The sequence below is a fragment of the Anthonomus grandis genome, chromosome 3, assembly GCF_022605725.1.
Source record: "Anthonomus grandis grandis chromosome 3, icAntGran1.3, whole genome shotgun sequence".
NCBI classification, from domain to species: domain Eukaryota; kingdom Metazoa; phylum Arthropoda; class Insecta; order Coleoptera; family Curculionidae; genus Anthonomus; species Anthonomus grandis.
The window spans coordinates 1-117,829 of record NC_065548.1 but is presented as its reverse complement, the minus strand read 5'-3'; the positions used below and the strand labels follow the sequence as shown (position 1 = coordinate 117,829).

Genomic DNA, 117,829 nt, shown 5'->3' with positions numbered 1-117,829 from the left:
AAAAAAGTTGTAAAGCAAAGGTCAAGAATTGTTCCATGATCTTTAACCACTGCATTGAGCTGCATTAAACCTAGAAAAGTGAATGTTTCACATAAAAGATTTTCTTTATCAGATGTAACATTATTTGGGGTTAAGCCATAATGATCATCACTGGGTAACCATGAAATATTAGAAAGGTTAAAGTGACCAACAATAAGAACATTATTAAAGCTCTCGCAAGCTTTGGTAACAGAGGCACAATGCGCTGCATACACAGATAGATCCATGGATGGAGGAACATAAATGCAGCCAATGCAATAATCCTCGCCATCACCAAGACGCACAGAGATCCAGATTTCTTCAAGTGAATTGTCAGCAGTTGGCAAACGATGGGATTTTAGGATGTTGCTCACTGCTAGGAGCACACCCCCGCCTCTACTTTTTGAACTGTTACAAGTGTTGCGGTCCGTTCTATACACACAGTAATTGGAGCTAAGGAATTCACCGTCGTTGACTGTTGGATCCAGCCAAGTTTCAGTTAGGGCAAGAATGTGGTAGTCTTCTGCTTGGGCCGCACAGAGAAATCCCTTTAGTTTAGTTTTTAAGCCCCTCACGTTCTGATAAAAGAACGATACATCATCTACTGTGGGCGCTGAGACAGTGTTGGGTCTAACTGAAAATTCGCCCCTCGGCCCTGAGTGCGCCTGGGACGAAATTCCTTGACCGCTATACCGGCTGGCCAGAGGTTCGGGTCAACTAGTCCCTTTAGTAGGGACTCTTATACCCCTATCCTAAAGGATACAACATCCTCATTCTTATCCAATATGGCGCATTTAACATCTGAGATGTTTAGTTGCTTCTCAAGGTATTTTAGAATCTGCTGCTCAGTAGTGTCCGGATTGCATCTGCCCAAATACAACCACTGACGTCTATCAGCTGCAGATAGTGAAAGTCCCAATGATGACTGTTTGTCTGCCAGGGGTAGTTCGATGGATTGATTGTGGTGTCGACCTATTCTGTGATTTTGCTTTAGAATTGGCGCCAGCCATCGAAGAGCTACTAGGCCTTGATCTGATTTGATCAACCCTTTTTGTGTAGGTATGGGCTACTGTTTCTGTTTCTATCGGCAAAGACACAGTATTGTCCGGAGACAAAGATGTTAGAGAAGTTATATTAGTTATATTAGTTGGGGGGCAGGATGACTTTGATGGTATAAGATCCTTGAGCATGTTTAAATCCTCTTCCAGTGTTGTCAACCTGGCCTCTAGCGCTTCATTTTTTGCTTGTAGTAGTTTTAATAATTTAGAATCACTGTTTGAGGCGGAAACGCCCTTTCCTCCGATTCCTTTCTCGACCAATCTCATAAGTCCCTCCTGGAATGCAATATTAGCATCATGAAAACCACAAGAAATTTGGTTGGTGATTGTGTTTTGAAAGGATTTCATTTGAGCTTCCAGAAAAATAGCAGCATTTGTTGGGGAGCTGTTATCCGTAAGCTGGGTTTGCACACAGAACACACAAAACACATGACTCTAGTCTTCATTTGAGTGACCTAAGCCTCTGATGTAGTAAATTTTGAACATGATAAGCAATGCACGGCACTACAGAAGTCGCAAACAATCTTATATTTTACCTCTCTATCTGTTAGACTTGCACCACACCTTCCGCAAGCCATGATATAAATCAAAATAGCAATTCAACAGGCTCCCAAAAACTCCAAATCCGAAAACATGTTGACTTGGAAATTATTATTAAAAGTCAACAAATCCAATTCTTCAAACTCGTTGGCTTAAGCAGAGCGGCAAAATAAATACCAAGAATGTTCAGGTATTGATTCTCATAGACGCACAAAAAAAAACGTATTGTTATCTGAGAATTTCTATTGTTTCCACTGAAAATCACAATTACTCACGAACCACCAATCACCAGCAGTACCAGATCAGAATATTGCAAAGACAATGCCAAGAAGCAGAAAATATGTAAGAATCTAAAGTCTACCTCTTTCTAATCGCGTAAAATAAAGCAAATTCGCGGAGCGTAAGAATGCGCGTGTTTACAGATGAAATTTTTTCAATTATGATCATTTTAATGTGCAATATAGATGATTTATCCAAGTCTTTCTTTTCGGTCTCCTTATTGATGTTAAAAGCCTCCATTCGATTGGAAAAAAATGGTTTGGCTTAAGCGCAAAATCATCTGATAGGTGACTAAAACTTGAGAGATAAAAATGATTATAAGAATTGTTTAAATCATTTAAGCGACTTATTAAAGAATTTTTGCTTTACAGTCTTAATTATTAGTCTGTATAGTATTCTATATCTGCCAAAATGGTCAATAAAAGCAATGTTTTTTTTTATATAAAATTTTTAAATATTGTGTTACTATATTATGTTTTGTTACTATAGTTATGTCTGCTCCTCAGCAGTACAATGTTTCTACTAGGCACTATGCCGAATGACTGATGTTGGTCAATTTTACCCAGATGGCCAACTACACCTCAAATTTATTCTATTTGCATATTTTTTTTTTCAATTTTGCTCCTCAAATAAAACCTCAATTTTTTAAATAATGCGGTAAATTCATTTTAAACACTAAGTATATAATACGAAACAAAACATTAATCAACGATAATATTTTTTTTTTTAAATTATGGTCAACCCATTCATGGTACTGATAAAACAGTCGAAATTAAGAAAAACAATCCGTAATAAAAATTGTTTATTTTTCTTAAAAAAAGTATAAAAAGATGTACAAAATAAATTAATCTCATAAATATATATATATAGTCACAAAAATATAAATAAATGGCATAAAAAAATTGTATGACTATTTACAAAAAAAAAAAAAATTTACAAAGGGGGTCACAGTTGCGTTTCGTGTCTGTACGGGGGTCTCCTAAGGGGTCTTGGCATGAGCGCGGTCAAGGGGGGATGCGAGGGGCGACTCTTGTCGCCCCCATTTTCCGAATCGTCGTCGGCGCTACTGTCCACGTCTCCGTCACTGCTGTTGGTCGAAGCCACCGGTTGAACCGCTCTGCCGAGTCGCTGTCTAAAGGGCATAATCACATTTTAGACGTTCACATAGTCGTTGCTCTTACTTTTACATGTTTTTGACTATATTTGTAGTTTCAATGAAGCGATATAGGTAGAAAAGTTTATAAAGAACCGGCTGCTCAATATGCGCACAAACCCATTTTTCAACACAAAATCGATAGAAAATCCGGTGGCAGAGAGAAAACACGACCGCAAAATATTTTCTCTCGCTTCTTATTAAAGAAACCGCAAGAACAAAGTAGCCGACGTACTTCGTTTCTTTGTACCTGCCGGGGATTTAAAGCCTATGACGTAGCCTAAAGGCCTACTCAGTGTCGTCTCGTACGGGAAGTGCGTTAATCGTGTTATAAGGCATTTAAAATCTGTTGTGTGTTTTTTTTTTAAGTATAATAGTGACATAGACTATAGTTTTTTTAGTTAGACTATTCAATTTTTATTGGATAAAAGGTAAGTAAAATTGCGGAAATTTCGAATGATGAGTGGATAAATATTTGCAACCATATAGACAACATAGAAAAACAATATTTCGAAAGTCATCACCTTTTTGATGAAGCATTGGATTCTTTAAAATTTGCAGTAAATACAGGCTCATCTGATGAAGAGATCGAATGGTCTTCATCGGATGAATCTGATTTAGGTTGTAATGCACTATCTGATAGTGAATAAAAATATATAATATGTAAAATAATGAAATAAAACCTTAAGCTTATACCAATTTGTTTCTTTACACAAGTCGTTTAAAATACCTAATCCTTTAAAAAAATGTGAATAAAGAATAATTTTCAGCTACGTATTTGAAGTCCTGTTTCAAAAATAATTAGCGAACTGCATTCTCCTGTAAGTTAAACTATTTTTTATGGGCACATCACAATGCTAAAAAATATAATTTTAATTTATCTACATTTTTTTAAACGAATCTCGGAGCAATTTAATTCAAATATATGCATTCTTAGTTGGTATTTCAACTAAATCAAACGCACTTATAATATCGCTAGCTATACCTACTAAAAATCTAAGGCTATTTAAACTCTAGTACAAATAAATATTAATAATTTCAACAAGTGTGCCGCCTCCACTGTCTTCAGACCTCGACATAGTCATCTGACCCGATCGATAGAATAACGAGATGCGCGAATTTTGCCGCCTGTTGATGTCACCGGTTCTTTATAAACTTTTCTTACTATATAAGTTTATTACCAAACTTATTATTGAGAAACTACGTTATTAGTCCTTTGTAATCGGTTTGTGAGTACCTATTAGTTCAAGGAAGAAGAGTGGTGATAACTCATATACAAGGGTAGAGTAATGACTAATGAGAGCCCATTGTTGATGATAAAGTGTTTTTTCATGGTGCAAAAACATTACAAAAAATTAATCTAATTTAAGGTATATTTACTACTAAGGTATATCCAGGTATGGATTAAAATTATAAAACATTTAGAGCGTACATTTTTAAAAAACCTATTTTATACAAAATTTGAATATTATCCACGGGAAGGGTGTGTTCACCCTTTACTATTGAAGAAATTTCAGAGAATATTCTCAGAAAACTGGCGGATTAAAAGTTGTTTCATTTATAATATGTACATATAAAGTGATTTAGACACGGATGTGATTATTTGAATACTTCTGTAAAAATAATTGATAATAGATTTTTGACTTCCCAGAATCAGATCCAATAGGCAGTGAAATTAGTATATATTTGACACTTATTAGTTAATGCAATTTTATTTTTATTAAAGTCATAGGTTAACCTATTTTGTTTTTATGTTTATTTATTATAATGTATTAAAAATGTTGTAGTTATAGTATCTGTAATTGTGCTCTGGCTGTTAATAGAGTAAAGTCGGCATATATGGAATAGTCGGGTAATATAGAACTTTTCATAATTTTGTAGGTTTTGTAGTCACCAGACGAGAGATCCTATACTCTTAAACACCAAAATAATACACTCGTTAACGGGTAACAATACTTTATTGTACCAATCGTACAAGAAAACAGCTACATAGCTTAGACACGTGGAAGTCAACGACTTTTACAACCAGTCTCTGTCACGACTCAGGTGCAACCTAATCCGCCATAATGGATCGAATCCATCCTGACAATTGACAGCCTCCACTCCACTCTCGGAGTGAGTGAGAGGGCGATACAAGTCCCCACAATTTTTAAACTGGTGGCTCCATCTCTAGAGTGATGGCGACATTAGAATTCTTGTTGAAATTCTAGACTGTTGGCATGAAGTAAAATTTCCGCATACGCCATCAACGCCGAAAAAGTTGAGGTTATGATTTTTCACATGTTCAGAGTTTGTACACGGGGTCAGTTAAAATCGTTTTGTGACTACATTTTGTTGAAACAAAAGTGTTTAAGCGCATGGTAAGTTTGTTTAGGCATAATATGGTAGAAATCTTAAAGATTTGCTTTGATATTTTTCATGATACTATATAGAGTACTTTCCATATTACCCGCCCTATCCCATATCCCATATTACCCGCTCAGTATAAAATAGAGTTTTTTTTTTAATTTTCAGACATAATGGCTGCTCCCTTCAAGCAAAAGCGTAAACAATGGAGTGAGGAAGATATGGAAAACGCCATTGAATCAGTAAGAAACAGAAATATGGGTTATTTGGCGGCAGCAAAAAGATTTAAAGTTCCACGCTCAACACTTTTTCGCCTCTGTCATACTGAAGGGCCTCCAGCAATTGTGAGTAAAACGAAGTTGGGTAAACGACCAGTTTTGTCAGAGGAGTTGGAAAAGGAACTAGTTCAATATTTACTTATAATGGATCAGAAGTTCTTTGGTCTGACAAGAAGGGATGTCCGATCTCTAGCATTCCAACTTGCTACATGTAACAATATACCAAATCCATTCTCTCTTTTACGTGAATCTGCGGGAAAAGATTGGTTTTCATCATTCATGCACAGGCATAAGGCTACACTAAGTTTACGAAAGCCCACTGGAACTTCCCTAGCAAGAGCCGTTGGTTTTAATAGGGAAAATGTCAATGAGTTTTTCGGCTTATTAGAGAGGACTATGGCGGAGCGAAATTATGGACCTCATCAAATATATAATGTAGATGAGTCGGGGTTGTCCATTGTGCAATCAAGATGTCCAGAAGTGGTATCGCTTAGAGGCAAACGACAAGTTGGTACTCTCACATCAGCCGAAAGAGGTTCACTTATAACCATCGTAATGTGTATGAGTGCGGCAGGTAATTTTGTGCCACCGATGATCATCTTTCCACGCAAAAAAGCCAGTGAGCAGTTGAAAAAGGGGGCACCTCCAGAATCGCTGTTTGCTTTTCACCCATCCGGGTGGATTCAAACAGATTTATTTACAAAATGGTTTGACCACTTCCTAGAGCTAGCCAAACCTTCAGCAACAAAACCAATACTGTTGATATTAGACGGCCATCACACTCACACTAGAAATCTAGATGTACTTATCAAAGCTAAAGAAAATAATGTTACTATTTTATGCCTACCACCACATACAACGCACAAACTTCAGCCCCTTGATAAGACCGTCATGGGTGCATTAAAGACCTTCTATAACGAAGAAGTGAGAATCTTCATGAGAACGGAAAAACGTGCAGTAACACATTTTGATATTTGCCAGTTATTTGGTAGCGCCTATATTAAAGTGCAATCTGGGGAAAGAGCTGTTAAAGGATTTAGTGCCACTGGGATCTACTCTTTAAGAAGAAATATTTTCACAGACGAAGAATTTGCGGCCGAAATGCAAAACGAAAATCAAAATACACGTCCTCATAATGAGCAAAATAACTTGCCTTATGTTTATCCTAGTGACATAATTCCAGTTCCAGAACTAACAAAGAAGCCGGCAACTCGGGGAAGAAAATGTGGCCGTTCCAAAATAATCACGTCGACGCCGAATAAGGAGGAATTAGAACAATCAATTAATCTCTCAAAACCAAAAGTTACACGAAACGTTTTCGATGAACCTGGATCTAGTGGATTACAAACCAAAAAGCGTAAAGTCACGAAAAAATATGTACCATCTAGTTCCTCTGATTCAGAATCTGAAGCAGTAATTGATGATTCATCTGATGATGATCTGCCATTAAGCTGCTACAATAAAAAACCAACCGGTGAAGATGTCCCATGTATTTTTTGCCTAGAAACAAAGCCAAAAAGTAGCCTCTCAACTCAAGCCGAAGTAGAGAAATATGGGTGCAATCAATAACACCTCTACAAAAGGACAAAGCGCTCCAAAAAATTTTGCTCGTGACGTCACGCGTTTGGGCCATGCACTTCGGGTTGATTTTCGGGTGAATTCAGCTGTTGACGCTGCCGTTGTTCGTCCACGGAAGGCTGCCTGCAACGCTGCCAGACTTTACAGATTGCCGTGAACGTTAGGATGATCTATTACTATCTTAAAATACTTAAATCTACATCTTTAACTGCTCTTACTTTACAATAACTTAGTTAAAAAAAGAGTGCATCCTTATTTCTCTTTTTATAATTTAAACTTCCAGTTTTTCAAATTTTATCCTTTATCTAATACCTTGCTGCTTGCCAATAGTTCTTTCTATATAAATTTGACAACGGCGCATATACTAGTTGTGCCACCTGATGAAATGAGAGGTTAGGTTGTTTATATTTATATTCTGTGGTTGCCGGTATTTCTGACGAAATCCGTAGTAAACCTAAGCTCATTTTTGTGTTTTTTTCTAAAATCGGAACTGTTTATTTCCGCGAAACGTGTATGTTATATTTTTGTAAACTCTTCGCGTACTTTTAAATCGCAAAATCGTATTTTCGGACTAGAAAAAATCCTCGGAGAAACCGGTTCTCCGGCGCACCGGCCGGGCGACGCCGCGGTTTTATTTGTTTATATCAGATTTTAATACTTTACTTCGTGTTTAATTTAATGTTTTTCTCCTATCCCTCCCTCGGCTTGTAGTTAATACTAGAGTTTAAATATGCCTCAAAAGTGCTGTGTTCCGGGTTGTAACGGAAACTATAAAAACGGACCTAAAATGCATGTCTTCGGTTTCCTTAAGAATATAAATCTAAGGTGAAAATCGGTAAAAGCCATACACAGAGATGACTTTGAGCCCACAAACAACACCAAAGTATGTGAAGCTCATTTTCCTGAAGGTAGTATAATAAAGACTACTCAATTCAAGATTCCAACACTGGTAAAATTTGTACAATATAATTACTAAAACCACAGCAAAAGAGTACACCATCTATTTTTTTAAATTGCCCTAGTTACTTGTCAAAAACTATAAAAATACGGCCAAGTAAAGATGAAAGGTTTAAAAATATTGACGAGTTGCATTTAGCAAAAGCCCTTGAATTAAGCAAAATTGACTTTGGCGAGCATAAGAAACAAAATAATTTTGACAGTTTTGAAGAGTTTATTGAAAAATTTTCTGCTTTTAAACTACCGAAAGATTGGTTTACTGCTCACAGTGAGTCTCAAGACAGCAAAAAGCTAACAATTTTTAAAATTGAAACACCCCTGGTCCATGCATTAATTGGGCAATTGTTTTTAATTTTAATTTAAATGTTGAAACTTTTTTATCTAGCGAGCCAGTTTGTGTTTTAACATCAAAATTTAAAACTCCATATACTTCCCATAGTTTAGATCATTTGTATGCAATACTTGAAGCAATAGACCTTACTATTATTACCCTGCCTTTGGAGGAAAATGTTACCAATAATGACAACCCCGACTGTGACTTAAATCCAAATACTGCTACCGAGACTGCTACCAATACCCTTGGCAATACTATTCTCAATCATGTCAAACCATCAAATGACATAAATAAAATGAAACGTGTGTTCGATTTTGTGTCAAACATACTAAAAAGTTTTAAAAACATTGAAGACAACAAAATAGTGCATGCTTTAGATTTTATTTGTGAACAATTAGCTTTGCTTATAACTGCAAAGGAAAGGTACAGATATTCAAGTAGTACAATAATTTTGACTTCTATAATCTATACTATTAGTCCTCATGCATACAAGTATTTACGAGGTTATGGATCCCTAATTTTACCACATCCTCAAACTATAATGGGTATTTGTAACAAACACATGACCAGTCCCCACACAGATGAAAAAAAAATATTTTTAACTTATGCCCCAAGTGTGTTTAGTTTACTAAAGGATCATGACAGATTTGTGACACTACTTTTTGATGAAATTCATATTGACCCTTACATGGACTATAAAGGTGGTAATATCACTGGAACATCAGTCAATAATAAGTCTCTAGCTTCCTCAGCATTTACTTTTATGTTTACAAGGGTGTGTTCCAGCTTTAAGGAAGTAGTTCACATAGCTCCCTCTCCAAAATTACATCAGACATACTTCATAATTTTATTAAAACAATTATTGAAAATTTAAAGGAGATTGGGTACATAGTTTTTTGTGTTCTAAGTAATAATAATGCCATTAACGGGAAACCCATGAGTCATTTTTCAACTGCAGACCAACTTAGCATTGTTTATCCTCATCCCATAGATAATAAGAGACCATTATTTTACCTATTTGACACAGTTCACTTACTTAAATGTCTATTTAATAATTGGCTTAACTCTAAACCAGACCAAAAATTTTATTTTCCTGATTTTGACACTTTGAAAAAAAAATGTGCTTCTTTTTCTGCAATTAAAGAATTACATGAACTGGAGTATGATAAGCTTTTTAAGCTTTTAAAGTCAATATATGTATTTATGTGTATATAATAACATTTTTTACTACTTGATGGTATAAAAAAATTATTATAAATACCTAAATACATGTTGAATTTTGGCGCAGATGTAGGGGAGTTGGCAGTCTGCATTTAATATTACACAATAATATTTAACCTGACATTCAACCAGAACTAAAACATACCTTTGAATGTTTCCTGAATTCTATTCTATTCCTAGCATTTTTTAAAATAAGCCAAATATTGAGATATTAGCGTATGAAATCCCTTGGTTTTTAAAAATCGGTGGCCCACATCGATGACGTCACGCGGCAAGCACTAAGGCCTTGTCTTTGAGTGGGTGTTGGTGCAATGCGCAATCTGCCATGAATGGGCTCACGAAGCTTGTACCAGTGCAGAAAAAGATGTATTTGTTTGCGATTTTTGCAATTCCTAGATATACTTTTATATTCATATTGATGTTCTGAAGTTAAATAATTTTAGTAAAGTTTTTTAGTTTTTTGCATATAATAATTACCCGATATGCATATTCCATATTACCCTCCTTTTTTTTTGTCGGCCAAAAATGCATTTTTTTTTAAATGTTTTTGTAAAATTACCGAATATGATTTAATTTTTAATTTAGCACCTGACACTCTTTGGAGATACTTAGAAGTATATATAAATGAAATCATGCAGCTCTAAACACTTATGTTTTGATGTTATCGCTATAAAAATGATTGGTATTCCATATATGCCGACTTTACTCTACTGGTAAATAAATAACTTGTTTTGTTTTAAAACAATTAAAAGGAGTAAACACCAAAACTAAAATTCACCTTCGATAGTACTTGAATTCCCTCGGCAAAGTGTAGGACCGCGGCAGCGACACCTGACTTTCCAAATCGGAGCCCACGGACACAACAGCGGCACCGCCCCCCACTACTGCCACCCCCATTTCCCCACCGCCGATCGCCGGCGAATTAACTCCGCCGCCACCGTTCCCGCCAACTCCCCCGCTTCCTCCACCACCCGCCGAACCGCCGACACAATCACAATAGAGATAACGAGGAGTCAGGAGCAATTCGGGAGTTCTAAAGAAGTGCCAAAATAAATTAGAAAAATTCCATTAATGTTCGCATAACGCTTACCTAATTCTGGGAGCTCTCGGTGGCGGTCTCCTGTTCAAATTCACCCCGTAACTGGCCAAATTGTTCAGCGAGGCCAAACTCAACAAATGCGGCTCCACGTGTTTCTTCGCCCGCGGAATCGGCTGCCGATCCTCGAAATCGGCATTTTCCGGCCCGACCAACTTTCCCTGTTTGATTTCCTCCTCGATTATTTTCAACTCGGCGAGTTGCTTTTGTTTTTTCTCTTGTAACTTCTGATGGATGTTTACGCGCGAACCGACACTACTGCCTGTATAGAAACATTAAAAAATGAAACAAACGAACGAACGAACAAGAGTTATATACAGGGTGTCAATTTGAAAACTTCCCACCCCTATTATCTCGAAACGGGTTAGGCTTTTATAAAATCGCTAGGACACGTCGATTTTATTATCGAGGGGGAACAATTTTTATGCAGAAATCACTTCGCCTCTTTCAACCCCCTACCCCTCAGAACCTCCCTCTCAAAAATCTTAAATGGCAATAGGGGTTGAGTGATACCTCATTTGAAAGAACTTTTTATTCTCTACATTTTGGCACCTTATTTTTTAAATTTGAGTGCTGCGTTACCAAGTTAAGGTTATTTAAACATTGTTAAATTACTTATTATTAAACATTATCCCTGTAAGTGTTTTAATTACGTTAAAGCTATGATTTGCATTGAAACATGTTATTTAGGTTAATATTATTTTTACTAAACATTTGCATAGCCGTTACAATTATGGTCTTTACAAAAGCACGCCTAAAATTTATTTTATTAACACATCTACTTTAAGAGGTGTTCAAAGTGTTCTCCATTGTTCTCCAAACAAAAATAAAATCTATTCTCAAATTCTTCCCGAACATTCTGAAATACCTCTTATTTAAACTTCGTGACTAGAGTTTAAACATTAAACTTAGTAGAGGTTTAAAGAGATTGTGCTAATACCTTAATATTAACACGCCACTACGAAAGGACTGACATAAGGCTAGTAAATAAAATTTCCATCAAATTTTCTCCTAAATATCTTATATTAAATATAAAAACGTTAATTTTCTTTAAACAGCTAAAAACCTAAAACTTATTACTAAGTAAACGCACTCATTCCAGCAAGCACTCGAATAAAAATAAATTTTAAATTTAAATAAACACCAAGACAAAGTAATTAACTAAATTAAACCCTTTGGCCTTAATACAAATAGCGTAACAATAATTATTATTGTTTAAAATAAAACACACAAGTTAAAATTACAAAGGTACCTTGTTTCTATGTGAAGACACAGAAAAACAAAATCCAATACACTGCTGCTTCCACACTATACGCTTCCACAAAATGTTCAATAGTCTTGTCCTCGGTTCAGTAACAGCCTCCTCACTAGTTATTAAAACTGTTCATGGAAAATGTCATAAATGTTGACTTTTCTGTTCACAACTTTATATTCTTACGAAGCGCCCACAAAATAATATGCCTTAACTTAAAGGCAATTTAATAGCTAATTTACAACGATTTTAACTGCAACGCTCAATTTCGCAACATAAATTTGCTTTTTATTTAAATTATTACATACAGGAAACAGATCTTTCCCATTTAAAGATATGTACGGGCAAGGTTTGCACCATTTCCGTCAAAAGACACAAACTGTTAACTAACTCTTTAAGAAGATCAACTTATGTGAAACAAAATTAATATCGACTTCGATGTTTTGGGTTTTTGATTTTACGTCGCTGGCTGGACGGAGCAGAGATCTTGCCTGGTTTGCATTTATCGTCATACTGGGTGTTAGTGATGCGAAGAGTCCGGATTAATCGTCCGTTCAATCCGAATATCAAACTATTCCGAATCAATCCGGATATCTAAATCGTCCGGATACACGCCGCCCGTTCGACCGACAATGAAATAAAAGCTTGCACGAAGTGACACGAAGTTCCACGTTCCACCGGCTAAGAGAATCCGAATTAAATCGTCCGGACAAATAACCCGGCAATCGGCAATATCGTCGCGTCGCCTTGTGTAAACCTCTTGCTTTATCTATCCTTATTGTACTCATTTAGAAACATAAGAGACAATATGAGAACGCCCGAACTTTTTAAGGGTCGCCTGACCTTCAGAAGTTTTTTTTGTAAACAAAGCATTTTTGCAGTGATATTTTGCATCGTTTAAAATACACTTGATTTATTACATACATAATTAGCTATTTTAGTTTTAACATCTACATGATGAATCCGTAAAAGCGAATTGTCTAATGCATACCTTATATTCGAAAAACAGCTATAAAAAACGTTTATCGGACGGTCGAGCATCGAGCCCGAAACATGGCATAATTTGCCGAACGGGCGAGACATCGAGCGGATGAATTAATCCGGATGAAAAAACCGAATTTTCAATTCATCCGAATCAATGCTGTCCGGATATTGAATTAATCCGGATTTTTACAACACTACTGGGTGTGGTGCGGGCTAAATTTCGTGTCGCCGCGGCTTGATCGGGGCAAGACAGACCCAGACACCAATTCCAGGTATCGGAGAGTTTTTGTAGACTGTAGATATTATTTGAGACAATTTTAATTTGTCTGTGTTGAGAAATTGATTTCGCAACACCTCTTCTGGAATAGCCCTACTTGCCTCTGTAATTCTTCTTTTTAAATCTTCGATATCATCAGGCTGAGTTTTGTAAACAACCGATTTTATGTGCCCCCATAAAAAAAAATCTAACGGCGTTAAGTCTGGTGACCTAGCAGGCCATTCTATCGGTCCCCTTCTACCAATCCATTGGTTAGGGAATCTGTTATTCAACCGCTCCCGCACTGCCCGAAAATAATGCGGCGTAGCTCCATCTTGCTGCAAGTGTAGTTCGTTTTCTTGCAAAATGTTACCAACTTTTTTTTGAAACAATTTATTTAACCACAATAATACAATGTATAACGAGTTTTAACAATTTCTCTAATCAGTGTTTGAAAACACTGGCCCCGAGAATAACAAAACAGTAATTAATTATCTATAGTAAACAAATGTTGCTTATAATTTTTTATACATAAATTAATTAACATTTTTTAAATCTTTTAATTTTTTAACAAAAAATCTATAGTTATTTATATCTTTTATACAATGAGGTAAACTATTAAATGTTTTAATTGCATCTGTAATTGGATTTCTTAAACCTATGTTAGTTCTTGTAGAAACTTGATAAACATTATTTAGTGATCTTGTTTGATGATTATGTACATTATGGTAAAACATAATATTTATGTTACTTTTTTGTCTGTTGTTTATAATTTTATATACAAGTTTACATTGTTCTATCTCCAATATCACTTTTAATTTGATTAAACTTAAATTTGAATAAATTGTATTAGAACTTGTAAGCCAATCAAAATTAAACAAAATTTTCAAAATTTTATTTTGCAAAATTTGAGCCTTATTAAAATTAACTTCACCGCACATACCCCATACTGGCAAGAGGTACCTAAAATGTGTGAGAAAGAAGGCATTATAAATTTGAAATTTACTTTTTTCAGACAAATAATCTCTACTCCTATATAAGGCAGATAGCATTGGAACTGTTTTATCAAAAATTTTGTTTAAGTGTAGTGACCAATTTAAATTTTCATCTATTTGCAAACCTAAATATTTAATATTCGACACTTTTTCTAATACTACAGTATTAATATTAATATTTAGATTATTGCTGACTGACTTATTTTTTTGTTTGAATATCATGTATTTGGTTTTCTCAATGTTAATTTTTAATTTATTTGAAAACAGCCATTTAAGATAACATTTTAGGTCATTATTAATAAGTTGTGTTAAAGAAGTTTCATCTGTTCCAGCATATACCAGTACAGTGTCATCTGCAAAGGTAAAATATCTTGCTTTTAGCTTGGCTAACTTGAGATTCAGTACATAAAGAATATATAAGAGAGGTCCAAGAACGGATCCCTGTGGTACCCCGTAGGTGTTAGATAACCATTCACTAATAATATTGTCAAGCTTTACGTACTGTTTTCTGTCATACAAATATGTTTTAATTAAGCTGTACAATACATTTTTAAATCCCATTTTAAATAATTTGTCTAAAAGAATGTCTATGCTTACTACATCAAAGGCTTTTTTTAGGTCTATGAAGACAGCTATAACTATTTGTTGTTTATCTAATGCCATTGAAATACAGTCTACAAAATCCACAACCGCACCAAGTGTACTACTGTTCTTTATAAAGCCATATTGATATTTATCATTCAATAGATTGCAAGAGTTAATGAAAGATAACATTCTATTTTTTATTATTTTTTCAAGAATCTTGGAGAATACACTAACGACTGAAATGGGCCTGTAATTATTCATATATCTTTTATTACCTGACTTAAAAAGAGGTGTAATTTTACTTATTTTTAACTCTGATGGGAAAATCCCTTTTTGTATAGTTTTATTAATTAACCGTACCAAAACAGGTATCATGTATTCTCCAAGATTATGTATGTCCTTAACCGTAATATCGTCATATCCAGGTGCTGAGTTTATTTTTAGTTCTTTTAAAATTTCTGATATTTCCTCTTTATTAGTTAATGTTATAGAAATAGAACTATCATTGTAGACTTCATCAATAGAAAAAATCTCGTTTGATAGTTGAATCTCTGTTTCCAAATCTTTAACTATTGATTCACCGACCTGAGAAAAATATGTATTTAAATTATTTGCAATGTCAAGCTGAGAATTAATAATGTTATTTTCAATTATTAATTCATTAATTATTACTTTAGATTTTTTATTTTTTATTAAGCTGTTGATAAATGCCCATTGCTTTTTAACATTATCTCCAGCTAAATTCCATTGGGTTTGAAAATACCTATTTTTTAAAGCACGTATTTTATTATTAATTTTATTTTTTATGTTTTTAAATTCAGAGATAATAGTTAGGTTTTCGGGTTGGTTAATTTTCTTTTTGTATATTTTATCTCTTTTTTTGATAAGCTCAAGAAGTTCAATATTTATCCAGGTGTTATTTTTTCGTATTCTTAATTTTTTTGTATATTGAGATTTATTTTTACATTCATTAATTAAATTAATGAATTCTTGAAAAGTTGTTACGTTAATGCTTAATATTTTTTGTATAAATAAGTTTACAAATTTTTTATAATCTACAGATTTGACTTCATAATCTACTTTTGGTTTATAAAATTGCACAGGTGTTTTAATATCAAGCAATATAAGTTTGTGATCTGAAATTGCATTTTCTTTAACATTAACTTTACAACTTAAATTACTACTATAATCGCTAAGAACATGGTCTATAAGAGATTTTGATAAACTGGTAACTCTAGTAGCGCATTCCTCATTTATCGAGTTATTAATTTTAAAATTGTTTAATGCTATTAAATCTTTGTACTCTTTGGTTACTTGCGAAACATCAAGCAAATTAATATTCATATCTCCAACAACTAAATGATTTTTAGGGTGAGTACGCATAATATATTCTAAATATGGGAAAAAATTACCACTATTAACAGTGGGTGGTTTATATATAACACTTATTTTTAAGTTTTGTTCCCCTAAGCTAATACATATCCAGTTTATTAACTCACCCTTCCTTGATTTCTCAATTTCACGATTTCCAGTTCAGTTGTTATCAAAGGATCAATTACATCTTCAAGTAGGTGTAAGTAGAGCTCTCCAGTTAAGTTTTGTTCAATAAACAACGGTCCTATAACAGCATTTCCAAGAATACCGGCCCAAACATTAATTTTTTGTGGCCGCTGTGTAGCACCCTCTCTGAAAATGTGGGGATTGTCCTCACTCCAGTATCGACAATTCTGTCTATTGACATGGCCGTTTAGGAAAAAGGTACATTCATCACTGACGCAAATGTTGCTTACCACAATTGCACGAGTGTTTATTAAGTTGGACATAATTTCGCAAAACTCTATTCTCCTATCAAAATCGTCCTCATGAAGTTCCTGTAAAATTTGCATCTTGTACGGATGATATTTATGTAACTGTAATGCTCGTCGTACAGTTTCATGTGACATTCCAGTTAGACGTGCTACTGTACGGAGAGAATTGGTGGGTTCTGCAACGAATGTTCCCAAAATCTCTACTTGAGCATCTTCGTTTAAAACACGCCGACTTGCCCTTTTTTTGTTTCCAACTGAACCCGTTTCATTAAATTTAGCTACTACGTCCAAAATGTATCTGTGACTTACATTACAATTAGGATTTCTATTATTAAAAACTTCTGCCGTTCTTCTTGCGCATCTTCCTTGCTCGCCATAAATAAAAATCATTTCAATTCTTTGCCTAAGCGTGTATACGATAGTAACTAACAATAACACACAAATTATCGAAATAAATTTTAACTGATTTAAATACCTAGTGACATTGACTGGTAGGAAAGTTCACTAAATACTATTTTAAATTTCGGATCATATCATCGAACTGTATTGAGACGAATTCCATTGCAAACAAAAATAAACAAAAAAGAAAAAAATTAAATGTTTATCTTTCATGACCAAAAGAATTTAAGTAAAATCTGTATTGTTGTGACGAATTCATAATGAGTTACTTATTATATTGGGTATTACGTCACTTATAGCAAAAATCAATTTAGAAATTTTTATCTCACACGCTCAACAATTATTGAAAAGAAGAAGAAAATAGACTTATTCACGTATTTAAAAGAAATATGAACTTAAATCTGTAACGATACCGTTCGATATATTTAATTTAAGTTCAATAAGTTTTAAATACAATAATTTACTTGAGGTATAATAGATTTTTTATATACCTAGGAGCTGAGGTTCAATCTATTAATCTCTGAGCTCGTTTCTTTTTTTCAATATCCTACCTAACTTTGTTATGAATATTATAATTAAAAAATGATAAAATACAACAAGAAGACCTACTTTTTTTTAAAAATACCTAATTTGAACCAACGTTTCGGTAGTTATATCTACTACCGTTATCAAGGTAATTAAAGTAAAATTAAATTAAATTAAAAATAAAATATACTTATCTTTCAAATTTTCAGTAATCCAGTCTCATCAAAATTTCTTCCTAATTCGAAAATACTTTATATACTTTTTTATATGATTTGACGGTTTATTAATAGTTTGACAAACTATTTTGAAAGATAACAAAATTTTCAAAGGTTACTTTTTTAAAAATTAAAGGGGTGTGATCTTAATGTAAATTAATCTTAGAAAATACATGAATATCAAATATTTTAAATCATTAATTAATTTTGAGAATACCCTGATCTACCTCTCTCTTTAGCAAAGGAATCCATGTATTATGAAAATCAACCGAACAAGTAGCTAAGCATTTATCTTCATTTAACATTATAAATGCACTTTCCTTTAGCTTACGTAATTTTGAAATTGGTTCCTTTGCTAAAATTGAGGAAGCATTCCAGTCTATTCTGTGGTTATTGTCGAATGCATGTTGTGTAATTTTTGATTTTTGAAAATCATTGTTTTTTATGTAAGATTTATGTTCATTAATTCTTTTTGGTAATGGTCTACAGGTTTCACCTATGTAAAATTTACCACAAATACAAGGAATTTTATAGATTACATTTTTATTAAATTCATTTTCATTGAAAGGTTTAGTTTTTGTTAATAAGTATCGTAATGTGTTTTGTGATTTAAAAATAGTTCTTATATTAAATTTTTTAGCAATTCTTTTTATCTTATCAGAAAAACCTGGAATAAATGGTAAAATAAGATTTGTAAACTCTTTAAAGCAATTTTCTAAAAATTCTTTGGGATAATTATTTTGAATTAAGATATTTTTAATAAAATCTTTTTCAGTTGTTAAATATTGATTATTACAAATAATGTGTGCACGATCATATAAACTTTTTACCACTCCTTTTTTTACCATTATTGGATGATTAGAATTAAAATTAAGATATCTATTAGTATGAGTTGGTTTACGGTAAATTCTAGTTTCAAAATTTTGTAAATCTTTTTTAATTAAAATATCAAGAAAAGGAAGCTGACCATCAGCCTCCTTTTCAAGAGTAAATTTTATAGTAGATTCTTTTGAGTTAATGTAATTTAAAAAATTTATAAGATCTATTTCGTTATGGTGATATATTGAAAAAATATCATCAATATATCGCCACCATATTTTAGGTTTTTTTTTTTTTTCCAAGAAATTTTGATGAGACTGGATTACTAAAAATTTGAAAGATAAGTATATTTTATTTTTAATTTAATTTAATTTTACTTTAATTACTTTGATAACGGTAGTAGATATAACTACCGAAACGTTGGTTCAAATTAGGCATTTTTAAAAAAAGTAGGTCTTCTTGTTGTATTTTATCGTTTTTTAATTATAATATTCATAACAAAGTTAGGTAGGATATTGAAAAGAAGAAACGAGCTCAGAGATTAATAGATTGAACCTCAGCTCCTAGGTATATAAAAAAATCTATTATACCTCAAGTAAATTATTGTATTTAAAACTTATTGAACTTAAATTAAATTAAGTATATCGAACGGTATCGTTACAGATTTAAGTTCATATTTCTTTTAAATACGTGAATAAGTCTATTTTCTTCTTCTTTTCAATAATTGTTGAGCGTGTGAGATAAAAATTTCTAAATTGATTTTTGCTATAAGTGACGTAATACCCAATATAATAAGTAACTCAAAAGAATTTGTCGGATTGATAAACACTTTCAGTGAGAAATGCACCGGTTCGCTTTATGGTCAAACACGTTCCAATAGAAATCATAGCTTCAACGTATTTAAAACACTTACAGGAATAATGTTTAATAATAAGTAATTTAACAATGTTTAAATAACCCTAACCTGGCAACGCAGCACTCAAATTTAAAAAATAAGGTGCCAAAATGTAGATATAGAATAAAAAGTTCTTTCAAATGAGGTCAAATCACTCAACCCCTATTGCCATTTAAGATTTTCAAGAGGGAGGTTCTGGGGGGTAGGGGGTTGAAAAAGGCGAAGTGATTTCTGCATAAAAATTGTTCCCCCTCGATAATAAAATCGACGTGTCCTAGCGATTTTATAAAAACCTAACCCGTTTCGAGATAATAGGGGTGGGAAGTTTTCAAATTGACACCCTGTATAACATTTATCTAACCTTCATTTTCGCTACTGGACGGTAACGGCCTGATGCGCCAAAAGGGAACCGAAACGGGTCCCCCGAGCCCCTGGGCGTCAGTCGAGGGCGGCGGAGGCGGCACGAAAGTCGTCGGTTTCTTTTTTTTCCGATAAAGCGGCGACGAGGCGGAATTCGGACCGCCCACGAAACGACAATTGAACACTCCACCTCCAGAGGTCGCCGAAGGGGCAGCCGGTTTCTCTATTAAACGTCTTATATGAAAGTAACGATAGTAAAGCAACATAAAGAACAGCCCGGCAAAGAAGAGTGACAGGTTGAGGATGGGCACTAAAAAAAAAAAAATTAAAATTAAAAAAAGAGAAACGTATGCGTAAAAACCAGGTAATATCTAACCCAATTGCCAATTTTGTGGGCGCGCATACCAAGATGCGCCCAGCCACGCGCCCACCAGCAAGCAATTCTCCAGTAACATGACCACATAGAAAATGGCCATGGTGCGCCCGTGCGGTTTTCCCTGAAGATTAATATATGCCAAAACGTAAATGGCGGCGACCAGCGCGCACGTCCACAATCTTCGACCGCGTTGCCCGTGAAACGGACTGCGGGGACTCAACAGCCACAGGAACATGCAGGACCAATGCAGCAGTAACACCTATGGAAGAAACATCATTACTTAAAAGGGGGCGTAGTCGGCCGCCATATTAGACTTCCAACTTTTAAAATTTTCCGTGACATGACGCAAGTAACATGTTATTTATAAATCGTTAGTTTCGTAAAAGTCCACCGTTGGCTGTAGCGCCACTGTAAGCTGCGGGAAGAGGGGAGGCGGCGGCGGGTGACCAGATGGAAATAAAATTCTGGGAACTATATTTATTTCATTATTTGCCTTTATTTTTGGTTTGTACAGAACCGTGTTGTTTTGAAGGGTATAAATAGACTATAAGCTGTTTGAAAAATTAAAATATTTTTGTTTTTGTATTAGTAGTCAATAAGAAAAATATTTGAATATTGATTTGTTGAACCCAAAAATTGTGAAAGGTTTATATGTTCTATACAGGGTGGAATCAGGACAGATATGATTAAATTGCGAATACTTTCTAAAATTAGGAATATTTTGGTGTTCTCCATTCATAAAAGGAGCACATTTATTTGTCTTTGCTCATCTTATGTTAAGCTTATTTTTGGTGACAGAAATCAGGAAATCAGTACAACAGCGATAACAATTTTATTTAATAAAAGTAATATATTTTTTACTATTTTTATTTAACAAAATTGAGCCAAAAAAGTTTCTCTTTTTTATATGTTTTTTTCATTCGCTTTTTTCTGATATTATTTAAAGCCGTAGAACAAAATAATTAAACACACAATAAATTACACACCTATTCATGGGGATTATTTGACCCTACGAAGTTTCATTTATTTTCCGACTTATCAGTATAAAATAACAAAACCCTGTTATAGTTTTATTTGAATGGCTGTTATTTTATTGGAGTCGCTGCGATAATTTTACTTCAAAATGTTGAAGAAAATATTCGTATAGTGCTGTGATTTTAAGACTCAAAAGTTAGAGGTTCAGTTAGGTAGGTCATATCAAAGTTGCGTCATTTGATGCTTATCAAAATAAAATTTAAAGATTTTAATTTAATTTTCGAATATTTACGGAAAAATTCATAATTTTTTTAAATACTTTACTTTTACTTTCTACCAGGTTTAAAACAAAAGATTTTAAAATACTACGCCTTTTAAAAGAAAGTCACACTTTTTCATGGTCCCTTTTTTTAACCTACATGATAATCGTGCTTAGCTTCGTAGGTACCTCTCCTACATAATTTAATTTGAGATCGCTTCAACAGTAATACAAAAAAAAAATTCTCGAATATTACAAATAAGCACCTAATAATAAACTAGTAAATTTATCGTGTTGCAAAAAATATACCATATCATATAAAAAACAATGCGGTCTTTTTGCAAGCCATTGCTTTTTTTGTAAATGTACCTATGACATGGTCTGCATGCAATTAAACAATATTATAATTTGTCATATAGCTTTGGCCATTGGCTATTTACCTTTTCCAAGGAAATTGTCTTAACGAGTTTTAATATCTTTTCAAGAAGCAATGAATCGTTTAATAAAGAGAAATCGTTTTTTAATTATTCTTTTTTTCCTTTTTTTTTTAAATTAATGCATACAATTAAAAAAAACATGCGTTAAAAGAGAATTCAATTACCTTTAAAATAAGGTATCACATTTAAGATTTTAGAAAATAATTCTGAAAAAAAATAATGACTCTCCGACATATATATATATATTTATTTATCATAAGTATATATGATTTTTTTATATAAAAACCTTACCATTGAAAAATTCATAATCGGAATTAAACCATAAATCACAACGAAAAATTAGAAATTACTTGTGGAAATTTAAAACTGAAATATTTTTATCAATTCTCAATCTTTTCAGGGTTTATTTTAAATCAAACATCGTTTTACTCCCAAAAAAATTAAAATTGTTTTTCTTATAATTTATTTTTTTTTACTTTTTTTTCTATATAAGACTTTTTTGTAAAGCTTAAATTGATTTCAAACAAATAAAGAATAGAAGTTGGCTTCCTAGTTAATAAAACATTTATTTATTGGTAATTTTTTATTAAAAGTTTTAATTTTGTTTATGATTGACTGAATTAAATATGATTACATTTTTGTTTGATTATTTTGAAATATGATTAATTAGATTTAAAATATTTAAACAGGAAAAAAGTTGCAAAAAAAAGAGTTAAAAAAACAGCTTCTGACAATGAATTTTAAGTCTTCATTCTGCTTTTTAGAAATCATTAAAATTAAAAATAAATAAGTCATCATTGCATAAAAGGTACTCTATAAGAGTATCACAAATAATAAGAAAATATAGAGGAATTTCCTTGTTACTGACTAAATTATTTTCTTTCTGTGTTCTTCTGTCCATTTAAGATATTTTTAAATGATTAAAAAAAAAGGAATTGTTCCTATAAGGGTATCATTGGAAAAAAATAATTAAACTCCAAAAATACAGCTGTTACAATTAAATATATGTATGTTTAAAAATGGGCATTTAGATAAGAAATCTCCATACCTAATATCATTTGTTTGGCTAAAGCAATGTAGGTATTAATAAGTGTTGCCTTTATTCCTTTCATATCTTTTAATGTCGTAATAACTAATGTGCGCATACACATATGTTATACAAGTATTTCAAATGTAATATAAGAAAAATTAAGGGGAAACTATTATTACTAAAATTATGAAAAAACCACATTTTGACAAATAACATTTATTTATTTATTTATTTAATATTTAAACAGAAATATAAAGTAATTTACATCGAATTTTAACAAAATAGAAAAGCTATATAAATATTAGTACCTAGGTATGCAGTACCTGTATGCGCTTGAAAAATAATGCTTCGAATGTTAATTTCATGCTAATAGAGTATATTTTGAGAACCAGAAGGTTAAAACAAGGCAAGACCAAAGTAAAACTAATTTTAAAATTTTAATTATAAAAGAAAATAATTGGCCAATATATAGAGGTGCATGTCCACAGTGTAATTAAAAGTACCTTAATTGTAATGGCACTAAATTTTTAAATTTTTAAAAAATATTTGGCAATTACTAGCTTTACCGATAACTATTTATTATCTTTTGATATAGTGTTTTTGTTCTTTGGCTACTCGAGCTTAGTTTCTAATCTTAATGAGAAAAGGAATATGAATCTCAAAAAAAATTATATTTGATTATCAAAAATATGAACTAAGCTATTTAAAAGTTCTAATTTATGTGTCTAACTAATTTGATAGTTACATTTTTTTGTTTAATACTAACATATACATGTATGTAATGAACCCTTGCTTTTTAAAAATGGGCATGTAATTGTAAATTAAGTAGTGATTAAAAGAACAAGGGTACTAAATAAATAATGTCTATTTACCAATTTTCAAAATTATTTCACATTATATAACCCTCCTAATTAATTACAAATAAACAAGTTACTGAGAAGAATAAGCAACTTAGGCTTGTAATACTGATATTAAAGAAATATACAGCTTATTATTAATTTACTCATACACATGTTTTACACTTACTTATACTACACTACATTTTCATAATAATACTCTCAGAGATTAACCTATCTGAACTTGCTCAAGTCAAAATTTTGCTTGGTATGGCATGAAGAAGACACTATCAATAACATCATTAAAGTTCACACATATTTGTTTTGTATTTTTCTCCAGATACTTTGATTCTTGCACCAGTTTCTCACAAATAACAAATTTCGAAATTTGCTAAATAAACAAGTGTTAATCTATATTTTCCATGAAAATTCACAATTAGTGTTGCAACCCACAATTTTTGCCCAATTGGATAGGTTTTATAATAAAATAACATTGACATTTTAGCAAAGTTTAGAAATTGCAATTGGATAAGATCCAAAATAAACAAAACAAAGCAAACTAACCTGACTTTGTTCGGATCTGCATGTGGCGCCATTTTTTAAAAACTGCTTGAACGTTTTAAATACAGTTTTATTCGAAAAATCAATAAAGCAAGGAAATCGGAAAAAAGTACAATTTAAAAGAATTTTTTATCAGATTTGCCTGAAATTCGGCACACAGATTCACTATTTTGTTTTGTGATATTCGATCTGGTTATCTTAAAATTTAATAAACTGTAAATAAAATACCATCGGTAAAATTGGCAACGACGTGAACGCCCGACCAAGATTCAAGCCAACCTGAACAGCTGACGAGGGAAGCCAATAATAGCAAATCACAAAATGTAAATTATAACGGATCGCCAAACAAAATAGTGGATCTGAGCGGAATCGAATAAGAAACACTTTGATTAATTTTCAACTCATTCTGATGTGAGGTTTTTTTTTTAAGTACTTTTCTAAGATGCAAAAAGTGACCAATCACGAGAGCGGATTAGACGTCGGAGAAGCGGCAAATAAGCAAAAAAAAGTCGCCTTAAAAACATTGTACTTTGCTCTGGTACAATCACATTTAAATTATGGACTCAGCGGATGGGGTGGATTAAGAAATTGCCATATGTCCTCCATTGAAGTTGTTCAAAAATGGATTTTAAAAATAATCTATGATAAAGACAAACTGTTTCCATCTGATCAGCTATACAATCTTGCTGGTATATTTGACTTAAAACAATTATATGTTCAAAAGTTACTTTTAAATCTTCATAAAAGGAAAATCACAGTTGAACATGTGAATCATTCATATGCTACTCGAGCTCAAAATCAAAGCGCTGTAGTTCCAGGAAATGAAAAAACTATTGGTCAGCGATATACCTAGTGAAAGTGACTTAATTAAAATAAAGTCTGCTTAGCTTAATAATGGACAGTAATTTAATACGTTTTGTTATTGTTATCAATACTCATGCAATTTCGATTTTCGGTAAGAAAATACTTTTTAACCAATAACTTAATCATAATTACAAAATTTTTTTGCTTGGTTTTGGTTCTATATGAATAATTATTATTTTTTACAAAGTAATCCCGGGGCATTGTGTGGAAGCGCTGTTTTTTCTATTTTGTTTTCTATTGTTTTGTTTTTAGGCTAAGCTATTTATTATCTATATATACCTGTATAGGGAAACACTGATATATTTTCGAGCTTGCATAACATTAAATTTTTCCGCATTTTTCCTATAATTATACATACATATATTATTGTTAATAAGAATCAAATTGGTTACTGGATGATGACTACTAGTAAATTCAAAGTTGGCCACTTAAACGTAAGAACTATCTTTACGGGTTTTGCTGAATTACGTGATATGATAGAAGCAAATAATTTTGAGATATTTTTGTTGTCTGAAACTTGGCTGTCTGAGGGGGATGGTTCTGACGCATTTAAGATTCCGGGTTACCAAATGTTTAGAAAAGATAGGGTCGGCAGGGGGGGAGGTGTGGCTGCTTTTGTTAAATGTACATATCAAGTTGATATATTGACTTTTGATTTTAATATTAATCCTAAACTTGAATACCTTGTTTTTAAGATTAGGTTGGGAAATAAGTATTATGGCTTTTGTGTTTTTTACAAGCCACCAACGCTAAATTTTAGTGCATTAACCGCTGACTTTGATAATATATTTTCATGTCTTTATCCTGCTGTAGAAGAAACTTTTTGTTTAGGGGACTTTAATATTAATTTATTGAGTCTTCAAAATCCACTTACTACACTTTTTGAAAACTACAACCTACATCAAGTAATTGAAGAGCCCACACGAGTAACGGCAAATGTAAGTACTCTTTTAGATGTCATATTTGTTTCTAATGTGCTGTTGGTTTCTAATAAGGGTGTGTTATCGGCTGATGCCGTATCCGACCATAAAATTATATATTGTGAATTAAATTTAGCAAAAATAAATTGCAGTCAAAAAATTGTTAGGTACCGTTGTTTTTAAAATTTTAATGTATACAATTTCAATGCAGACATGCACAATTTGCCGTGGGATAATATTTTTTACGAAAATGACATTAATATGAAGATATCTATGTTTAATAACTTTATTTTAACCCTTTTTGATAGGCATGCGCCTGTCCGAGAATCTCGCATTACTAAGCCTAACGCACCATGGCAGAAAGACTGGATACAGCGGACGGACAGAGAAACGTTTAATAATATATTAAATCATAATATGTAACATACTATGATATATAAATATGCCTTTCTTTTAAACATAATCTTTAGCAAATCCATGTAAAATTGAAAAGAAAGCAAATAAAATCACACAAACTTGGATATGACATACTACCTCGATATAGACCTTAAAAATTACCGAATTGGGCATACTCGATCTTGATCTATGTTTTGAACATTATATTGTAGTCATTAATATATATTAATTAGTATTAATATATAGAAAAACTTACCAAAAATATCCAAGAATGGTAAGTGGCGGCGTACGCAGACAACGCTATGGCCCTGGAGGTGATGGTGCCCGTGCGCCAAAACAGCTGCGAAACGACCCCGAGCCACGTCAAAACCAAACGATCGACGCTCTGCACGTGTTTGCTGAAACTGGCCAGAGACCAGCACACTGAAAATAAGGACAGGGCAGCCGATACTGTCACCAAATCCCTCGGCACTCCAAGACTATTGTTTGAATCTAAAATTACACTTTTTCATTTTCATTTAATCCTTTGATAACTGATATTTTCGCTTACTCTTACCAGTTAGTAAACTCAACTGCAAAAGCAACATTGGAGCTGCTTGAAGGAAACCATGCACCAGACGTAATATACACAAATCTCTCACTTCCTTTTTAACACTTGATATGTCCACAGGTACCAAAAGACGAGCATATCTCCACAAGATTCCCAACTGACATACGTGTAGTCCTAGGACTATCGCTTGTAGTAAAATCCTAGGTTTTTTTGATAAATACCTAAAAAGTTATTATAGGCAAATCAAAATTTGTTTAGACTGTACTTTAATTATATTATCCTATACTAAGTACAACTTTGAGTTTATAAAATTGTAAATTTTTGGACAGACATAAAAAGTTAACTTATCTCAAGTTTAACCATACGTCCAAGTTTAGATCAATAAATACTCTACCATGTTTGGAAAAATTTTTGAAAAAAGCAGTTTTCAATCAATAACTGATTTTTAGAAAATCAAACATGAATTAGAAAAGGTCACTCCTGGGAAATTGCCCTACAAGTAACAATAACCAAATGGAGAAAACAAGCATATGATGGAAACATTGTTATTGCAATATTTATTGATTTTCAAAGGGCATTTGAAACAATCAACTGTGAAATAGGCATTGTTATTATTAAAAAAATTTAATTTATATCATATGACTGATAGACATTTCACTGGTTTATTAAATACCTTAAAGGAGAAAGGTTACAATATACAAGATTAGGAAATACTGATTCAACACAAGAACAAAATAGCTTTGACATTTCCCACTGAAGAATTTTGGACACTTTTTTGTTTACAACTTACATAAAAGACATGAATTTTATTGAGAAAAAAACTTTTTTAACCAATTTGCCAATGGCAGTTTAATATCTTATAGGTGGAAAAACACGAAAGGAACTTAAAGGGAAAATTTTAAAAAATTATTTTAAAATTAGCGACAGTTTCTTAAAAATAAATGAATTAAAACTAAATATGGATAAAACAAAAGTTAATATAAAATCATGTACTTAATTTAGAAAATAATGGACAAAAAAATTCAGTGGGTTGAACTTATTAAATATCTTGGTTTTTGAAAATTGATAATATTTTAAACTTATAAAAAATAAAATTTGAAAAAACTTAATTTTTTTGCAAGAACAGTTAAGTTCCTTAGACTTTTTGCCAAAAATCGCTTTTATTTAAAATCATAATTCAACCACACTTTGATTACTGGGTGAGCATACTTTATTTAATGTTCAAAAAGTATATCAATTCTTCACAGCTTCCTTTTAATAGGGATATGAAACTGTTTCTAAGATGCAATATGATTGGATATGTTCCTGGTAATTTAAATTGGATGTATGTTAAACAACAGCTATTTCTTGACAATGATTTTTACATATAATCTTAAATGAGTATATTGATTTATTTTTTTATTTATTTATTAACGGAATCCATTTACAAAAGTATTACATAGCATACCCATACAAACATATATATTTCAGAAACATTACACTGATTTATATATCTATAAGTCAGTGTAAGGTGTAGATGAGTTAATTAATTAAAGCCCCTATGAAATAATATTCTTTAACTGCCCCTTAAAAGATGTTATCCTAAAGTCAAAAAAGTTTATCTGTCCTGACAGACCATTAGCACTTCGAGCCATTCGTGTAATTGGCTCAATAATGCCATAATTGGTATGGTAAAATGGGACTGAAAATATTTCTGATTGTCTATTCAATCTGGAAGGCACCCTAAGTTTAAAAAGAAACAATAACTCGGGACAATCTATAGTAGCATTTAAAACCTTATGCATAAAACATAAGTCGAGTAAAGTTCTTCGTGACTCCAATGTGGGTAAGTTCAGGTTATCCCTGACCCACTGATAGTAATACTCCTGTCTCCTGTAACCACATCTAAAAGCCGCCACCCTTAAAAATTTATTTTGAGTTTTTTTAATCTGCTCAATGTAGCAGTTATATGACGGGGACCACACAATTGAGCCATACTCCAAGATGGGCCTAACAAGAGAGCAATATAGTAATCTAAAAGTAAACAAAGACAAATCAGTTGTAGACCGTTGGATAAAACCCAGCATTTTCATTGCCCTACCAGTCACCTGATTGATGTGACTTTTAAAAGACAACCTGGAGTCAATAAATATTCCTAAGTCAGAAACCCCTGTTTTGAAACCAATTGCTACATTATTTATTTTATAAAGAAAAGCAATAGGGTTTCTTTGCTTAGAAAAAGTAATCTTATGGCACTTATTGATATTAAGGGACATTCTATTCAAGTGGCACCAATCAAAGAATAAATTGAGGTCTTTTTGCAGTAGCACAGCATCAGAAAGGGATGTGATAAGCCTAAATAGCTTCACATTATCAGCAAACATTAGCACACAACAATTTTCAAGTTTCCAAACTAAATCAACCAAAAAGAGGCAAAACAAAACAGGGCCCGAGTGAGAGCCCTGTGGCACCCCAGATGGTACCAAAATTTTAGAGGAACATGTACCTCCAAGATTAACAATCTGGGTTCTACCTCTGATGAATCCCGAGATCCACTAAAGAAGAGGCCCCAGAATACCTAAAGCCCTAAGCTTCTGCAAGAGTATCCCATGGTTAACTCGATCAAAAGCCTTGGAAATATATTGAGTCAACCTGAAGTCCCTTCTCCAAGCAGCGGTAGAGGTAGTTGACATACAGCACCAAATTAGCATCAGTAGATCTGCCTTTTATAAATCCAAATTGCTCAGGATTAAATAAAGGTTTAAAACTAGGCAATCCTATGACTGACCAGGCAGTCAAGCAGCTTTGGCAACTCAGATTGGTTACACACAGCCCGATAATTGGAAATTTCATTTCTACTACCAGATTTAAAAATGGGTTTTAGAAAACTTCTCTTCCAGAGAGTGGGATAAGAACCAGTACCTAGAGATTTGTTAAAAATGAACAGTATTGGTTTCGTAAGAACACGAACACATTTCTTTAGGAAGAATGCCGGAATCCCATCTGGTCCAGAGCAGAGCTTATTCTTAGAGGAAGTAATAACCTCATAAACATCCTGTGTTGACAGAGTTAAAGCACTGCACTGTCCTTGATTGGGTCATACTTACTTAATAGAAGACAATATGTACATGTAAATAATAAAGAAAGTAATATCTTAACATTTAACTGTGGTGTCCCTCAGGGGTCAGTGTTGGGACCATTACTGTACTCACTGTATGTTCTGAGTTTACGGGTAGCAGGGTTAGACGCCCAATATTATACATTTGCTGACGATACTGTATTATTGTATTCGAATAATGATTGTGATAGATTGGTTAATAGGGTAAATGATGATCTAACTAAATATAGTCAATGGTTACTACAAAATAATCTTAAAATAAATTTGGACAAAACCAAATATATCCTATTTAAACAGAAAAATAAGACAATAAATCAAGTTAGAATATGTCTAAATGGTGCGACTTTAGAAAATGTAAATAATATAAAATATTTGGGACTTACACTGGATGAGAATCTTAATTGGAACGCTCATATTGACTACTTAAAAAGTAAGATAATTCCCTTTACAGGAGCATTTTATAAATGTAAGCACTTCTTAAGTAACGCAGCTAAATATAAAATATATAATGCTTACTTTCTTTCAAACTTGCGGTACCTAATTCCAGTGTGGGGAACCTGTTGTAAGTACAATTTTCAGTGAGTTGAAATTTTGCAGAGTAAAGTACTCAAGATTTTATTTAATCTTGATTATTTTATGCATGCGGGGGACATATTTGAAATATTGAAAATCCACTCAATTAGTCACATACTTTCAAATTTCCTTTCCTTTCAAATTCAAATTCAAATTCAAATTTATTAATCATTTTGGTTATATTATAACAATTTTTAACTTAATTATATTCAATAATAATAGTTAACAGTCATTGTTTTTAACATACACCTAGATGTTGTAACATCTGTTTGTGTATGCTGAGAAATCACAAAATTTTAGTAATAATATAAAATATAACTAACCATAATCTACAACTAAACAAAAATTCTCCAATAAAATTTCCCTTCCCAAAACTATTTAAAAAAATTAAATTTATCTATATTTGAATAAATAAATTTTCTACAGACCTTACTAAAGTTTTTAATATTATTTATATTTTTTAAGCTGTTTGGTAAGATGTTATAAAATTTCGGGGACAAGTATCCTAAAAATCGTTGCCCTATAGTTTTTTTTATGTTTGGTATTTTTAGGTGTCTGTTTATATTATTTCGGGTTGTGTAGGAATGACTAACATAATTCTTGATTTTTTCTGATTTATGTGTATAAATGCATGTTGACAATATGTAAATTGAGCGTATATTAAAAATTTCTTCAGAATATAATTGTTGTGTAGGAAATCTTTTTTGTTTTTTGTATATAACTTTTAAAATAAAGTTTTGTACTACATTAAGTTGTTTTAAACAATTCTTGTATAGACCTCCCCAGACAATCACCCCATACCTTAACAATGACTCAACCAAGGATTTATAAATTAAAATTAGTAGTTTTTCATTTAAGATATTTCTCAAAATATGAAATCGATAAATAAGTTTACGGATGTTTTGTGTTAATTTTAGAATGTGTTGGTCCCATTTTAAATGTTTATCCACAATGATACCCAGATATTTAGTAAATGAAACTTCCTTGATATCAATTAATTCAAGTTTAATTTGTTGAAAGCTGGGGCGATTAGCAGCTGTTATAGAAAATGCAATATAGTTTGTTTTTTGACTATTGAGACTTAATTTAAAAGAATCCAGCCAGTTCTTGACTGTTGCTAGACCAAGTTCTGCAGTTTTTTTTTGTGTCTCCCCAAGAAATTCCGTGAAACACCGCAACCGTGTCATCTGCATATGATATCAGTGACCCGTCATGAATTTTAAGATTGGTAAGAGCGTTAATATAAGTTATAAAGAGTATAGGTCCAATAACTGTTCCTTGTGGAATTCCAATTTTTATATAAGATGGTTCACTAATCTCATTATTTATTTTTAAAGACTGTTTTCTGTCCCCCAAGTAACTTTCAAAGACCCCTGACACTGGACCTCTAATACCATAAGATCTTAAAGTATCTAGCAAAAGCTCATGCGGTACAGTGTCAAAGGCCCTTGCTAGGTCCAGAAACACTGCCAAACACTTTCTATCACCATCAAAAGCCTGATTCACTCGCTTTGTTAATTCGCAGACAGCATCGGATGCGCTGAGCCCCCCAATGAAACCAAACTGATTTTGTGTTAATATGTTATTTTTTTGTAAATAGTCAATAAGTCTATCTTTCAAACATTTCTCGAAGAGCTTGGAAAAATTATTGATCACACTTATAGGACGATAGTTACCTATTTCACATTTATCACCTGATTTATATATTGGAGTGATTATTGATACTTTAAATTGAGTAGGTACTGTTCCTGTTTTAAATATTAGGTTGATAATGTGAACCAATGGTTCAATAAGGTAAATATGAAATTTTTTTATAAATTTTGAGCTAATAGTATCTATCCCAGGCGCTGAATTGTTTTTTAACGAAAAAATATGTTTAATTATTTCATTCCTATTAGTTGGTTTTAGAAACATTGAAGATACACTGTTATGATTAATTTTGAATTGTTTTTTTGGTTTTTTTATTTGGTTTTGCATATTTACTCCTACGTTTATAAAATACTGATTACAAAAGTTTGCCATGTCTTTGTTATTTGAAAATTCTTTGTTATTATTTTTTATTTTTATTATGTCATTTCCTTTAGTAGTAATTTGATTTGTAACCTCATTTATAACCTTATACATTTTGCTCATATTATTCTTAGATTCCTCAATTTTTGTTTTGTAATAGTCATTTTTACATTTATTTATTATTTTACCCAATGAGTTTCTGTATGTTTTATATTGTTGTTCTTTTTCCAAACTATAATTTTTATTCAATTTTCTTTTCATTTTGTCCCTATTTTTTATTGAACATATAATAGCAGCAGTTATCCAAGGTTTTATTTTTTTAATTATTTTTTGTTTTAATATTTTTGTCTCTTCACAGCTTTGTATAATATGTTCGACAACATTATAAAAAATTTTGGTTGCAATTTCGACATCATTAATATTTAAGATAGTGTTTTCCCAATTTTGTTTTATAAGTAAATCTTTTGCCTTCTCATTGTTTAATATTTTTATAGTTTTAATTTTTATATTATTGGAAACATTACCTGCCCGAACCTCGTCTCTAGCAAAATTAAGCAACACAGGATAGTGATCGGTAACGTCAGTTTCCAAAATAAAAGAAAGATGTTTATTTTTGTTTTCCAAAAATTTTTTTTTAAGGAAAATGTGGTCAATACAGGTACTTGATGTTAATGTGACCCGTGTAGGACCAGTTATAAGGGAGTAGAATCCGTAAGACATCAAGAGAGCTAGGTAGTTATTTGTATCAGCTGAATTTTCAGATAGAGTATTTATGTTTATATCTCCCAGAAGTATTTCTGTTTGCTGATTACATTCACGTAATAAATAATTTTCCAGGTCATCGAGAAAAGACGATACTACCGTCGAGGGAGGTCTATATATACACGTTATGCCATATTGTATATCAGTTATAGCTAAAGTTATCCTAATCAAAGTAATTCCCGACCTAATTAGTTTTATATTTTCTACTTTGTTTATGTTTAAATTATTTTTTATATAAACAACCACCCCATCATTCTGGTTACAGTCTCCCCCATTATAATACATTTTAAAGCCCTCTATATTAAATTCATTACCAACCAATTGCCATGTTTCACCCAAAACAATAATGTCGCAGGATATTAAATTATATGTTTGTAGAAAAACTATCATTTGATCAAAGTTTTTTTTTAAACTTCTTATGTTAAAATGAATGATATTTAAGAGTTTGGAACCTATGTTAATTTTTTTGCTTACATAATCACAGTCCGTACTTTGTTGATCCGCATTATCTAAAACGTCCAGTTCTTGTAGCACTTCTACCTCTTGCCTATTATTTGCCATAACTTCCATCATAGTCAATTTTGTTTTTCAAAAGCGTGATTTGATGTTCAAAAGACGGACAAGTTTTGTCGTTTGCGGCATGATTTATATTGTGCTCCAAATTAAACTTTGCGTTTGCATGAATACAATTGATGCATTTTTTTTGGTTTTTTGGGCACTCCTTAACTGCGTGTTTCTCCGAACAATACTCACAAAAGACCTCATTCGGACATTCCGTATTTTTGTGAAAAAATCCTTGGCATTTAAAACATCTGGGTACACTTATATCTTCAAATACTGGGTAACGCTGCCATCCTATATATAGTTTCTTTACTGCAATTAACTTATGAAATAATTTGGCTGAACAATTTCCGTAGATAGTATAAGAATCTTTTTTTTTATTGAGTTTAAAGAAAGTTATTTCTAGGTGGTCCATTGCTTCAATAAAATGATTTTGTTCCCGGATTCTGGCCTCTACAAATTCACTATTTAAATCGTCTTTATCATTTATTTTATAGTCAATTATCTTGAAGCGGGGATTTCTTAGTTTTGTCACCTCTATGTTGTAGCCATTCAATTTTTCTTCTGCTTCCTTTTTAAGTATATCTATATCATTTTTTCCCTTAAATTATCTTAATTAATTAATCCCTTAAATTTCACTTAAAATAGAACAAGCAAAATTAATATTTAAAATAATTAATAAGCTACAAAAATCAAATTACACTATTGTTTATTTTAGTGAAATACATGCACATAATCTAAGAAACAACAATATTCGACTAAGTAGTGCTGGAACAAACATTGCCCTTAGAAACCCAATCAACGCAGCGACACAAACCTATAATGATCTGTCTTATGAAATAAAACAAGAAGTTTCTTATTATAAATTTATTAGAATGGTTAAGCAATCCTTACACTATTAACAAAGTTTCTAATATGTAATTCTATGGCCACATTGTTACAATAACATATTCCTTTTAAATGTAACTTCGGTACCAATGCTAATATAAGCATTGCTTAGAAGTTTATTCATATATTGGACTTGTGTGTTTATTAAGTTTATGAAATAGGCAATATTATAAATATGTATTAAGAAAAAAAAAAAATGTAAAAAAAAAAAATCAATTTTGTAACCAGATAATTGCTTTAATATATGAAGTGTTTTCAAAAAAAAAAAAAAAAAAAATGCTCAGACAAATTGATTTATCAAAATCAAAAGATGGTATGTCATTGACTTGCTCATCCGAATAGACGGATGAAAAGTATTCTGCAAACATACCTGCAGTATCCGAGATATTCATACTAATCCTGTTATTGTATGTCATTCTGGAGGGAAGACTAAAACCAGTTCTTTTATTTTGAATATATGACCAGAAGTACCTTGGATTATCAGGGAGATTAATTTCCACCTTATTAATGTATTGTTGATAGTACAACTCACTTAAGTACTCACATTGTTGTCTCAACAATACAAATTCATCATAATCCTGCTGTTGACCACTAATTTACCAATGTATGTTAAGAATGCAAGTATTTTTAAAAACTTTATTAAAAAAGCGTATCCTCAACATATTATAATATTTCTGTGATATTTAACAATCAACTAACCAACTGTTATTTTATGTAAAAATGAGCTATAATATATAAGTCTCTTTTTACAGTACTATGTTTGACTAGTTTTTATCATAATTTTACTATATTTCATTTTTTGTAAGACTTAGATTTTTTTATATTAGGATATTCTATTTGATAGAATGAATGAACCAACTACATGAGAGGTTCACAGAGCTAATGAACTGCTGGGAAAAATGAATCTGTTTGATTCTTAATTAAGTAAATTTAAGCAAACATTAAGACAAATATTGTGAATTGTTCTTTCTTCAATCATTCTCTTGCTAGTAATTTGTGTTAAGAAAGAAAGAAAGAAAGAAAGAAAGAAAATGTGCTATATTACGTAAGAATAATCTTGTGTACAAGCATCCTACAAGCTAAAAAAACAAAACACAAATACAATTTCAAAAATTGACAAAACAATGAACAAAATTAAACACAAGAAGACAAAACTTTTTGAACATACTTAAATTAAAGATAACTAAATAAAACAATCAATTACCAAATAAAGGTAAACTTGTTGACAAAACTAGAGTAGAAAAAAGGAAAAAAAGAAAACTTTCCAACATGTCCAAGGTTAAAACCTCAATCATTAAAAAAGTCATCCAGGTTATAATATGCCTTAGCCAATAAAAGCGACTTTAATTCTCTTTTAAATTTCTTAACATCCGATATATGTCTAACACACAGAGGAACATGATTGTAAATTTTTTTACTTATGTAAATTAATGAGTTTTTGGTAAGGGAAGACGTAGGAATATGGTGGTATCATCAGCAAACTGAACCACCTTGCCCTGCAGTTTTAATGAACTCAAGTCATCCACATACAGCAAAAATAACAGTGGTCCCAACACTGAACCCTGGGGAACGCCGCATTTTAGGGATCTAGAAGCAGACAAACACCCAGACACTGAAACCTTCTGAGTATGATTTGATAGATAGGACTCAAGCCATCGCAATGCTACGCCTCTAAAACCATATTTATCGAGCTTAGATAACAGTATTCCATGATCCACACAGTCAAATGCTTTGGATAGATCACAAAATACTGCCGCCGATGACTCTCCAGAATTCAAGGACACATAGACGCTCTCCAAAAAGCTAAAAACAGCATCATGAGTCCCTTTACCGGCTTGAAATCCAAACTGATTTGCAGACAAAATGCCACACTTTTTGCAAGTTTTTCAACTATCTTAGAGAGGGTAGACAAAATAGAAATGGGACGGAAATTACAAGGCTGATCCAAATCTCCACCCTTATGAAGAGGGATAACCACTGCCTCTTTTAAACATGAAGGAAAAATGCCATTATGTAAAGAATTGTTTATGGCAGAAACTAAAGCATTTAAGGCTGAATCAGGCAAAAAGAGTAACAACCTCGAAGATACCCCATCAGCTCCAGATGATTTATGGTTTTTTAGGCAATTGATTTCATTTTTTACTTCGGTAAGTTCAACAGGATGAAAGAAAAATGAATGCTCAACCATGGTTTTCGTTTCTTAGTTTTAAGCCTCATTTTAGGAAAGCACTGATTGATCTTATCACACAGAACTTGAAAAAATAAAGTAAGTGGGTCAGAAGCCGTTTCAAGTGCATTCCAATTTCAAAAAAAAAAATATATAAGATAATAAATGAAGTAACAGATTCAAACAGTAACCAGGATTTTAAGTTTAACGTAACTAACAATAATTCTAGTTTTAATAACAAGTTGGATATGGCAAATTTTTGCAACAAATATTTTGTTGATGTCGGTTACAATATGTATAATAAAATTAAAAATCCTCCAGATTCCCTGCAAATAAAACCATCCACACAGGCTTCAATGTTTCTAAGACCTACTAATAAGAATGAAATTATCAAACAAATTGCTTCTTTAAAAAATTCCTCTGCACCCGGAATTGATGGTATTACAACCGATATTATAAAACATATTCATATCTATATTTCTTCCCCTCTTGCACACATTATAAATTTAATTTTTCAAACTGCAAAGGTCCCAAAAAAATTTAAACAAGCCATAGTAAAACCTATTCACAAGGCAGGTGATAAGTCAAATATAAATAATTATAGACCCATAAGTATAATGAACATTTTTTCTAAAGTCTTTGAGAAATGCCTTAAGGACCGCCTGGTGGAATTTTTTAATCAAAACAATATAATTTCTAAGAACCAATTTGGTTTCCAGAGTGGCCTCAGCACAACCGATGCAGTTTGTGTGCTTTGTGAGCAAATAACAGACCATTTGGATGGTGGCAGAAAGTGTCTTACGGTCTTCCTAGACCTAGCCAAGGCATTCGACACGGTCCCTCATAACAAATTGCTCCAAGTCCTAGAATCCTATGGGATAAGGGGAACCGTGTTAGACGTTTTTGCTGATTATTTGATGGATCGAGAGCAATCCGTCAAAGTTGAAAATACTATAAGTGAACCCCTTCAAATTAAAATGGGCATCTCTCAGGGGACTGTTCTGGGTCCAATTTTATTTGTAGCATATGTAAATTCTTTAACCAATATGTCAATACAAAACGGTAGTACTATCTCTTATGCTGACGACACAGCAGTAACTTTCTATGGGGAAACATGGGATTTGGTGAAGGAACATGCTATAAACGGTATAAAGAAAATAAAACACTGGCTAGACTCATTTAAATTATCATTAAATATCACTAAAACTATTTATATAGCATTTTCCCTCACAGCTGCAAACCGTCCATCATTTAATAGTATTTACATAGATAGTCTTATGGATAACTTCATGAAGTTCACTCTACAAAATATCTTGGAATCTATATTGAGAAACACTTAAAGTGGGACCACCACATCCTTAGACTATCAAAAAATATTCGAAAACTAATATACAAGTTTTATGTGCTCAGGGAAATATTAAATAAACAACTTTTGATTTCGATTTATAAAGCAATTGTGAAATTACTACTAAGGTATGGTCTAATTCTTTGGAGTGGGATATACCAAAACACATTGACTTCTTCAAATGTAACCCAAAACTACATTTTAAAAGTTATTTTCAAAAAAAACAAAAGATTTTCTACTGCATTACTTTATTCCAGAAATATTTTTGATGTACGCACATTATACTGTTGGTCGCTCTGTATATATATTCATAAGTCGAATAAATTTAAGAACTTTGTTAATCATCAGTATCAGACTAGATTAAATGTAAATAGACACTTATCAATTCCAACTGTTGCCACTACTATGAAATTAAAATCAATTTTTTACCACGCACCCAAACTGTACAACTTATTACCACAATATATTAGACATACAAAAGCTGTCAAAAAATTTTGTAAAATATCTGGGGATTACATTTATGATCATTTACATGTATTTAAAAAACTACTTACTGTTAATTAATTTTCATATTTCATAGCTTTAGGCATTCATACATGATCGTGAAGGATTTTTGTTTTCTAATGTTTAATTATTTATTGGGTGTTAAATGGAAACTTTGCAATAGTTAGTGGATGGGACATATTTTGTTTAAATATTTATTTTTATAAAATTGTTTTTGATTGTTTTGCACATACAGGTATTTGGTTACTTAGGTGCACCTTAAAATGTACCGAGATAGATTATAATTATTGGATTTTATTACACTTACTTTGTAAAAGCTTATATGTAATATATCCAATTGATTGATTGATTTACCGAAGCTGTAGCAGCAGAAAAAGCATTGAAATTTCTCCTGCTGAAAATTCTTCCCATATAATGAGATGACGATGATACAGTATTATATGGGATTTTAGTTAAATGATGTACTTGTTGCTTACTGTGATTTGGAGTGATAGGATATGGAATGTGATACTATTATTATATATTTCTATAAGAATTACAATGTAAATGGATTCCATATATAAATAAATAAAGAAGAGTCCTCATAATGGCCCTTTTATGGACATCCTGGGACTCTCCTTAAATTATAGTTTTCTATGGCTATAATAGCTATGACTTACCACTTAAAAGAAACAACTTGACATATCAGCATGGTGAGTCCAATAGACATGAGACATTGAGCCAAAAACAGTGTAAATCCATTTCTACAGAGGGCATATACCACTAGCAAATCAAAAACTAGATCACAGAAATATACTGCCAGCGATACTACGTTAAATAGCAGATCGCATAGTGGCAAGAATTCTGCCATGACTTTTTATAATTCATCTCATCCTAAAAAATGATCCAAATTGAGTTAAACAAAAGCTGTAGAAAATCAAAAAGATGATGCATTATCTATTAAACAACCCAAGGAATGCATAAAAAAGGCCTTAGGGGGGCCGCCAGTCCACCAATCATTTAAATGTCGTGTACTCACTTGTTTTGACCCCTGTTCAACTTGTTTGGGCGACCGCCCGCATTCCACGACTTAACCTCCTTTCATTTTTATGTGTGAATTTTCGACATTATTATTATGGAGACGCCCAATTATTAATAGCACTACCGCTTCACGACTGGGGAATTTCGACTAATTACTGTTTCCATTAAAGTTACCGATAAACCAAAAACCAAAGATTATTATTAGAATAATTACAATTTAAAAAAAAACTTGAAATTAAAAACCCTTTGATTGATGCTGTTAGTTATTTCTGATTTGATTTTTCGGTTCGGTGTGCGCATGTCAGCACGACACGATTTTATCTGTCAAGAACGTCCGAACTGTTACAGTTATCCGCTGTATGACATACCGTCAGAACTATACAGCCATTGTCGTTAAAGGGGGGTTTACACGATGCCAGTGACTTGAACAAGTTACTAGAATCCAGTACCAAAAGCAAGTGCTTTGGAAGATAGTTCTTGTCTACATGATGCCAGTCATTTGATCAAGTAACTTGCATAAAATCCATTTTATCAAGTTTTTGTAGTGTAGGTTACAGGCGAGAATTAAAAACGTTAAATTTAAATGATGAGCAGAAGGAATATGTTTTACTTAAAAGAAGCTTAATATTAGGTGTTAAAGTACTGATAGAGGAGTTAATTGACATTGTTCAGAGTGAATTAACAACAAATCCCAAGAAAAGAATTTGGGTTAGAAAATGGCTGGCAAGGAGAAGCACTCATGGTGCATCTAACATGTTTTTAAAGGAACTTGCCATCGAAGACGTTCAAGAATACAGAAACTGTATGAGAATGTCTCCTGCTTCCTTTGACGTTCTTCTGAAAAAAATATCGCCAGCTATACAGCGATCTGACACCACAATGAGAATGGCTTTAAATGCCAGAACAAAATTAGAAATTACTCTGTCATATTTAGCTACTGGAAATAGTTACCGAAATTTGCAGCAGCAATTCCGTGTTTCCCGGCCTGCAATTTCCAAGTTTATTCCAGAAGTATGCGATGCCTTATACGATGCATTGGAGGATTTTATACAGGTAAATAATGTCGTATTCCTTTTTTTTTAAAATTAAAATCATAGTTTTCAACAGTAAAAAAATAATTATTCATATATCATATTATTCAATTAAACGTAAAATAACACATTATTCTTTAAACTGAAATCTAAATATTAAGTATAAATGAAAATAAAGTATATGATTCTAACCCCAATTATAAGTATCTAGATCAAAAGCGGATCTATATGCTTCGGAAAGAATATTGCTTGTATTGTTATCTGCCGGTGGTAGGGATGTGTTGGGTGATTCTGGAGAAATCAAGGTTTCACCTGATTCCGGGATTGGCAAAGTACTAAATGCACTGGTGCATCTGGAAGAACCTAATGAGGTGCTTGTACCTTCTATATTTGACGCTCTGGAACGAGTCAAAATTTGCTGAATTTCAGCTTGAGACGTGACGGCCGCTAAAAGGGGCAACTTATTTAATTGTGCAGCTACGCTTTTCCCGAAAATATCGAATTCATTTTCAGATGATTCCGTAGATTGTAGATCTCGAATAGACGTCGTTAAAGAATTTAAGTCTTTGATGCAACCAGCAACTTCTTTAATCTTGGACTTCGCTGCCTTATGGCGTTTTGGAGTAGGTTCATTAATAGCTCCACTAACATTCGCTTTTATTACCTCTGCTGCTAATAGTACTTCTTCGTGTGTTGCCTCTTCAACTTCATCTTTTACTTGTAATGTATTCGATCCATTATCATATGTTTCTGAAGCCTAGAAAATATCTCATATTCACACATTTGGCATAGTAAGAAATTATTTAGTATTTTTTATTTTAGGTACCAAAAAGTAACAAAGAATGGAAAGCTATCGAAAGTGATTTCAACCATAGATGGAATTTTCCAGGATGTTATGGTGCCATTGATGGAAAACACATACTTATTCGAGCTCCTGAGAATTGTGGCAGTAACTTTTTCAACTATAAGGGACAAAACAGTATTATTTTGATGGCAATTGTAGACGGAAATTACAATTTTATATACATTGATGTTGGCTACAATGGAAGAACCTCAGGTGGCCTTCAGATGAGAAACAATATATTACCGGATGGTGGATTTCTTGTTGGAGACGACGCTTTTCCGTTAAAGCATTATTTACTTAAACCATATTCAAAGAATGCACTTACTGTTGATGAAAAAATTTTCAATTATAAATTGTCTCGTGCAGGAAGAATTGTGGAAAATGGTTTTGGTATTTTAGTGTCTAGATTTCGAGTTTTTGAGAAACCCATAGCTTGTGGACTATCATCAGTGGATAAAATAGTCAGAACATGTTGTGCCCTACATAACTGGCTTAGATGCACTACTGTAAATGAATATTTGCCAAAGGGATCCGTTGACGAAGAAGATATCGATCAAGGTAGAATTATTCTTGGAAGTTGGAGGTCAGAAGTAGCTGGTTTGCCATCAGTTTCACGTATAGGAAGTAATCATTCTTCACAATTTGCAAGAAATTTAAGGGATAAATATAAACACTATTTTATGACTACAGGGGCCGTTTCATGGCAGGAACGAATGATTTTTTAATTTCATTTTAATATATTTTGTATTCAATTACTAATATAAGTACATATAATAAAAAATATATAGTAGCTTCTTACTTACCAAATTACTGCATGTTACCCTTCTCTTATCCATTGTTTGTAAAAACATATGCATAACTGAAAACCACTTCATTTTTTGTTTTTTCCGGCCCCAGAGCTTTGCATTTCTTAATTTTTGCTATCTCTTGTATATACGTCGACCTTAGAGTTTTTATTTTGTTTTTTACATCTATTGGGCCAAAATTTTCGATTTCCCTTGTTTCCACAATTCTTTTTATAGCCGACTCACGGGCTTGTTTATTTCTATAGATTACCAACTGTGTATTCCAAAGGCACTCTTCCTCCCTATATAATTCTACAAACTTTACTGTGGTATCTTCAGACTTCAGTCCATTTTGCGCACATTTTGAATAATAATAACACCATTATGGCAAAATTGGAAAAGATGGAAAATGAGTACAGATCTTTATTAACTAAATATGATGATCAACTTAAAATAAATAAGGAATTACAGGATGAACTTGGTCAAATTAAGCAACAGTTAAATAAAAATGAACAAAAGGAACTTAAAAAAAATTTGTTGGTGCAAGGAATCCCATACAAAGAGAACGAGAACTTACCTGAAATTGTGAATAAAATTGCCAATTATCTTGATGTCCCAAACGTAAACAAATTTACTGTTTATAGATTGGGCAGGGATAAGAATAAAAATAACCCTGTTAAAGTCATCTTTGAAGATGAATCAACTAAAACAAAAATTTTAAAATCAAAAAAGAAATTTGGCCTAAAAAGTTCAGATTTGGGATATACTACGAATAATAAAATGTTTCTCAACCATGAACTTACAAAAACTAATCTTGATTTATACATGGCAGCTAAGGCTTTTAAGAAAGATCAAAATTTTAAGTTCCTATGGATTGGCGATGGTAATATCTTTTTGAGGAAAGACGAAAGTTCAAAAGTTCTCCTTATCAATAATAAAAGTCAGTTGGAAAACTAGCGAGGCCTCGTGAACAACTAAAAATTGCTTATCTTGATCTGGTGCAGTATTTGGTTGTGAGTGAAAATTGGGATGTACTATTGGCAGCTGAAACATGGTTAGAAGAAAGTGAAACATTTCTGTTTGAGTTGGATGGTTTTAATGCTGTTCATTCCTGCAGAGCTGGTAGGGGGGGTGGTGTGTCAATTTATGTGAAAAAATCTATTAAGTTTCGTGAAATTGAGAAATCAAGGAAGGGTGAGTTAATAAACTGGATATGTATTAGCTTAGGGGAACAAAACTTAAAAATAAGTGTTATATATAAACCACCCACTGTTAATAGTGGTAATTTTTTTCCCATATTTTGAATCTATTATGCGTACTCACCCTAAAAATCATTTAGTTGTTGGAGATATGAATATTAATTTGCTTGATGTTTCGCAAGTAACCAAAGAGTACAAAGATTTAATAGCATTAAACAATTTTAAAATTAATAACTCGATAAATGAGGAATGCGCTACTAGAGTTACCAGTTTATCAAAATCTCTTATAGACCTTAGCGATTATAGTAGTAATTTAAGTTGTAAAGTTAATGTTAAAGAAAATGCAATTTCAGATCACAAACTTATATTGCTTGATATTAAAACACCTGTGCAATTTTATAAACCAAAAGTAGATTATGAAGTCAAATCTGTAGATTATAAAAAATTTGTAAACTTATTTATACAAAAAATATTAAGCATTAACGTAACAACTTTTCAAGAATTAATTAATTTAATTAATGAATGTAAAAATAAATCTCAATATACAAAAAAATTAAGAATACGAAAAAATAACACCTGGATAAATATTGAACTTCTTAAGCTTATCAAAAAAAGAGATAAAATATACAAAAAGAAAATTAACCAACCTGAAAACCTAACTATTATCTCTAAATTTAAAAACATAAAAAATAAAATTAATAATAAAATACGTGCTTTAAAAAATAGGTATTTTCAAACCCAATGGAATTTAGCTGGAGATAATGTTAAAAAGCAATGGGCATTTATCAACAGCTTAATAAAAAATAAAAAATCTAAAGTAATAATTAATGAATTAATAATTGAAAATAACATTATTAATTCTCAGCTTGACATTGCAAATAATTTAAATACATATTTTTCTCAGGTCGGTGAATCTATAGTTAAAGATTTGGAAACGGAGATTCAACTATCAAACGAGATTTTTTCTATTGATGAAGTCTACAATGATAGTTCTATTTCTATAACATTAACTAATAAAGAGGAAATATCAGAAATTTTAAAAGAACTAAAAATAAACTCAGCACCTGGATATGACGATATTACGGTTAGGGACATACATAATCTTGGAGAATACATAATACCTGTTTTGGTACGGTTAATTAATAAAACTATACCCATCAGAGTTAAAAATAAGTAAAATTACACCTCTTTTTAAGTCAGGTAATAAAAGATATATGAATAATTACAGGCCCATTTCAGTCGTTAGTGTATTCTCCAAGATTCTTGAAAAAATAATAAAAAATAGAATGTTATCTTTCATTAACTCTTGCAATCTATTGAATGATAAATATCAATATGGCTTTATAAAGAACAGTAGTACACTTGGTGCGGTTGTGGATTTTGTAGACTGTATTTCAATGGCATTAGATAAACAACAAATAGTTATAGCTGTCTTCATAGACCTAAAAAAAGCCTTTGATGTAGAAAGCATAGACATTCTTTTAGACAAATTATTTAAAATGGGATTTAAAAATGTATTGTACAGCTTAATTAAAACATATTTGTATGACAGAAAACAGTACGTAAAGCTTGACAATATTATTAGTGAATGGTTATCTAACACCTACGGGGTACCACAGGGATCCGTTCTTGGACCTCTCTTATATATTCTTTATGTACTGAATCTCAAGTTAGCCAAGCTAAAAGCAAGATATTTTACCTTTGCAGATGACACTGTACTGGTATATGCTGGAACAGATGAAACTTCTTTAACACAACTTATTAATAATGACCTAAAATGTTATCTTAAATGGCTGTTTTCAAATAAATTAAAAATTAACATTGAGAAAACCAAATACATGATATTCAAACAAAAAGATAAGTCAGTCAGCAATAATCTAAATATTAATATTAATACTGTAGTATTAGAAAAAGTGTCGAATATTAAATATTTAGGTTTGCAAATAGATGAAAATTTAAATTGGTCACTACACTTAAACAAAATTTTTGATAAAACAGTTCCAATGCTATCTGCCTTATATAGGAGTAGAGATTACTTGTCTGAAAAAAGTAAATTTCAAATTTATAATGCCTTCTTTCTCACACATTTTAGGTACCTCTTGCCAGTATGGGGTATGTGCGGTGAAGTTAATTTTAATAAGGCTCAAATTTTGCAAAATAAAATTTTGAAAATTTTGTTTAATTTTGATTGGCTTACAAGTTCTAATACAATTTATTCAAATTTAAGTTTAAACAAATTAAAAGTGATATTGGAGATAGAACAATGTAAACTTGTATATAAAATTATAAACAACAGACAAAAAAGTAACATAAATATTATGTTTTACCATAATGTACATAATCATCAAACAAGATCACTAAATAATGTTTATCAAGTTTCTACAAGAACTAACATAGGTTTAAGAAATCCAATTACAGAAGCAATTAAAACATTTAATAGTTTACCTCATTGTATAAAAGATATAAATAACTATAGATTTTTTGTTAAAAAATTAAAAGATTTAAAAAATGTAAATAATTTATGTATAAAAAATTATACATTGCAACATTGCAACATTTGTTTACTATAGATAATTAATTACTGTTTTGTTATTCTCGGGGCCAGTGTTTTCAAACACTGATTGGAGAAATTGTTAAAACTCGTTCTACATTGTATTATTGTGGTTAAATAAATTGTTTCAAAAAAAAAACCCTACACTTTAAAACAATTACTAAAACTACGTACTGATTTATTTACTAAAATCGAACGCTGGAATCATCGTGTCTACACAGGTTTAGTTAAGAGGATAGTGGGAGTGGGGGTAACCACTTGCTCCAGTAAATAGAAATGCTTTCTATTCACTGTACTGGAATCGTTACTAAAATCAGTACTGGAATTTAGTATTGAAATATATGTTTACACAAAGCAAGTACTAAAATCCAGTGCTGGATTTTCGTAACTTGTTCAAGTCACTGGCATCGTGTAAACCCCCCTTTAAGCCTAATATCTTTCCGTCCCATTCCTAACTTCACATTTATTTTCATTAGTGAAATAAAAAGGAATTTGTGGCTAAACAATCAGATCGACGAACGACGATCAAAACAATGCAACAAACCAACGACTTATTGAGTTATTATTTGAGCACGAACATTAATAACATTTGTCGAATCTGCTTGGAAAAAAGTGGCAAATTAACGGCCATTTTCGATCCAGTGAAAGCGCCCCATTTTTCTATTCTAATTATGGCCTGTGCCACCGTAGAGGTACAAAAAGGTGACGGTTTGCCCCCGTGCATTTGTCAAAGGTGCATTTCTCGATTGAATATAGCCTTTCAGTTTAAAACGCAATGTGAATCCTCTGATCAAAAATTGAGACGTTGTTGCATATCAAATAATCTTAACATTAGACAACCGACACCACCTCCAGCTTGCATTCCTCCTCCTCCTCCTCCACCATATTCAGGTAAATTAAATAAAATTTAATGAGAAAATTAATTATAAGCTTAATTGTTAATAATTTTAGACTTTCAGGGAAAAAATGATGAAAATAGAGAAACTGAATCAAAAATTGTTGATTCAGAACATAGTATTTTTGGATCCTCTCTGGTAAAATTTTCTTTTGTTTTTAATTCAGTATGTTTATATTATAATTTTTTTTTAGAACTATAATAATTCAGATGAAAATATGGTTGAAATTCAATTAGAGCCTGCCCTTAATGATAATGGTGTAATAAAAAATGTAACAGAGTATGTTTTACCAGAAACTTTAATCCAAGGAAGTCAGAGCACTATTAAAGTCAGATTTAGTTCTCTATGATAAGTATATCAATTTCAAAAAATGTATTTCCTTTTTAGTTAGAGGATTTAAATAGAGAACCAATTCCTGTTCTAACACCAGGTAAAAAACGCAAAAAATCATCCCAAACATATAAATGTGAAACATGTGGAAAAGTTTTTAAAAACAAACCAAGTTTCGAGCATCACACCAGGATACATACTGGAGAGAGACCTTATATTTGTCATTTATGTCCAAAAAAGTAAGCAATTGGAAAAAAAACTCTTTAATTAATATTAAATTCTTCAAATATTCAGATTTGTAAATGGTGGCCATTTACATACCCACATGAAAACCCATACAGGAGAAAAAAACCATGTTTGTATCGCATGTAATAAGGCCTTTGCTACAGCTCAACAATTAACAAAACATACCATTGCCATACACACATCTGAAAGACCTTATGCATGCACTTATTGTCCAAAAAGGTAGTACTTAGTTAATGATTTATATAATTTATTTAAACTTGATGATACAGGTTTGCTAGTTCAAGTAATTTAAACACCCACATAAGAACCCACACGGGACAAAAAGATTTCCATTGCGAGTATTGCGGCAAGAGATTTTCGACAAAAGGACAATTGCAACAACACATGCTGGTGCATACTGGGGAAAAACCGTTTTTATGTGAATTTTGTAACAAGAGATTCTCACAAAAAGCCCATCTGATCAGGCATATACGGACACATAACAGAACTGAATAAATAAATAAATAAATGTACAATAATGATTAAAATTGTTTAATGTTAAGATTGATTATGTTGTTTTGATTTCCGAACCGATCGATACGTCGTGATACGGAATTTTCGTCCTTATCTGTACGTGACACAAGTTGTGATGTTCTATGACGCGCGTTGACTTGACAATCAGCTGTTTCTACACTGACAGTTTTCAATTTAAAATGGCGACACAGTCGATTTGAGACAAAGGTTCTTGTTGTATTTTCTTGATTTACTCTTAGGAAATTGAGTGATTTCGGCGGACGAGTGTTGCAAAAGTGAGAATTTGCTTCGAAGGGGAAAATGTTAACGTTAGAAGTGGTGCCAGAACGTTCCTTAGGGTGTGAACAATGGGAGTTTATTCTAGGTGGGTACCTCTGACTTGATGGCTTTTTTTAATCTCTATACCTATTATTATCAAAATGCGCGGTATTTATTTACTATTTCGTATTAAAACAATAATATTTTTTAAATATTTATTTTCGATGTTACTTAATTTTTTGTCAGGACTTGATTTATGGTGTCTTTGACCTTTGGCAAAGACGCAATTTTGTTTGTATATTATATATTCAACACTTGCTGTTTCCCTTTATATTAGAATTATTTAATCAGATGACAAAAACATTTAAAAAAATATAAAGCAACAAGTTTTATTGTTCTTAAAATCATTTATATAGTGTGTATTCAATAAGTGAGTCACACTTATTGTTATTAGGTATCTATTGTCTTATTAAACTGACAAACATAAAAAATTTTAAAGCACTGTTAGCTAAGCAAGACTGGTCAATCATCAAAATTACTTCTGACCCTGACATGGCAATGAAAGTTTTTATGAATTTCTATAATAGGCACATAAAAGCTTCAGAAAATAACCAGACTACCTATATACAAAAAATATACAGAGATTAAAAACTGGACTACAAACAGAATAATGAATCAAATCAAATAAAGCATTAAAAAAAAAGGTAGGGTGCCTGCGCCGGTTTTCGACCATTTAACGGATTTTTCAATTTTGAGAAGCTATCATTTGCACATTTTTTTTTCTTTTCTAATGAATCTTTTTAAATAGAATACTTTGGATTCTCATTTAATAATAAGTTAATATATTGGTTTCGATTTATTTACTGAAAATTTTATTTAATCGAAATACATAAAAACATCACTTTTTACCTGTTTTCGACCATCAGTGTCCTGAATTCGTCCTGAAGTAGGGTCAATTGGGGTAATTGTGGACGATATTTAATGTTTTGACTTGCTAAACGATTTTTGGGGACATAATGCATTATTTTATATATGTAAATTAGCAGTCAGATAGCTCATAGTATCTTCTTTGATAATTACTAGTGGTTTTCTGTAATTACAAGTCCCATTAAGATAAAAAAAAATATATTCAACATGCTTGTCCGTTTACATTTACCCCTACTCTTTAGGGGTAATTGTAAACAAGCATCTCTTGACACATTTACTCTACCAGAAAAAAACCTGGGACAAATATAAACGAACTATATAAAGTCGCTGTGTAGCAAAATATTTTTTGATATAAGTCGTGTTTACATTTACCCCAAAATAATGTGACCTTAAAGGTTTTGCTTGCAATATAAATGAAAAATCAAGATAAAAGTAAATATTTTCCAACAGTTCTGTTTATTTTAACTAAAACTAAACTATTTTTTAGAACGCTAATAAAAGAAATTTATTCTAAGTATGTCATTATAATAATATTATAGGTATTAAAAAAATAGTTTTGCTCATAAACAGGAACTATTGCTGGAAAGTTGTATAGTATTCTCTCTCCCTTCATTTGAATGCCAGGATCGGAAAGCACACCAATGATTTAATTCAAGGTTATATAACTGACATCAGTTTTAACAATGTAGAAAAGCATTTTTGATGCATGCCAGGATTTAAGACCAGTCACTTTGATTTCCGTTAATTTTTTATCCACAGCTTCAATTAAACACACATATTTAAGAAGAGTAGTCTTTCTTTTTCCACCTTTGAACTGCACAAGAATAAAATTCCCTGTGGACAAGTCTTAACTCTCGACTGTTTTAAGCTCTTTATCTATATGGTTTTTCCGGTTCTGCCCAATCTATTTCATCATCAGTATCACCTAGATAGAGTTATTTCTCCATCAGAACTTTCCGACTCTGCAACTGGTTCACTTCTCATTTTTTTCAATTTCGGCTCTAACTTTTTGTTGTCCGTTTTCAGATTAGCCTTTTTTTTCCTTTATTTTTCTTCTTCTCTTCTGCTTCTCTTAGTCTTTCCAAGACTTGGTTGGTTGTTAATACCTCTCCATATCTTTGTTGCTTTAATCTCGGTATGACTAAACTTGTTTTTCTCACCAACAATATCTTCACGGCGGCTGAGTGGCAAGAAATTGTTGGTAATTTCTGTCGATTTACTGATAGACGATGACGTCGATGGTTGTGGACTATGGGTAGATGCCACTAATAATTTTTGGTAGTCAGTTGAGGATGTAGAAGGCTGCTGTCGGCTTTCATTTGATGACACTGAATGATGTTGACTACAACATGATGAAGTTGAAGGCATTTGATCGTCGACCGTGGTTAGAAATGGGTTTGGTTCAGAAATTGCAACAACAGTTTATTTAGAGGATACTGGTTGGATAATAATAGCATCGGATGTTACAGATTTCGGAGCTTTGAGGGCAGCTTCGTATTTGGCCAAGTCTTCTGGTGTAAATTCATTTTGTGGGAACTCGAATGGAATTCGATCAACTGGGTATACGCCAGTATTTTTAAATCCAGATATAATATTGCTAGAAATCATAGACTCTTGCCAAGTAATGCCAAGTAATTCGGTAACTTTTTCCTTAGTTAGCCGTCCACACCCTCGTCCCATTTGTTCCTTACCAAACTTCACCAATTGTTTATTTCAGTTCACCTTTAAGGGTCCGAAGACACACTTGTCCAAAGGCTGAAGCTTATCCGTAAGATGGCTTCGAAACTTTGTCAAAATAATATTGTTGTGCATTGCCTCTTCAATAATTCTGACGCTCATATGACTGCTGTGACCATCATACAACAGTAGAGCTGCTTGATCTAGAAGGTTTTGGGAAGTTCGTAAATCTTTAATGTGAGGTATAAACCCTGTCGTAAACCACTGGAAAAATTGCGGCTCCTCCATCCATCCATTAGTGGAGGCTGCATATATAGAGTTCCTGGATAGGCGCTATTGGAAGTCCAACGAGCCTGAACTCCAGCTCCCTTGAATACGATGAGCGGTGGAAGTGCTTTTCCATCGGCAGAAACACATCCTAAGACTGTCGTCGACTCTCTTCCAGAGCCTCCAGATATCCGGGACAGGGCCTTTTCAGGTCATCAAAAAAATGGTAGACAATCTCAGGTTTTCTAGCATCCTTCCGCAGTTTTTGCAAATGTTCCGGTTTCTTAAGAAGCCGGAATCTGTATGTCTTCTCATGAATGAGTAGTACCAGTCTTCTCCCGGTACTCCATTTTTAAATGGTGTTCTTCAATCTTTTGCATTAACATACTCTCCAACCAGTTGTCTAAGTTCTGCTTTGTCACATGGTAGACCCATCGCAGTACGTGCTAATAAACATTTCACTATTTCATTTTCGATATCTGAGGATAAAACTTGGGAACGTCCACCCTTTCGCAAATTTAATGGAGTCTTTCTTCCTCCTATCCTTTGGTAAATAACTGATCTGGGAACACCATAGAACGTTTCTGCTTGACGATACGTTTTATTTTTATTTTGGACATCTGCAACGGCATTCGCAACATCTTCAGTTGTATAAGAAGGTGCTTCTTTTTTCCTTACATAAGTACGAGGCATATTTACACTGCAGCAAGACAAAGAAATTACTCATTTTACATAAATTATCGGCGAGACACTAATTTTATTATGTTTACAATTACCCCAAAAGTGTGTATACATTTCCCCCAAGAACAAATTTATTAGGGGGAAATGTAAATACTGAATTATTTTAGTGATTATAAAATTTCTTGACAGACATTTAGGCGTAAAATAGACGTTATACAATAGTATAACAAACAATGTCCAAATGAAATATCTAACTTACCTCGATGATTTGCATTCGAAAACTTCTTTCAACATAAAACCACCAAACACATCAAATTGCATCAGCCAACTAATGCAAGAAGATCACAAACAGGAGTAAAGATTCAAGGGAAACCGAGTTCGCCCGACGTCGGCACGACTCGAATAGTGAGCTTCGCGTTAAATTTGAAACATAAATGTCGTTGTGTTTCTTATTTCAGATGTGTCTACAATTACCCCAGTTTACATTTACCCCAATTGACCCTAAAGCATCAAAAAAAAATACATAAATATATATTTTTCTTTTTGAAAACAACACATTGAGACAATCAATCATTAATCTAAAACATATTGAAGAGAGGGTCAATATATTTTCCTTCATAAAATAAGGCCTACATGAATCCCTTAAATTAGACCCACACAGATATTGAACTGTAATAAAGACAGAGATGAGTTGCCCCAGAAGCAAACCCCATAAACTAGGTGAGAATCAATTAAGGGAAAGAAAGCTTTTCTAGCAATACAATTATTTAGCTTGCACCTAATTGTTTTAATCCCAAAACAACCAGATGCCAATTTAGTGACAAGCTTCTCATTGTGTTTATCAAACTTTACTTTATTATCAATAAAACAACCCTACAAATTTTTTACAAGTTGTGACATTAACATACTGTGGACTCAAATGCACATTATCTAAACTACACATGAAATTTAAGATATTTGTCTTTGAGACATTAAAAGACAAACAATCAACATCACATCATGTTTTAACATTTGCCAAGTCCTGGTTTATCACAATGCTGAGGGCATATGAATCTGTGCCATTCCAAAGAAGTGTAGTGTCATTAGCAAATAACATGCACTGTTCATGGAATAAGAGCAGATCAAGCACAGAAACCTGAGACCAAGCACTCTCACCATTATTAAGTCCCAGGCAAAGTTTTTCCAGCATGTGGAAAATGGTATCATTTGTGTTTTTGCCCAACTAACAAAAAACCAAATTGAGATTCCTTTAAAACTCCTTTTGTTTCTAGGAATTTAATCATTCTTTTTCTTAGTAGTTTTTCCATAATTTTCCAATATCTTCACCCTGCTTAAAATCGGGAGCAACAGCCTTTTTCAGTAAATCAGGATATCTCCAAGTAAGATAGATCCATTAATGCAGTCAGCCAATTAATAGCTTCAATTGAACCTCAGAGACAAATTAATAAAAAACTATAATGTTGAACTTGAATATAAGGAATAAGAAAATCAATTAAATAAATGATAGCATCTCAAAAAAAATATTATCAAGAAGAAATTAATAGAGACAAAAATTATAAAAGTTGAAAAACAAAAAACAATATTGTCTGCCTGTTCACACTAATTTTCCAACCAATACATACTCAAATGTTTTCTACTGTTCCTCCTAATAACCCCTAGAAGTTTGATCCCATAGTTCTGAAACACCCTGTATAATGAAGTATAGTATATCTCAATATCAACATGGTTCTTTATTGAAAACCAACATTGCCAATATATATGTAATGATTTTAAGAAAAGATGATGGGTTGATGCAGTTTATCCTGATATAGAGAAGGCTTTTGATAAAAAAATATTTTAATTACATTACTTAGGCCACAAAGTGGTACATTAAGGTTCTGTAGGTAATTTAAAGACCTTATCCTTAAAAATTTACATGGAAATAAGTTCAATAGATGATTGATATAGTTTAAAAAGAGTTGTAATCTTGTGTAATTTAAACCATTTTAATTTTAATGAAAAAATGTATTGTTAGGTTTCTTTAACTCTTAATAAAAATGTATTATCATACTTGCAGTATTAATGGTGCACAATTACATGACTGTAAGCATGAGAAAAGCTTGAGTGTCATAGTAGACCATAAACTAGCATTTACAAATAACATTATTGAATTGGCTAATAAGGATTTAAAAAGATAAGTGTATTTTAAAAACTATAGCTATAAAAATAAGCCAAAACATTGCCCTACAGAACATTTATTTACCAAACAGACCACTAACATAGGAACTCTATTTATAACATCATTTTGTTCATACATTCACAGCCATGATATTATTAAAAGTCAAATTAATGATAATATGAGGGAAAGAGCTAGAGGTAACTTAAGCACACTAAATAATTTGAAAGGCATTAACCCAACATTTTTTTGTTTATCTTACACCAAAAATGTATATGATATTCTACCACCTGGGTTAAAGGAAATAAAAAAGTATTAAAAATAACAATTATAAGTTATAACTAATGCCGCATATAGGTGCATATTTTACACTTAGACATTATAAAAAATTATATTTTTAATAGTGATCAGGCAACATTTTCGCACAGTTTCTAGTAAATTGTAAATGTGGTAGATTGTCAGAGTATCTTGATCCTTGCAATTAATTAAAAAAATAAACTTGTAGTATTGCCATGTGGTAGTATTATCAAAGTTCATTAAAGAAAATAATTGAAACATGTTTTAGGAATGCATTTTTCTCAAGCAGTAGCGATTATACAAGCGCAAATTGGTGTTATTAAAGGAGTTCAAGTCTTATATAATGATAATGTAAGTCTTATAGTTTATAAATCCTTTATAAATCTAGCCTAATTACGTACTTATATTTGTAGAAACCACTAGAAATAGATTTGGTAATTAATTTACCTCAAGATGGCATCAGGTTATTTTTCGATCCCGTAACTCAAAGATTAAAGATTATTCTTATTTATAATATGAAACTAGTTAAATTGAAATATTGGTAAGTTTATGAATTGTAGTTTGAATGTAATTTTTATATAGATAGTTTCAGTGGCTTATCATTTAATTCTCCCGAATTACTGCCTTCGATAGAGCAAATTGAGCATTCTTTTGGAGCCACACACCCAGGAGAATATGACTCGGAGAAAAAAGTGTTTACGTTAAACTTTAGAGGTTTAAGTTTTTATTTTCCTGTAGATTCCAAGTATCAAAAGGGGAGCACGCATAACTTGGCTTCGTTGCAATTTCCTCCCGGAAATAGTCCAGTAAGTTGTCACTTGCCGCAGTGTTGTATAATGTTAAACTTAATAAGTGAACTTTAAGGTGGTAGCCAGGTTGGCAATTTATTCCGGAGGCAGCGTAGATCAAGCGTTAGCTCCTGAGATGCCTCTGTCCTGTTACCATGGACAGTTGTATTTGCAGAAAGCGGAAATAATCCGGGGCGAGTCGTTTACCAAAGGGTTGAAATTAAACTTGTTGGCCGGCACCAATAATCGAGTCATCGACTCGACCATTTTACATTTGGAACGACGGATCCTGTTGGGGCAATCCGCTCAAGACATCTCTTCGGCGATAGGGGCTCCCTGTAAAGTTTTCTATAAAAGCGAGGATAAGATGAGGATACATGCGCCCAACGCGCATCGAAGAGTGACCACCAATAGGAGCGATTATTTCTTTAATTACTTTACCTTGGGTTTGGTGAGTTGATGACCTGATTTGATGATCATTTTTGCACGTCGATCATCGATCAACGATTTTTTAGGACGTTCTATTCGACGCCCGATCTCATCTGGCCAAAAAGTTCGTGTTGCACACGAATTATCCGGGACACTACAACTTCAACATGTACATGAGATGCGAATTCGAGTTGCCATTAATGGAGGCGAATGGTCAAACCGTAATCGACGCCTACTCGAATTGGAACGACGTTTGTAAGAAATTGACACCGAGCGAACGGCCGGTGGTGCTAAATCGAGCGAGTTCGACCAACACCACGAATCCTTTCGGGAGCACCCTGTGCTACGGGTACCAGGACATCATTTTCGAAATTATGCCGAACCACTACATCGCCTCGTTGAGCATCTACGGAGACGGCGCGAAACAGGGTTCGAAACAGGCGTGACAGAGGCTCTCCGCCACTTACCTCATTCTAGCGAACAGGTTTCAATTTTATTAAATTTGCATGTAGTACTTTTGGGCCTTTTAAGTATTTAAAGAGCAAAAACAACAAAATCCTGATTGTTTATTTATCTTTGAAATGTATCCTTTTATTTTTTATAGTTTTGGTACTTTTTATATTTATTTTCTCTGTTATCGTTAGACGAACGTCCGTTTGGTGCCACGTAAAGTCTTTAAATCAGTAAAAAAAGTTAATTAAAAAAAAGTTCGGAAAGCCCAACATGCGATCGTTGATTGAATATTTGGGAAGATACGCAACCTTATGGGCTAAAGCGTGACCGCAAATATGCGTGAAAAATAGATGGCGATTCTCTCCAGTATGCGCGAAAATAATTTCGTCCGTCGCTTCTCATTAGTAATCGGCCGATCATCCCTGAGTCGTGTGGGAGAGTTTTTGCACAGGTTCGTGTTTGCCGTATTGAAATTTGGTAGTTGTTAAAAATTTTGTTGGATATCATAATCACAAATAGATAGATATATGTAAATGTGTTTAGTTTGTGAGACAATGGCTCCTTTAGGCAAAATTAATCAGTGTGCGTATCGTGGGTGCAATAATGTAAGAAAATGTAAAAACAATGTTCTCAGTTTTTTAAGATAGAAATATTTTTAATTAATAAAAGCTTTGCTAAATCAAATAATGTATCTTCTCTGATAAACCCATCAGAGAATTTTTCAAATTTATGTCAAAACACAATAAAATCCTTTAATGAACTTTATTATACTCTAAAAGTAAATACCTAATAATATATGCAAGTCAATTAATAAAATATTACTAGATAAAATAAATATAAATAAACCAAACCTATGTCCACAGCATATTGATAAATGTTTGCATTTATTAATTAAGACTTTGATTTATAACAACCTAAAATGGGAATCTCAAAATCTTTAAAAAAATCTAATTATAAACCTCACAGAAAATTATCTATTTTATCTACAAAAATCAATCCGAACTCTTAAAGATATTGTGTCTTCATGTCTATGAGAGCCATTTTCTCTTTTTCTTTTTTTTACTTTAAGAAAATTTTAAATCAATATATTATGTTTATGGTCTTTAGTGTTTTAAGTATTTTCAATAATTGTTTTCATGATGAAATTCATTCATGAAAAAGATAAAAATAAAGCCTAAAAAGCCTTTAAAGTTATTGAGAAACTGGTTATAGTAAAAGAAAGAAAGAAAGAAAGAAAATGTGCTATATTACGTAAGAATAATCTTGTGTACAAGCATCCTACAAGCTAAAAAAACAAAACACAAATACAATTTCAAAAATTGACAATTGACAATGATTTTGCCAAATTTCAGTTTTTTGCAAAATTTAGGAAGTATTTAGATTTTATTATAAAAGGACACTATATTGCTTAACTTTCCTCTAATTATACCACCTCTATTGACGTCCTGATAACCGTGATGCGGGGTCTTTAAACAAAATGTTTTTTTTTGTTACTAGGTATCTTTTTATAGTTTTAAGTATAGTTGTAACTACTGGTAATTGAGAATTTTCCTGTGTCGCTTAAAACTTAAAATGTGGCCTATTTTCTATTTCTATTAACATCCTCACTCACAACCCCATACTTTACAGATCTCACTACGCTGCACAATTTTTCAGATATTGAATCACATGACAAAATGGGTTACTTTTTACAAAAAATTATTGATCAAGAAGTTATATTACCATCGGTATTAAGTCTTATGAATTATTTCAATTATTCTTTATAATATTTACGTGAAACCTACTTATATCTTAAAATTTGTTCCACATATTTTTTGTATATTAGTTTTTAGTTAATTAAGTGCAACGGGCTTTTTATTTAAAAACTTGACCCTCTTGAACACAAAATGGAGGAAACATAATGTTTGTTGGAATTATAACTTGTATTAAACTTTGTTGGTAATTTTGTAAAAATAGCTTTTTATATATATTTTTGTATTAATTTTTGTCTCAAAAACATATTTTAATAAGTAATTATTTGTTTTTAAAATTTAACTTTTAAGAAATCAATATGCCTCCACCCTTAAGTATATCACTTATCACTTGACCACCACATAAATGACACCCTGCTGTATGTTCAAAAAAAATAATAAAAACATAGTTGGCAGCATCATCCCATATCTTAAAAAAATATCCAACACGGCCGCGTGACCGGAGATTCCAGCGTCGTTGAAAACCTGACTCAAAGAAGCCAAAAGCCAAGTCCACGCAGCTAAGATAAATCGTTCCTAGATTTGACGCTTCGCGGCAGCATCACACGGTGCACGAAACTGAACGGCAATCCGATAGTCGACTGGGTACACTTTTTAACACAGGATTGCGTATCTTCCCAAATATTCAATCAACGATGCGATCTTCTAAAGGGTCTAAAATGGAAAATTTTGTTTCATGTCAGTTCATAAAAAAACATAAAAAATGGTGCTCCCCCACATTTTAGCATTCTCTCTAGAGAACATTGAAATAATGCCTATCAAAACCGCTGGATAGGTCGTGGGGGTCCAGTGCCATGGCCACCACGGTCTCCTGACCTAAACCCCCTTGATTTTTATTTATGGGGACACCTAAAACAACTAGTTTATTCCCGCCCTATACCCAATATTGATGTTCTCAGGCAAAGAATAGAGGAAGGATTTCAGACAATTAAAAACAATCCAAGAATTCTACCACGTGTGCACCATAATCTAATAAAAAGATTAAGAGCTTGCGTGACACGAATGGTAATAATTTTGAACACTTTCTATAAATTGTTAAATAAAATGTGAGTAAAAAGTGTCTTTTTTGTCGATCGTAATGCGAATTAATTTTCATCAATAAACATACGCAATCAGAACATTTTCAAAGTCGCTTTTCTCGTAAATGGTACGCTCTATCGAATTGAACTAAGAGTACCTTTTTTACGTATAAGACTCTAAAATTTTATAATTTTCAAACAAAATCACAATAACCTAAAGAGTAAAAGAAAAAGGGATGTTTTTACCCTTACCAACCCCCGCATGTGACGCAGCTGAATAAAATTTAAAAAATTTGAATTTAGAATCTTATTCACAACGAAATGTTTATGCAGTACACCAATTTTCAAAAATTAATTCTAAAGGGTTTTAAAGTTATAGAGAAAAATTGTCTTCAAGGGGTCCTATTCAAAGGGGCGTAGCTCCCTTAGGAAGCAATTTCGAACCCATATTAATATGAACTTTTTGCCTTATTTTCATACAAGGATTACGCCCCTGAAAGGATGCCGCTTACTTTTGAATCACCCTGTATAGTTCTAGACTTCCAGCGTCTCAAAAAAAAGAAATCTGATTTAATTTCGTAAAATTATAACGTAAAATAATACCGGACGATTATGCTTCTTTTATAAATGGAATTCCGCAAACAGCTAATTCTGCTAAACTAATTGAAACAAAATCTGATGACTAATCTTAAGTCATTTTTAATTAAACAATAATTATGTTACTTAGCTAGTAAGTAATAAAGTAATATTAAAAACTTTTATTTTAGAATTAAACTGGTAGTTACTTCATCCCTGTTACCCTTAATGTAGCACAACAAATGTGTTAAGTGCAGGCAGTCGATTCTAATTAAATTTTTTCAAGCCTAATTATAAATTTAAACAAAAAAAAAAGTTGAATGTTTTAATTGAAAACATCATAATTTTACTTAAAAACGTAAAAACAACATATGTGCTAATTAAGAATCTAATACCACGAATAGTCAAACTTTAAAAATGAAGTTCCTGCAAATTAACATTTTTATCGACACGTACTCTTTCATATACAAAATATTAAAGTCGACCATTTCTAAGAACACTTTTCAATCATAGTTCAATCTGTGGCCTCATTTTGTTAAAGATTATTATTTTTAAAAGTATAAGAAATATGCATAGTCACAGTATGATGCCTAATAAATATATATTCTTTTTTTGCAGGTACTGGCAACCTAGGGACGAACTCGCTTATTAATCCTCTCTAAAATATCAGCTCGTCAATAATTACTGGAAAACTCTTCATGATTATTCAATGTATGTATAATAATGGACAAGAGGGAGGTAATTTGTTGTAACCTCACCACTAATTTAAAAAAAAAAGTCTTAAAAAAAATACAACAAAACCATAATAAAAGTCATAAAAAAATGCGCTTAAAGTATGTTTGTTTAGGTTTAACGTATGCAATGCTGATTTACACCCTAAAAAGGCGTTTGCCTTGGGGTGTGTTCGTTCTAAGAACTGTGTTCATTTTATTTTCGGATTACGTGAAAAATATTATGTCTGTGTGTTTATTAAGTATTAAATTATTCATATTTAGGTATTTTTTAGCAAACCATGTTTTTTTTATTTATAGATTCTTATATATTATTAACGTTTAATGGTATCATCATTTAAGGGAAAAAGTATTTTTGTTATGAAACAACAAACAACTTTGATTGATTATACTGCCCCAATTAAGTAGGACATCTTATGTGAAGATATGTATGTTTTGAGGAAGTTTATATTTATTTACCACCTACTTTCTATTTTAATTTGCAAAAATCATAATTTTTTACCATCGTATTTTGCAGCTTCTCGTTGGTTTAATTTTGCTGTTAAGGTTCTCTAATTAATTAGGGCAGTATACTCAATTTATTTACGTTTTTCATTTTTAATTAGCCCTTTGTTATTCGAAATTGCAAAAAAATTATATTTTAAACCACTTTATTAAAATAATTTTATTTCAAGATCTTTTTGTTAAATAATTGCAATGTGAAGGTCTTCAAATAAAATCTTGTCTATGGTAAACATCTATGTATATCTATTTAAGTAATTATATTATGATCCGACTCATTATTGAAATGTGCATTTTAGAACAATTATTATTTTATTTATGTTAAATTACAGTTTTTTTTTTGGTGATATTTCTGTTAGATCTCATCATATTGTTTTTCTTCATATAAGTCTGTAAATAGTTGTCAGTTTACAATGGAAAAAAGCGTCATTATTATTAAATAAATTAATTTTTTTTTGTAATTTGTTATTTTATTTAAAATTTATTAATGAGCGGTATTGGGTGGAGGGGGCGCCATACAATTTCCGGTCGGATACCGTTTTTTGAAATTTTCAATTAAATCCTGATCCAACAGTTTGATACCGTCCACTTGGTTTCCGAGTGTTATCCAATTCGGTTGAATGTTGTGTGGACGGCCAAAGAGTTCGATTTTTCTCGTTCCTGGTGATAATCTGAATGATCAATAAATAATTTCACTTTATCAGTAAAATTAAATATTAATAAACAAAATACCTCTCGATCATTCCGTAAATCTCATCGGGTTTATGGCTGGTCGCTCTAACCTCTGCCACTATGACGTCAGAGTCCAATCCACGATTAAGGTCTTTTGGATTTCCTTTCATCCCAACTAGACAATGCTCCTTCCCATGATTTAACCAATGTCCAGTTCTACCTATTTATTCATCTTCTTAATGAAATATGTACTTATATAGGGTGGAATAAATTTGCTAAGGTTCTTCAATCAAAATAAAATATTTGACAAACAAGTTTTTTTAAAAGATCAAATTAAAGAAGGGTAATAATAATAATAATAACATGTCTTTATTAAAAAAAAAAGCAATATTAATCTTACAATATTACTTAATACTACATTGCCAAGAAGGCGAAGATTAGCTTAAAGCTACTCTTTAACTCTTAACCTTCCTAACATTCACAGTTTAAATGGAGAAAACGAGAAAAAAAAAACAAAAAAAGAAACAAGTATATATAAAGTATTTATCTTCTAGAACACTAGACTATATTTTGGATTGATTTAAAAACAAAAGTTTATAATATTTCCTATACACATTTAACGAAGTATTAAATATTGGTTTATAAGTATTAAAGAACTTAACGGCATTATAAGTAAAAGATCGCTCGAATAGAGCCGTGGAATGGTGCGGCATGGTCAAGATATTGTATCTAATATTTCGAGTGTGAACATGGTTTCTTGGTATTAACTTTTCAAAAAGATATTCAGGTCTTTGACTAACATATCGCTCGTGCGCGGGTAAAGGGGTATAAGTCAGAATATTTATAAAATGAGGTTAACGCAAAATTCGACACCACTTTTCAAGATCTTGAATTGTGTAAAAGGGTATAACTCTAGCCGCGTTTAAAATCCGTATTTTCAATTGTGTAAAACAGGTTTAAAATATGTATATATAGGGAGTATGGATATATATCATTATATATCCGTTTTCACAAGAAGCTGGTTTGGCGTAAAGCGATTTAACATGACTTATACCTCTTTACCCTAATCACAGAACAACCCACGTTATTTTGTGCCGTACGAATATGTCACTATTATTTTTGTTTACATATTTTTAATGACGCATGGCGTGTTGAATGCTTAGCAAAATAATCGACATAATTTGGTTTTAAACAAGTTTAGAAACCTTTGGTTGCTTAAATAAGTTCTAGAACCCTGCCAGAACAGGCAAAGAAGACTATAGAACGTCCTGTTTGGGTTAAAGTGCATAGTTTTGTCATTAGTTTAAGTGAGGTTATGGCTTCAAAAAGAACAAAATTAATGATTGATATGTGCAAAGAAAATAGATTTGATAATCTTTGTGCCGTTGAGGATGGTAAGTTCAGCTCAAATATTAAATTATGCTTTTATGTTTAATACGCAATTATTGTTCTTTCACTAATAATACTGTACCGTTTCTGGGATTTGGGACTTGTACTTCTTTACCCGCGCACAGATCTAAAATTTAAAATTGCTTTAAATTAATACTATTATTTCAGTATATTGTTGTCGATTATAAAAGATGTTAAATTATTTTAAATTTTTTACTAGGTTTAGTCTGTATTTTTTTAGCTACATACCTACTATTTTTTTATCCATATACTAAAAGTCAAATACAGCGTGCCAAGTCACTAAAATTTAAGGTACTGTATTTTATATCGAATTAATTTCTGTTATTAATATTTTTATAGGTAAGCAGACTTGGCAAGAGATTTGTTGTACAAGCACCAATGTCATAGACCAGATACCATCTACTTCACAGGATGTTTTAACAGAGATGTCAGAGCAATCTAATAAGAAGGAATTCGTTACTTTGCATAATGTTCCTTTATCTACAACACCGTATTTTGAGGATGATGTGTCATCTATACACGGTAAATATGATTAAATTTGCTTTCAATTTATAGATATTCTTTGGTGTCAAATAGAATTTGAAATTATTTCGGGAATTTGAGACGAGTTAGGTAAATGTTTGATACAGCATTTTGAACTGTGGAAACTATTTTACGTATCAAAAAATAAAATGTTACTTCCCCATTCTACTTTTTTGAATGATGTTTTGTTCAAGCCGGTTAGTTTATACCATTTACTAGCTATTTGAAAACTAGAATAAAGAAGTAAAATTCATGATAATATGGCAATAAAAAAATTAATTGTAGGTCATTGTTTAATTTCAGAGGTTCTGCCATCACCAGGTAACGAACAATTAGGTGATGATCCTGGCGATTGTGACGACAGCGATAAGGATAAAGACTACGCCCCAGAGTCAGAAAGTTCAGATTCTGATATGGTTAATCTACAGCAACTTGCAGATAAAATAAAAAAGAAAAACAACAATTCGGCGGGTCAAGTGGAAAATGTTATTAAAGAAAATAGGCGAGGTCGGAAAACAGTAAAGGAAGAAACCAGGGAGAAAAGAAAGTTAAGAAAAACAAACAGAAATTTGGGTAGGGAATATACTACCAGCAAGGGGAAACTTATCAGAAAAAGAGAGAGAAGACCTTTATGCTCTTGTAGGAATGGATGTTGTAGTAAAGTAGATGATGTTCAGTTGGACATGCTTTTTGATTATTTCTGGTCAATTGGCGACTTTGACGAGAGGGTTGCCTATACCGCAAGTCTTATTACGAAACAAAGAAAGAAAACAGCAATAACGTCAGAAAGGAAGAAAAAGCGAGACTGTGTTAACGTTTTTCATTTGAAAGTTAATGGCGAGTTGATTCAAGTTTGTAAAGGGTGCTTTGAAAAAACCTTCGATATTTCTAATAAATTTATAACGACTGTATTATTAAAAATGAACTCAACAGGAATATGTGAAAAAGATAAAAGAGGTCGTAAAGAGCCTCCAAACAAAATAAGTGAAAACAGTTTGCAGCTAGTAAAAGATCACATAGCTTCCATTCCAACCTACGAAAGCCATTATTGTAGGAGGAATTCCGAAAAACGATTTTTACCTTCATTTTACACGTTGATACGTCTTTATGAAGAATATAAAATTTGGGTCCCGCCAAATAATAAGCCCGTAAGTCGTAAGATTTATGAACATGTTTTTCACGAAATGGGCATTAAAATAAAAAAGTTCCAGAAAGACACATGCGCTACGTGTGAAAAATTGAACATTTTGATTCGCAATGAGAAAAACAGTGAAACCTTGAGTAGGTTAAAAACTGAACTGCAGTCACATCTAGATGAAGCTCAGGCGGCTTTTGATTCGAAAAGACAAGACAAAGACCTTGCAAAACAGGATGAGACTAAACTTGTATACGTGTTTGATCTTCAACAGTGCCTACCAACCCCAGATCTAACTGCCTCTGTTGCCTTTTATAAAAGAAAACTGTGGACCTACAACCTGACCATGCACGAATGTAAAAAAAAACAAGCGATCTGTTGCATGTGGTACGAGACCATTTCTGGACGGGGTGCAAATCAGGTAGCGTCTTGCGTATTTCGAGAACTTTTATCTTTGCCTCCTGAAATAAAGCATGTTACACTTTATTCTGACACTTGCGGAGGTCAGAATAAAAATTCCCATGTTGTAGCAATGTTTCTAGTTCTTATGCAGCTGACTCATCTGGAAAGTGTGGATCATAAATTTTTGGTTCCCGGTCACACTCATATGGAGTGTGACTCCGATCATTCTGTCATTGAGAGAAAGAAAAAGAAGTATGAATATCCAATAAATCATCCGCGTGATTGGTTTCAACTAGTGCGGTTATGTGGACAGGCAAATAATAAGTTCCAAGTTATTGAGATGAACAGGGAACATTTCTATAGTTTCTCAGACCTGCTCAAGAAAGTATTTCAAGTAAAGAAAAAGGATGAGGAAGGAAACCATTTTGTTTGGAAAAATGTGAAATGGCTAAGATTTGAAAAAAAGAAATGGACATTTTATTATAAAACTTCTTTGAGTTACATAGCTCCCTTTCATGAAATGGACTTTTCAAGACGTGGACAAACTAAGGAGATACCAGTCTCAGCAATCCCTAAGTGTCAATTTCCAAACCCCATTACAGAGGAGAAAAAGAAAAACCTTATAGATCTATTGCCCTATATAGACAACGTGTTCCACGAATTCTACAAAGGCCTTCCCACCCAGAAGGATCTTCATGAAATTTTGCCTGATATAGAAGAAATTGACGAAGATAATATAGAGTAAAGAGAAACATCTTATGTTTTTTTGTGTAAAGAGGTATAATTAGTTTTTTTTTTCTGCGAAATGGATATTTTTTTCTTTGTAATGTTATCCGAACATTAACCCTATTAAAATAAATAGCTCTGGAAAAAAAATCATTTTTGTATTATTTATTTTAAGGAAGTTATCCCAAAAATTGAACCGGACAATACTTACCAAGCTAATTTTCTCAAAACTAATACTTTTGACATTATACCCCTTTACCCGCGCACGAGCGATATAATCGATAAAGAAAAGTAGAAGTGAAGAATTTGAATAGGTAAGGTAGCGTTAACCACCTCAACTGAAGTATAGAGTCTGATACATGATCAAACTTTCCGAGGTTAAAAATAAATCTACAGCAAGTATTCTGCACGCGTTGCAGGCGGTAACGATTTATTTGGTCTAAGCAAGGATAATAAACTATAAGGCAGTAATTTAGAATAGATAAAACAAGAGCCACTACCAGTTTTTTCCTAGTTTTAAAATTTAAAATGTGTTTATTGGTATAAAGCGTACGGATGCGCAAATAACACCTCTGCAGAAGAGTATCAACATGTTCTTTATACCTTAAAGAATTGTCTATTTTAACTCCCAGAACCTTCACAGTATCAGAGAACAAAATAGTTTCGTTATCCAATTGAATGTGAACAGTTTCCATTATATTTTTATGTGATCCTCGGTTTGAAAACAAAACCATTTTTGTTTTATTAGGATTAATATTAACAAGGTTATGCTCTTTTGAAAATTGATTTATTACGTTCAGATCAGCGTTAATAGTATCAGCCACGTTATAATAATAAGCTTTATTTCCAACAGGTTACATATACCCAGTTACAGGAAAATCAATTAAATATATAAATGTACGAATGCATGAATTGTATTAGATTCATAAACTATAAAAGAACTATAAAAGAATTGCTATATAATAAAAAAAAAAAGTAGTGAACTTGAGAAAATAAATAATAAAAAATCAACACTAAATTAGGATAAGAATCAAGAATTAATTTAAATCAAAAGACCAAAAAAAAATGAGTAAATAAATGTATTCAAGCTAAAAACTAAATAACTAAAAATTAAATAACCTAGCCTTCCCCACCGACCATACGCAGGTGATTCAAGATAAGTGCCAAATCGTCATGGTGAATGTCACAAGAATCAGCAATAGTGTTAAAGTTTTGACACATAAAGTGAATAGGACTCTGGTACAGAATGTTGGACCTGGCTGTGTCCAAGTTAAAAGCTGGACACTGTCTGGATCCTGGGCGTGGTATATGAAAGCAAATCCTTTGCAAAAGGGATGGGCAGTCAATTTTATGGTTAAGTAAATTAAACAAGAATTTCACCGAATGCATTTCTCTCCTCTTCGCAAGTGACCGTTCAGTATATCTAGAGAGCAGCAGGTTATGGTCAAAACCCCTTGGAGGATAGACTCCATCATCCTTAAATGCCAAACATTTAAGGAATCGCCGTTGGACTGATTCTAATAGGTGAATGTGCTGGTTGTAAATAGGAGACCAAATGAGGGAGCAGTAGTCCAGCCTGGATCTAACAAATGCATAGTAGAGCGTTTTGGCAGTGGCAGTGTTCAAAAAAAGTTTGCAATTTCTAATAATAAAGCCTAGCATGTGAGTAGCTCTAGAAACAGTATCTTCGATGTGGAGGATAAAAGAAAATTTTTGGTCAAAGGTGACTCCAAGATCCTTGAAACAGGTAGACCTTGCCAGAGACTCTCCATTAACTGAGTAATTAAAGGCAATTGGACTTTTGATACGAAAGTAGCTGGCCACATTACACTTGGAAACATTAAGGTTAAGCCGGTTCAAAGTGCACCAATGGTGTACAGTATTGATGTTCTCTTGAAGTAGACCACAATCTGCTATAGAGTCAATCCTATGGAAAAGCTTTAGGTCATCAGCATATGCTAACCGAGAGCAATTGAGGGTGGAGATCAAGTCATTAGCGAAAACGTTAAAGAGAAGGGGGCCCAAGTTAGAGCCCTGAGGAACTCCGGAGGTGGGTGAAAAACAAGCAGATCTAAAGCCTTCGACCAGTACAAACTGAGAGCGGTCAACTAAATAAGAGTTAAGGAGCTTTATCAAGCGATCGGAGAATCCAAACTGGCGTTCAAGCTTATTTAATAGGATGAAGTGGTCAATCTGGTCAAAAGCCTTTTGGAAGTCTGTGTAGATAACATCGATTTGGCTTCTATCATTAAGTGCTTCGCACACAAACTGAGAGAAGAATGCTAGGTTTGTAGTACATGAGCGGCCAGAAACAAAGCCATGTTGATCATTGGCCAGCATGGACTTAACCTTGGGAAAAATTAATTTATAGAGAGCCAACTCGAATAACTTTGAGAAATTGCACAGAATGGATATAGGGCGGTAATTCTCTATTGTTCCAGCATCGCCCTTTTTAAAGATAGGGCAAACTTTAGCTTGCTTCCAGATGTTGGGAAAAATACCTGTGTTAAGGATCAGATTAAAAATGTGGAGCAGAGGGTCTGTAAGTGCAACAGAGCAGTCCGTAGCTAAAAAACTAGGAATTAGATCTGGGCCAGAGGTCATTTTGCTTTTGAGACACTTGCTCGCCATTATAATGTCAGTAGCCGCGAGCGCGACGACGTCTATGCAAGTTAAGGGAGGTTCAGAGACGACAGGATGATCGCTGGGAAGTGAGTTCGTGTATACACTCCTGAAATAATCTCCAAAAGCGGACACAATGCTGTCAGGCGCATCAAAATTAGCAGAGTCAAAATAATGTATGTATTGAGTATCATCAGCATACTGATGTATTTGAGAATCTTCAACTAGACCGGGTAAATCTGAAGTATATATAAGAAATAATAATGGGCCTAGGATCGTACTTGTGGGACACCAGAAATAATGTTTTTCGAAGCAGAATATTCATTATTCACCCTCACTTTCTGGGTTCTACGCCATAAGTAAGTTTTAAAAAAGGACAAAACAACCTCACTACAGCCATAATATTTCAGTTTCGCTACAAGCAAATCATGATCGATGACATCAAATGCTTTCGAGAAATTAAGGGCTATCATAATGGCTGAAATCTTTTTGTCAAGAGCTCGCATGATATTATCGGTGACGTTTAGAAGTGAACTAGCTGTGCTATGATGTTTCCTAAAACCAGATTGATGTGAAGGGAGGATATTATTTGACATTAAAAATGATGACAGCTGCATATAGACTATTCTTTCGAGAACTTTGGAGATTACGGGAAGCAAACTTATCGGACGCAAATCTTGAATAGTTTCAGGACTGGAGGATTTGGGAATCGGACATACCACTGATTCACGCCAGGCCGTAGGAAAATATCCTACCTCCAAACAACAATTTATAATATGAGTGACATGATCCAGTATATCAGGGAGACATAAGTGTAACATACGTCGAGTTATGTTATCCACACCAGAGGCATTGGACCTAATATTTTTTATAGTTTTTTCGACAGTACTTTGGTCTACTAAAGAAAAATGAAAATTATCCTCGGTAAATTTATTACTGGAGTAGAAGTTAATTTTGTTTACACATTTATCAGATTTATTAAAAACACTTACAAAAAAATCATTTATTTGATTTGGATCAGATATATTAAACGGCAGCTCGTTATTATTCTTGGTTGTTTTAATATTTAAAGTTTCTAGACCTTTCCAAAGTTTTTTACCAGTTTTGTCACTCTCCAAGCTTGCAAGATATGCAGCTTTTTCTCGTCTTATTGATGCCAACGCAAAATTACGACACTCCGTGTAATATCTCCAATTTTCTAAACACTTGTGATTTTTGTATTTATTCAAAGCCTTATCATGTTCCTTTAAAATAAGTCTTAAGGTGTCTGTCAACCAGGGAGCTGGCTTTTTACTAACTCTTATAGTTCTGTAGGGTGCATGAATATTAAATAAATAATTAATATTTTGTTCTAAATATTGAACTTTTTTATTTATGTCCTCAAGATAATAAATATTATCCCAGTAAATCTGTGATAAATCGATCCTAAAATATATCTCATTGAAATGTTTAAAATTGCGGATGGTTATAAATTTTTGTTTTTGTCTTTTAACTACTAATTTTAAAGTGCAGAAAGGTATTTGATTGTGATCACTTAAACCTGAAACAACGGTGCCACTTTTATGACAAATATCTTTAGTATTGATAAAAATGGGATCTAAGCATGTTGCAGTAGTATTTGTTATACGAGTTGGTTCATTTATTAATTGTACGTACCCAAAAGAGTTAAGCATAGAATATAATGAATTAGGTTTTAACATATCAATATTTAGATCTCCGAGAATTACTGAATAATCATAGGTCACTAAAAGATGTGGAACAACTTCTTCCAGGAAATTTATCATTTCAAACGTAAGTAGATATTATAAGAAAAGTGTTCTTTGGTAAAATAAGTACCCAATATTAAAGTTTTACGCTAAAATGTCGTACTTAACGGAAAGAAAAAATCTAATGATTGGGTTTAAAAATTGGATGCCAAGTTAAAACAAAGCAACAAACCCATACAATAGAAATGTAAAAATTGCAATGTACAACATACTTTGAATACTAAACAACATAAAAATTATTTGCTAACAAATATCTACAGGAAAATAAATTTTAGTTTTTAGAATGAAACCCTTGAGTAGTAGTATTTCATTTACTTAAGTACATATATTACACAATGTTTATATTGAAACTTACCAGTTCTAATGATCCTCTGTAGTTGGTTTGTTTTAACCCAAATAATTTCATCTACTCGTTCATATCCCCACAATTTAAGACATTCTCTGCCCAACTCCATTGCCCTACCAGTGACCCATAAAAAAATTAAACCTAAAAACAAATTTATTATTGGGTCTACAAATATTTGAACTGTCATGCCTTCATCTTGTAACTGTGGAATTCCTAATTGTCTCATTTCATCGTCAGACATGGTGCCATAAGGTAGTTCCATGTGAATGTCCCAAGGAGGATCTGCCATTATCACAGCAAATTTACCTTTAATTATTATTATTATTAATAAATCACTATTGACTTCCATATAAACTTCAAACCTAACACAGTCATATCTAAATATCTTAAATCACACTGTACCCATTGTGCTGGGTACAAAGTTGTACTCTCCACTCGTCCCACTGTACCTAAGCCTGCATGTAAACCACCTAATAACTGATTTTCTTTATTCTGTCCTACCCTGTCCACTTCATAATGAACATATTTGCAAGTATCCATGTGAAAACAAGTGTTTAAAAAAGAACAGTCACCCAGAGACTCGTCTGTGTGTTTCTGAATAATTTTTTTAAAATGCAGTTTTTTACAGTCAGTGATGCCATTTTTTTCACAATCTAGCTTGGTGCCATGAGGACAAAACTCCATTAGTTGTTTTCCTCCTAAAATATTATTTAATTTTTATATATATTTTTTTTGGAATTTATATTCGATTTTTACCCTGTGATTTAAATCTCTCGGTCAAAGATTTTTCTTTTGCTGTGGGCTTACTTAATAGATCTAATATTTCTTCACCGATTTTTTTGGTTTCTTTTTCTTTAATTGATGGCATGGCTAATAAGGACTAAATCAAAAAAAAAATATAAATTAACCCAAGGAGATTAACTTAAGATATTTAAACTTACCAAAATATCAGTAGCCGGTTCCTTCTTCTCTCTCCTCTTTTTTTCTTCTTCAACCTCCCCAAAACTGAAATCTTTAATCTCCTCTCTTGGTCTCTTAGTACCTGTTTTTGATAAACCCACTTTTAACTCATCATCCAAAATGTCTGCGATCATTGCATTAACTTTACTAACTTCCACTGTAAACACTTCCAAAATTCTCAATCCATCTTCTTTCAAAATGTCTCTTATAGAAATCAACTTTTGTGTGGTAAATTTTTGCAAATGATTGCACAACTGCTTATGTGACAAATCTCTATTTAAAACCTTTTTTATCATATCCATTAAGTCTTTGGATGAAACTGGAAGCTGCAGACTAACACTAGCAAGTTGCTTTAACAATTCCTGCTCCAATTCCGGATCAATTTTTATCAAGTCCTTCGAAAGCTGCTCACTCTCAACTTTAAGATTTTCCTTAACTAAAGGGGCTGCAGCAGAAGACGACGGTTCACTCTTCGTTATCGAACTGCTAGTAATTAACGTTTCCACTAAAATTCCCTCACGTTGTTTTTTCCTCTTTTCCAAACGTTCTCTCAAACTATTTCGCTTTCTTTGGACAGCTTGGATTTCTTCCCAAGCATCTGCCATCACTTTTATACAATATTAACACACCCAGAATAAAAGATAAATAAAAATAATAATTTTTAATATTTCAAACAAGCCACATCAAGACCCATGAAAACTGAAAATCTTGCAAAAACAAAACAAAACAAAACATTGACATATTTTACAGATGAAAGTCATTTGTCATATTTAATATTTAGACTAAACCGCCAGAGAGCGCAATAGTGTCTAAGCCGGTCTATTGATCGTTGAAGGATCGAAAGTTGAATGCGATCCATATCAGCCGAAATGTGGCATTTTTAAAGCCATTTTTGGCCTCAAAAACGAGGTCGAAAAATGACTCTTTCCGAATGTTCAAAGTTCTCTTATTCAGTTAGTTCTGCTCGAATCCCATTATAACCCGGAGTTTTCGTGATGTGGGTGATGAGAGGAAGCCGCTGGTATAGTTGGTTGGGTTGGGTTCCTCCTTGGGGAGCCGCTAGACCTTGTCGTTCGGTGGAGGGGGCTCAGACAGCCTTCCGATCTTGAACAATATTATTGACCAAGGTTGGACGTCTGTTTCCTAAGGACGGCTCAGGCGTTTTCTCTTCAAAACGTCTCCTAAATACTTACCTTAAACTATCCAAGCCTACCTGTTAAAATCAATCCTCATTCCCCTGCTCCTTGGGAGCAGTTGTCTTTTCCCCTCCGACGCTATTAGGTCACCGAAAAACCCGAAAATTGAAAAAACCCAAACTTTGAAGGTCGATATCTCGGCTCCTATGCGAGCTATCGGGAAAATTCCAACGGTTTTGTCTTAGTTTCGTCATTCTAAATCCAACGAGACCATCCGCAAGGTCGAAGCTCTTACGATAGCCGAGATATGGCATTTTTGATGCCCATTTTTGGCCTCAAAAACGGACGTCGAAAACGACTTTTTCAGGATTTTCAAAGTGCTCTCATTCCCTTAGTTCTGCTCGGATCCTGTTATAACCCGGTGTTTTCGTAATCTAGGTGACCCAAATAAGACGCTGGTATACTTAGTTTGATTTCGAAAAAAATGAATTTTTGGTGAAAAAAAACGATACGGGGGGGTATACCCGAAAAATGAATAAACCCAAACTTTGAAGGTCGATATCTCGGCTCCTATGGGAGCTATCGGGAAAATTCCAACGGTTTTGTCTTAGTTTCGTCATTTTAAATCCAACGAGACTATCCACAAGGTCGTAGCTCTTCTAATAGCTGAGATATGGCATTTTTGATGCCCATTTTTGGCCTTAAAAACGGACGTCGAAAACGACTTTTTCAGGATTTTCAAAGTGCTCTCATTCCCTTAGTTCTGCTCGGATCCTGTTATAACCCGGTGTTTTCGTAATCTAGGTGACCCAAATAAGACGCTGGTATACTTAGTTTGATTTCGAAAAAAATTAATTTTTGGTGAAAAAAATTCGATACGGGGGGGTATACCCGAAAAATGAAAAAACCCAAACTTTGAAGGTCGATATCTCGGCTCCTATGGGAGCTATCGGGAAAATTCCAACGGTTTTGTCTTAGTTTCGTCATTCTAAATCCAACGAGACTATCCACAAGGTCGTAGCTCTATTAATAGCTGAGATATGGCATTTTTGATGCCCATTTTTGGCCTCAAAAACGGACGTCGAAAACGACTTTTTCAGGATTTTCAAAGTGCTCTCATTCCCTTAGTTCTGCTCGGATCCTGTTATAACCCGGTGTATTCGTAATCTAGGTGACCCAAATAAGACGCTGGTATACTTAGTTTGATTTCGAAAAAAATCAATTTTTGGTGAAAAAAAATCGATACGGGGGGGTATACCCGAAAAATGAATAAACCCAAACTTTGAAGGTCGATATCTCGGCTCCTATGGGAGCTATCGGGAAAATTCCAACGGTTTTGTCTTAGTTTCGTCATTCTAAATCCAACGAGACTATCCACAAGGTCCTAGCTCTATTAATAGCTGAGATATGGCATTTTTGATGCCTATTTTTGGCCTCAAAAACGGACGTCGAAAACGACTTTTTCAGGATTTTCAAAGTGCTCTCATTCCCTTAGTTCTGCTCGGATCCTGTTATAACCCGGTGTTTTCGTAATCTAGGTGACCCAAATAAGACGCTGGTATACTTAGTTTGATTTCGAAAAAAATCAATTTTTGGTGAAAAAAAATCGATACGGGGGGGTATACCCGAAAAATGAATAAACCCAAACTTTGAAGGTCGATATCTCGGCTCCTATGGGAGCTATCGGGAAAATTCCAACGGTTTTGTCTTAGTTTCGTCATTCTAAATCCAATGAGACCATCCGCAAGGTCGTAGCTCTTCTAATAGCTGAGATATGGCATTTTTGATGCCCATTTTTGGCCTCAAAAACGGACGTCGAAAACGACTTTTTCAGGATTTTCAAAGTGCTCTCATTCCCTTAGTTCTGCTCGGATCCTGTTATAACCCGGTGTATTCGTAATCTAGGTGACCCAAATAAGACGCTGGTATACTTAGTTTGATTTCGAAAAAAATGAATTTTTGGTGAAAAAATTCGATACGGGGGGGTATACCCAAAAAATGAAAAAACCCAAACTTTGAAGGTCGATATCTCGGCTTCTATGGGAGCTATCGGGAAAATTCCAACGGTTTTGTCTTAGTTTCGTCATTCTAAATCCAACGAGATCATCCGCAAGGTCGTAGCTCTTCTAATAGCTGAGATATGGCATTTTTGATGCCCATTTTTGGCCTCAAAAACGGACGTCGAAAACGACTTTTTCAGGATTTTCAAAGTGCTCTCATTCCCTTAGTTCTGCTCGGATCCTGTTATAACCCGGTGTTTTCGTAATCTAGGTGACCCAAATAAGACGCTGGTATACTTAGTTTGATTTCGAAAAAAATGAATTTTTGGTGAAAAAAAACGATACGGGGGGGTATACCCGAAAAATGAAAAAACGCAAACTTTGAAGGTCGATATCTCGGCTTCTATGGGAGCTATCGGGAAAATTCCAACGGTTTTGTCTTAGTTTCGTCATTCTAAATCCAACGAGACCATCCGCAAGGTCGTAGCTCTTACGATAGCTGAGATATGGCATTTTTGATGCCCATTTTTGGCCTCAAAAACGGACGTCGAAAACGACTTTTTCAGGATTTTCAAAGTGCTCTCATTCCCTTAGTTCTGCTCGGATCCTGTTATAACTCGGTGTTTTCGTAATCTAGGTGACCCAAATAAGACGCTGGTATACTTAGTTTGATTTCGAAAAAAATGAATTTTTGGTGAAAAAAACGATACGGGGGGGTATACCCGAAAAATGAAAAAACGCAAACTTTGAAGGTCGATATCTCGGCTTCTATGGGAGCTATCGGGAAAATTCCAACGGTTTTGTCTTAGTTTCGTCATTCTAAATCCAACGAGACCATCCGCAAGGTCGTAGCTCTTACGATAGCTGAGATATGGCATTTTTGATGCCCATTTTTGGCCTCAAAAACGGACGTCGAAAACGACTTTTTCAGGATTTTCAAAGTGCTCTCATTCCCTTAGTTCTGCTCGGATCCTGTTATAACCCGGTGTTTTCGTAATCTAGGTGACCCAAATAAGACGCTGGTATACTTAGTTTGATTTCGAAAAAAATCAATTTTTGGTAAAAAAAATTCGATACGGGGGGGTATACCCGAAAAATGAAAAAACCCAAACTTTGAAGGTCGATATCTCGACTTCTATGGGAGCTATCGGGAAAATTCCAACGGTTTTGTCTTAGTATCGTCATTCTAAATCCAACGAGACTATCCACAAGGTCGTAGCTCTTCTAATAGCTGAGATATGGCATTTTTGATGCCCATTTTTGGCCTCAATAACGGACGTCGAAAACGACTTTTTCAGGATTTTCAAAGTGCTCTCATTCCCTTAGTTCTGCTCGGATCCTGTTATAACCCGGTGTTTTCGTAATCTAGGTGACCCAAATAAGACGCTGGTATACTTAGTTTGATTTCGAAAAAAATGAATTTTTGGTGAAAAAAAACGATACGGGGGGGTATACCCGAAAAATGAATAAACCCAAACTTTGAAGGTCGATATCTCGGCTCCTATGGGAGCTATCGGGAAAATTCCAACGGTTTTGTCTTAGTTTCGTCATTCTAAATCCAACGAGACCATCCGAAAGGTCGTAGCTCTTACGATAGCTGAGATATGGCATTTTTGATGCCCATTTTTGGCCTCAAAAACGGACGTCGAAAACGACTTTTTCAGGATTTTCAAAGTGCTCTCATTCCCTTAGTTCTGCTCGGATCCTGTTATAACCCGGTGTTTTCGTAATCTAGGTGACCCACATAAGACGCTGGTATACTTAGTTTGATTTCGAAAAAAATGAATTTTTGGTGAAAAAAAACGATACGGGGGGGTATACCCGAAAAATGAATAAACCCAAACTTTGAAGGTCGATATCTCGGCTCCTATGGGAGCTATCGGGAAAATTCCAACGGTTTTGTCTTAGTTTCGTCATTCTAAATCCAACGAGACTATCCGCAAGGTCGTAGCTCTTACGATAGCTGAGATATGGCATTTTTGATGCCCATTTTTGGCCTCAAAAACGGACGTCGAAAACGACTTTTTCAGGATTTTCAAAGTGCTCTCATTCCCTTAGTTCTGCTCGGATCCTGTTATAACCCGGTGTTTTCGTAATCTAGGTGACCCAAATAAGACGCTGGTATACTTAGTTTGATTTCGAAAAAAATGAATTTTTGGTGAAAAAATTCGATACGGGGGGGTATACCCGAAAAATGAAAAAACCCAAACTTTGAAGGTCGATATCTCGGCTTCTATGGGAGCTATCGGGAAAATTCCAACGGTTTTGTCTTAGTTTCGTCATTCTAAATCCAACGAGACCATCCGCAAGGTCGTAGCTCTTACGATAGCTGAGATATGGCATTTTTGATGCCCATTTTTGGCCTCAAAAACGGACGTCGAAAACGACTTTTTCAGGATTTTCAAAGTGCTCTCATTCCCTTAGTTCTGCTCGGATCCTGTTATAACCCGGTGTTTTCGTAATCTAGGTGACCCAAATAAGACGCTGGTATATTTAGTTTGATTTCGAAAAAAATCAATTTTTGGTGAAAAAAATTCGATACGGGGGGGTATACCCGAAAAATGAAAAAACCCAAACTTTGAAGGTCGATATCTCGGCTCCTATGGGAGCTATCGGAAAAATTCCAACGGTTTTGTCTTAGTTTCGTCATTCTAAATCCAACGAGACTATCCACAAGGTCGTAGCTCTTCTAATAGCTGAGATATGGCATTTTTGATGCCCATTTTTGGCCTCAAAAACGGACGTCGAAAACGACTTTTTCACGATTTTCAAAGTGCTCTCATTCCCTTAGTTCTGCTCGGATCCTGTTATAACCCGGTGTTTTCGTAATCTAGGTGACCCAAATAAGACGCTGGTATACTTAGTTTGATTTCGAAAAAAATGAATTTTTGGTGAAAAAATTCGATACGGGGGGGTATACCCGAAAAATGAAAAAACCCAAACTTTGAATGTCGATATCTCGGCTTCTATGGGAGCTATCGGGAAAATTCCAACGGTTTTGTCTTAGTTTCGTCAATCTAAATCCAACGAGACCATCCGCAAGGTCGTAGCTTTTACGATAGCTGAGATATGGCATTTTTGATGCCCATTTTTGGCCTCAAAAACGGACGTCGAAAACGACTTTTTCAGGATTTTCAAAGTGCTCTCATTCCCTTAGTTCTGCTCGGATCCTGTTATAACCCGGTGTTTTCGTAATCTAGGTGACCCAAATAAGACGCTGGTATACTTAGTTTGATTTCGAAAAAAATGAATTTTTGGTGAAAAAATTCGATACGGGGGGGTATACCCGAAAAATGAAAAAACCCAAACTTTGAAGGTCGATATCTCGGCTCCTATGGGAGCTATCGGAAAAATTCCAACGGTTTTGTCTTAGTTTCGTCATTCTAAATCCAACGAGACTATCCACAAGGTCGTAGCTCTTCTAATAGCTGAGATATGGCATTTTTGATGCCCATTTTTGGCCTCAAAAACGGACGTCGAAAACGACTTTTTCACGATTTTCAAAGTGCTCTCATTCCCTTAGTTCTGCTCGGATCCTGTTATAACCCGGTGTTTTCGTAATCTAGGTGACCCAAATAAGACGCTGGTATACTTAGTTTGATTTCGAAAAAAATGAATTTTTGGTGAAAAAATTCGATACGGGGGGGTATACCCGAAAAATGAAAAAACCCAAACTTTGAATGTCGATATCTCGGCTTCTATGGGAGCTATCGGGAAAATTCCAACGGTTTTGTCTTAGTTTCGTCAATCTAAATCCAACGAGACCATCCGCAAGGTCGTAGCTTTTACGATAGCTGAGATATGGCATTTTTGATGCCCATTTTTGGCCTCAAAAACGGACGTCGAAAACGACTTTTTCAGGATTTTCAAAGTGCTCTCATTCCCTTAGTTCTGCTCGGATCCTGTTATAACCCGGTGTTTTCGTAATCTAGGTGACCCAAATAAGACGCTGGTATACTTAGTTTGATTTCGAAAAAAATCAATTTTTGGTGAAAAAAATTCGATACGGGGGGGTATACCCGAAAAATGAAAAAACCCAAACTTTGAAGGTCGATATTTCGGCTCCTATGGGAGCTATCGGGAAAATTCCAACGGTTTTGTCTTAGTTTCGTCATTCTAAATCCAACGAGACCATCCGCAAGGTCGTAGCTCTTACGATAGCTGAGATATGGCATTTTTGATGCCCATTTTTGGCCTCAAAAACGGACGTCGAAAACGACTTTTTCAGGATTTTCAAAGTGCTCTCATTCCCTTAGTTCTGCTCGGATCCTGTTATAACCCGGTGTTTTCGTAATCTAGGTGACCCAAATAAGACGCTGGTATACTTAGTTTGATTTCGAAAAAAATCAATTTTTGGTGAAAAAAATTCGATACGGGGGGGTATAGTCGATATCTCGGCTCCTATGGGAGCTATCGGGAAAATTCCAACGGTTTTGTCTTAGTTTCGTCAATCTAAATCCAACGAGACCATCCGCAAGGTCGTAGCTTTTCTAATAGCTGAGATATGGCATTTTTGATGCCCATTTTTGGCCTCAAAAACGGACGTCGAAAACGACTTTTTCAAGATATTCAAAGTGCTCTCATTCCCTTAGTTCTGCTCGGATCCTGTTATAACCCGGTGTTTTCGTAATCTAGGTGACCCAAATAAGACGCTGGTATACTTAGTTTGATTTCGAAAAAAATGAATTTTTGGTGAAAAAAAACGATACGGGGGGGTATACCCGAAAAATGAATAAACCCAAACTTTGAAGGTCGATATCTCGGCTCCTATGGGAGCTATCGGGAAAATTCCAACGGTTTTGTCTTAGTTTCGTCATTCTAAATCCAACGAGACTATCCACAAGGTCGTAGCTCTTCTAATAGCTGAGATATTGCATTTTTGATGCCCATTTTTGGCCTCAAAAACGGACGTCGAAAACGACTTTTTCAGGATTTTCAAAGTGCTCTCATTCCCTTAGTTCTGCTCGGATCCTGTTATAACCCGGTGTTTTCGTAATCTAGGTGACCCAAATAAGACGCTGGTATACTTAGTTTGATTTCGAAAAAAATGAATTTTTGGTGAAAAAATTCGATACGGAGGGGTATACCCGAAAAATGAAAAAACCCAAACTTTGAAGGTCGATATCTCGGCTTCTATGGGAGCTATCGGGAAAATTCCAACGGTTTTGTCTTAGTTTCGTCATTCTAAATCCAACGAGACCATCCGCAAGGTCGTAGCTCTTACGATAGCTGAGATATGGCATTTTTGATGCCCATTTTTGGCCTCAAAAACGGACGTCGAAAACGACTTTTTCAGGATTTTCAAAGTGCTCTCATTCCCTTAGTTCTGCTCGGATCCTGTTATAACCCGGTGTTTTCGTAATCTAGGTGACCCAAATAAGACGCTGGTATACTTAGTTTGATTTCGAAAAAAATCAATTTTTGGTGAAAAAAATTCGATACGGGGGGGTATACCCGAAAAATGAAAAAACCCAAATTTTGAAGGTCGATATCTCGGCTCCTATGGGAGCTATCGGGAAAATTCCAACGGTTTTGTCTTAGTTTCGTCATTCTAAATCCAATGAGACCATGCGCAAGGTCGTAGCTCTTACGATAGCTGAGATATGGCATTTTTGATGCCCATTTTTGGCCTCAAAAACGGACGTCGAAAACGACTTTTTCAGGATTTTCAAAGTGCTCTCATTCCCTTAGTTCTGCTCGGATCCTGTTATAACCCGGTGTTTTCGTAATCTAGGTGACCCAAATAAGACGCTGGTATACTTAGTTTGATTTCGAAAAAAATGAATTTTTGGTGAAAAAAAACGATACGGGGGGGGGGTATACCCGAAAAATGAAAAAACGCAAACTTTGAAGGTCGATATCTCGGCTTCTATGGGAGCTATCGGGAAAATTCCAACGGTTTTGTCTTAGTTTCGTCATTCTAAATCCAACGAGACCATCCGCAAGGTCGTAGCTCTTACGATAGCTGAGATATGGCATTTTTGATGCCCATTTTTGGCCTCAAAAACGGACGTCGAAAACGACTTTTTCACGATTTTCAAAGTGCTCTCATTCCCTTAGTTCTGCTCGGATCCTGTTATAACCCGGTGTTTTCGTAATCTAGGTGACCCAAATAAGACGCTGGTATACTTAGTTTGATTTCGAAAAAAATGAATTTTTGGTGAAAAAAAACGATACGGGGGGGTATACCCGAAAAATGAAAAAACGCAAACTTTGAAGGTCGATATCTCGGCTTCTATGGGAGCTATCGGGAAAATTCCAACGGTTTTGTCTTAGTTTCATCATTCTAAATCCAACGAGACCATCCGCAAGGTCGTAGCTCTTACGATAGCTGAGATATGGCATTTTTGATGCCCATTTTTGGCCTCAAAAACGGACGTCGAAAACGACTTTTTCACGATTTTCAAAGTGCTCTCATTCCCTTAGTTCTGCTCGGATCCTGTTATAACCCGGTGTTTTCGTAATCTAGGTGACCCAAATAAGACGCTGGTATACTTAGTTTGATTTCGAAAAAAATGAATTTTTGGTGAAAAAAAACGATACGGGGGGGTATACCCGAAAAATGAAAAAACGCAAACTTTGAAGGTCGATATCTCGACTTCTATGGGAGCTATCGGGAAAATTCCAACGGTTTTGTCTTAGTTTCGTCATTCTAAATCCAACGAGATCATCCGCAAGGTCGTAGCTCTTCTAATAGCTGAGATATGGCATTTTTGATGCCCATTTTTGGCCTCAAAAACGGACGTCGAAAACGACTTTTTCAGGATTTTCAAAGTGCTCTCATTCCCTTAGTTCTGCTCGGATCCTGTTATAACCCGGTGTTTTCGTAATCTAGGTGACCCAAATAAGACGCTGGTATACTTAGTTTGATTTCGAAAAAAATCAATTTTTGGTGAAAAAAATTCGATACGGGGGGGTATACCCGAAAAATGAAAAAACCCAAACTTTGAAGGTCGATATCTCGGCTTCTATGGGAGCTATCGGGAAAATTCCAACGGTTTTGTCTTAGTTTCGTCATTCTAAATCCAACGAGACCATCCGCAAGGTCGTAGCTCTTACGATAGCTGAGATATGGCATTTTTGATGCCCATTTTTGGCCTCAAAAACGACTTTTTCAGGATTTTCAAAGTGCTCTCATTCCCTTAGTTCTGCTCGGATCCTGTTATAACCCGGTGTTTTCGTAATCTAGGTGACCCAAATAAGACGCTGGTATACTTAGTTTGATTTCGAAAAAAATGAATTTTTGGTGAAAAAAAACGATACGGGGGGGTATACCCGAAAAATGAAAAAACGCAAACTTTGAAGGTCGATATCTCGGCTTCTATGGGAGCTATTGGGAAAATTCCAACGGTTTTGTCTTAGTTTCGTCATTCTAAATCCAACGAGACTATCCACAAGGTCGTAGCTCTTCTAATAGCTGAGATATGGCATTTTTGATGCCCATTTTTGGCCTCAAAAACGGACGTCGAAAACGACTTTTTCACGATTTTCAAAGTGCTCTCATTCCCTTAGTTCTGCTCGGATCCTGTTATAACCCGGTGTTTTCGTAATCTAGGTGACCCAAATAAGACGCTGGTATACTTAGTTTGATTTCGAAAAAAATGAATTTTTGGTGAAAAAAAACGATACGGGGGGGTATACCCGAAAAATGAAAAAACGCAAACTTTGAAGGTCGATATCTCGACTTCTATGGGAGCTATCGGGAAAATTCCAACGGTTTTGTCTTAGTTTCGTCATTCTAAATCCAACGAGACTATCCACAAGGTCGTAGCTCTTCTAATAGCTGAGATATGGCATTTTTGATGCCCATTTTTGGCCTCAAAAACGGACGTCGAAAACGACTTTTTCAGGATTTTCAAAGTGCTCTCATTCCCTTAGTTCTGCTCGGATCCTGTTATAACCCGGTGTTTTCGTAATCTAGGTGACCCAAATAAGACGCTGGTATACTTAGTTTGATTTCGAAAAAAATCAATTTTTGGTGAAAAAAATTCGATACGGGGGGGTATACCCGAAAAATGAAAAAACCCAAACTTTGAAGGTCGATATCTCGGCTTCTATGGGAGCTATCGGGAAAATTCCAACGGTTTTGTCTTAGTTTCGTCATTCTAAATCCAACGAGACCATCCGCAAGGTCGTAGCTCTTACGATAGCTGAGATATGGCATTTTTGATGCCCATTTTTGGCCTCAAAAACGACTTTTTCAGGATTTTCAAAGTGCTCTCATTCCCTTAGTTCTGCTCGGATCCTGTTATAACCCGGTGTTTTCGTAATCTAGGTGACCCAAATAAGACGCTGGTATACTTAGTTTGATTTCGAAAAAAATGAATTTTTGGTGAAAAAAAACGATACGGGGGGGTATACCCGAAAAATGAAAAAACGCAAACTTTGAAGGTCGATATCTCGGCTTCTATGGGAGCTATTGGGAAAATTCCAACGGTTTTGTCTTAGTTTCGTCATTCTAAATCCAACGAGACTATCCACAAGGTCGTAGCTCTTCTAATAGCTGAGATATGGCATTTTTGATGCCCATTTTTGGCCTCAAAAACGGACGTCGAAAACGACTTTTTCACGATTTTCAAAGTGCTCTCATTCCCTTAGTTCTGCTCGGATCCTGTTATAACCCGGTGTTTTCGTAATCTAGGTGACCCAAATAAGACGCTGGTATACTTAGTTTGATTTCGAAAAAAATGAATTTTTGGTGAAAAAAAACGATACGGGGGGGTATACCCGAAAAATGAAAAAACGCAAACTTTGAAGGTCGATATCTCGACTTCTATGGGAGCTATCGGGAAAATTCCAACGGTTTTGTCTTAGTTTCGTCATTCTAAATCCAACGAGACTATCCACAAGGTCGTAGCTCTTCTAATAGCTGAGATATGGCATTTTTGATGCCCATTTTTGGCCTCAAAAACGGACGTCGAAAACGACTTTTTCAGGATTTTCAAAGTGCTCTCATTCCCTTAGTTCTGCTCGGATCCTGTTATAACCCGGTGTTTTCGTAATCTAGGTGACCCAAATAAGACGCTGGTATACTTAGTTTGATTTCGAAAAAAATGAATTTTTGGTGAAAAAATTCGATACGGGGGGGTATACCCGAAAAATGAAAAAACCCAAACTTTGAAGGTCGATATCTCGGCTTCTATGGGAGCTATCGGGAAAATTCCAACGGTTTTGTCTTAGTTTCGTCAATCTAAATCCAACGAGACCATCCGCAAGGTCGTAGCTTTTACGATAGCTGAGATATGGCATTTTTGATGCCCATTTTTGGCCTCAAAAACGGACGTCGAAAACGACTTTTTCAAGATTTTCAAAGTGCTCTCATTCCCTTAGTTCTGCTCGGATCCTGCTATAACCCGGTGTTTTCGTAATCTAGGTGACATAAATAAGACCCTGGTATACTTAGTTTGATTTCGAAAAAAATGAATTTTTGGTGAAAAAAAACGATACGGGGGGGTATACCCGAAAAATGAAAAAACCCAAACTTTGAAGGTCGATATCTCGGCTCCTATGGGAGCTATCGGGAAAATTCCAACGGTTTTGTCTTAGTTTCGTCATTCTAAATCCAATGAGACCATCCGCAAGGTCGTAGCTTTTTTAATAGCTGAGATATGGCATTTTTGATGCCCATTTTTGGCCTCAAAAACGGACGTCGAAAACGACTTTTTCAGGATTTTCAAAGTGCTCTCATTCCCTTAGTTCTGCTCGGATCCTGTTATAACCCGGTGTTTTCGTAATCTAGGTGACATAAATAAGACCCTGGTATACTTAGTTTGATTTCGAAAAAAATGAATTTTTGGTGAAAAAAAACGATACGGGGGGGTATACCCGAAAAATGAAAAAACGCAAACTTTGAAGGTCGATATCTCGGCTTCTATGGGAGCTATCGGGAAAATTCCAACGGTTTTGTCTTAGTTTCGTCATTCTAAATCCAACGAGATCATCCGCAAGGTCGTAGCTCTTCTAATAGCTGAGATATGGCATTTTTGATGCCCATTTTTGGCCTCAAAAACGGACGTCGAAAACGACTTTTTCAGGATTTTCAAAGTGCTCTCATTCCCTTAGTTCTGCTCGGATCCTGTTATAACCCGGTGTTTTCGTAATCTAGGTGACCCAAATAAGACGCTGGTATACTTAGTTTGATTTCGAAAAAAATCAATTTTTGGTGAAAAAAATTCGATACGGGGGGTATACCCGAAAAATGAAAAAACCCAAACTTTGAAGGTCGATATCTCGGCTTCTATGGGAGCTATCGGGAAAATTCCAACGGTTTTGTCTTAGTTTCGTCATTTTAAATCCAACGAGACCATCCGCAAGGTCGTAGCTCTTACGATAGCTGAGATATGGCATTTTTGATGCCCATTTTTGGCCTCAAAAACGGACGTCGAAAACGACTTTTTCAGGATTTTCAAAGTGCTCTCATTCCCTTAGTTCTGCTCGGATCCTGTTATAACCCGGTGTTTTCGTAATCTAGGTGACCCAAATAAGACGCTGGTATACTTAGTTTGATTTCGAAAAAAATGAATTTTTGGTGAAAAAAAACGATACGGGGGGGTATACCCGAAAAATGAAAAAACGCAAACTTTGAAGGTCGATATCTCGGCTTCTATGGGAGCTATCGGGAAAATTCCAACGGTTTTGTCTTAGTTTCGTCATTTTAAATCCAACGAGACCATCCGCAAGGTCGTAGCTCTTACGATAGCTGAGATATGGCATTTTTGATGCCCATTTTTGGCCTCAAAAACGGACGTCGAAAACGACTTTTTCAGGATTTTCAAAGTGCTCTCATTCCCTTAGTTCTGCTCGGATCCTGTTATAACCCGGTGTTTTCGTAATATAGGTGACCCAAATAAGACGCTGGTATACTTAGTTTCATTTCGAAAAAAATGAATTTTTGGTGAAAAAATTCGATACGGGGGGGTATACCCGAAAAATGAAAAAACCCAAACTTTGAAGGTCGATATCTCGGCTCCTATGGGAGCTATCGGGAAAATTCCAACGGTTTTGTCTTAGTTTCGTCATTCTAAATCCAATGAGACCATCCGCAAGGTCGTAGCTTTTTTAATAGCTGAGATATGGCATTTTTGATGCCCATTTTTGGCCTTAAAAACGGACGTCGAAAACGACTTTTTCAGGATTTTCAAAGTGCTCTCATTCCCTTAGTTCTGCTCGGATCCTGTTATAACCCGGTGTTTTCGTAATCTAGGTGACATAAATAAGACCCTGGTATACTTAGTTTGATTTCGAAAAAAATGAATTTTTGGTGAAAAAAAACGATACGGGGGGGTATACCCGAAAAATGAAAAAACCCAAACTTTGAAGGTCGATATCTCGGCTCCTATGGGAGCTATCGGGAAAATTCCAACGGTTTTGTCTTAGTTTCGTCATTCTAAATCCAACGAGATCATCCGCAAGGTCGTAGCTCTTCTAATAGCTGAGATATGGCATTTTTGATGCCCATTTTTGGCCTCAAAAACGGACGTCGAAAACGACTTTTTCAGGATTTTCAAAGTGCTCTCATTCCCTTAGTTCTGCTCGGATCCTGTTATAACCCGGTGTTTTCGTAATCTAGGTGACCCAAATAAGACGCTGGTATACTTAGTTTGATTTCGAAAAAAATCAATTTTTGGTGAAAAAAATTCGATACGGGGGGGTATACCCGAAAAATGAAAAAACCCAAACTTTGAAGGTCGATATCTCGGCTCCTATGGGAGCTATCGGGAAAATTCCAACGGTTTTGTCTTAGTTTCGTCATTCTAAATCCAATGAGACCATCCGCAAGGTCGTAGCTGTTCTAATAGCTAAGATATGACATTTTTGATGCCCATTTTTGGCCTCAAAAACGGACGTCGAAAACGACTTTTTCAGGATTTTCAAAGTGCTCTCATTCCCTTAGTTCTGCTCGGATCCTGTTATAACCCGGTGTTTTCGTAATCTAGGTGACCCAAATAAGACGCTGGTATACTTAGTTTGATTTCGAAAAAAATCAATTTTTGGTGAAAAAAATTCGATACGGGGGGGTATACCCGAAAAATGAATAAACCCAAACTTTGAAGGTCGATATCTCGGCTCCTATGGGAGCTATCGGGAAAATTCCAACGGTTTTGTCTTAGTTTCGTCATTCTAAATCCAACGAGACTATCCACAAGGTCGTAGCTCTTCTAATAGCTGAGATATGGCATTTTTGATGCCCATTTTTGGCCTCAAAAACGGACGTCGAAAACGACTTTTTCAGGATTTTCAAAGTGCTCTCATTCCCTTAGTTCTGCTCGGATCCTGTTATAACCCGGTGTTTTCGTAATCTAGGTGACCCAAATAAGACGCTGGTATACTTAGTTTGATTTCGAAAAAAATCAATTTTTGGTGAAAAAAATTCGATACGGGGGGGTATACCCGAAAAATGAAAAAACCCAAACTTTGAAGGTCGATATCTCGGCTCCTATGGGAGCTATCGGGAAAATTCCAACGGTTTTGTCTTAGTTTCGTCATTCTAAATCCAATGAGACCATCCGCAAGGTCGTAGCTCTTTTAATAGCTGAGATATGGCATTTTTGATGCCCATTTTTGGCCTCAAAAACGGACGTCGAAAACGACTTTTTCAGGATTTTCAAAGTGCTCTCATTCCCTTAGTTCTGCTCGGATCCTGTTATAACCCGGTGTATTCGTAATCTAGGTGACCCAAATAAGACGCTGGTATACTTAGTTTGATTTCGAAAAAAATGAATTTTTGGTGAAAAAAAACGATACGGGGGGGTATACCCGAAAAATGAAAAAACGCAAATTTTGAAGGTCGATATCTCGGCTTCTATGGGAGCTATCGGGAAAATTCCAACGGTTTTGTCTTAGTTTCGTCATTCTAAATCCAACGAGATCATCCGCAAGGTCGTAGCTCTTCTAATAGCTGAGATATGGCATTTTTGATGCCCATTTTTGGCCTCAAAAACGGACGTCGAAAACGACTTTTTCAGGATTTTCAAAGTGCTCTCATTCCCTTAGTTCTGCTCGGATCCTGTTATAACCCGGTGTTTTCGTAATCTAGGTGACCCAAATAAGACGCTGGTATACTTAGTTTGATTTCGAAAAAAATGAATTTTTGGTGAAAAAAAACGATACGGGGGGGTATACCCGAAAAATGAATAAACCCAAACTTTGAAGGTCGATATCTCGGCTCCTATGGGAGCTATCGGGAAAATTCCAACGGTTTTGTCTTAGTTTCGTCATTCTAAATCCAACGAGACTATCCACAAGGTCGTAGCTCTTCTAATAGCTGAGATATGGCATTTTTGATGCCCATTTTTGGCCTCAAAAACGGACGTCGAAAACGACTTTTTCAGGATTTTCAAAGTGCTCTCATTCCCTTAGTTCTGCTCGGATCCTGTTATAACCCGGTGTTTTCGTAATCTAGGTGACCCAAATAAGACGCTGGTATACTTAGTTTGATTTCGAAAAAAATGAATTTTTGGTGAAAAAATTCGATACGGGGGGGTATACCCGAAAAATGGAAAAACCCAAACTTTGAAGGTCGATATCTCGACTTCTATGGGAGCTATCGGGAAAATTCCAACGGTTTTGTCTTAGTTTCGTCATTCTAAATCCAACGAGACTATCCACAAGGTCGTAGCTCTTCTAATAGCTGAGATATGGCATTTTTGATGCCCATTTTTGGCCTCAAAAACGGACGTCGAAAACGACTTTTTCAGGATTTTCAAAGTGCTCTCATTCCCTTAGTTCTGCTCGGATCCTGTTATAACCCGGTGTTTTCGTAATCTAGGTGACCCAAATAAGACGCTGGTATACTTAGTTTGATTTCGAAAAAAATGAATTTTTGGTGAAAAAATTCGATACGGGGGGGTATACCCGAAAAATGAAAAAACCCAAACTTTGAAGGTCGATATCTCGGCTTCTATGGGAGCTATCGGGAAAATTCCAACGGTTTTGTCTTAGTTTCGTCAATCTAAATCCAACGAGACCATCCGCAAGGTCGTAGCTTTTACGATAGCTGAGATATGGCATTTTGATGCCCATTTTTGGCCTCAAAAACGGACGTCGAAAACGACTTTTTCAAGATTTTCAAAGTGCTCTCATTCCCTTAGTTCTGCTCGGATCCTGTTATAACCCGGTGTTTTCGTAATCTAGGTGACCCAAATAAGACGCTGGTATACTTAGTTTGATTTCGAAAAAAATGAATTTTTGGTGAAAAAAAACGATACGGGGGGGGGGTATACCCGAAAAATGAAAAAACGCAAACTTTGAAGGTCGATATCTCGGCTTCTATGGGAGCTATCGGGAAAATTCCAACGGTTTTGTCTTAGTTTCGTCATTCTAAATCCAATGAGACCATCCGCAAGGTCGTAGCTTTTTTAATAGCTGAGATATGGCATTTTTGATGCCCATTTTTGGCCTTAAAAACGGACGTCGAAAACGACTTTTTCAGGATTTTCAAAGTGCTCTCATTCCCTTAGTTCTGCTCGGATCCTGTTATAACCCGGTGTTTTCGTAATCTAGGTGACCCAAATAAGACGCTGGTATACTTAGTTTGATTTCGAAAAAAATGAATTTTTGGTGAAAAAAAACGATACGGGGGGGTATACCCGAAAAATGAATAAGCCCAAACTTTGAAGGTCGATATCTCGGCTCCTATGGGAGCTATCGGGAAAATTCCAACGGTTTTGTCTTAGTTTCGTCATTCTAAATCCAACGAGATCATCCGCAAGGTCGTAGCTCTTCTAATAGCTGAGATATGGCATTTTTGATGCCCATTTTTGGCCTCAAAAACGGACGTCGAAAACGACTTTTTCAGGATTTTCAAAGTGCTCTCATTCCCTTAGTTCTGCTCGGATCCTGTTATAACCCGGTGTTTTCGTAATCTAGGTGACCCAAATAAGACGCTGGTATACTTAGTTTGATTTCGAAAAAAATCAATTTTTGGTGAAAAAAATTCGATACGGGGGGGTATACCCGAAAAATGAAAAAACCCAAACTTTGAAGGTCGATATCTCGGCTCCTATGGGAGCTATCGGGAAAATTCCAACGGTTTTGTCTTAGTTTCGTCATTCTAAATCCAATGAGACCATCCGCAAGGTCGTAGCTGTTCTAATAGCTAAGATATGACATTTTTGATGCCCATTTTTGGCCTCAAAAACGGACGTCGAAAACGACTTTTTCAGGATTTTCAAAGTGCTCTCATTCCCTTAGTTCTGCTCGGATCCTGTTATAACCCGGTGTTTTCGTAATCTAGGTGACCCAAATAAGACGCTGGTATACTTAGTTTGATTTCGAAAAAAATGAATTTTTGGTGAAAAAAAACGATACGGGGGGGTATACCCGAAAAATGAAAAAACCCAAACTTTGAAGGTCGATATCTCGGCTCCTATGGGAGCTATCGGGAAAATTCCAACGGTTTTGTCTTAGTTTCGTCATTCTAAATCCAACGAGACTATCCACAAGGTCGTAGCTCTTCTAATAGCTGATATATGGCATTTTTGATGCCCATTTTGGCCTCAAAAACGGACGTCGAAAACGACTTTTTCAGGATTTTCAAAGTGCTCTCATTCCCTTAGTTCTGCTCGGATCCTGTTATAACCCGGTGTTTTCGTAATCTAGGTGACCCAAATAAGACGCTGGTATACTTAGTTTGATTTCGAAAAAAATGAATTTTTGGTGAAAAAAAACGATACGGGGGGGTATACCCGAAAAATGAAAAAACGCAAACTTTGAAGGTCGATATCTCGGCTTCTATGGGAGCTATCGGGAAAATTCCACCGGTTTTGTCTTAGTTTCGTCATTCTAAATCCAACGAGACCATCCGCAAGGTCATAGCTCTTACGATAGCTGAGATATAGCATTTTTGATGCCCATTTTTGGCCTCAAAAACGGACGTCGAAAACGACTTTTTCAGGATTTTCAAAGTGCTCTCATTCCCTTAGTTCTGCTCGGATCCTGTTATAACCCGGTGTTTTCGTAATCTAGGTGACCCAAATAAGACGCTGGTATACTTAGTTTGATTTCGAAAAAAATGAATTTTTGGTGAAAAAAAACGATACGGGGGGGTATACCCGAAAAATGAATAAACCCAAACTTTGAAGGTCGATATCTCGGCTCCTATGGGAGCTATCGGGAAAATTCCAACGGTTTTGTCTTAGTTTCGTCATTCTAAATCCAACGAGACTATCCACAAGGTCGTAGCTCTTCTAATAGCTGAGATATGGCATTTTTGATGCCCATTTTTGGCCTCAAAAACGGACGTCGAAAACGACTTTTCCAGGATTTTCAAAGTGCTCTCATTCCCTTAGTTCTGCTCGGATCCTGTTATAACCCGGTGTTTTCGTAATCTAGGTGACCCAAATAAGACGCTGGTATACTTAGTTTGATTTCGAAAAAAATGAATTTTTGGTGAAAAAATTCGATACGGGGGGGTATACCCGAAAAATGAAAAAACCCAAACTTTGAAGGTCGATATCTCGACTTCTATGGGAGCTATCGGGAAAATTCCAACGGTTTTGTCTTAGTTTCGTCATTCTAAATCCAACGAGATCATCCGCAAGGTCGTAGCTCTTCTAATAGCTGAGATATGGCATTTTTGATGCCCATTTTTGGCCTCAAAAACGGACGTCGAAAACGACTTTTTCACGATTTTCAAAGTGCTCTCATTCCCTTAGTTCTGCTCGGATCCTGTTATAACCCGGTGTTTTCGTAATCTAGGTGACCCACATAAGACGCTGGTATACTTAGTTTGATTTCGAAAAAAATGAATTTTTGGTGAAAAAATTCGATACGGGGGGGTATACCCGAAAAATGAAAAAACCCAAACTTTGAAGGTCGATATCTCGGCTTCTATGGGAGCTATCGGGAAAATTCCAACGGTTTTGTCTTAGTTTCGTCATTCTAAATCCAACGAGACCATCCGCAAGGTCGTAGCTCTTACGATAGCTGAGATATGGCATTTTTGATGCCCATTTTTGGCCTCAAAAACGGACGTCGAAAACGACTTTTTCAGGATTTTCAAAGTGCTACTCTCACGAGATGTGTGCTCGGATCCTGTTATAACCCGGTGTTTTCGTAATCTAGGTGACCCAAATAAGACGCTGGTATACTTAGTTTGATTTCGAAAAAAATGAATTTTTGGTGAAAAAAAACGATACGGGGGGGTATACCCGAAAAATGAATAAACCCAAACTTTGAAGGTCGATATCTCGGCTCCTATGGGAGCTATCGGGAAAATTCCAACGGTTTTGTCTTAGTTTCGTCATTCTAAATCCAACGAGACTATCCACAAGGTCGTAGCTCTTCTAATAGCTGAGATATGGCATTTTTGATGCCCATTTTTGGCCTCAAAAACGGACGTCGAAAACGACTTTTTCAGGATTTTCAAAGTGCTCTCATTCCCTTAGTTCTGCTCGGATCCTGTTATAACCCGGTGTTTTCGTAATCTAGGTGACCCAAATAAGACGCTGGTATACTTAGTTTGATTTCGAAAAAAATGAATTTTTGGTGAAAAAATTCGATACGGGGGGGTATACCCGAAAAATGAAAAAACGCAAATTTTGAAGGTCGATATCTCGGCTTCTATGGGAGCTATCGGGAAAATTCCAACGGTTTTGTCTTAGTTTCGTCATTCTAAATCCAACGAGACCATCCGCAAGGTCGTAGCTCTGACGATAGCTGAGATATGGCATTTTTGATGCCCATTTTTGGCCTCAAAAACGGACGTCGAAAACGACTTTTTCAGGATTTTCAAAGTGCTCTCATTCCCTTAGTTCTGCTCGGATCCTGTTATAACCCGGTGTTTTCGTAATCTAGGTGACCCAAATAAGACGCTGGTATACTTAGTTTGATTTCGAAAAAAAATGAATTTTTGGTGAAAAAAAACGATACGGGGGGGTATACCCGAAAAATGAAAAAACGCAAACTTTGAAGGTCGATATCTCGGCTTCTATGGGAGCTATCGGGAAAATTCCAAAGGTTTTGTCTTAGTTTCGTCATTCTAAATCCAACGAGACCATCCGCAAGGTCGTAGCTCTTCTAATAGCTGAGATATGGCATTTTTGATGCCCATTTTTGGCCTCAAAAACGGACGTCGAAAACGACTTTTTCAGGATTTTCAAAGTGCTCTCATTCCCTTAGTTCTGCTCGGATCCTGTTATAACCCGGTGATTTCGTAATCTAGGTAACCCAAATAAGACGCTGGTATACTTAGTTTGATTTCGAAAAAAATGAATTTTTGGTGAAAAAATTCGATACGGGGGGGTATACCCGAAAAATGAAAAAACCCAAACTTTGAAGCTCGATATCTCGACTTCTATGGGAGCTATCGAGAAAATTCCAACGGTTTTGTCTTAGTTTCGTCATTCTAAATCCAACGAGATCATCCGCAAGGTCGTAGCTCTTCTAATAGCTGAGATATGGCATTTTTGATGCCCATTTTTGGCCTCAAAAACGGACGTCGAAAACGACTTTTTCAGGATTTTCAAAGTGCTCTCATTCCCTTAGTTCTGCTCGGATCCTGTTATAACCCGGTGTTTTCGTAATCTAGGTGACCCAATTAAGACGCTGGTATACTTAGTTTGATTTCGAAAAAAATGAATTTTTGGTGAAAAAATTCGATACGGGGGGGTATACCCGAAAAATGAAAAAACGCAAACTTTGAAGGTCGATATCTCGGCTTCTATGGGAGCTATCGGGAAAATTCCAACGGTTTTGTCTTAGTTTCGTCATTCTAAATCCAATGAGACCATCCGCAAGGTCGTAGCTCTTCTAATAGCTGAGATATGGCATTTTTGATGCCCATTTTTGGCCTCAAAAACGGACGTCGAAAACGACTTTTTCAGGATTTTCAAAGTGCTCTCATTCCCTTAGTTCTGCTCGGATCCTGTTATAACCCGGTGTTTTCGTAATCTAGGTGACCCAAATAAGACGCTGGTATACTTAGTTTGATTTCGAAAAAAATGAATTTTTGGTGAAAAAATTCGATACGGGGGGGTATACCCGAAAAATGAAAAAACGCAAACTTTGAAGGTCGATATCTCGGCTTCTATGGGAGCTATCGGGAAAATTCCAACGGTTTTGTCTTAGTTTCGTCATTCTAAATCCAACGAGATCATCCGCAAGGTCGTAGCTCTTCTAATAGCTGAGATATGGCATTTTTGATGCCCATTTTTGGCCTCAAAAACGGACGTCGAAAACGACTTTTTCAGGATTTTCAAAGTGCTCTCATTCCCTTAGTTCTGCTCGGATCCTGTTATAACCCGGTGTTTTCGTAATCTAGGTGACCCAAATAAGACGCTGGTATACTTAGTTTGATTTCGAAAAAAAAGAATTTTTGGTGAAAAAAAACGATACGGGGGGGTATACCCGAAAAATGAATAAACCCAAACTTTGAAGGTCGATATCTTGGCTCCTATGGGAGCTATCGGGAAAATTCCAACGGTTTTGTCTTAGTTTCGTCATTCTAAATCCAATGAGACCATCCGCAAGGTCGTAGCTCTTCTAATAGCTGAGATATGGCATTTTTGATGCCCATTTTTGGCCTCAAAAACGGACGTCGAAAACGACTTTTTCAGGATTTTCAAAGTGCTCTCATTCCCTTAGTTCTGCTCGGATCCTGTTATAACCCGGTGTTTTCGTAATCTAGGTGACCCAAATAAGACGCTGGTATACTTAGTTTGATTTCGAAAAAAATGAATTTTTGGTGAAAAAATTCGATACGGGGGATTATACCCGAAAAATGAAAAAACCCAAACTTTGAAGGTCGATATCTCGGCTCCTATGGGAGCTATCGGGAAAATTCCAACGGTTTTGTATTAGTTTCGTCATTCTAAATCCAATGAGACTATCCGCAAGGTCGTAGCTCTTCTAATAGCTGAGATATGGCATTTTTGATGCCCATTTTTGGCCTCAAAAACGGACGTCGAAAACGACTTTTTCAGGATTTTCAAAGTGCTCTCATTCCCTTAGTTCTGCTCGGATCCTGTTATAACCCGGTGTTTTCGTAATCTAGGTGACCCAAATAAGACGCTGGTATACTTAGTTTGATTTCGAAAAAAATGAATTTTTGGTGAAAAAATTCGATACGGGGGGTTATACCCGAAAAATGAAAAAACGCAAACTTTGAAGGTCGATATCTCGGCTTCTATGGGAGCTATCGGGAAAATTCCAACGGTTTTGTCTTAGTTTCGTCATTCTAAATCCAACGAGACCATCCGCAAGGTCGTAGCTCTGACGATAGCTGAGATATGGCATTTTTGATGCCCATTTTTGGCCTCAAAAACGGACGTCGAAAACGACTTTTTCAGGATTTTCAAAGTGCTCTCATTCCCTTAGTTCTGCTCGGATCCTGTTATAACCCGGTGTTTTCGTAATCTAGGTGACCCAAATAAGACGCTGGTATACTTAGTTTGATTTCGAAAAAAATCAATTTTTGGTGAAAAAAATTCGATACGGGGGGGTATACCCGAAAAATGAAAAAACCCAAACTTTGAAGGTCGATATCTCGGCTCCTATGGGAGCTATCGGGAAAAATTCCAACGGTTTTGTCTTAGTTTCGTCATTCTAAATCCAATGAGACCATCCGCAAGGTCGTAGCTTTTCTAATAGCTGAGATATGGCATTTTTGATGCCCATTTTTGGCCTCAAAAACGGACGTCGAAAACGACTTTTTCAGGATTTTCAAAGTGCTCTCATTCCCTTAGTTCTGCTCGGATCCTGTTATAACCCGGTGTTTTCGTAATCTAGGTGACCCAAATAAGACGCTGGTATACTTAGTTTGATTTCGAAAAAAATCAATTTTTGGTGAAAAAAATTCGATACGGGGGGGTATACCCGAAAAATGAAAAAACCCAAACTTTGAAGGTCGATATCTCGGCTCCTATGGGAGCTATCGGGAAAAATTCCAACGGTTTTGTCTTAGTTTCGTCATTCTAAATCCAATGAGACCATCCGCAAGGTCGTAGCTTTTCTAATAGCTGAGATATGGCATTTTTGATGCCCATTTTTGGCCTCAAAAACGGACGTCGAAAACGACTTTTTCAGGATTTTCAAAGTGCTCTCATTCCCTTAGTTCTGCTCGGATGCTGTTATAACCCGGTGTTTTTGTAATCTAGGTGACCCAAATAAGACGCTGGTATACTTAGTTTGATTTCAAAAAAAATGAATTTTTGGTGAAAAAAAACGATACGGGGGGGTATACCCGAAAAATGAAAAGACGCAAACTTTGAAGGTCGATATCTCGGCTTCTATGGGAGCTATCGGGAAAATTCCAACGGTTTTGTCTTAGTTTCGTCATTCTAAATCCAACGAGACTATCCGCAAGGTCGTAGCTCTTCTAATAGCTGAGATATGGCATTTTTGATGCCCATTTTTGGCCTCAAAAACGGACGTCGAAAACGACTTTTTCAGGATTTTCAAAGTGCTCTCATTCCCTTAGTTCTGCTCGGATCCTGTTATAACCCGGTGTTTTCGTAATCTAGGTGACCCAAATAAGACGCTGGTATACTTAGTTTGATTTCGAAAAAAATGAATTTTTGGTGAAAAAAAACGATACGGGGGGGTATACCCGAAAAATGAAAAAACGCAAACTTTGAAGGTCGATATCTCGGCTTCTATGGGAGCTATCGGGAAAATTCCAACGGTTTTGTCTTAGTTTCGTCATTCTAAATCCAATGAGACCATCCGCAAGGTCGTAGCTCTTCTAATAGCTGAGATATGGCATTTTTGATGCCCATTTTTGGCCTCAAAAACGGACGTCGAAAACGACTTTTTCAGGATTTTCAAAGTGCTCTCATTCCCTTAGTTCTGCTCGGATCCTGTTATAACCCGGTGTTTTCGTAATCTAGGTGACCCAAATAAGACGCTGGTATACTTAGTTTGATTTCGAAAAAAATCAATTTTTGGTGAAAAAAATTCGATACGGGGGGGTATACCCGAAAAATGAATAAACCCAAACTTTGAAGGTCGATATCTCGGCTCCTATGGGAGCTATCGGGAAAATTCCAACGGTTTTGTCTTAGTTTCGTCATTCTAAATCCAACGAGACTATCCACAAGGTCGTAGCTCTTCTAATAGCTGAGATATGGCATTTTTGATGCCCATTTTTGGCCTCAAAAACGGACGTCGAAAACGACTTTTTCAGGATTTTCAAAGTGCTCTCATTCCCTTAGTTCTGCTCGGATCCTGTTATAACCCGGTGTTTTCGTAATCTAGGTTACCCAAATAAGACGCTGGTATACTTAGTTTGATTTCGAAAAAAATGAATTTTTGGTGAAAAAATTCGATACGGGGGGGTATACCCGAAAAATGAAAAAACGCAAACTTTGAAGGTCGATATCTCGGCTTCTATGGGAGCTATCGGGAAAATTCCAACGGTTTTGTCTTAGTTTCGTCATTCTAAATCCAACGAGACCATCCGCAAGGTCGTAGCTCTGACGATAGCTGAGATATGGCATTTTTGATGCCCATTTTTGGCCTCAAAAACGGACGTCGAAAACGACTTTTTCAAGATTTTCAAAGTGCTCTCATTCCCTTAGTTCTGCTCGGATTCTGTTATAACCCGGTGTTTTCGTAATCTAGGTGACCCAAATAAGACGCTGGTATACTTAGTTTGATTTCGAAAAAAATGAATTTTTGGTGAAAAAATTCGATACGGGGGGGTATACCCGAAAAATGAAAAAACGCAAACTTTGAAGGTCGATATCTCGGCTTCTATGGGAGCTATCGGGAAAATTCCAACGGTTTTGTCTTAGTTTCGTCATTCTAAATCCAACGAGACCATCCGCAAGGTCGTAGCTCTGACGATAGCTGAGATATGGCATTTTTGATGCCCATTTTTGGCCTCAAAAACGGACGTCGAAAACGACTTTTTCAAGATTTTCAAAGTGCTCTCATTCCCTTAGTTCTGCTCGGATCCTGTTATAACCCGGTGTTTTCGTAATCTAGGTGACCCAAATAAGACGCTGGTATACTTAGTTTAATTTCGAAAAAAATGAATTTTTGGTGAAAAAAAACGATACGTGGGGGTATACCCGAAAAATGAAAAAACGCAAACTTTGAAGGTCGATATCTCGGCTTCTATGGGAGCTATCGGGAAAATTCCAACGGTTTTGTCTTAGTTTCGTCATTCTAAATCCAACGAGACCATCCGCAAGGTCGTAGCTCTGACGATAGCTGAGATATGGCATTTTTGATGCCCATTTTTGGCCTCAAAAACGGACGTCGAAAACGACTTTTTCAGGATTTTCAAAGTGCTCTCATTCCCTTAGTTCTGCTCGGATCCTGTTATAACCCGGTGTTTTCGTAATCTAGGTGACCCAAATAAGACGCTGGTATACTTAGATTGATTTCGAAAAAAATGAATTTTTGGTGAAAAAATTCGATACGGGGGGTTATACCCGAAAAATGAAAAAACGCAAACTTTGAAGGTCGATATCTCGGCTTCTATGGGAGCTATCGGGAAAATTCCAACGGTTTTGTCTTAGTTTCGTCATTCTAAGTCCAACGAGACTATCCGCAAGGTCGTAGCTCTGACGATAGCTGAGATATGGCATTTTTGATGCCCATTTTTGGCCTCAAAAACGGACGGTAAAACGACTTTTTCAGGATTTTCAAAGTGCTCTCATTCCCTTAGTTCTGCTCGGATCCTGTTATAACCCGGTGTTTTCGTAATCTAGGTGACCCAAATAAGACGCTGGTATACTTAGTTTGATTTCGAAAAAAATGAATTTTTGGTGAAAAAAAACGATACGGGGGGGTATACCCGAAAAATGAATAAACCCAAACTTTGAAGGTCGATATCTCGGCTCCTATGGGAGCTATCGGGAAAATTCCAACGGTTTTGTCTTAGTTTCGTCATTCTAAATCCAACGAGACTATCCACAAGGTCGAAGCTCTTCTAATAGCTGAGATATGGCATTTTTGATGCCCATTTTTGGCCTCAAAAACGGACGTCGAAAACGACTTTTTCAGGATTTTCAAAGTGCTCTCATTCCCTTAGTTCTGCTCGGATCCTGTTATAACCCGGTGTTTTCGTAATCTAGGTGACCCAAATAAGACGCTGGTATACTTAGTTTGATTTCGAAAAAAATCAATTTTTGGTGAAAAAAATTCGATGCGGGGGGGTATACCCGAAAAATGAAAAAACCCAAACTTTGAAGGTCGATATCTCGGCTCCTATGGGAGCTATCGGGAAAATTCCAACGGTTTTGTCTTAGTTTCGTCATTCTAAATCCAACGAGATCATCCGCAAGGTCGTAGCTTTTCTAATAGCTGAGATATGGCATTTTTGATGCCCATTTTTGGCCTCAAAAACGGACGTCGAAAACGACTTTTTCAAGATTTTCAAAGTGCTCTCATTCCCTTAGTTCTGCTCGGATCCTGTTATAACCCGGTGTTTTCGTAATCTAGGTGACCCAAATAAGACGCTGGTATACTTAGTTTGATTTCGAAAAAAATGAATTTTTGGTGAAAAAAAACGATACGGGGGGGTATACCCGAAAAATGAAAAAACGCAAACTTTGAAGGTCGATATCTCGGCTTTTATGGGAGCTATCGGGAAAATTCCAACGGTTTTGTCTTAGTTTCGTCATTCTAAATCCAACGAGATCATCCGCAAGGTCGTAGCTTTTCTAATAGCTGAGATATGGCATTTTTGATGCCCATTTTTGGCCTCAAAAACGGACGTCGAAAACGACTTTTTCAAGATTTTCAAAGTGCTCTCATTCCCTTAGTTCTGCTCGGATCCTGTTATAACCCGGTGTTTTCGTAATCTAGGTGACCCAAATAAGACGCTGGTATACTTAGTTTGATTTCGAAAAAAATGAATTTTTGGTGAAAAAATTCGATACGGGGGGGTATACCCGAAAAATGAAAAAACGCAAACTTTGAAGGTCGATATCTCGGCTTTTATGGGAGCTATCGGGAAAATTCCAACGGTTTTGTCTTAGTTTCGTCATTCTAAATCCAACGAGACCATCCGCAAGGTCGTAGCTCTGACGATAGCTGAGATATGGCATTTTTGATGCCCATTTTTGGCCTCAAAAACGGACGTCGAAAACGACTTTTTCAGGATTTTCAAAGTGCTCTCATTCCCTTAGTTCTGCTCGGATCCTGTTATAACCCGGTGTTTTCGTAATCTAGGTGACCCAAATAAGACGCTGGTATACTTAGTTTGATTTCGAAAAAAATGAATTTTTGGTGAAAAAATTCGATACGGGGGGGTATACCCGAAAAATGAAAAAAACGCAAATTTTGAAGGTCGATATCACGGCTTCTATGGGAGCTATCGGGAAAATTCCAACGGTTTTGTCTTAGTTTCGTCATTCTAAATCCAATGAGACCATCCGCAAGGTCGTAGCTCTTCTAATAGCTGAGATATGGCATTTTTGATGCCCATTTTTGGCCTCAAAAACGGACGTCGAAAACGACTTTTTCAGGATTTTCAAAGTGCTCTCATTCCCTTAGTTCTGCTCGGATCCTGTTATAACCCGGTGATTTCGTAATCTAGGTAACCCAAATAAGACGCTGGTATACTTAGTTTGATTTCGAAAAAAAATGAATTTTTGGTGAAAAAATTCGATACGGGGGGGTATACCCGAAAAATGAAAAAACCCAAACTTTGAAGCTCGATATCTCGACTTCTATGGGAGCTATCGAGAAAATTCCAACGGTTTTGTCTTAGTTTCGTCATTCTAAATCCAACGAGATCATCCGCAAGGTCGTAGCTCTTCTAATAGCTGAGATATGGCATTTTTGATGCCCATTTTTGGCCTCAAGAAAAACGGACGTCGAAAACGACTTTTTCAGGATTTTCAAAGTGCTCTCATTCCCTTAGTTCTGCTCGGATCCTGTTATAACCCGGTGTTTTCGTAATCTAGGTGACCCAAATAAGACGCTGGTATACTTAGTTTGATTTCGAAAAAAATCAATTTTTGGTGAAAAAAATTCGATACGGGGGGGTATACCCGAAAAATGAAAAAAACCCAAACTTTGAAGGTCGATATCTCGGCTCCTATACTCTCACGAGATGTGTAACGGTTTTGTCTTAGTTTCGTCATTCTAAATCCAATGAGACCATCCGCAAGGTCGTAGCTCTGACGATAGCTGAGATATGGCATTTTTGATGCCCATTTTTGGCCTCAAAAACGGACGTCGAAAACGACTTTTTCAAGATTTTCAAAGTGCTCTCATTCCCTTAGTTCTGCTCGGATCCTGTTATAACCCGGTGTTTTCGTAATCTAGGTGATCCAAATAAGACGCTGGTATACTTAGTTTGATTTCGAAAAAAATGAATTTTTGGTGAAAAAAAACGATACGGGGGGGTATACCCGAAAAATGAAAAAACGCAAACTTTGAAGGTCGATATCTTGGCTCCTATGGGAGCTATCGGGAAAATTCCAACGGTTTTGTCTTAGTTTCATCATTCTAAATCCAATGAGACCATCCGCAAGGTCGTAGCTCTTCTAATAGCTGAGATATGGCATTTTTGATGCCCATTTTTGGCCTCAAAAACGGACGTCGAAAACGACTTTTTCAGGATTTTCAAAGTGCTCTCATTCCCTTAGTTCTGCTCGGATCCTGTTATAACCCGGTGTTTTCGTAATCTAGGTGACCCAAATAAGACGCTGGTATACTTAGATTGATTTCGAAAAAAATGAATTTTTGGTGAAAAAATTCGATACGGGGGGTTATACCCGAAAAATGAAAAAACGCAAACTTTGAAGGTCGATATCTCGGCTTCTATGGGAGCTATCGGGAAAATTCCAACGGTTTTGTCTTAGTTTCGTCATTCTAAGTCCAACGAGACTATCCGCAAGGTCGTAGCTCTGACGATAGCTGAGATATGGCATTTTTGATGCCCATTTTTGGCCTCAAAAACGGACGTCGAAAACGACTTTTTCAAGATTTTCAAAGTGCTCTCATTCCCTTAGTTCTGCTCGGATCCTGTTATAACCCGGTGTTTTCGTAATCTAGGTGACCCAAATAAGACGCTGGTATACTTAGTTTGATTTCGAAAAAAATGAATTTTTGGTGAAAAAAAACGATACGGGGGGTATACCCGAAAAATGAAAAAACGCAAACTTTGAAGGTCGATATCTCGGCTTCTATGGGAGCTATCGGGAAAATTCCAACGGTTTTGTCTTAGTTTCGTCATTCTAAGTCCAACGAGACTATCCACAAGTTCGTAGCTCTTCTAATAGCTGAGATATGGCATTTTTGATGCCCATTTTTGGCCTCAAAAACGGACGGTAAAACGACTTTTTCAGGATTTTCAAAGTGCTCTCATTCCCTTAGTTCTGCTCGGATCCTGTTATAACCCGGTGTTTTCGTAATCTAGGTGACCCAAATAAGACGCTGGTATACTTAGTTTGATTTCGAAAAAAATGAATTTTTGGTGAAAAAAAAACGATACGGGGGGGTATACCCGAAAAATGAATAAACCCAAACTTTGAAGGTCGATATCTCGGCTCCTATGGGAGCTATCGGGAAAATTCCAACGGTTTTGTCTTAGTTTCGTCATTCTAAATCCAACGAGACTATCCACAAGGTCGAAGCTCTTCTAATAGCTGAGATATGGCATTTTTGATGCCCATTTTTGGCCTCAAAAACGGACGTCGAAAACGACTTTTTCAGGATTTTCAAAGTGCTCTCATTCCCTTAGTTCTGCTCGGATCCTGTTATAACCCGGTGTTTTCGTAATCTAGGTGACCCAAATAAGACGCTGGTATACTTAGTTTGATTTCGAAAAAAATCAATTTTTGGTGAAAAAAATTCGATGCGGGGGGGTATACCCGAAAAATGAAAAAACCCAAACTTTGAAGGTCGATATCTCGGCTCCTATGGGAGCTATCGGGAAAATTCCAACGGTTTTGTCTTAGTTTCGTCATTCTAAATCCAACGAGATCATCCGCAAGGTCGTAGCTTTTCTAATAGCTGAGATATGGCATTTTTGATGCCCATTTTTGGCCTCAAAAACGGACGTCGAAAACGACTTTTTCAAGATTTTCAAAGTGCTCTCATTCCCTTAGTTCTGCTCGGATCCTGTTATAACCCGGTGTTTTCGTAATCTAGGTGACCCAAATAAGACGCTGGTATACTTAGTTTGATTTCGAAAAAAATGAATTTTTGGTGAAAAAAAACGATACGGGGGGGTATACCCGAAAAATGAAAAAACGCAAACTTTGAAGGTCGATATCTCGGCTTTTATGGGAGCTATCGGGAAAATTCCAACGGTTTTGTCTTAGTTTCGTCATTCTAAATCCAACGAGATCATCCGCAAGGTCGTAGCTTTTCTAATAGCTGAGATATGGCATTTTTGATGCCCATTTTTGGCCTCAAAAACGGACGTCGAAAACGACTTTTTCAAGATTTTCAAAGTGCTCTCATTCCCTTAGTTCTGCTCGGATCCTGTTATAACCCGGTGTTTTCGTAATCTAGGTGACCCAAATAAGACGCTGGTATACTTAGTTTGATTTCGAAAAAATTGAATTTTTGGTGAAAAAATTCGATACGGGGGGGTATACCCGAAAAATGAAAAAACGCAAACTTTGAAGGTCGATATCTCGGCTTTTATGGGAGCTATCGGGAAAATTCCAACGGTTTTGTCTTAGTTTCGTCATTCTAAATCCAACGAGACCATCCGCAAGGTCGTAGCTCTGACGATAGCTGAGATATGGCATTTTTGATGCCCATTTTTGGCCTCAAAAACGGACGTCGAAAACGACTTTTTCAGGATTTTCAAAGTGCTCTCATTCCCTTAGTTCTGCTCGGATCCTGTTATAACCCGGTGTTTTCGTAATCTAGGTGACCCAAATAAGACGCTGGTATACTTAGTTTGATTTCGAAAAAAATGAATTTTTGGTGAAAAAATTCGATACGGGGGGGTATACCCGAAAAATGAAAAAACGCAAATTTTGAAGGTCGATATCACGGCTTCTATGGGAGCTATCGGGAAAATTCCAACGGTTTTGTCTTAGTTTCGTCATTCTAAATCCAATGAGACCATCCGCAAGGTCGTAGCTCTTCTAATAGCTGAGATATGGCATTTTTGATGCCCATTTTTGGCCTCAAAAACGGACGTCGAAAACGACTTTTTCAGGATTTTCAAAGTGCTCTCATTCCCTTAGTTCTGCTCGGATCCTGTTATAACCCGGTGATTTCGTAATCTAGGTAACCCAAATAAGACGCTGGTATACTTAGTTTGATTTCGAAAAAAATGAATTTTTGGTGAAAAAATTCGATACGGGGGGGTATACCCGAAAAATGAAAAAACCCAAACTTTGAAGCTCGATATCTCGACTTCTATGGGAGCTATCGAGAAAATTCCAACGGTTTTGTCTTAGTTTCGTCATTCTAAATCCAACGAGATCATCCGCAAGGTCGTAGCTCTTCTAATAGCTGAGATATGGCATTTTTGATGCCCATTTTTGGCCTCAAAAACGGACGTCGAAAACGACTTTTTCAGGATTTTCAAAGTGCTCTCATTCCCTTAGTTCTGCTCGGATCCTGTTATAACCCGGTGTTTTCGTAATCTAGGTGACCCAAATAAGACGCTGGTATACTTAGTTTGATTTCGAAAAAAATCAATTTTTGGTGAAAAAAATTCGATACGGGGGGGTATACCCGAAAAATGAAAAAACCCAAACTTTGAAGGTCGATATCTCGGCTCCTATGGGAGCTATCGGGAAAATTCCAACGGTTTTGTCTTAGTTTCGTCATTCTAAATCCAATGAGACCATCCGCAAGGTCGTAGCTCTTCTAATAGCTGAGATATGGCATTTTTGATGCCCATTTTTGGCCTCAAAAACGGACGTCGAAAACGACTTTTTCAGGATTTTCAAAGTGCTCTCATTCCCTTAGTTCTGCTCGGATTCTGTTATAACCCGGTGTTTTCGTAATCTAGGTGAATCAATTAAGACGCTGGTATACTTAGTTTGATTTCGAAAAAAATGAATTTTTGGTGAAAAAAAACGATACGGGGGGGTATACCCGAAAAATGAAAAAACGCAAACTTTGAAGGTCGATATCTCGGCTTCTATGGGAGCTATCGGGAAAATTCCAACGGTTTTGTCTTAGTTTCGTCATTCTAAATCCAATGAGACCATCCGCAAGGTCGTAGCTCTGACGATAGCTGAGATATGGCATTTTTGATGCCCATTTTTGGCCTCAAAAACGGACGTCGAAAACGACTTTTTCAAGATTTTCAAAGTGCTCTCATTCCCTTAGTTCTGCTCGGATCCTGTTATAACCCGGTGTTTTCGTAATCTAGGTGACCCAAATAAGACGCTGGTATACTTAGTTTGATTTCGAAAAAAATGAATTTTTGGTGAAAAAAAACGATACGGGGGGGTATACCCGAAAAATGAAAAAACGCAAACTTTGAAGGTCGATATCTTGGCTCCTATGGGAGCTATCGGGAAAATTCCAACGGTTTTGTCTTAGTTTCATCATTCTAAATCCAATGAGACCATCCGCAAGGTCGTAGCTCTTCTAATAGCTGAGATATGGCATTTTTGATGCCCATTTTTGGCCTCAAAAACGGACGTCGAAAACGACTTTTTCAGGATTTTCAAAGTGCTCTCATTCCCTTAGTTCTGCTCGGATCCTGTTATAACCCGGTGTTTTCGTAATCTAGGTGACCCAAATAAGACGCTGGTATACTTAGTTTGATTTCGAAAAAAATGAATTTTTGGTGAAAAAAAACGATACGGGGGGGTATACCCGAAAAATGAAAAAACGCAAACTTTGAAGGTCGATATCTCGGCTCCTATGGGAGCTATCGGGAAAATTCCAACGGTTTTGTCTTAGTTTCGTCATTCTAAATCCAATGAGACCATCCGCAAGGTCGTAGCTCTTCTAATAGCTGAGATATGGCATTTTTGATGCCCATTTTTGGCCTCAAAAACGGACTTCGAAAACGACTTTTTCAGGATTTTCAAAGTGCTCTCATTCCCTTAGTTCTGCTCGGATCCTGTTATAACCCGGTGTTTTCGTAATCTAGGTGACCCAAATAAGACGCTGGTATACTTAGTTTGATTTCGAAAAAAATGAATTTTTGGTGAAAAAAAACGATACGGGGGGGTATACCCGAAAAATGAAAAAACCCAAACTTTGAAGGTCGATATCTCGGCTCCTATGGGAGCTATCGGGAAAAATTCCAACGGTTTTGTCTTAGTTTCGTCATTCTAAATCCAATGAGACCATCCGCAAGGTCGTAGCTCTTCTAATAGCTGAGATATGGCATTTTTGATGCCCATTTTTGGCCTCAAAAACGGACGTCGAAAACGACTTTTTCAGGATTTTCAAAGTGCTCTCATTCCCTTAGTTCTGCTCGGATCCTGTTATAACCCGGTGTTTTCGTAATCTAGGTGACCCAAATAAGACGCTGGTATACTTAGTTTGATTTCGAAAAAAATGAATTTTTGGTGAAAAAAAACGATACGGGGGGGTATACCCGAAAAATGAAAAAACGCAAACTTTGAAGGTCGATATCTCGGCTTCTATGGGAGCTATCGGGAAAATTCCAACGGTTTTGTCTTAGTTTCGTCATTCTAAATCCAATGAGACCATCCGCAAGGTCGTAGCTCTTCTAATAGCTGAGATATGGCATTTTTGATGCCCATTTTTGGCCTCAAAAACGGACGTCGAAAACGACTTTTTCAGGATTTTCAAAGTGCTCTCATTCCCTTAGTTCTGCTCGGATCCTGTTATAACCCGGTGTTTTCGTAATCTAGGTGACCCAAATAAGACGCTGGTATACTTAGTTTGATTTCGAAAAAAATCAATTTTTGGTGATAAAAATTCGATACGGGGGGGTATACCCGAAAAATGAAAAAACCCAAACTTTGAAGGTCGATATCTCGGCTCCTATGGGAGCTATCGGGAAAATTCCAACGGTTTTGTCTTAGTTTCGTCATTCTAAATCCAACGAGATCATCCGCAAGGTCGTAGCTCTTCTAATAGCTGAGATATGGCATTTTTGATGCCCATTTTTGGCCTCAAAAACGGACGTCGAAAACGACTTTTTCAGGATTTTCAAAGTGCTCTCATTCCCTTAGTTCTGCTCGGATCCTGTTATAACCCGGTGATTTCGTAATCTAGGTAACCCAAATAAGACGCTGGTATACTTAGTTTGATTTCGAAAAAAATGAATTTTTGGTGAAAAAATTCGATACGGGGGGGTATACCCGAAAAATGAAAAAACCCAAACTTTGAAGCTCGATATCTCGACTTCTATGGGAGCTATCGAGAAAATTCCAACGGTTTTGTCTTAGTTTCGTCATTCTAAATCCAACGAGATCATCCGCAAGGTCGTAGCTCTTCTAATAGCTGAGATATGGCATTTTTGATGCCCATTTTTGGCCTCAAAAACGGACGTCGAAAACGACTTTTTCAGGATTTTCAAAGTGCTCTCATTCCCTTAGTTCTGCTCGGATCCTGTTATAACCCGGTGTTTTCGTAATCTAGGTGACCCAAATAAGACGCTGGTATACTTAGTTTGATTTCGAAAAAAATCAATTTTTGGTGAAAAAAATTCGATACGGGGGGGTATACCCGAAAAATGAAAAAACCCAAACTTTGAAGGTCGATATCTCGGCTCCTATGGGAGCTATCGGGAAAATTCCAACGGTTTTGTCTCAGTTTCGTCATTCTAAATCCAATGAGACCATCCGCAAGGTCGTAGCTCTTCTAATAGCTGAGATATGGCATTTTTGATGCCCATTTTTGGCCTCAAAAACGGACGTCGAAAACGACTTTTTCAGGATTTTCAAAGTGCTCTCATTCCCTTAGTTCTGCTCGGATTCTGTTATAACCCGGTATTTTCGTAATCTAGGTGACCCAATTAAGACGCTGGTATACTTAGTTTGATTTCGAAAAAAATGAATTTTTGGTGAAAAAAAACGATACGGGGGGGTATACCCGAAAAATGAAAAAACGCAAACTTTGAAGGTCGATATCTCGGCTTCTATGGGAGCTATCGGGAAAATTCCAACGGTTTTGTCTTAGTTTCGTCATTCTAAATCCAATGAGACCATCCGCAAGGTCGTAGCTCTTCTAATAGCTGAGATATGGCATTTTTGATGCCCATTTTTGGCCTCAAAAACGGACGTCGAAAACGACTTTTTCAGGATTTTCAAAGTGCTCTCATTCCCTTAGTTCTGCTCGGATCCTGTTATAACCCGGTGTTTTCGTAATCTAGGTGACCCAAATAAGACGCTGGTATACTTAGTTTGATTTCGAAAAAAATCAATTTTTGGTGATAAAAATTCGATACGGGGGGGTATACCCGAAAAATGAAAAAACCCAAACTTTGAAGGTCGATATCTCGGCTCCTATGGGAGCTATCGGGAAAATTCCAACGGTTTTGTCTTAGTTTCGTCATTCTAAATCCAATGAGACCATCCGCAAGGTCGTAGCTCTTCTAATAGCTGAGATATGGCATTTTTGATGCCCATTTTTGGCCTCAAAAACGGACGTCGAAAACGACTTTTTCAGGATTTTCAAAGTGCTCTCATTCCCTTAGTTCTGCTCGGATCCTGTTATAACCCGGTGTTTTCGTAATCTAGGTGACCCAAATAAGACGCTGGTATACTTAGTTTGATTTCGAAAAAAATGAATTTTTGGTGAAAAAATTCGATACGGGGGGGTATACCCGAAAAATGAAAAAACGCAAACTTTGAAGGTCGATATCTCGGCTTTTATGGGAGCTATCGGGAAAATTCCAACGGTTTTGTCTTAGTTTCGTCATTCTAAATCCAACGAGACCATCCGCAAGGTCGTAGCTCTGACGATAGCTGAGATATGGCATTTTTGATGCCCATTTTTGGCCTCAAAAACGGACGTCGAAAACGACTTTTTCAAGATTTTCAAAGTGCTCTCATTCCCTTAGTTCTGCTCGGATCCTGTTATAACCCGGTGTTTTCGTAATCTAGGTGACCCAAATAAGACGCTGGTATACTTAGTTTGATTTCGAAAAAAATGAATTTTTGGTGAAAAAAAACGATACGGGGGGGTATACCCGAAAAATGAATAAACCCAAACTTTGAAGGTCGATATCTCGGCTCCTATGGGAGCTATCGGGAAAATTCCAACGGTTTTGTCTTAGTTTCGTCATTCTAAATCCAACGAGACTATCCACAAGGTCGTAGCTCTTCTAATAGCTGAGATATGGCATTTTTGATGCCCATTTTTGGCCTCAAAAACGGACGTCGAAAACGACTTTTTCAGGATTTTCAAAGTGCTCTCATTCCCTTAGTTCTGCTCGGATCCTGTTATAACCCGGTGTTTTCGTAATCTAGGTGACCCAAATAAGACGCTGGTATACTTAGTTTGATTTCGAAAAAAATGAATTTTTGGTGAAAAAATTCGATACGGGGGGGTATACCCGAAAAATGAAAAAACGCAAATTTTGAAGGTCGATATCTCGGCTTCTATGGGAGCTATCGGGAAAATTCCAACGGTTTTGTCTTAGTTTCGTCATTCTAAATCCAACGAGACCATCCGCAAGGTCGTAGCTCTGACGATAGCTGAGATATGGCATTTTTGATGCCCATTTTTGGCCTCAAAAACGGACGTCGAAAACGACTTTTTCAAGATTTTCAAAGTGCTCTCATTCCCTTAGTTCTGCTCGGATTCTGTTATAACCCGGTGTTTTCGTAATCTAGGTGACCCAAATAAGACGCTGGTATACTTAGTTTGATTTCGAAAAAAATCAATTTTTGGTGAAAAAAATTCGATACGGGGGGGTATACCCGAAAAATGAAAAAACCCAAACTTTGAAGGTCGATATCTCGGCTCCTATGGGAGCTATCGGGAAAATTCCAACGGTTTTGTCTTAGTTTCGTCATTCTAAATCCAACGAGATCATCCGCAAGGTCGTAGCTCTTCTAATAGCTGAGATATGGCATTTTTGATGCCCATTTTTGGCCTCAAAAACGGACGTCGAAAACGACTTTTTCAGGATTTTCAAAGTGCTCTCATTCCCTTAGTTCTGCTCGGATCCTGTTATAACCCGGTGATTTCGTAATCTAGGTAACCCAAATAAGACGCTGGTATACTTAGTTTGATTTCGAAAAAAATGAATTTTTGGTGAAAAAATTCGATACGGGGGGGTATACCCGAAAAATGAAAAAACCCAAACTTTGAAGCTCGATATCTCGACTTCTATGGGAGCTATCGAGAAAATTCCAACGGTTTTGTCTTAGTTTCGTCATTCTAAATCCAACGAGATCATCCGCAAGGTCGTAGCTCTTCTAATAGCTGAGATATGGCATTTTTGATGCCCATTTTTTGGCCTCAAAAACGGACGTCGAAAACGACTTTTTCAGGATTTTCAAAGTGCTCTCATTCCCTTAGTTCTGCTCGGATCCTGTTATAACCCGGTGTTTTCGTAATCTAGGTGACCCAAATAAGACGCTGGTATACTTAGTTTGATTTCGAAAAAAATCAATTTTTGGTGAAAAAAATTCGATACGGGGGGGTATACCCGAAAAATGAAAAAACCCAAACTTTGAAGGTCGATATCTCGGCTCCTATGGGAGCTATCGGGAAAATTCCAACGGTTTTGTCTCAGTTTCGTCATTCTAAATCCAATGAGACCATCCGCAAGGTCGTAGCTCTTCTAATAGCTGAGATATGGCATTTTTGATGCCCATTTTTGGCCTCAAAAACGGACGTCGAAAACGACTTTTTCAGGATTTTCAAAGTGCTCTCATTCCCTTAGTTCTGCTCGGATTCTGTTATAACCCGGTATTTTCGTAATCTAGGTGACCCAATTAAGACGCTGGTATACTTAGTTTGATTTCGAAAAAAATGAATTTTTGGTGAAAAAAAACGATACGGGGGGGTATACCCGAAAAATGAAAAAACGCAAACTTTGAAGGTCGATATCTCGGCTTCTATGGGAGCTATCGGGAAAATTCCAACGGTTTTGTCTTAGTTTCGTCATTCTAAATCCAATGAGACCATCCGCAAGGTCGTAGCTCTTCTAATAGCTGAGATATGGCATTTTTGATGCCCATTTTTGGCCTCAAAAACGGACGTCGAAAACGACTTTTTCAGGATTTTCAAAGTGCTCTCATTCCCTTAGTTCTGCTCGGATCCTGTTATAACCCGGTGTTTTCGTAATCTAGGTGACCCAAATAAGACGCTGGTATACTTAGTTTGATTTCGAAAAAAATGAATTTTTGGTGAAAAAATTCGATACGGGGGGGTATACCCGAAAAATGAAAAAACGCAAACTTTGAAGGTCGATATCTCGGCTTCTATGGGAGCTATCGGGAAAATTCCAACGGTTTTGTCTTAGTTTCGTCATTCTAAATCCAACGAGACCATCCGCAAGGTCGTAGCTCTGACGATAGCTGAGATATGGCATTTTTGATGCCCATTTTTGGCCTCAAAAACGGACGTCGAAAACGACTTTTTCAAGATTTTCAAAGTGCTCTCATTCCCTTAGTTCTGCTCGGATTCTGTTATAACCCGGTGTTTTCGTAATCTAGGTGACCCAAATAAGACGCTGGTATACTTAGTTTGATTTCGAAAAAAATGAATTTTTGGTGAAAAAATTCGATACGGGGGGGTATACCCGAAAAATGAAAAAACGCAAACTTTGAAGGTCGATATCTCGGCTTCTATGGGAGCTATCGGGAAAATTCCAACGGTTTTGTCTTAGTTTCGTCATTCTAAGTCCAACGAGACTATCCACAAGTTCGTAGCTCTTCTAATAGCTGAGATATGGCAGTTTTTGATGCCCATTTTTGGCCTCAAAAACGGACGTCGAAAACGACTTTTTCAGGATTTTCAAAGTGCTCTCATTCCCTTAGTTCTGCTCGGATCCTGTTATAACCCGGTGTTTTCGTAATCTAGGTGACCCAAATAAGACGCTGGTATACTTAGTTTGATTTCGAAAAAAATGAATTTTTGGTGAAAAAAAACGATACGGGGGGGTATACCCGAAAAATGAATAAACCCAAACTTTGAAGGTCGATATCTCGGCTCCTATGGGAGCTATCGGGAAAATTCCAACGGTTTTGTCTTAGTTTCGTCATTCTAAATCCAACGAGACTATCCACAAGGTCGAAGCTCTTCTAATAGCTGAGATATGGCATTTTTGATGCCCATTTTTGGCCTCAAAAACGGACGTCGAAAACGACTTTTTCAGGATTTTCAAAGTGCTCTCATTCCCTTAGTTCTGCTCGGATCCTGTTATAACCCGGTGTTTTCGTAATCTAGGTGACCCAAATAAGACGCTGGTATACTTAGTTTGATTTCGAAAAAAATGAATTTTTGGTGAAAAAAAAACGATACGGGGGGGTATACCCGAAAAATGAAAAAACGCAAACTTTGAAGGTCGATATCTCGGCTCCTATGGGAGCTATCGGGAAAATTCCAACGGTTTTGTCTTAGTTTCGTCATTCTAAATCCAATGAGACCATCCGCAAGGTCGTAGCTTTTCTAATAGCTGAGATATGGCATTTTTGATGCCCATTTTTGGCCTCAAAAACGGACGTCGAAAACGACTTTTTCAGGATTTTCAAAGTGCTCTCATTCCCTTAGTTCTGCTCGGATCCTGTTATAACCCGGTGTTTTCGTAATCTAGGTGACATAAATAAGACGCTGGTATACTTAGTTTGATTTCGAAAAAAATGAATTTTTGGTGAAAAAAAACGATACGGGGGGGTATACCCGAAAAATGAAAAAACGCAAACTTTGAAGGTCGATATCTCGGCTTCTATGGGAGCTATCGGGAAAATTCCAACGGTTTTGTCTTAGTTTCGTCATTCTAAATCCAACGAGACTATCCACAAGGTCGTAGCTCTTCTAATAGCTGAGATATGGCATTTTTGATGCCCATTTTTGGCCTCAAAAACGGACGTCGAAAACGACTTTTTCAGGATTTTCAAAGTGCTCTCATTCCCTTAGTTCTGCTCGGATCCTGTTATAACCCGGTGTTTTCGTAATCTAGGTGACCCAAATAAGACGCTGGTATACTTAGTTTGATTTCGAAAAAAATGAATTTTTGGTGAAAAAATTCGATACGGGGGGTTATACCCGAAAAATGAAAAAACGCAAACTTTGAAGGTCGATATCTCGGCTTCTATGGGAGCTATCGGGAAAATTCCAACGGTTTTGTCTTAGTTTCGTCATTCTAAATCCAACGAGACTATCCGCAAGGTCGTAGCTCTTCTAATAGCTGAGATATGGCATTTTTGATGCCCATTTTTGGCCTCAAAAACGGACGTCGAAAACGACTTTTTCAGGATTTTCAAAGTGCTCTCATTCCCTTAGTTCTGCTCGGATCCTGTTATAACCCGGTGTTTTCGTAATCTAGGTGACCCAAATAAGACGCTGGTATACTTAGTTTGATTTCGAAAAAAATGAATTTTTGGTGAAAAAAAAACGATACGGGGGGGTATACCCGAAAAATGAATAAACCCAAACTTTGAAGGTCGATATCTCGGCTCCTATGGGAGCTATCGGGAAAATTCCAACGGTTTTGTCTTAGTTTCGTCATTCTAAATCCAACGAGACTATCCGCAAGGTCGTAGCTCTTCTAATAGCTGAGATATGGCATTTTTGATGCCCATTTTTGGCCTCAAAAACGGACTTCGAAAACGACTTTTTCAGGATTTTCAAAGTGCTCTCATTCCCTTAGTTCTGCTCGGATCCTGTTATAACCCGGTGTTTTCGTAATCTAGGTGACCCAAATAAGACGCTGGTATACTTAGTTTGATTTCGAAAAAAATGAATTTTTGGTGAAAAAAAACGATACGGGGGGGTATACCCGAAAAATGAAAAAACGCAAACTTTGAAGGTCGATATCTCGGCTTCTATGGGAGCTATCGGGAAAATTCCAACGGTTTTGTCTTAGTTTCGTCATTCTAAATCCAATGAGACCATCCGCAAGGTCGTAGCTCTTCTAATAGCTGAGATATGGCATTTTTGATGCCCATTTTTGGCCTCAAAAACGGACGTCGAAAACGACTTTTTCAGGATTTTCAAAGTGCTCTCATTCCCTTAGTTCTGCTCGGATCCTGTTATAACCCGGTGTTTTCGTAATCTAGGTGACCCAAATAAGACGCTGGTATACTTAGTTTGATTTCGAAAAAAATGAATTTTTGGTGAAAAAAAACGATACGGGGGGGTATACCCGAAAAATGAAAAAACGCAAACTTTGAAGGTCGATATCTCGGCTCCTATGGGAGCTATCGGGAAAATTCCAACGGTTTTGTCTTAGTTTCGTCATTCTAAATCCAATGAGACCATCCGCAAGGTCGTAGCTCTTCTAATAGCTGAGATATGGCATTTTTGATGCCCATTTTTGGCCTCAAAAACGGACTTCGAAAACGACTTTTTCAGGATTTTCAAAGTGCTCTCATTCCCTTAGTTCTGCTCGGATCCTGTTATAACCCGGTGTTTTCGTAATCTAGGTGACCCAAATAAGACGCTGGTATACTTAGTTTGATTTCGAAAAAAATGAATTTTTGGTGAAAAAAAACGATACGGGGGGGTATACCCGAAAAATGAAAAAACGCAAACTTTGAAGGTCGATATCTCGGCTTCTATGGGAGCTATCGGGAAAATTCCAACGGTTTTGTCTTAGTTTCGTCATTCTAAATCCAATGAGACCATCCGCAAGGTCGTAGCTCTTCTAATAGCTGAGATATGGCATTTTTGATGCCCATTTTTGGCCTCAAAAACGGACGTCGAAAACGACTTTTTCAGGATTTTCAAAGTGCTCTCATTCCCTTAGTTCTGCTCGGATCCTGTTATAACCCGGTGTTTTCGTAATCTAGGTGACCCAAATAAGACGCTGGTATACTTAGTTTGATTTCGAAAAAAATGAATTTTTGGTGAAAAAAAACGATACGGGGGGGTATACCCGAAAAATGAAAAAACGCAAACTTTGAAGGTCGATATCTCGGCTTCTATGGGAGCTATCGGGAAAATTCCAACGGTTTTGTCTTAGTTTCGTCATTCTAAATCCAACGAGACCATCCGCAAAGTCGTAGCTCTTACAATAGCTGAGATATGGCATTTTTGATGCCCATTTTTGGCCTCAAAAACGGACGTCGAAAACGACTTTTTCAGGATTTTCAAAGTGCTCTCATTCCCTTAGTTCTGCTCGGATCCTGTTATAACCCGGTGTTTTCGTAATCTAGGTGACCCAAATAAGACGCTGGTATACTTAGTTTGATTTCGAAAAAAATCAATTTTTGGTGAAAAAAATTCGATACGGGGGGGTATACCCGAAAAATGAAAAACCCAAACTTTGAAGGTCGATATCTCGGCTCCTATGAGAGCTATCGGGAAAATTCCAACGGTTTTGTCTTAGTTTCGTCATTCTAAATCCAATGAGACCATCCGCAAGGTCGTAGCTCTTCTAATAGCTGAGATATGGCATTTTTGATGCCCATTTTTGGCCTCAAAAACGGACGTCGAAAACGACTTTTTCAGGATTTTCAAAGTGCTCTCATTCCCTTAGTTCTGCTCGGATCCTGTTATAACCCGGTGTTTTCGTAATCTAGGTGACCCAAATAAGACGCTGGTATACTTAGTTTGATTTCAAAAAAAATGAATTTTTGGTGAAAAAAAACGATACGGGGGGGTATACCCGAAAAATGAATAAACCCAAACTTTGAAGGTCGATATCTTGGCTCCTATGGGAGCTATCGGGAAAATTCCAACCCTTTTGTCTTAGTTTCGTCATTCTAAATCCAACGAGACCATCCGCAAGGTCGTAGCTCTTACGATAGCTGAGATATGGCATTTTTGATGCCCATTTTTGGCCTCAAAAACGGACGTCGAAAACGACTTTTTCAGGATTTTCAAAGTGCTCTCATTCCCTTAGTTCTGCTCGGATCCTGTTATAACCCGGTGTTTTCGTAATCTAGGTGACCCAAATAAGACGCTGGTATACTTAGTTTGATTTCAAAAAAAATGAATTTTTGGTGAAAAAAAACGATACGGGGGGGTATACCCGAAAAATGAATAAACCCAAACTTTGAAGGTCGATATCTTGGCTCCTATGGGAGCTATCGGGAAAATTCCAACCCTTTTGTCTTAGTTTCGTCATTCTAAATCCAACGAGACCATCCGCAAGGTCGTAGCTCTTACGATAGCTGAGATATGGCATTTTTGATGCCCATTTTTGGCCTCAAAAACGGACGTCGAAAACGACTTTTTCAGGATTTTCAAAGTGCTCTCATTCCCTTAGTTCTGCTCGGATCCTGTTATAACCCGGTGTTTTCGTAATCTAGGTGACCCAAATAAGACGCTGGTATACTTAGTTTGATTTCGAAAAAAATGAATTTTTGGTGAAAAAATTCGATACGGGGGGGTATACCCGAAAAATGAAAAAACGCAAACTTTGAAGGTCGATATCTCGGCTTCTATGGGAGCTATCGGGAAAATTCCAACGGTTTTGTCTTAGTTTCGTCATTCTAAATCCAACGAGACCATCCGCAAGGTCGTAGCTCTGACGATAGCTGAGATATGGCATTTTTGATGCCCATTTTTGGCCTCAAAAACGGACGTCGAAAACGACTTTTTCAGGATTTTCAAAGTGCTCTCATTCCCTTAGTTCTGCTCGGATCCTGTTATAACCCGGTGTTTTCGTAATCTAGGTGACCCAAATAAGACGCTGGTATACTTAGTTTGATTTCGAAAAAAATGAATTTTTGGTGAAAAAAAACGATACGGGGGGGTATACCCGAAAAATGAAAAAACGCAAACTTTGAAGGTCGATATCTCGGCTCCTATGGGAGCTATCGGGAAAATTCCAACGGTTTTGTCTTAGTTTCGTCATTCTAAATCCAACGAGACTATCCACAAGGTCGTAGCTCTTCTAATAGCTGAGATATGGCATTTTTGATGCCCATTTTTGGCCTCAAAAACGGACGTCGAAAACGACTTTTTCAGGATTTTCAAAGTGCTCTCATTCCCTTAGTTCTGCTCGGATCCTGTTATAACCCGGTGTTTTCGTAATCTAGGTGACCCAAATAAGACGCTGGTATACTTAGTTTGATTTCGAAAAAAATCAATTTTTGGTGAAAAAAATTCGATACGGGGGGGTATACCCGAAAAATGAAAAAACCCAAACTTTGAAGGTCGATATCTCGGCTCCTATGGGAGCTATCGGGAAAATTCTAACGGTTTTGTCTTAGTTTCGTCATTCTAAATCCAATGAGACCATCCGCAAGGTCGTAGCTCTTCTAATAGCTGAGATATGGCATTTTTGATGCCCATTTTTGGCCTCAAAAACGGACGTCGAAAACGACTTTTTCAGGATTTTCAAAGTGCTCTCATTCCCTTAGTTCTGCTCGGATCCTGTTATAACCCGGTGTTTTCGTAATCTAGGTGACCCAAATAAGACGCTGGTATACTTAGTTTGATTTCAAAAAAAATGAATTTTTGGTGAAAAAATTCGATACGGGGGGGTATACCCGAAAAATGAAAAAACCCAAACTTTGAAGCTCGATATCTCGACTTCTATGGGAGCTATCGGGAAAATTCCAACGGTTTTGTCTTAGTTTCGTCATTCTAAATCCAACGAGATCATCCGCAAGGTCGTAGCTCTTCTAATAGCTGAGATATGGCATTTTTGATGCCCATTTTTGGCCTCAAAAACGGACGTCGAAAACGACTTTTTCAGGATTTTCAAAGTGCTCTCATTCCCTTAGTTCTGCTCGGATCCTGTTATAACCCGGTGTTTTCGTAATCTAGGTGACCCAAATAAGACGCTGGTATACTTAGTTTGATTTCGAAAAAAAATGAATTTTTGGTGAAAAAAAACGATACGGGGGGGTATACCCGAAAAATGAAAAAACGCAAACTTTGAAGGTCGATATCTCGGCTTCTATGGGAGCTATCGGGAAAATTCCAACGGTTTTGTCTTAGTTTCGTCATTCTAAATCCAACGAGACCATCCGCAAGGTCGTAGCTCTTACGATAGCTGAGATATGGCATTTTTGATGCCCATTTTTGGCCTCAAAAACGGACGTCGAAAACGACTTTTTCAGGATTTTCAAAGTGCTCTCATTCCCTTAGTTCTGCTCGGATCCTGTTATAACCCGGTGTTTTCGTAATCTAGGTGACCCAAATAAGACGCTGGTATACTTAGTTTGATTTCGAAAAAAATGAATTTTTGACTCTCACGAGATGTG

General features: G+C 35.4%; 5 protein-coding genes across 7 annotated transcripts; 3 read left to right on the top strand and 2 right to left on the bottom strand.

Annotated features, from left to right (window-relative positions):
* Positions 1 to 2,684: 2,684 nt before the first annotated feature.
* Positions 2,685 to 40,396, bottom strand: LOC126734145 (XK-related protein 6-like). The gene is made up of 9 exons (XM_050437676.1): positions 40,081 to 40,396; positions 39,722 to 39,935; positions 27,162 to 27,376; positions 26,862 to 27,097; positions 20,328 to 20,586; positions 19,953 to 20,261; positions 10,853 to 11,120; positions 10,541 to 10,795; positions 2,685 to 3,027 (listed from the first exon to the last, which is right to left on the bottom strand). The coding sequence occupies exons 2-9, from the start codon at positions 39,910 to 39,912 to the stop codon at positions 2,841 to 2,843; spliced, it is 1,920 nt and encodes a 639-aa protein (XP_050293633.1). The 5' UTR covers positions 39,913 to 39,935; positions 40,081 to 40,396; the 3' UTR covers positions 2,685 to 2,840.
* Positions 40,397 to 46,956: 6,560 nt separating this feature from the next.
* LOC126733800 (zinc finger protein 32-like) lies at positions 46,957 to 48,511 on the top strand. The gene is made up of 6 exons (XM_050437209.1): positions 46,957 to 47,383; positions 47,444 to 47,526; positions 47,582 to 47,716; positions 47,776 to 47,957; positions 48,013 to 48,183; positions 48,234 to 48,511. Exons 1-6 carry the CDS (start codon positions 47,026 to 47,028, stop codon positions 48,457 to 48,459), a joined length of 1,155 nt encoding a protein of 384 aa, XP_050293166.1. The 5' UTR covers positions 46,957 to 47,025; the 3' UTR covers positions 48,460 to 48,511.
* Positions 48,512 to 48,641: 130 nt separating this feature from the next.
* On the top strand, positions 48,642 to 60,580 carry LOC126733799 (PHAF1 protein CG7083). Its single transcript, XM_050437208.1, has 7 exons — positions 48,642 to 48,841; positions 55,008 to 55,090; positions 55,153 to 55,280; positions 55,332 to 55,545; positions 55,604 to 55,978; positions 56,043 to 56,440; positions 60,374 to 60,580. The coding sequence occupies exons 1-6, from the start codon at positions 48,778 to 48,780 to the stop codon at positions 56,400 to 56,402; spliced, it is 1,224 nt and encodes a 407-aa protein (XP_050293165.1). The 5' UTR covers positions 48,642 to 48,777; the 3' UTR covers positions 56,403 to 56,440; positions 60,374 to 60,580.
* An 836-nt stretch (positions 60,581 to 61,416) lies between these two features.
* On the bottom strand, positions 61,417 to 72,284 carry LOC126733798 (N6-adenosine-methyltransferase subunit METTL3). Of its 3 annotated transcripts, XM_050437206.1 has the most exons (7): positions 71,530 to 72,283; positions 71,345 to 71,468; positions 70,951 to 71,286; positions 70,778 to 70,894; positions 70,598 to 70,729; positions 61,720 to 61,879; positions 61,417 to 61,658 (listed from the first exon to the last, which is right to left on the bottom strand). In XM_050437206.1, exons 1-7 carry the CDS (start codon positions 72,151 to 72,153, stop codon positions 61,472 to 61,474), a joined length of 1,680 nt encoding a protein of 559 aa, XP_050293163.1. In that variant the 5' UTR covers positions 72,154 to 72,283; the 3' UTR covers positions 61,417 to 61,471. The 3 variants fall into 3 exon arrangements, 2 of the variants coding, with proteins under 2 accessions (XP_050293163.1, XP_050293164.1); XM_050437207.1 differs by lacking the exons at positions 61,417 to 61,658; positions 61,720 to 61,879 and adding an exon at positions 62,050 to 63,175 and having other exon boundaries at positions 71,530 to 72,284; XR_007659867.1 differs by lacking the exons at positions 61,417 to 61,658; positions 61,720 to 61,879; positions 70,598 to 70,729; ... (2 more) ...; positions 71,345 to 71,468; positions 71,530 to 72,283 and adding exons at positions 62,050 to 63,175; positions 63,298 to 70,260.
* On the top strand, positions 63,449 to 65,873 carry LOC126733797 (uncharacterized). Its single transcript, XM_050437205.1, has 2 exons — positions 63,449 to 63,591; positions 63,895 to 65,873. The coding sequence occupies exons 1-2, from the start codon at positions 63,495 to 63,497 to the stop codon at positions 65,871 to 65,873; spliced, it is 2,076 nt and encodes a 691-aa protein (XP_050293162.1). The 5' UTR covers positions 63,449 to 63,494.
* Positions 72,285 to 117,829: the final 45,545 nt, after the last annotated feature.

Excerpts from the sequence above, each read along its gene's own strand:
- LOC126734145 (XM_050437676.1), bottom strand. The coding sequence starts at position 39,912 with ATGGCAGAATTCTTGCCACTATGCGATCTGCTATTTAACGTAGTATCG. Across the intron at positions 20,262-20,327 it reads CCCACAAAATTGGCAATTGG|TGCCCATCCTCAACCTGTCA; the intron begins GTTAGATATTAC and ends TTTTTTTTTTAG. Across the intron at positions 10,796-10,852 it reads CCGAGAGCTCCCAGAATTAG|AACTCCCGAATTGCTCCTGA; the intron begins GTAAGCGTTATG and ends GCACTTCTTTAG.
- LOC126733800 (XM_050437209.1), top strand. The coding sequence starts at position 47,026 with ATGCAACAAACCAACGACTTATTGAGTTATTATTTGAGCACGAACATT. Across the intron at positions 47,384-47,443 it reads TCCTCCTCCACCATATTCAG|ACTTTCAGGGAAAAAATGAT; the intron begins GTAAATTAAATA and ends TAATAATTTTAG. Across the intron at positions 47,717-47,775 it reads GAAGTCAGAGCACTATTAAA|TTAGAGGATTTAAATAGAGA; the intron begins GTCAGATTTAGT and ends TTTCCTTTTTAG.
- LOC126733797 (XM_050437205.1), top strand. The coding sequence starts at position 63,495 with ATGTCAGAGCAATCTAATAAGAAGGAATTCGTTACTTTGCATAATGTT. Across the intron at positions 63,592-63,894 it reads TGATGTGTCATCTATACACG|AGGTTCTGCCATCACCAGGT; the intron begins GTAAATATGATT and ends GTTTAATTTCAG.
- LOC126733799 (XM_050437208.1), top strand. The coding sequence starts at position 48,778 with ATGTTAACGTTAGAAGTGGTGCCAGAACGTTCCTTAGGGTGTGAACAA. Across the intron at positions 55,091-55,152 it reads AAGTCTTATATAATGATAAT|AAACCACTAGAAATAGATTT; the intron begins GTAAGTCTTATA and ends TTATATTTGTAG. Across the intron at positions 55,546-55,603 it reads TTCCTCCCGGAAATAGTCCA|GTGGTAGCCAGGTTGGCAAT; the intron begins GTAAGTTGTCAC and ends GTGAACTTTAAG.
- LOC126733798 (XM_050437206.1), bottom strand. The coding sequence starts at position 72,153 with ATGGCAGATGCTTGGGAAGAAATCCAAGCTGTCCAAAGAAAGCGAAAT. Across the intron at positions 71,287-71,344 it reads CGAGAGATTTAAATCACAGG|GAGGAAAACAACTAATGGAG; the intron begins GTAAAAATCGAA and ends ATAATATTTTAG. Across the intron at positions 70,895-70,950 it reads TTTAGATATGACTGTGTTAG|GTAAATTTGCTGTGATAATG; the intron begins GTTTGAAGTTTA and ends TAATAATTAAAG.